A 144179-nucleotide genomic window follows, 5' to 3' on the forward strand; every position below is an offset into this window, starting at 1 on the left:
GCAGAAACACGGCTCTCAGCAGTCACCCCTGCACCCCCAACCTCGAGCACCTCCGCATGTGACCTTGCTTGGAGACATCATCTGTACACAGGTGACAGAGTTAATGTGAGGTCATCAGAACAGGCTCCAATTCAGTGTAGACAGAGGCATGTTCAGCCGGAAGATGAGGATGAAGGCAGCCATCAACAAGCCCAGTGACACCTCCCTCCTGATCTGTGCACAGATCCCAGCCTGCAGGACTGGGTGACACTGCCTGCACCCACGGCTCACAGGACTCAGCCCTCAAAGCTTTTGTCAACCCTGGGTGGGGCCACAGAAGACATGCCTGGAGGCTAAAGTTGGCCTGCTAGGGTGAGGGCGCAGGTGGCCACAGCCCTGCAGCCCTGCAGCCCTGTGAGTTCCCAGGGTCCGCCCTGCCTGCCAGGAGTTGGCTCCGCGGGAGGCTGAGGTCAGCAACATCAAATGGGAATTCAATTATGGTTTAAAGAGGGTCTGGGAGGTCACTGATGCAATGACGGGCAGGACCTGCAGCCAGGGCCCCGCTGTGCTGCCCGTGTCCCCAGTCTGCAGAAGCCGGATGGCCCCCTTCCATCCAGGCCACGACTGGTCCAGGGGGTTCATCATGGAGGAGAGGAGAAGGGAGGGAGAGGGGGCCTGTTGATTATTAAAATAGAATCTTTTTTTTTCTCCTCTACCTTTAGTGGAAAATCTCATGTTACTCAGAAAGGTCAATTATAAACCAATTCCCAAACTCCTCTGCTTGTCTTCAGGAGGTCCCAGGAGCTTCCAGAAGCTTCCAGGAGGTCCCAGGAGGTTGTCATTTGGAGCTGCAGTCACAGGCTTGCGTAGGAAAATTGCTCCCTCTCAGATGGTCTAAGGGGGTGGCATTGCCCAGAAACCACTTCACACCACCACCCCAAACTGCCGAAAAATTGCTTTCTTTTCTTTTCACTTTCTTTTCTTCTCTCCTCTTTTCTCTTGTCTTTCCTCTTTCTTCTCTCCTCTTTCCAGATGTCTCTTTATTTGAAAGGCAGAGTTGCAGAGAGAGAACAGAGAAAAGACAAAACAAGAGAGATCTCCATCCACTGGTTCACTCCCAAGTGGCTGCAACGGGCGGAGCTGAGCCGGTCCGAAGCCAGGAACCAGGAGCTTCTTCTGGGTCTCCCATGCGGGTGCAGAATTCCAAGGACTTAGGCTGTCCTTGACTGCTTTCTCAGGCCATAAGCAGGGAGCTGGGTGGGAAGTGGAGCAGCCAAGACTCAAACTAATGTCCATACGGGATGCTGACATTATGGTCAAAGTCTTAACAAGGGCACCAGCCCTGTTTTTCTTCTTTTACATTTGGAATAAGACCACAGGTTGTGCTGATTGTAAAAAAGAGAGAGTTTGTTTAAGTTCTGGAACATGAGGACAGACAGGCAATATTCCAGCACCACCCCATACACTGGTCTGTTGTCCCCTGGCATGGGGAAAGATAAGTGTCGCATTGCTTGGTGGGTGATGCATCCCCACATGGCATTCCTGGGTGACGGTAAACACCGACAATCGGATTGCTAGGCCTGCCAGCCCTGACTCCATCCCAGCTCCCGAGGATCTAGCTATTAGTTCTCTCCAGTGATGCTGGGAAACTTCCTTGGAACAGGAGCAGGGAGCTCCTTCCGGCCACTTCTTCTGGCCTCTTTAACTTCATCTCCCTGTGACTGTACCAGGCTCTCCTGTTGGTACCTGGGCCTTGGGCACCGTGCATACCTCCCCAGGCTGGTCCCATGTAGGCCTGTGTCCATCTGCCTGGTTCAAGCAACGGTGTATGACCCTAATTCCCAGGAACTCCCACCTACTGAGGCCAGCTAGTCCTCTAATTTTTTTTCATTTACATTTTTTTGTGCTGTGGAGGCGGACATGGAAGTTTCTAAGAACCAACTTCCTTGCCCGCTAGAGTGCTTCTAGATGCAAGTGGATCCTAAATAAACCACCGTAAGAGCTATGTTAGCAGTAGAAGTGCATCCAGTGTTTACCCTGCAAAATGTTATTCTAAGGGGCCAGAGCAATGGCTCAACTGACTAATCCTCCACCTCTAAGCACCAGCATCCCATTTGGGTGCCGATTCCTGGTTCTGGATGCATAACTTTCCATCCAGCTCCCTGTGACATGGAAAAGTAGTGGAGAATGGCCCACTGCTTTGGGGGCCCAATGCTTTGTGACCTTGCACCCACGTAGGAGACCCAGAAGAAGATCCTGGTTCCTGGTTTTGAATTGACTCAGCTTTGGCTGTTGCGGTCATTTGGGGAGTGAACCATCAGATGAAAGATCTTTGTATCTCTCCTTTCTTGAAACCTGCCTTTCTAATAAAAATAAAAAGTTAATTTAAAAAGCCTAATTTTCGTTGCCATGTCCTCTGTGTTACTACTGCAACCTTTTTGTTCATTCTGAGGTGATGAGACACTAGTGTTACAAGTCAGCCGACGACACTGAACTTGAATGGAAACAGTCAGGTCCTAGACATGCAGACAGAGCTAAGTGATTCTGGCTGTCACACATAAGCTGTGCAGTCTTGGATGGATGACATAATCTGTTTGGACCCCTCGGCATCCTAACTGATAGAAAGATCAATAGCAGAATTACAGATAGATTTTTACATGCAGAGGCAGGGACTGCAAAAGCTGGGGCTGGGCTAAGCCAAAGTCGAAACCAGCAACTCCATCCGGGTCTCCCACATGGGTGCAGGGTCCCAGGGCTCTGGGTCGTCTTCTACTGCTTTCCCAGGCCACAAGCAGGGAGCTGGAAGGGAAGTGGGGCAGTGAGGACGTGGGCTTGTGCCCTTATGGGATGCCGGCACTTGAAAGTAAAGATTTAGCCACTGAACCATTGGGCCAAGTCTTAGGCTTTTATATTGAAAAGTATTTTCAGACTTAGAGAAGGTAAGTCACATTACCATGCAATCCAATGGCGCGGCACCTTAAATGTCAGCCTGAAATGGCGCTATTCCATATCAGGGTCCCAACTTGAGTTCTGGCTGTTCTGCTTTTGATCTGGCCTGCTGTAAATGTGCCTGGAAAGGCAGTGGAAGAAGGCCCAAGTACTCAGGCCCCTGCACCCACATGCGAGGCCTGGATGGAGCTGAGGTTTCTCTTTGGCCTAGCCCAGCCCCAGCTGTTGCAGCTGTTTGGGCAATGAACCAATGGATGGAAAATTTCTCTCTCTCTCCCTCTTTCTTTGTCTCTCTGCCTTTCAGATAAATAAAATTAAACCTTTAAAATGAAGAAACTAAATAAAGTGGACAAGAAATCCAACGGTTTTAAATTTGTAGACCAACTGTTTTCATCAAACTAAATCTCAAACACTTGGAGCGCTCTCCAGAAATTCTGTGCCATTCGCATTCATTTGTCATTTCTCTCCCACCCCTTCCGAAGCCCTCAGCTGCTCTCTGTCTGCCTAAGTTTGCCTCATCTGAACATTTTATTTCCACAAAATCAAACAACAACACGCGTTTTCTGTCCGAATTTCTTCATTCGGAATTTTGTCGAGGTTTATCCAGCCCGCAGACCATATAAGACCAAGAGATCATTTGATCTGGTCTTGCTAAGGCAACCACAGCAGGATCCAAGTCTTTGTATGGCCAGCAATTGAAGCTGTAAATATCCAAATGGTGCATAGCAAGGAAAAGCTCTCCCATCCGTCAGTGGAAGATGTGTGGGTTCTTCTCACGGGTCATTATTTAGAGTGCTGCTATGAATATTTGCATGCAAGCTTGTTTGCTCACTAACACAGGTGTTGCTGGATTACATGGTCACTCTTTTTGGGAAACTTCCGGATGGTCGTACACCAAGTAGCTGCACCATTTTATCAGCCCCTAGATACGGGCAAAGGCTCCAGTTTCTCTACGCCAACACTCAGTGCCTCTCTTTCTTAGTAGAGCCATCATTGTGCGTATGAAATTCATGTCACTGTGGCTTTGATTTGCAGTTCCTTGATGACTAACGATGCTGACCAGCTGATCACGGGCTTATTGGCCGTTTGTGAATAACTTTTGGAGGAATGTCTATTCAGATCCCTTTCTCCTTTTGTTATTTTTAACATTGAGTTCTAAGAGTTCCTCAAGTGTTGTATATTCAAGTTCTTTATCAGACATAAATTTTGTAAATCTTTTTTTTTTTCCTCTTCCTTCCTTCCCTTGCTCTTGCTTTTCTTTCCACGAGAGATCTTCTACACACTGGCTTACCTCAAAAAAGTCACAACGACCACAGTTACCAAAACCAGAAGCCGGGAACTCCACCCAAGTTTCCCAGGTGGGTGGCAGAGGCCCGAATACTTGAGCCATCTTCCGCCGCCTTCCCAGGTGCACAAGCAGAGAGCTGGATTGGAAGTGGAGCAGATGGGATTCTGGCACCATGATAAGCGGAGTAAGTTAGAGGATCAATGATTTCCTTCTTTCTGTGTCCCCCCCTTTCTGCAACTCTGCCTTCTAAGGAAATAATAACACTAATACATAAGCTAATTTCGGTGCAAAAAAAATTCTGAAATCCACGCATAGCTCATTCGGAATATGCATTTTCCACGAAATATGGGACAACTTTGCTGTGCTTGAATCTCAAAGATTATGTCCCCAGACTGTCCTTCAGTTCTGACTCTCGGGAACTCTGTGCACTGCATTCATATCTCCTCTCTCCTCTCTGCCACCTTGGACAGGCAGCTCGCAGTGGGGGTGTGTGGGAGTAGCTAGCTCTCACCCTATCCAACCACAGCACCCATCCAGGCAGGTCTCAAAGTGCTGCCCAGCTCCCAGCCCGCAGGCACTCCCTAGCCCAGGGAGTTACTGCCCACTGGGGCTCCTGCCCTGCCTTCCAGGGGAATCTGGCCTCGTCCAGCCAGTGAGGCCAAGGCTAACGGCTTCACCTAGGCCAAGGATGCCCAGGACGAATGTGCTCAGAGAGTCACACACACCTGCTTCCAGCAGCCACAGACTCTTGTCAGCACAATCTTCAAGTGTCGCAGGCCTTGAGGTGGTCAGTGCCCTGGGCTCACCCCGTGTTTCACCTGCTACCCAGAAGGAGAACTGCAGGTGGCCCAGGAGTCACTTAAGCCCCAGCGCAAGTGGGATAAGAGCGAGCAGAGAGGCTGCCCACAGCCAAAGTACTCTGCCAGCTCTCGCCTGAGTAACCCCCGGACGGCCAGCGGCCACTGCGTGCCCCGTGCTGGGCTGCGGGCTGTGGTCCTGGCAGCAGCTCGGAGGCCACACCTCCCCTCCATGCCTGAGAGCTGTGAAGGGTCCTGGCCGTGACAACGAGGCCCCTGACTGAACTGTTAACTTCTCTCCCAGAGTTTCTCAGGGCTGAGCAGGAATTTAAATTTTCTGAGTGTCTGCCAGCACATGGAATCCTTATCTTTCTGTTTTATAGGAGGAAACAAATTTTTAAAAGCTTAATGATTTGTTTAATGTTACAAAGATTTCCCCCTCTCCCATTTTTAAAGATTTATTTGATTTTTATTTGAAAGGCAGAATTACAAAGAGCAAGAGAGACAGAGAAAGATTTTCCATCTGCTGGTTCATTCCCCAGATGGACTCAGGGGTCATCTGAAGCCAGGAGCCAGGGTCTCCCATGTGGGCGTAGGGTCCCAAGCATTTTAGCCAGCCTCTGCTGTTCTATGTATATTAGCAGGGAGCAGGATCAGAAGTGAATGCTGGTGTCACAGGTGGTGGCTTAACTCACTATGCCATAATGCTGGTCCCTTTCTTAAAGATCTTTTTCAATTATTTAAAAAAACTCTTGTTCCCTCTACAGGTACTGACCCTTGCTGTGTTCGACAGTAGCAGGGAGGGTTAAATGATTTAGTTCATGCACAAAATTGTAGACCATCTTATTACTTACACTTTCTTTTTTTTAAAAGATTTATTCATTTTCATTAGAGAACCAGATATACAGAGAGGAGGAGAGACAGAGAGTAAGATCTTCCGTCTGATGACTCACTCCCCAGGTGGCCACAAGCTTTCCCAGGCCACAAGCAGGGAGCTGAATGGGAAGCCGGGTGGCCAGGACACAACCTGCCACCCATATGGGATCCCAGTGGTTGCAAGGCAAGTACTTTAACCACTAGGCTACTGTGTCAGGCCCACTACTTACATTTTGATGCAAAGGTTTCTGTCCATGTGGCATAAGCTCAATTGTGGAGTTGGACCAAAGTGAGAAAGTGCCACAGACCTGGAAAGAAGGAAAGGCCATGGTGCGGCCAAAAATTCCCAAGGCCACCCATTTGCAGGTGGCTCTGTCCTTGGAGGTGGGAGGGAGACCTAGGGCAGAGGCTTTCCCCAGGCGTGGGAGCAGTGGCCGGCTGGCCTGGGGCTCTGCAGGTGACGTCTGGGCTCAGCAGCCTACCAGTGCGTGGTCTCTCTTCTTGCGAGTTCCACAGTCATGGGACTCATGGCAGCTGCTGATTGCCGCCAGCTGCATGGGCCCGCTCACAGCGCTCCTTCTTAGTACCCAACCTGGGGGGCTGCCTTCGTGTGTGCCCTGACAGCTCCGCAGGCCTGGGCACTGCTTGTCATTGCCAACAGCAGGATTCATTAGTCTTGCCTCAGATTCACATGCCTGCCACGTAGAGAGCGTCTCAGTCAGCCAGCTAACGGTACTGTGGATAAAGTCCTTTGCATGCAAAGCGGCACAGGACCTCCTCGTGGCAGGGCTGCCCTGATGACTGAATGAAGACTAAGGCCAAAAGGCCTCGTCCACAAGTCCCACGGCAGGAAGGCATGTGTGGCAGGCTGGTCCGGTGTTCTGTAGCTTCAGTCGCTGGGTGCTGGCTCTGATGGATTTAGGCACGAATGAAAATGACGCTACTCTGAGAAAGATGTGTGTAGATGGGGTGTGCGTAAGTGCAACCCAGGAAATGACGCTTATCGTGATTTTCGGGTGGGAGACAGCAGGTGCACAGCGCATGGCTCACTGCCTTGCCAGCTCTAAGGTTGTTCCCTTTTAAGAACAGGACAGTAGACTCCATCCAAACAGCAAACTTTTAATTAGTAAAATCCACATTCACGGTCACGCCGGGTCGCAGGCTCAGAAACATCTCCGAGCTGTGCAAAACTGACCCCCGGATCTCGCGGATGACATGTGCTCTTTGACAGCTTCTTCCTCTGCGCCAGGAAAGCAACTACATAAAAAGAATGGGGTGCACAATGGCTCAACTGGCTAATCTTCCACAACCAAGTGTCAGTATCCCATAGCGGAGCTGGTTTTTATCCTGACTGCTCCACTTCCCATCCAGTTCCTTCTTTCCGGCCTGGGAAAGCATCAGAGGACGGCTCAAATCCTCAGGTCCCTGCACCCGCGTGGGAGACCCAGAGGAGGCTCCTGGCTCCGGGTTCCTGGCTTTGGATTGGATCAGCTGCAGCCATTTCGGCCGTCTGAGGAATGAACCAGCAGATGGAAGATTTTTGTTTCTTCTCTCTGTAGATTTGCCCTACCAGTGAAAATATTTGTTTTAAAAAAAATTTTTTTTAAAGCATGCCCAAACAGAACAGATTCATTCCTGACGTACCTGGAGAAGCTCCAGAAGAAATCCCAAAGGGAATTTCACTTCATTATTCAGAACATGTAACACACCAGAAGGAGCAGACGCTGGTCCCTGGCCTGCACCTCGCAGAGGACAGCGAGTGCCAGCATCACGCCGTCAGTTGGCAGAGGGTGAGTCTTGCCTAGCTCTCAGTAAGGTACATCCTGCAGTTTCTGGCACTCACATCCGGTTGGTGTTCAGCCTTGTTACTTCAGAGCCCGAGGCTGACAGAACTGGTGCAACAGCCCGGGCAGGTCCTGGTCTGGCCTGCAAGGTGAGATAGCCATGCCAGCTAGCAGGCACTAAGTCTAGGGTTTCAGGTTGTCCCAAGTGACGGGGATCCAGGCTTGGCTCTGTACTCCAAGGGAAACTGAGCTCTTGGAAGAGCTGCGTGCCACATCACTTGGTTTTCCTTCTCCCAGACTCCTCCCGGCCTCCCAGCCGCTGCGTCTTTGCACTCGTAGGCTCCACAATGGAAGAGTTGATGACAGTTGGGCTTTTCCTAGGAGAACATGTATTTCTGCGTGTTGAGGATTTGGGGCCTGCAGTCAGCTCAACAGTACTGTGGTTTTTCAGTGATGTCTGGCGCAGCTGGGGATGGGGCAGGAAGAAGCACTTGCAGAAGTGGTGCAGGCTCGACCTGGGTCCTTCCTCACACTCGTCCCCACCCGTTCTGAAACACAGCACAGGGCGTAACACTTCGGTGACTACAGGCCCCAGAGCGAGCTCATGCCTCACCTGCTGGTATCTCCAGGACAGAAGTGAATCATTAGGCAGAACCCAACAGCTGCTTCCACTCCTTCCGCTCCAGCGGTCTACCCAGATCCCGGCCGTTCTCATTTGGTAATTTTAGGAAAACCAAAGCCTTCCCTGTTCCATTGCACTCTCCTGACAGAAACCCAATCAGCTCCATCCAGATCAGCAACCAGGACTTTGCTCCAAACCGTTCCTGCGAACGGTGACTGATACCTCAGGGCTCCAACAAGGCTGTTCGGGACCACTGGGAGGCCGCAGCAACATCACCAAGGGCCTCCCGATTCTGTCTTCTTTCCCGTGAGCTCACATTTCCACGCCTCTGGACTCTGACGGCAGCATGCCAGGTTGGGCACTTCCTCCCAGTGAGGGGCTGACCTGTGGCATCACATGCTATATTGGAGTACTGGTTCCTAGTCCCGGCTGCTCTGCTTCCGCTCCAGCTCCCTGCTAATGTGCCTGTAGAAGCAGCAGATGGCTGGAATACTGGCAGTCCTTGCTTCACCTGGCCCCGTCCTTGCTGTTGGGGCCACTTAAGGAGAACCAGTGGTTGTAAGACCAGTCACTCTTCCAAATAAGTAAATCTTTCAGGAAACACAACACACAAAGAACCCCATCATGAGCCACCATAGCCTGGCCATGGATGGGATTGTGCACGAGGAGAGCTGACATTTTGTCGCTGCTGGCATTGCACTGAGGAGCAAAGAGAAGCCTTGGTTCCCATTCCTGCTCAGGATGGGAACAGTACGGGAACAGTTACTCTTCGCACAACACTTTGCATTCTTCCACCGAGGAGGCAGGGCACTCACTGCCCATCTACACTTGCAAGAGGCAGCTCCCGTCATCCCCTGCAGGATGGTAGCAGTGCCGACGACAGAAAGCTGAGAGCATCACTACCCGTTAGTATCCAAAGACTCCTGTGGGAAACATCAGACACTACCCAAGCCCTCTCCTTTGAGCCCTCCTGCTCATGAGGAGCTGAACTTGGGGCCGGACACCAACCGGGCACTGAGGGTACTAGAACAGAGTGTCAGCAGGCTTCACCAATCAGAACCTTGCACTAGTCCTGTCTCCCTCAACAGCACTGGTTTGCGTACAGGCCCAGGGCAAAGAACATTCGGAGACGGATCTTGCAGGGTCCTCCTAAGTGGTTCCATGACTCGCTGACAGCACCAGGAACTGGCGTGCAGCACGCATGGCCCAGCGGTGGGCTCTGCGGGAACGGCTTTGCAACAGTACCACCCTGTTATAGCATCAAGGGGGACTCACGCACAGGGGGTCCTAAGCGGGTTTTCTTTTGAGGAACCACCTTTGGGGGGGAGGAGGGGGCTGGGCTGCTGCAAGGCCTGGGACAAGCCATCATTAGCTACCACCTGCACTTCACATCACCACACCCAGTCGGCAGAACGCAGAGCCAGCAGCTCGTTTTCTTCCACATTTTGGCAATTCTCTTGCTCACCTGTGTCTTCTGATGCATGCGTGAGGCACGTGGGCCAAAGCAACTTCACTTTCTCACAAAACACCTCAAATGCTAAACAATGGAAACACCCCACATTACAACGGCTGGGTACATGTAGCCACTATTTCTTGTCTAAGGGCTTACATCTACACATAAAAAATAAATTCCCAAGGTAAATTTTACTATTTTATTTGTGAAAAAACTACAAGCAGAATTCATAAATAGACATTTCTATTTAAAGCAGGAAAATGATAAAGTGGCTTCTAATAACATGGTCGTGCACATGCCAGTAACAGGAATATATTAACATCTTTTATTTGCTAGACAAAGAGCAGTGTCCGATAGAAATCTCCCCCAAACCTTTAAGACCTGTGAATTTCTGACCAGTTCACAAAACCACCAACTGACACTTTAGCATGAAGAAAAACCAAACCCACCAGATCGTCAGCTCTAAAGACGCCGCAGAGCAGAAACTTCCAGAAGCGCTAGACAAGCTGTCTTTCTGGGCAAAGGAAAAAAAAATATAGCTCGTATAATACATTGACAAAAATTCACAAGATAAGATTATGTTTTGACATACTTAACAAGCATTCTCTATTTGTCTCCAACAAACAAAGCTAAGGAAATAATGTAACCATCTTTACACAGTAAATTAAGGTTACAAGTCATACACAAGAACAGAACTGCTTGCGCGTTAAAAACTGTTCAGCTCCATTGTCATACTCTAAATGTTGGCTCTTAAACCATTTCCGGTTACATACAAGCAAAGGTTATATATTCAGCAATTAATAAACTTTCAATAATTTAAGATACGGTAGCTTAAAAAAGACTGAGAATGGTCTTGATAAGGCAGGTGAAACATCTTAGTGGAACTAAACTCACAGAAGCTTCCGCCAATGTTGTTTAAATAATCAGATAGGAACGGAAAGGTTCTGATGCACACGAGTCGTGGGTGTCATGGTGTCTTCGCTGTTTTTAAAGCTGCATGACTCAAGCAGAGCAAGTCAGGTAAGCTGCACGTGTGCACACGCACACGGAGACGTGAGACGGTGTGGCAGTAAAACAAACGGGAAACTGCAAGCGTTAACACTGTGCTTTTTGCTTTGTAACCTGCTTTCTGTGCCACTGAATACCAAGTATTTCTGGTCCTCTTTTAAGATATCTTCATCTTCTACACTAGTATTTTTTTTGTGTACTGCCTACTAATTGTAGGGCAAATTGCAAATGCAGAGAAGTTTACAGGAACTTCATTTTTTTTCCAGAATGCACGCCTGAGGGATGTCATCAATTTCAGAAATCCAAAACCCACAGTGCCCACCCCTCACTGCGCCAACAGAGCGCACAGTGGTGGCCGAGGGGCTGGCCCTGCCCACCCGATTGCTCCTGTGACACCGGGCACGGCCTGTGGCTCCTCCTCGTTCTTGAGCTATTACTCCCCCTCCCTTCACCCCACCCCATTCTTTAATTTATCATGGAGGCAAAACTGAAGAACCAAGACATTGGCAATGAATTAATTAGCAGCCTATGAGTAGCTGGTTAATCAGCTTTTTCCACTAATCTAAGGGGTCCAATCACTTTACATGAAACTAATTTTGAGTAAGTACACAGTATTTCTGAACAAAGTGCATACCAACACTTAATTGGTTCAAAAAGCAGTGCAACCCACATGAGTTTGGTGGTGGCATTTAAGTTTTTTTCTTTTAAAAAGTTAATTAAAAAACTTAGCAATTCCTTATACCTCTGGAAAATAAATATGGCTGACTAATTTACCCTCCCTGAGACCCTTAATAAAAGGACTATTAAAATTTTAGAAGGAATGTCTTTGCAATATCCCACTAATATCAAAACACGGATTTAAAATTCATAGTCAAATCACTATGTTTCATATATTCTGATGCTTATGGGAAGCATCTAATTTCCTTTGGTTCATTAATAAATACTTTAAAAAACGTATTTAAAAAGATAAGCATAGCTTGCGTCCCAGACACAAGCATGACTTTAAAAAGGGGGGGAACATTGTCCGTGCATTTCAGAGCGGGGTCACAGCAACCAATGGCACTGCTTCGTAACCCAGACCGTCCAGAACAGGATTAAGTATGGAATCAGCGACTACACAATAGTTTTAATGTAAATGTGAAAGGAACCTTTCCTGTTGGCTACTCAATCCAAGCTGTTAATTGTTTTTAATTTGTTGCCTCCACAGTCAAGAAATTACTTCTGGTTAAGCAAACCAGGTTTCCCCACCCCTCCACAAAACACGGGGAGCATTACCCGCCCTCCTGTGAGCCCTTCAAGTATGATCAAATAAAGGAAGGGGACAGCTAGTTCTGCTGTTTGCAATCACCCAAGTTCTACACACTTCACTGGCATGAATGCAAGCCAAAGAATCCAAATCGAAACCCAAACAGAAGCCAAGTACAAGAATTTTTGTTTTTGAATGAGTGGAAGTGGAATCATCCTACAGGTGTCTTGAAATTTTTTGCAAGACAGTAAAGGGGGCGGCAAAAAAAAAAAAAAAAAAAAAAGTGAAAAACTTCAAAAAGTGTATCCAAGTGATCTTTACATTGAGGGGAAAAGCTGAAGCACGGGCGGAAGGCGAGCTCTCCCTGCCCCTCCCGCGGCCGCAGCTCAAGCCATTTGCTACTTGAGTTCTTCGTACAGCAGGGAATCGAGAAAAGTCTCTGCACTCCGAGAAGCTCCACGTCGCAGGGGATGTGTGGTGGACAACCTTTGCTCCGTAAAACAGACCACGGTAGGCTTTGAGAAGGAAAAGGCCGAGGATTCTCACAACACAACTGGGGAGGGAGGGTCTGCTGAGTGAGGGGGCAGGAGGCGAACACGCCGCAGTCAGGGAACTGCCACTGCAAGGCCGCGTGGAGAAGTGGGACAAGGGGCTGCTTCCTATGGGCCAAAAACACAGTTTCAACTGGTTCAATTCTAAAACTAAGAGACAAGTTCTAGATTTACCTTCAGACAGGAGTAGAGATCTGGAACACGGATGGAATTCGAGGGACAAAATACCATATATTTTTTATGAGTGCTAATGTAAGAACAACAATGTTAACATGTAACCGTAATGTACACGAATACTTGGCATTCTGGAGCTGGTTTAGTTACTTCTGAGTGACCAAAGCCCTCCCAACTAAACCACTTGTGATTTGTCAGTTATTCCATCGCAAATGCAGGCTATCTGGAGCAGTCTTGAAATTTGAGATCACATTGTTTGAAAAAATATATATTTTTATATCGTCCAGTACACTCTTTTAGACAGATGCGAGTCCAGTTCCCACGTGGGTTGGAACGTACTTCATGTCCAACTGACTTTCACTGGATCTCAGCACTTTCATAGAAGAGCCTGTCCCAGATGTGTGGCTGTTCAATGCTGTGTTCACTTCACAGTGTATCAAGCACCAGCGCTGCCGTGGATCGGTTTCAAATAACCCTTTAGATATAATTTTATATTTATATATATATAGTTATATCAAAACTGATAGTACATAGTATAACTTGAAGAACTAAACTTAAAAGGATATGCTGAAAGGATGGAGTTTGTGAACACAATAAATAAAAGTTCCCTCCCCCTCCCAGCCCTCCCCCCCGCAACAAAACAAAAACCGGTTGTAATGTACATGGAAAATTGTGCACAGCAGATTTTTTTCTTTTTTATAAAAAGTAGATTCAGGAGCACATCCAATTATAAATGATTGTTAGGAAAATCATATAAAACAATGGAATACATAAAAGTGTCAAGAGTAATCGCCAGGGTGTGAAATCCCGCGGTGGCCAGATGCCCATGGCAGCATCACTAAGAGGTCGGTGTCCACAGAAGATGCTCCAGGTGCACGCAGCATGGGCAGGTGGAGCACTGGAATTTCATACCCTGATTCATAGTTTTCACAACTCCATGTGCAACTTCAGAAAGATTCATCGTTCACTGCCGACATGTCGCCCTTTGGCGTGGAGGAGCGGGAGGAGCCCTTGTCTGTGCTCTCGGAGCCCGAGCTGCTCTGGTTCTGCTGCTCGGACCCTGCACTGGAGGTCACTGTGGAGGAGGACGTGGAGGAGGAGCGAGTCTTTTCCTTAAAGTCTGTGATAATGACGGTGACATTGCCCACAGTCACTGCCAACTGCTGTGCCGTGCTCCTGTCCACATTTTTCAGCCGGGGCCTGGAAAAAAAAAGAAGAGCCAATTAAGACAGTGGAGTAGGAAGAACGCGTACAGTTGTTGACACCGTGGCTGCCAAGCAGTGTGGGCTTGAGGCTCCGGCCGGAGGGCAGTGACCGCAGCAGCAGTCCCGTGGACCGTGGTGGCATTGCTGCCAGCTGGCCCTTCTCTGATCCGCGCCACAACACCACAAAGGCAGCTTAAAATAATAACCAGGTCAGCAGCCACCTGGCCCTCCCCCTCCACACTGCTTGGTGTAGTGAGCCGCAAGCACAAAACCACCACGCCAGTCGCGACTGATGGAAGCAACATCCTAAGGGCAAGGTCCCCTCTCGGTTTCAAAGTACCTTGAGGTGTGATTCGTTTCACTCGTCTTTGTCGTGGCATTTGCAGACTGTATGCTGTTGGCTTCACTAGGAGGGTCTTTCAGAATGTCGGACTTTGGTCTGGAAGAGAGGAGAGGATACAAAAGAGCATTTAGCAGGTCCTTTGGGTCCACCTGCCCAGCCACACACTGCACACTTCGCCACCCAGGAACTCACTTGGTTTTCTTGTTGGTGTTCTTCTTGGTGACACTAATCTCCTTGTCCTTCTCAGCTTTCTCTTTGTCCGGCTTTTCTACCTTCTCCTTCTTCTCCTTCTTAGGGGGTGGTGGGGTGGCATACTGTTGAGCCACTTGCTGTGCCACCAGCTGAGAATTGATGCGAGGTTTCCTAAAATAGCCAAAAACAGATACATCATTGTTTGCTTTATAAATATTTTTTGGTCACTTTTGGATTGCTCTCCCGACTTTGGATACTGCTGACACACATGTGCTAACATACACACGGCCCCCAGTCGGCACAGCGTGGGTCCCAAGGCTGCCGAGGACACGGCTCCTTCTGAGCTGTCAAGATGACACTGACAGACAGCTTTCAAGTATTCTGTTGTGGAGGGTTAATCTCATTTTATTAAATGAACACTGATAATCCCCTGGAAAGAGAATGAAATTAGAAGTGTGACACTCACTCCTCAATTTAATTATTCCGACTAGGTCTGCTCTCCTGCAGCTCTGTGACTGGCATGGGCACCACATCCAGAAGAGTGAAAGGTACCAGGGGCTCAGAGCAGCTCCCAAGGGAGTGAGGGCTGACAGTCACCAGGAAGAGCTCCCACGACAAACGACGCATTCATTGTGGCATCAACCACCAGATCGTGCCAAGCTCCCAGTGACACTGGCTCCGAGCACTGCTGTTTACAGATTCTAAGTGGTGCCCAACTCTGCTCATGATGCCTGACCATTCACATACCCCAGGGAGAAACAGACAAAGGAACGCCTGTGCGTCACCTCTCTACACTTGCTGCAGCCCGCTCCCCACCCTCGCCAGCAGGTGCCTCCAGGCCGAGACATGTATGAGCGCTGTTGTCGTGCCCCCAGATCTCACTGAGATGGCTCGGGAGAGACAGAACAGACACAGGACAAAGGGCGACCAACGTCTTGGTCAAGGTGGATAGGAGGGTCTGACAGTTCATTGTGCTACTAAGTGCAGTACACAATTTAAAACCATGGAGGGGGCTACTGCAAACATCAGCTTTCAAAATCCAAACCAGTCCTTAGGCAAAACAGCTGCCTGCCAGAACCCCAGGATGGAGACGACCAGGGGGAAGACAACGCACACAGCAGATCTGGCTCAGGCACGGTGGCGAGTGTGTGGAAGATCCGCACACATCAACCCAGGAAAAACAAAGTAAGGCTGCCCTTTGACACAACCATGTCACGCTAAGTACATGACATGATTCCCGAGACGAAGCAAGATTACCAGGGCACAATACTTATGTTACAGCAGCATCAAGGCTGGCCTGGGTGCTAAGGACGCAGGATGGGGCAGCAGGGTTCGCAGGGGCAATCTCAGCAGGCTTTTTAGAAGAGCCTCCTGCGGCAGAGGCCCCGGCTAGGAAACCAGCCACCTCAGAGCCCGCAGCCGCCTCCCCAATGTGCGGGAAGTGGGGAATCCTCCATGTGGGCCCCCTGCCCCTCACAGGTCAGATACTTGCAATGTGAAAGCTAAGTTTTTCTCTTCAGTTTCTTACAACAACAGACAGGAAGTCATTTTAAAGCTTGTGAGCGCTCAGGGCAGACGCAGCACCTCAGTCAAGGGGCTAATAAGGCCACGTGACCTTGGGTTAAGCTGCCATCCATTTACCAATACCCAGCTCCAAATCAAATAAAACTAGAGTTAATAACACAAATAAACCACTACACCTTTATGACAAGCCACACCTTGAAGGGGCATTTCAACTAGACCAGTAAGTGTGACCCCAAGCAGCCTGTTTCAGGAACGAAGAGGGTATAAATGGGAACCCAAGCAGAGGGTGAACCACAGGCAAGCTGCATCACCTGTGGTCCCGGAGAACTCACAGCCTCAAGAACAAGCCACGTGTGTAGAGCCTGCACAATGTACCTCACTTCAGCATACCTATGAAACTAGGATGCCCTGTAACTGCTAACCAGCCACAGCTTCCCTCATGGCAAAGAGCTCATTCTTACCATCTCCGTCTCCAAGACAGTCAGCACAAAGCCAGGTACTCCAAGTACCTGTTGGGAGGCCAGGAGCTGTGTGTGTGCAGCAAGCTGAGCTGTGACTTACAGGGCCTGAATCTCACATGATGTTCAAGTCCTGGCTGCTCCACATTCAGCCCAGCTGACAAAAAAGTGGTCAGGAAAGTGGAAGATGACGAGAGCTTGAGGCGCCCTGGAGCTGTCCAGGCCAGCAGACTGAGAATCGACAGAAAATAGTAGGGAAGTGTAAAGCGTCCTCCCATAAGGACTGTATTCTGCCATCGCCGAAGGGGCAAGAAGCTCTGAGGAAGACTTGAAAGCCAAGTGGTCTCTTGGATCACGCTGTACACTGAAGGAGGGAGGACTGGGTGCAAGCAAGGAGAGGCAGCAAAGCGCAGGGAACATCACCCAGAACAAACCCGAGGGAACAAACACTACCGAGCCAAGAGAGGTGTGCCAGAAACACGACTGTCTTCCCGGGGAACAGGTCACTCTAGGGGTCAGGGCTGAGGCTGGTCAAGCTACCGCCTTCAGTTCCAGCTCCCTAATACACCTGGGGAATCAGTGGAAGTTGGCCCACGTATTTGGGGTCTGAGCTGAAGCTCCTGGCTCTGGTCCGGCTCAGCCAGGGCCACTGTAGCCATGTGAGAAGGGACCCAGTGATAGATCTCCACCTCTCTCTGTAACTCTGCCTTTCAAACAAGTACATGTAATAAACAGTGGGTCAGTGGTCGGAGGATATGCAGCTGACTCCTCCAGAGCTAGGGTAGGGGTTGATGGGCTGAATCTGGAGATGCAAAATCAAAGGGATTAAAACCTGGAGATTAGATGTGTGCCTGGTTCAGTACATAGTACGCACCAAGACTGGAGTAGAAAGGAGACCTTGGGATGAGCTGAAAGGAAAGCAAGTTACTACTACCTCGCAAATTACCCTCAAGGGCACGAATGTGCCACACTATCCAGAATGGACGATTCCCTTAAAGACATGTTCACAAACAGAAAACAACAAAGAGGGGAGAGGGGAGAGGGGAGAGAGCGAGAGGTTTGCCAAGGCTGCCGTCTGCAGCCAGCACAGTGCAGAGGCGAGATGAGTGCCTCAGTGCTTCTGCTACCGGCCACTCCGCTCCGAATCCTTCCCCGCCCGCAGCACAGCAGTTATCTGTGGGACAGAGCCTGCGCAAACAAGGTCAACGCCAACTCCCAGCTGCAGTCTAGGAGCGTAAGTGCAACATTTCTCACTTGTCCCCAAGAAGGGTTAGACAAGAATGGAGAAACTAGTGCCCGTCCCCTGGCCCCATTAACACAACCACACGCAATTTCACAAAGGAAAAGGGCCTAGGGCTATTTGGGATTTGATTACTACCAAGGAAAATGGAGCACTTGCTGAAATCACCTGCATTGTCTGAAAAGTACTACCGTGTTTTAAACACCGTGTTTTCCAGTGACAGCCTAACGCTGAGGTCATGGCTCGTCTCTTCCTCGACAAAACCCCTCCAGAAACGCGAGCACCTACTAGTCGGTTTAACATCTTTCCACACTTGTTCCTCAGCAAGTGCAACAGTACTTCTAGATCTGGGGAAGGGACGAGGTGAGGAAATGCACCTCTTGGAGGGGAAGGAAAAGACCAGGAGGGCCACAAGAGCACAGCGCCCCACGAAGGCGTCACCCTGTCCTGACGGCTCCGGCGCCTCCTGTCGCCCACCTCTTCCCGTCCTCTCAGCAGTGCGCTCCCGACTGCCCGTGGAAGAACCGAAGTGTCCAGTGTCCATGGGGGGCTGGGCCCGGTGCTCCAGGTCAGCTCTCAGGGATTCTCCAGGAGGGACTGCCATCTCCATTTCACACAACAGGCACTGAGGAGCACGAGGATTGGGAAACCTGTCCAGGGGTCACAGCTAAGTGGCTGGGCTGGGAATTGAACCTGGCTCCACTTGGACTCCTCTTGCGAAGGTTCTGCTTCACACAGCCCAGGCTTGTTGCCACCTGTGTGTAAGACTGGGGGTGGGAGACAATGGGACGTGACTCGGGCACAGGATGCCAGGGCTAAAAAAAACCTCAGGTCAACTCACAGGCTGAATCCCACCGCCTGCATCTAAGACCCCTATACTTCCTTCTGGCAAGAACAGGGCTGGGGGAACTGGAAAACTCCTTCCCCCCCCCTTTTTTCACTGCCTTTGGACAGTCTGTAAGCAATGAACTCTTAATATTCAGCACTGCTACTCGATGAGAAACAGATTTTCCACAAATTTTCATTGCTTAATGATATCATCTAAATATCATGTAACAAACTGTAAAGCGTTCCTGGACAGAAGTTTCAATAAGTTGTAGAGACTTAACCTGTCAATATGGAGCTGAACAGCTCAGTGTCCAAGATCATCCCAAGTGTCCCACCTAATAAACCTTTAAAAAAGCTATAAATAGCCTTAACTATACACTAGACACACAAGGTCAACCATGCCCATTAGAGCTTCTGATGCCTACAAAGGACCACTGGTTTTCCTTACTAATGACACCACATTTGTTGCTTATATCTTCTTGGAAGCATTTTATAGGTTACTGCTGCCATTTCAATAGTGTCTAGGTGAAAGTGTGTAACGATTACAGATATCAAGAAACCATGTCTAGGGGGTCTGGGAAGGGGTTGGGGGAATCCCAGTGCCTACAAAATTGTGTCACATAATGCAATGTAATCGATAAAAATAAAATAAACCATGTCTAATTAAACTGTTGGCTTTATTTCATATGAACCCATGCCATTAAATAAAGGAAACAAATCTTAATCTTGGGCCATCTTAAATTTTTGAAAAAGGAAAGCGTATACGAAGATAAACACACAAAGCAAGATCTCTTTGCTCCAACAAGCATGTTCATATGGTTTTTAAGAGTGATTTCTTCCACACACATCTTTTCTTTTTCCTGACAGCCACTTGCTCTGCTAGAGTCTCTGTGTGCTGCCTTTCCATCCCCCAGACAGGGCCTGTCCCGGTAATCTGTTGCCTGTTAAGAATGACAAACATTTTTGAGAATTTAGCAACTCTAATGACCGGAGCACTGTGCCACTAATTCCCCCAAGTTGTGTTAATCCTAGGCGGGAGCACTCCAAAGTGCTCTGTGCACAGTCATCAGTAAGCAATACTCGCTGAGCAAGTGGTAGTGAATCCAAGCTCGGGGCTGGGTTAGCTGAAGGAGTGAAACCGCTTCATAACCCGTATGTCTCCTTGCTTTACAACAGTCTCCTGTTAAACCACACTATGGCTAAAAGAAAAATCTGCTTTAACTAGTTTAGGCCCTGGCACAATAGTGTAGTGGTTAAAGTCTGCCTTGAACACGCTGGGATCTCATATGGCTGCCAGTTCTAATCCTGGCGGCCCCTCTTCCCATCCAGCTCCCTGCTTGTGGCCTGGGAAAGCGGTTAAGGACAGCCCAAAGCCTTGGGACCCTGCACCCGTGTGGGAGACTCAGAAAAAGCTCCTGGCTTCAGATTGGCTCAGCTCCAGCTGTTGTAGCTTCTTGGGGAGTGAACCATCGGATGGAAGATCTTTCTGTCTCTCCTCCTCTCTGTGTATCTTACTTTCCAATAAAAATAAATCTTTAAAATATTCTAAATTTAAGCACCCAAATTGCAAAGTTTTAGATGTATAACTCATTTTTAAAATGGATAATGCCCGTATCTCTAAGGCAAATTAAGCATCACGCTTTCCTATTTTACTTATATTTATTTTTAAAAATATTTATTTATTTTTACTGGAAAGGCAGATTTACAGAAAGAAGGAGAAACAGACAAAGATCTTCCAACCACACTGGTTCACTCCCCAAGTGGCTGCAAAAGCTGGAGCTGAGCCAATCCGAAGCCAGGAGCTTCTTCTGGGTTTCCCATGCAGGCACAGGATCCCAAGGCTTCCGGCCATCCTCCACTGCCCTCCCAGGCTACAATCAGGCATGGGGAGTGGAGCAGCCAGGATACAAACTGGCACCCATGCAAGGTCTTGGTGCATGCGGAGATTTTAGCCACTAGGCCATCATCCCACACTTCTCTACCAGAACGTCATTGTCCAACTGGCCACTAATGACCCCTGGCTTTGATGACTAGTGTAGCCTGTTTTCTGTTCACTGAGCCCACCTAGTTACTGACTGCAGTAAGGAAACCATACAAGATCTTATCACTTCCTTGAAATCAATCACTACAGTATGGACAATTAAAAACCTGAACTGTCACAAATTCACCAGGATCATACATTTCAGGGTATTAAGAATGTCCTTGTTTCCCAAACAGTATTTCTTTTTATATAGTTCTTTTCCCTTAGAAACACTTGTCTTCAGCTTCTCAAATCCTCTGGCTCACCTTTTAATTAGAGCCACCGAGGGACCTTGGCCTCAATTCCAGGGGACTTTGCCATCAGTATACTTCCAGGACTCGGGAGAATGCCCCTACCCGCAGAGAAAACGAAACTCTTCCTTCCTATCTGATTCCCACTATTAAACTAAACCACCCAGACTCCTCTCCCCACACATCCTTCCTTCTGCCACCCTCACAGGTAATGGGAAACAATGCTGTGTGAAGGAAAGAATGTGGACTTTGGAGTCTACGAGCGGCCTTTGGACTTCCTCCAGGCTTAGGCAAATTATTTGAAATGGAATGGAGCCACGCCTAATTTAACAGGGCTGAAATCAAGATGCAATGAGGTAAAGTTCACTCAGCTCCTGTCATAGCACACACACATATTCTATTCAATGAAATAATTCTCCATAAAAATAACAATTCAGATCTGGTGCAAAGGCCTAAATCCTCTAAACGCCTTGCATGCACTGTGATCCCATATGGGCACTGGTTCAGGTCCTGGTCCAGCCACTCCACTTCCCATCAAGCTCCCTGCTTGTGACCTGGGATAAAGCAGTCGAGGAAGGCTCAAAGCCTTAGGACCCTGCACCTGCTCGAGAGAACAGGAAGAGGCTCCTGGCTGCAGATCATCTCAGCTCTAGTCGTTGCGGCTACTTGGGGGGTGTACCAGTGGACAGACGATCTGTCCTTCTGTAGATCTACCTTTCCAATAAAATTTTTTAAAAATTAACATATTAAAAACACAATTTTCCCAGTTACAGCTTAGATGCAAGGAGGCAGAGGGAAAGAAGTTCAATGCAAGAGGTGGCCCAGCCTCCCTGGTTGGCGCTATAGATCCTCCACACAGGCTGAGAATCCTACAGGTTACCATGCTGTCCCACAGCAACAGCAGCACTAAGGAGCCTCATCCACACGGCTGCCAATCTGCCTGCACAGCTTGTCCAAAGGGGAGGCCACCGTAACGCAACTGTACCACACACGTGGCATGACTCAAACTCTCAACAGACTTGGCTTGGTTAGGAATAGTGGGCTCCCACAGAACTAATAAGCATAGTTAACCAGCAGACTGTTTTGCAACGGCTGGTGTTGCGCCGATCTGAAACCAGAAGCCAGGAACTTCCTCTAGGTCTCCCATGCGGGTGCAGGGTCCCAAGGCTTTGGGCCGTCCTCGACTGCTTTCCTAGACCATAAGCAGGGAGCTGGATGGGAAGTGGAGCTGCCGGCATTAGAACCGGCGCCCATATGGGATACTGGTGTGTTCAAGGCGAGAACTTTAGCTGCTAGGCCACTCCGCCGGGCCTAAGCATATGTTTATTCTTGAGGCACACACAAGCTCACCATTTATTTAGCCCATAAATGACACGTTTAGCCTGTTTTTAAATGATCAGAAATCAGCCTCAAATTTTACTGATATTCTACAAACTAAATTGGCAGTTTGTTGGCATTATGCCCCTTTCCCTCCCCTAAAGACGTATCAAGCTATCTTACAAACCATGTTCATGAAGCTACAATCTCCGTGCTCACCACATTTTCAGACACAAATGAACAAGAACAAGCATGATACTACAGCATAGCCATAATCCTATCCAACTTCCTGCTGATGTGCCTGGCAAAGCAAGCAGCAGCAGATGACCCACGTCCGTGGGGGCTCTGCCACTCGCGGCTCTGACTGTGGGCTGCCCTGCCAGGGATATCACAAGTCATTTGGTGAATAAACCAGTGGATGAAAGTTCTTTGACTTTCAAATAAACCACTCTTGTTTTAAAAAAAAACACATTTAACCACTTTGTCATTACACCTTCTATCACAAAAGAAATACTTAAAAAAAAAAAAAAACACATTTCAAAGAATTGAAGGAACTTCAAACATCAAGGCCCAACAAATATTTCTAATACTAAATTAAGGGTTGAGTAGAGTAAGGCCATCTATAAGGTACAGAAAAGAGATACAGGTACCAGAAAACAATAGTTCTATTTTGTGGCCAAATAACATTGCGATGGATATCCTAAATCAAAAGTAATTAAAACTTTCTTAACACTTGTTATTTCTAGAAGGATCTCAGTCTCACACCTCTCTGGGCCTCGTGGTTGGGGTGGGGCAAGTGCTGTGCTATGTGTTGGAGGGTCTCGGCAGCACGTCAAGTGCTGCACCCTGCCAGGGTTCCTGGGGACAAAATCACACCCGAATGACGATCACTGGTCTACTACCTCTCCCTACACTGTAAAACACACGCAGGGGAACAGGAGTGTCTGCAACTCTCTCAATATCAAAGAGTTGTCAAAAGCTATCTGGCCCAAACATCGGCAGCATGTTCTGTGTTCTTCCTGTTGGTCGCTCCAGCCAGTCAGTTACAAAGGGACCCGAGGAATGTAAGGATACGCTCTTGTTCCTCACACCAGACCCTCTAAGACTATTTGATGGTCCCTAAACAGTTACAACCCTGACAACTAAAATCATCCCAGCTTGAGTAATTTCAGAGTATTTGTGGCCTATATTTCCATCAAGGAAGCCTTGAGTACGGAAGAGAAGATTTTTGTCTTCATTACTTCAAATGATTGAAAAATTAGGAATCAGAGTGAAGACTCTTAAGTTATCAATATCTACCAGTTAGAGACCCTGTCAAGTTTAAGCATTCCTTCAACACAAAAATGGTTCTGCTTTGCCAATGGTGTTGGAGAACAGTGTGCAAACATAGCTGGGAACTCATAAGCCAATGCTTAAACAGAAATTTTTGAGTTAAATGGGAGAACCTCTGCTCACAGCTTACAGAATGAACCCTGGCCCCACACACTGGACTCTGCAGTGTTGTCCCAGCAATCCTCACTCCCTCACCTTCTCTCCGTGCCCACCCCTCCGCCTCCCCCCCAGCAGGTTCTAACAGCTCCTTTCCAAAGGACAGCTCTGGCTACTGCTGGTTTTCTATCTGCTACTCCTGACCTTCTCTACTCAGCTCAGCCACATCTCCTGGCAATTTACAGTCTGCGGCCATGGATTTTAAGGCTTCCAAATTGTCCTAACATACCTTTATCACTTACTGTTCTACATCACATCTTGGGCCTCGTCTTGGTCTCTCCCCCACAAGATGACTGGGGTAGTGCTGACCTTTCAGTGCTAGGCTGTTCTCCAAACTCACTCCAACACAACTGTTTCCCGACAGCCGTGCAACCGACGCGGGATGCCAGTCTATGTCTGCAGGATGCGGTGCACGCAGCAGCTGCTGTGTCAGCATGGAGAACACGACACTACCACGCTGCACTCAACTGTCTGTCGTGCTTGCCTCTGTTATTCTGCCATTACCTAGCAGAAAACCCTGGGCATAGCAGGTTCTCAATAAACACAAATCTCTACTCCTCAGAATTAAACCGACTCCTAATACAAAAGAGGAAAAAAGTAATAAATTAACAAGTAATGAATGCTGCCTATAAAGACATGCTGCCGAGTGTTTTACATACCTTATTTTCTTTCATTACCTCATGTGGTTACTAAAGAAATCAACAGTAAATGCAGTGCAAATAAAGCTTGGTCCAAGTTTACTCTCTATTCACTAAAACACACTGCCCACCAGGACCCTTATTTTTGGGGAAAAAAATTAATGCCAGCGAAAAGTTGAAATAAAGGGAAGCAGAGTACCAAGAAAGGAAAAAAAGAGAACTGGTTATTTATTTGAAAGGCAGAGTGAGAAGTATTTGATCTTCTGGTTCACTCTCTAAATGGCCACAACAGTAGGGGCAAACCATGACAAATTCATGTATGCAGTATCCAGGCCATGAGATCCCAATCTCAGACAAGAGACAGAGGTCTTTCATGTAGTTTCACTCCACAGATGGTCACATATCTAGGTTGGGCTAGGCTGAAGCCAGTAACCTAGAATTCCAGTTAGATCTCTCACATGGGTGATGGGGGTCCAAGCACTTGGGTCACCTTCCATCGTTTTTCCAGGCACATCGCAGGAAGTCAGATCAGAAGCAGAGCTGCCAGGATTGCAGGGATGCTAGTGCTTAACCTATGGGAATAGGGAACAGCACTGTGGCAAAGTAACCTAAGCCTCCATCTGCAGTGCTGGCATACCATGTGGGCACCGGTTCTTGTCCAAGCCGCTTCAGTTCCTATTCAGTGCCCTGCTTATGACCTGGAAAAACAGCAAATGATGTGGCCGAGGTACTTGGACCCCTGCACCCACACGGGTTACCCAGAAGAAGCTCCTGGCTCCCAGCTTCACACCAGTTCAGCACTGGCTGTAGCAGCCATCTGGGGAGTGAACCAGTAGATGGAAGATTTCGTTCTCTGTAGCTCTGCCTTTCAAAAAAAAAAAAAAATCTTAAGAAGGGGAGAGAAGAAATTCCAGGAACAATCGGTCAGAATACGTAAGCAGTAGCAAATGAGAACTGAGGTCCTCTCCATCTTTAGAGTCTCTGTGCCCACCAATCTTTCCGCTTCCAGCCCTTTGCTAGGTAACATTGAGTCCCTCAACCTCAGCACCCCAAACAACTGACACAGATGTATGCTCAACAACACAGGGAGGAGGGCAAAAAGACAGATTGCTAACCATTTGTTCAACAGTGCCTGTGACTTTTGAATATGAGACCAGTAAAACTGAATAAAATTTTGAGTAAGAATTCTTTCAGGAGTACTTCTGATCTCTTCTGGTTTTCTATCAAAGTAAAGATCATAGACGGTAAAAACTGAGCCGCCAAACTATGAAACAACTAATAAACCTGCTTACCTAAACTTATAAGAAAATCACATTAATTTACAAGTAAATTCTATGGCATCAAGAAGATTGCATACTGGGCAGTAAGATCTCCAATTACAGATTTACCCAAATCTTTGGCTTACAAAAAACACTATTATAAAGGACTTGGCGTAATGGCTTACTGGCTAATTCCTCATCTTGCATTGCCTGGGATCTCATATGGGCACTGGTTTCTGTCGCAGCTGCTCTAGTTCCAACCCAGCTCCCTGCTTGTGGGGTTGCGAAAGCAGTTGAGGACGGCCCAAAGCCTTAGAACCCTCTTGGGGGTCTCCCGCATGGTTGCAGGGTCCCAAAGGTCTAGACAAATTGCTCCCGAATTTGGCCCTTTCCTTAGCTCTAAAAAAACCTAAACACTAGGCAAGATTATTCCTGGCCTGCTTACATGTGCTACCCAAAAGTGGACCAAGAGTAACAGATGCTGTAAGCTTGCTGGGCAATTTCTACCTGAGACAAATTAAAAATTTTAAAGGTACAATTCACATATAATAAGACATAAACTTTTTTTTAAAAGATTTATTTATTTATTGGAAAGTCAGATATACAGAGAGGAGGAGAAACAGAGAGGAAGATCTTCCATCCAGTGATTCACTCCCCAAGTGAGCGCAACGGCTGATGCTATGCCGATCCGAAGCCAGGAGCCAGGAACTTCCTCCAGGTCTCCCACATGGGTGCATGGTCCCAAGGCTTTGAGTCGTCCTTAACTGCTTTCCCAGGCCACAAGCATGGAGCTGGGTGTGAAGTGAAGCTGCCGGGATTAGAACCGGCGCCCATATGGGATACCAACGCGTTCAAGGCAAGGACTTTAGCCGCTAGGCCACGCTGCCGGGACCAAAGAGTTTTTGAAGTGCTATTCATTTTAAGCAGGAAGCTGGAGGGGTCACGCGGAAACTGGGATTAGAACAAGGCACTCTGATGCTTAAACCCTGTGCCAAATGACAGCACTAAGCCCAGGGATTTTTGACAAAATTTTTGGATTTTGTAATTACCATTCCTAATCCTCTGTGCCCCTTCCCAGACAACTCTCACTTCCGGCTCTTTGCAGCCAGGGATCTACTTCCTGTCACCATGGACTAACTGGTCCTGCTCAGGTTTCAGCTCGGGTCTGGCTCAGACACAGCAACTGTGGGCACCTGAGCAGTGAGTCTGGGACCGGAGCTCTCGTGTAGTAACAAAACAACACATAAAAAGTAAGAGATGCTTAACTTCTGGGGGAAAAAAGTCATCTTTATGTCCTCTGCAGCAAACGTTATGAGCATTCTGAGTGCTGTACATCCTCAACTACACTTGGTCCTGCCAAGTGTCAGAAATAAATTTAAGCCATTCAAGTATAGTACATCTAGAATGTGGCTCCAATTTGCAATTCTCTAAAGACTAATGATATTCAGCCATTTTTATTTTGCTAGGTCGCTCTTTTATGTTAAGTGCCATTGGTGCCTAAACAGCACCAACATACCTGTATAGTATTTAAGATCAAGAAGTCTGCCAATGTGGTTTTAAAAAGGTGATCAATAGGGAGACTGCTATTTTCTATCATTTGTGGACAGGTTATAGTCATTAAGACAATTTTAAATAATCCAGAAGCCTGAGGAGCTGCATGTCTTAGACAATATCTTAATGTAACTGAGGTACAGGGACTCAAAGAAATGAAAAGACAAGTTACTGATCAAATTAGCTCCTCTTGAGCTAAACAGCATTACAGGAATCTATCAGCCATCTTAAAAATTAACCAACTGGGGCCAGCATAGTGATGCAGCCAACTAACTCTCCGCCTACAGCACCTAGGTGCTTGAAGTCCCAGCTGCTCCACTTCCCTTCCAACTTCCTGCCCGTGGCCTGAGACAGCAGTGGAGAATGGCCCAAGGCTGTGCACCCTGCACCCACATGGGAGACCTGGAAGAAGCTCCTGGCTTCCAACTTTACACCGGTAGGGCCACTGCGATCAGTTGGAGGGATGAACAAGCAGATAGAAGACCTCTCTTCCTCTCTCTCACTTTTTCTGTTTTTTTTCTTAAGATTTTTTTTTTTATTGGAAAGTCAGATATACAGAGAGGAGGAGAGACAGAGGAATATCTTTCGTCCTATGGTTACTCCCCAAGTGGCCACAACAGCCAGAGCTGAGCTGACCTGAAACCTGGGGTTTCTTCCAAATCTCTCACATGGGTGCAGGCTCCCAAGGCTTTGGGCCGTCCTCAACTGCTTTTCTAGGCCACAAGCAGGAAGCTGGATGGGAAGTGGAGCAGCCAGGATTAGAACCAGAACCCATATGGAATCCAAGGGCGTGCAAGGCGAGGACTTAAACTGCTAGACTACCACACTGGGCCTTCTCTATCTTTTTCAAGCAAAAATAAATAAATAAATAAATAAATAATCCTGTAGAATTAACCAACACAGATGAATAAGAATGCACATAAAAGGTTTTGTAAAACCGGCAAGTTGGATGTAGACACAGTGGACAGCTGACAGCACTTTAGATCACAAGACGAAACTCTCAAGTTCAGTTTGATAACAAACACTAAGGCTTCCACAGCATAGCAATATCCACACAGATGATCTGTTTGCTGTATTTTTAAACATTTTTCCCTTCCTCTCTCATCCTCCCCTATCCCTTCCTTCTTCCTTTCTGAGAGGCAGATCAAGATTTCCTGCTTGCATGCAATGGCTGGGGCGAGACTGGGGGCTAACAGGAGAGCCACAACACGGGTGGCAGTGCCCAGTGACTTGGGCACTTCCGCGTTTCCTGCAAGATCTACATTAGGCACGAAGCTTGGGCCAGGGACAGAGCCCCGGCACTGCCATGGGGCATGGACATCCTAACCACTAGGCCGCATGCCCCATATCTCTGCCTGCTGGTTTCTTAATCTGAATGTGATGCCGTCTAGTGAACTGGACTTTTTCTAACACACCTCTGTGTATATATTTATAATGCAAACAAGGTTTTCTTTTTTAAAGCTTTATCTATTTATTCGAAAGGCAGAGTTACAGAGATGCAGAGAGAGAGAGAGGATCTTCCAGCTGCTGGTTCACGCCCACAATGGCCAGCACAGCCAGGGCTGGGCCAGGCTGAAGCCAGGAGCGTCTCCCAGGTTGCTGCAGGGAGTGTGCAGCCCGTAGAAAATAACTGTTTCAGACAGAAGCAAATAATAACCTAGGGTTCCATTTTTGTCCAAGCATCTTTCCAAGAGACTTTTATCCTGTTAAATGAGGCAATACTGCATACATAAAATTTCCTACGTGCAACTATCTTTGCAGAACAAGCTACAGGTGTGTTATTTCAGTGTGTATCTACATCCAAATGTAAAACCAAATCATTGCACGGAATTATGGAAAACAGGACCAAGCAAGGAGGTGAGCAGATGCTGACGGGAGCGGAGCTGGCCGCAGCTTCTCTTTGCCTCTGAAGTCGCCACGGTGGAACCCACCAGCCTCAGCGAGCAGAGGCCACGGCGGCTCAACTCCCAACGCACACACAGTTCCTGACCAACCAGCTTCTGTCCGAAGCCCCAGTTTCCCTGTGCAGAGTTGCACAGCTAAGGGGGAAACCACAGCCTGTAAACACCGGGGCCATACAGCATGACACACACAGACGACACGCCCAGAGAGAAGGGTCCAGAATTTCACACAAGAAGAAAACATCCACTTGTAATGAAAAACAACTAAAAAAAAAAAATTAGAGAAGGTTTCTCATGGAGTGAGAGGAATAAACAGCAACTGCCAACTTCTGAAGATGTATCTTAAACTCACAGTCATAAAATGACTAGAGAAACTCAGCAATTCCCACACAGTGTTGATGGGGTCCAAGTAGCAGTTTCTCGAAGAAGCAAACCCCAACACCTCCTTGAAGGTTCACAGCACACAGCAAACGGAAGGGTCTGTCCTAACTTTTCCTACCTACGGAGTCCACGGACCCTCCTCTGCGTTCGCTTATTTGCCCTGCACGTAAGCACTGGAGCACCTTATGGCGGTTATCTGTCTGCCTGTCTTCTCCGTGCAGCCATCACACCAACAGTGCTTTGGTGTGGGTGCGTGGGCGGAAGTGGTATTTTCTCTTATCCTAAAAGAAATTGTGGTTCATTGTTTTCCTTTTTTTCTAGTAAAGATGTTAAGTTTGGGGCCTTTTTTTTTTTCCTTCTCGATTGTACAGGATGGAGTTCCTGGCTCCCGCTGCCTTTTGGGGAATGAAACAGTACAGCGAAGACTTTATTTTTCCTGTCATAGACGCCACTTTTTTTAAAAAAAGATTTATTTATTTTTATTGCAAAGTCAGATATACAGAGAGGAAGATCTTCCATCCACTGATTCATCCCTCAAGTGGCCGCAACAGCCGGAGCAGAGCCAATCTAAAGGCAGGAACCAGGAACTTTTTCCAGGTCTCCCACATGGGTGCAGGGTTCCATAGCTCTGGGCTTTCCCAAGCCACAGGCAGGGGCTGGATGGGAAGCAGGTTCAGCAGGATTGCAACTGGCACCCATATGGGATCTTGGCGCGTGCAGGTGAAGACTAGTTGCTAGGCTATTGTACCGGGCCCTCAACTTATCAGCTGTAAGAACTACAAAATATGGGGCCAGTGTGAACCCTGGCTGCTTCACATCTAACCTAGCTCCATAATGGTTTGGGAAAGCAGTGGAAATGGCCTAAGTTCAGGGCTCCTGTACCCACAAGCTCCTGGCTCCCAGTTCTGGCTCTCATAGCCTTTGGGAAGTGACCCAGAGGATATACAGAGAGGAGGAGAGACAGAAAGATCTTCTGTCCGATGATTCACTCAAGTAGCCATAACCACCAGAGCTAAGCCGATCCGAAGCCAGGAGCTTCTTCTGGGTCTCCCACACGGGGGCAGGGCCCCAGAACTTTAAGCCATCCTCAACTGCTTTCCCAGATCACAAGCAGGGGGCTGGATGGGAAGTGGAACAGCTGGGATTAGAATTAATGCCCATATGGGATCGTGGAGCGTGCAAGGCGAGGACTTTAACTACTAGGCATGGTGCAGGGTTCACAGCCAACTCTTGTGGCATTGCTCACCTGTACAGTATTTTTAAACTAAAGTCTAGAAAAGGAATTATACACTTTGGGTTATGTTAGACCTGCTACTCCAAAAGTTTAAGTTACATATACACTCTGGTCAGATCTACTCTAGTGGGAGCAATAAAGGCTAATTGAAGGAAGCCAGAGTGAATCTTAATTATAATACAGCCAACGCACTGCTTAATGATGGTGACACTTTGTGAGCAATATGGCATTAGGTAACTGTCAGCGTGCAAACAGCATCGGGTGCACTTACACAGCCCATGTGGTACACGGCTCACCTCAAACCCAGCTGTGCTCCCTCTCCGGGTATATATGCTTGAAGACACAAACAGGAGAGAGCATGCTGGAGGCTGCTGCTGCAGGAGTAAAATCACACAGTGTTTTTTACAGGTGGAGAGAGAACCCACTAAAGTTTCGCTATAATACATCTCTCTGTAGTTGTCCATTATCAGGTCTTACATACCACACAAAATTGTGCAAGTGTTCCATACAACGGCTTTGTTTACATCAGCATCCCCAAACACATGACGGGAAGACAGTTACAACCTCTCCAGAGAACAGGAATTTTCCAGCTCCATTATAATCTTAGGGGACTACCGCCGTGTATTAGGGCTCATTGTTGACAGAAATGTCATTATGCAATTAGCGTGACTGTGCAAGTAACCCACAGCTGACCTCATAATTAACTCTTCAGATATTCAGTCAAATTTTGTCAATATTCATTGTATTCCTTCAGGCCAGGAATGTTTCCTACAAAGGGTCAGACTGTGACTCTTCACTCTTTCTAGGTAAAGAGGCACTACCATGCAGGCACACAGAGCAATGAAACTTCTGTGGAACAGCTGCCTTTCATTTGAGCCAGCCTGTCATTCTAAAGTTAACCATATTTAATATACACTCAGTAGAACTCAGAATACACAAGCCTGCCAAGCCAGAAGCAAAGCAGCCTGCTTCAGTCAGGACTAGCTGGGCAGGGGAGATGGCACGATCTGATTGTGCCTCCAAACTCACTGCTCCAAGTCTAAGCCTGCAAGTGATGGTGTGGGTGAGTGAGCAAGTGAGGGGACAGCACCCTCGAATGGGACTGGTATCCCTGAAGAGACCAGGGAGGATTTCCTTTCCTTGGCTGCTGAAGGACACAGTGAAAACATGCCATGAACAAAAATATATGATCAGAGTGTGGGCACTGTGGTCTTAAGCTTGTCAGCTTTCAAGATTCTGAGAGGTAAACTTGCTTTTAGGCTAATCAGCCTACAACATTTTGTTACACCAGCCTGAACTAAGCCCAGGCATCGGTAATACTGTTCCTAGAAAATCCAGTAAGCTAGTGGCAAGGCTGACACGTTGGTCATCCAAGCAGTGAGCAACCCCATCACTGACCTTCAACTATTGCCACGATCATAGCCTCTGGCTTTAAAATCCCTCAGGTTTAAAGGTCAGTTCAACTCACTTGGACCAACACTTAGGCCGGTTAAATCTGTGCTCATCACAACGCACGTCAGGAGACCTCCAGCACCTAACCCTTGCCATCCGACTAGCCGCATGAACTGTGCCTGCTTATATTTTCTTTGGGACTCAGGATTTATGTTACCCTTTCAATTAGAAAAATTCATGACTAGCGCATGCTTAAAACAACTGTGGTCCCTGGTGAGATGGTTCAAATCTCTGTCCTGCAAGCACCGGGATCCCATACGGGTACTGGTTCATGCCCCAGCTGCTCCACTTCCCATCTAGCTCCCTACTTATTATTATCTGGGAAAAGAGAGGGTGGTTCAAATCCTTGGGACCCTGCACCTGCATGGGAGATCAGGAAGAAGCTCCTGGCTTCGGGTTGGCTCAGCTCTGGCCATAATGAGCATCTGGGGAGTGAACCAGCAGATGGAAGATCTTTCTGTCTCTCCTTGTCTGTGTAAATCCGATCTGCCTTTCCAACAAAAACAAGTAAATCTTTAAAGTATGAAGAATCCCTAAACTAATATAATTTGTTGGGTGCTCTTATCACCCCCCCCCAAAAAGGCGAGACAATCAAGACACTAAGGCCTGGAAAACACTACGATTACTTAGGTTCTCATGTCAAGGAAATTTTCCTTCCAAGAAGAGGCCAGAGAAATGTTTTCTAAAGGGAATGCCTACTCCTTGCTAAATCTGCCTTAAGACAGTTTTGTCTGTCTCTAAAATTACGGGCCCATTAGTCTTCAAAGTAGAATTCTTTTCCCCTCAAATAAAAGCTTCCCATTAAATGTCCTTTCTTAAATGAAAACACCACTGAAAGCATTTCAAATCAGCGAGGCAGGTCAATCAATGATTCTGAGTGCTTCCAGAAGAGAAAATAAGCAGAATGAAGCCACATTTGCCACACACAGAGGTGGCTCTCACTGTGGCAGGACATGTAAAGCTGAGAACCCAGCTGGCTGTCCAGTCTCCTGTTTGATGGCTGAGAAGCTTCAAGGAAGACCTTCTTATCCTATGCTTGACACGTGGTAACAGGTAAGGATGTAGCTTCAAGTCCTTAATATTTTAGACTTACATTGCATAAAATTGTGAATCTTGCTAATATAAAGTCCGCACTGAAGTAAACTTCTTTAAAGTCCTCGCCTTGCATGCCTGGGATCCCATGTGGGTGCTGGTTTTAATCCTGGCAGCCCCACTTCCCATCCAGCTCCCGCCTGTGGCCTGAGAAAGCAGTCGAGGACAGCCCAAAGCCTTGGGACCCTGCACCCGCATGGGAGACCTGGAGAAGAAGTTCCTGGCTTGGGATTGGTGCAACTCTGGCCATTGCAGCTGCCTGGAGAGTGAATCACAGGACGGAAGATCTTGCTCTCTGTCTATCCTCTTCTCTGAATATCTGACTTTCCAATAAACTAAGTGTAGGGGCTGGCTTTGTGGCGTTAACAGCTTAAGTCAACGCCCACTTCTCAGTTGGCTGCTAGTTCCCATCCAGCTCCCTGCTAATATACCTGGGAAAGCAGCCGAGGGCCCAAAGCCATGCGATGCTGCAGTCACATGGGAGACCTGGAAGAAGCTCCTGGCTTTGGCCTGGCTCATTTGGGGAGTAACCCAACAGATGAAGACCTCTTTCCCTCTGGCTATCCCCACCTCCCTGTAACTGTTCAAGTAAGTAAAACACATTTTTAAAAATAAGCAGGGCCTAGCACAATCACTGAATTGGCTAATCTTCCTCCTGCAAGCTCCAGTATCCCATATGGGTGTCGGTTCATGTCTTGGCTGCTTGTTCCACTTCCCATCCAGCTCCCTGGGAAAGCAGTGGAGGATGGCCTGAAGTCTTGGAGAGACTTAGTAGCACCTCCTGGCTTTGGAGCAGCTCAGCCCCAGTCAGTGCAGCCACCGGGGAGTGAACCAACGGATGAAGATCCTTCTGTCTTCTCTTTTCTTTCTATATAATAAAATTCTGTCAGCTCCACTTTTCTTAAGAATCGAGTACAAAGGGACTAAGTAATCTCTTACCTTCCATAAATAGAAATTTGCACCAACTTTAGGGGAACAGCTGAATAGAAGGCAATGTTAGAGACATTTTCTGGAGGCCTAGACAGTAGAAACTACAGAATATGGAGTATGGCAAAAGAAATAAGCTAGAGAGCTCAGGTGAGTAAAGATGCAAGTACTAAAATGACAACCCCACAAGTCCTATACCACTGACCTTAACGGTCAGGCAACCTTTGCAGTGTTTTTTCAACATTCACAGCAGGTGCTTCCCAGGATTACAAAAAAGGCTTCAAGACACTGCAATGGATATTCCGGCTCTGACAATGCTTTCCGGTGAGCTTAACCACTAAACGGGTTTAGGCTTCCTGCGAGAGAGGTCATTAGCAAAGCATGCTGATAAATCCTCATGCATTTTCTTCCCGGCACATTAAAAACCAGGAACAACGGATGAAAAACAAGAAATGACAACATGATTATCTTTTTTTCATATTTAAGATGTGTTTTCTTTTAAGTTGTGACAACAAAAAACAGTGAGCAATTGTGTTCTGTTGGCTCTTTGCACTTTGAATATATTTAGCTAATTGTTTTACAGATGACAAAAATAAAATGCAAACACTCTGACTGGTCAAAGCTTTAATGCTATTTTGCATCTCCCAACGCCTGGGTACAGTGGTCTCATTTTTTAAGCTTCTATTATACTGTCTGCCTTACAAAATTCATGTAGCTTAACCTAGATGTGATGTACACAGATATGTAAAAATACATTCCTAAATGGTTAGAAATGTTATCTTCTCTTCTACTGTATAATAAGCTTCAAATAATAAGTAGTTTGCTGTTTTGGAACTTTCAAAGGCTTGGATTAAACCTCATCTATTAGAACAAAAGAGAAAAGGAACAAGCCAACAAGATAGCCTAACCACCTTATGGAGACCAGTCCATCCTGCTTCAGCAGTATTAGCTATGATTTCACAGTGCCTTTCCCCAGCATGAACCATACACCCTTGGACAAGTAATGTGTGACTATTTGCTCCTTTCCCCCCAAACCTGTCAACCTCTCTCTCCTGATTCAAAGTCTTTTGGGGTTGCTGTTAACCGCCAAAAGTCACTGCATTATTATTGTATATCTGCTCTCCTACTTGGTTCTATAGATACACGGGGAATCTATCCAGTTACTTTACATTTTCAGTTATTCATTCACTCAACATATACAGTATCTTAAGCATAATTTCAATGCTAGGTAAGCAAAGAGCTTGGTCTTTCAAGAAAGCCAAATAACAATTGCAAACATGGTAAGGGGAGGGCACACATGTTGGCACACCTCACTAATCCCCCTCCTACAGTGCCAGCATCTCACAGAGCTGGTTCTAGTCCAGTTTGCTCCACTTCCAGTGCAGCTCCAGCTTCTGTGACCATTTGGGGAATGAACCATAGAATTGAAGATCTTTATCCCCTCTCTATAAATCTGCCTTTCAAATACACTCCATATGTTCAAGTGCCCATGTTTGGGGCGAGTCATCCACAGTTTGGGGTGGGTGGTCTTAGGTGTTTAAAGGCAGGAAACGAAGGATGATCCCGTGGCAGGAAAGAACACCATACATCGTTAGTTACCATCAAAAGGTCAGTGGCTGAGCTGCAGGGACCAAGCACCACAAGATCAGACAGGCAGGGTGTGCAGGCAGCTGGCTCAGCACTGCTATTTAGTATGAGGTGAGGTGGGGGAACAGAGGAGGAAGAATCCTCATTAACTATTCAACCCCCAAAATATGTCCCGAATGGACCACCAGGAAGACACACTCTCAAGAATGGAGCCGGGTGACTGGGAGTGATGTGCCAGACCTGAGCCGTCTGAGTTCAGACTGAGCAGAGGATAGCATACCCAAATGTACGTGGAGGATATGGCTGTACATTGGAGCCTCCAGAGGATTCCTGGTCCCATGGCAGAGGATGGAGGACAGAACAAATTGATCAACTACCCCAGCCAATCACTGACAGTGAAGATCTGGGCAGACGGAGACGCTAAGGTGGACTAGGATTCAGGAGAGATTTCATCATGATTGGAGTGGCGGAATTGCCAACAATGCACGACTGCTGAACTATGAAAACCTCTTGAGAAATTCATGAGTTGGTAAATTTCTATTTTTCTTTCTATTGTTGATTTTGTATTGTGGCTTTTCATTTGGGATTTGTGGTGACTGTGTAATGGAGACGATCCTGTCCCGATGTGAGGATGCAGTGCAGTGTATATCTCTACTCCCAGAACAAAGATGGGCTCGGGAGACCTAGAAGAGGCTCCTGGGTCCTGATCAGCTCAGGTCTGGACATTTTGGCCACTTCAGAAATGAAGCAGCATACAGGAGACTATTTTTTCTTCTCTTGGAAAATCTTTCAAATAAAAATAAATAAATCTCGAGAGAGAGAAGGAGAGAAAGAAAATGAGAAGGGAGCCAGGCCTCGAACCCAGATCCTCTGGGAAGAGATGCAGGTTTCTTAAGTGTCAGGCTAAATACCTGCTCCAACACTGTTGTTTCACGACTGTCATACTACAAATGCTTCAATAGCAATGTGCTGAAAAATTAAACAAGATACAACTAACTAAAAAAATAAGTAATTTGGCAAGTAATCTCACCAGATTCTATTCGTGATTCCAACCCCATTCACCCTTTAAACCTGACTGCACTAGATCACATGGCAAGTGCTACCAACAGAGATATGAAGTTTAATGGGTGTGTGATGGGACCCACCCAAGCAATGATATCTTAAATAGCTCCTGCAGGGAGACCGGTGCTGTGGCATAACAGGTTAAGCAGGCAATGCAGGACAGTATCGTATATGGGAGCCACTGTGGGCACCTGGGAGAGTGAGGATTACTCTCCATCTTTCCCTCCTTCCTAACAGCTCTCCAGGTTTGAACTGCCAATAAACAATCACCACGTATGGGATCTCTCCCCTGAGTTTCTACAGCCCTTCCTTCACACTAGCCTTTCTCATCTGGTCCCTTCTACTAGGTTTATCCCAATTCTTGTAGCTGAACACATCTAAGCACCTAAATCATAGGAAACCTCATTCTTTCCACTCTTCTGGCTAACTTCCATCAAAAGTAAAATGACAAAATAACAAAATACCCAAGAGCAAAACTTGTCCCTACCACCATAATACCACCGCAAAAGAACAGGGAAAGGAGACCCACTCTGGGATCATGCTTGTAGCGTGGCAGGCAACAGGCTTCTGAAAAGGTGACAGACAAAGAGGAGACGTACTCAGCTGTCGAAGTTGCAGCAGTGTTTTGTCCCACTCTGACCCAGCTCCCTGCTAGTGCTCCCGACTGTCGGGCATCAGAGGATGGCCCAAGTCCCTGTGGCCATTTGGGGAGTGACATGGCAGACAGAACATCTCTGCCTCCCTCCGTATAAATAAACGAATGAATAAATAAATAACTAACCCTGCCAGGCAGTATTGTTTTTCTAATACTGCTGTAAACAAGCAAAGTTTATAATTAAAAACTAAACGTACCTTAAAACCTCTGATTTCCTTGGCTACTCTGGATTATCTGTGCTTCCATATATTCACCATCAAGTTGTCCTTTACTGCATAAGGACATTTAAACTACTAAGCAATTTTATATAACAATTGTTTATTTACCGAAACTTGTCTCAAAAGTAGTAAGAAAAACTAAACTGGCTCTAAGAAATTCCCATTCCAAGATGAATCCAGGCCAACCGTAACTGACACTAATCTGGCCCAGTGATACACTCACAACAATGCCCACGTGCCCTTCATTTTACATCCTACATACTAATGCCCACACCTGCACACGGCATACAACTTGACGCAAGAATCAACTATGTGGTTTCTTACTGTTGTATTCTACTGTTAATGAACACTTGGCACTATGCCTACACTGTACGATACATCTGGATTTGTCAGTCTGACACAGGTGTCACACAGTTTTGAATAAATGAATGAAAAGAAAAATAACGCCTATTTAGCAAATGCCTACAGTTGCCAATTTCCAAGTTTCAAACAGGCACGGAATGTTGCTTAGAACCTGCATCAAGCACCTTTCACTTCACCTTCTGAAGACACCATTTAAAGCACATTTCATTTATATGTTTATTTCCTTCCTAAACATTTACATTTTAGAAAGATGGATGGCTTTAAAATGTCATGTCATAATAACTTTATTGTTTGAAGTATGTTCTGCGCTATGAGCATCATTAAGGCAATAGAACATTAAAATATTAATTTATGAATCTTAGGGCTGACAGAACTAACACAAGATCATTTATCACGCATTGCAGTTTCCCTTTGATTTGTTATTTCTACAAACTCGGCAATTTAATACTTCCAAAACCATTTTCTCCAGTTGTATAGTTCATCCAATGGATACTGCTTAAAACACTGCACTACTGAATAAAAGGCAGGCTAACAGGTGGTTAACAATAAACTTCCTTTGGAGTTTATCATCTAAACCTAAAAAAGATGACATATTTGGACCACACTAAGTAAAAACAAAACAGAAATACCAGATGCGCACTAAGTTTAACAAATAATAATAATAACCTCCTACTGGCACAGAGGAATCTAGAGGATAATGAGGTAAGAAAGATAACAAGAGACTGTAAGAAAGCTCAATAAAAAATATAGTTAGAAGGTTTATATGTAGGAATAGAGAAATTAATTATTCCAGTTTCATAGAAGATAAAATATGAGAACAGAGAAAAATATTGTGTGTTCAATGAGATGACTTTGAAAATGCAAAAAACATTTCCATACTTTTTGAATGCTGAAAAACTTATTTTCATTTCTTTTTGGGTGTTTAAGATGGTTTACTTGAGCGTGAAGCAATGGTTCTACTGGCTAAACCTCCCTCTGCAAGCATCAGAATCCCATATGGCTGAGACCCAGCTGGCTGTTGCACTTCCCAATCAGCTCCCTGCTATGGCCTGGGAAAGCAGCAGAGGGTGGTTCAAAGACTGGGATCTTGCACCCACATGAGAAACCAGGATGAAATTCCTGGATCCTGACCTCAGACTGGCTCAGCTCCGGCCATTACAGCCATTTGGAAAGCGAACCAGTGGATGGAATATCTTTTCTGTCTCACCTTCTCTCTCTAAATCTGCCTTCCCAATAAAAAATATAAAATAAATCTTCAAAAAAAGATGGTTAACACTTGGAAGTTGGAAATGATTTAATTACTGGATAGTCCCTAGCTTTAAAACTGTTTTCCTTCTAAATATTCAGTGCTTTTACAATGCATTACAACTCATCCATTAAAAGATCTTTTTTAAATAGGTGAAATGTATTTATGCAAGTGTGATCCTTCACCAAGGTTTAAATAAACTTCAGTAAATGATTAGAATAAAAACAAGTAACTGTTTCCAAAGGAAGCAAAACCGGGTTTGCCTCTGATCTCCAAATCTACAGGAAGCCTTGGAGCTCCAATCCATCATATCACAACTACAACTCCATTTTCATTCTCCTTTTCTTACACTTTTGGCCACAGCGTTGTTCTATGTATTGTCTGGGTGGGTTATCGCCATCTCCTCACTTCTTAAATAGGGGTAATAATAAGCACCTCCCCCAGCAGTAGGAAACTACCTGCCTTGTACCTTAGCAAGCGCTACACTGCTAGGAGAAAAGCAGCCAAGAACTGGAGGGCATTGCAGGCCTGGGAATGCCAAATCTGTGTTAACTACACTGCTGTGCCTGCATAGCTGCCCATTCTTGTTGAATAAGGCGAAAGGTGGAGAATACCAGGTTGGAACACACCACCTGGCCCCCATCGGTGGGGGAGAGGGAGAGGGAGGCAGGGAGCAGAGTGCAGACTGCCCGAGAAGAGGGTCTAAGCGGGTCTGGGGACAAGTTGGAGCGGGAGTGGATATAGGCATGTTTGACAGGGGAGGGATGATTTCTGGGGTCCTCCATGGACTGGGCCACTGCACTCGCAGGTGGTGGCTCAAATGGGGGGAAAACAGAGAGCATGTCTGGGTTAGGCCAAGGCCCACACGGAAGACCTGGGCTGGGCTAAGTACCATTGTCCGCTGCCCACTGGTACATGCAAAAACTGGGCAGGGCTAGGTGGTACCACCTGCCTGCACAGGTACTAGGAACAAGTATTAGAACCAGTACTAGGCTGTATCAGGCTGGGCTGCAGTACCCACCAAAATGCAAGAGAATCAGATCTCGGGGCAGATTCTATGGAAGACTTGTGGATTCCCCTCTGTGGGTCTGTAGCTGGTTTGTATGAGAGCTGGGGGTGGTGATGGGCCAAACCAGGCTGGACGATGGAACTTAACTGACAGGAATCCACCTGATACTCACAGGAGCTGAGACTGGGAAGAGGCCAGGCTACAGCACCTGCTGGCATACAGAGCTCTGGGGCTGGAAGTGTGCCTGGAAGGGTAACCTGGGAAACTTCCCTGCTAGGATAGTTTCCACTAGTGAGCATGAGAGCTGGGGCTGGGGCTGGGGCTGGGGCTGGGGCTGGGGACAGGGCAGATCAGGTCAGGCTGGGTGAGCCCACAACACACTGGCAAAATACAGAGTAAGGATGGAGTATAGGCCAGGCTTGGTTGGGTTGCTGTGCCCATCAGCAAGAACTGGGAATGAAGACAAGGCAGGCCGCGCACGACCATCTCAGACTGGGATGCAGCATCTGCTCCTACGTGCAACATCCAGTGCTGGGAGCGGGCCTGGTAGGGGAACTGTGGGCACACTCTTGCTGGGCTGCACCTCCTGCTGGTGAGAATGAGAGACAGGCTGGGGGTGGGCCCAGCTGGTCAGGGCGGCAGTAACCATCAGCATATATCTGTAGACAGGATGGCCCAAGCTAAACTGCAGCATCCATGCATATGTACAAAAACTGGATGGGATGCAGGACAGACGATGCTGGGCCACAGCACATGCAAAAACAGGCTGGGGACAAGTCTGGTGGCGGATATTAGGGCATTGTCCCAACTAGGCCATGGGACTCACTGGTGTGCCTGTGGAGGGCTCTGGGCTAGGGACAGAACTGACCAGGATCTCACCAGTATGTGCACTGACTGATGCAGACAACAGACTAAATGAGACCCTGCACTGTTGGCTCTTGCAACAGTCAAGTCTGAGGTGAGGTCACTCCAGGTGAGGCTTCTTGGGTGGGATCTTCAAATAGACCATGGGACTCAAACCCTGGCCACAGGGGAAAAAAAAGATCGCAAAATATGCAATACAACCTTGGAGTTCATATAATAGGACTGGGCCACCTTCTCAGTTGCTGATGCCTGTGCAGTGGATAATATGCCCAGATGCACTTGGGGGACATGACAGCCAGCTCACCTAGACCAGAAGATGACATCAAGGGTCTCCTTAGAGGACGGAAGGCAGAACAGGTTGGCTTACTCTCCTGGCCAAACTTTGCAGCATGCTCGGGGTCTGGTGCACTAGAGTGGACTAGGCCAGCCAGTAGACCTCATGGAGATTTCCTCAACCCTGGTGCAATGAAACTGACAGCATCACAGAACTATCAAAACCACTCAAGTAACACCCGTAGAACACTGTTGCCCACATCCGGGTCTCTAAGGTGTCATCAAATGAGAGGGGAAAAAAAAAAATCAAACATTTGTCCCACCAACCTTTCTCCATATCTTGGCCACCCCCCACTATAATCTGAGGCCCATACGAGCATGCATCCCTCTCAACTATGTAAACAATATTAGCGATAAACTTGAAAACATACTAAAAAGTTTAAAGAACATGTAACAGCCAAAAAGAAAAAAAAAAAAAGCCCTCAAGGCTACTATAAAGATAAAGATTATCTTTAAACTGCCTTCTACCAAGCCTGGTTTATCACAGAAGCTCAATAGATGGTTATTATCCCACCTCCTGCTGATGACCAAAGTACAGCTCACTTGAGCTTAAAGAGTGCCAAAGTTCATTTCTCCACTCTCCTTGATTACAGCTTTCCCTTCCTCAAAACTAAGGGTTCGCACCGCACACACTTAGTGCACACCTGAAGTATTTAAACTCACAACCCATTCTCAAGTATCCTTGCCACCTCTAGACCTTATCCAAAGCGCCCTTTTGCCTAGAGTATGTTTTCTTCCTGTTTGACCTTTAGTGCCAATTCTTATTGATTACACCTTTTAGTCTCTCTTTCACCGACTCGGCAGATCTTTACAGGCCACCACAAGACGACAGGCGAACAAAGCTTCTCTGACCAACATGACAAGTGACAGAGACCTCAACAATTCAAACTCAATGTTTTTTCTGTTTCACCACAATTCACACGTCTACTCTGCCGCTGTCTCACTTTCAACACACCTGCTCACAGATGAGAAACTCTCAAAAATAATTGCTCAAATGAGACAATGGAATGAGAGGTAAGCAGATGGCAGCAATCTTTTACTATATTAGCTGGTGGCTCTCGACTTAGGTCTTCTGAGTGCAGAAGCTCTATTTAAAATATGCTGGCTCGTTTTCTAAAACTAACTGCATACCTCTATCTGCAACACTATATGCTCTGACAGCATTTAGATTTCTTTAGCAGATTTATATACTGTTTGAAAGCCAGACTTGAAGAGACAGAGTATTTTCATCAGCTGATTCACTCCCCAAATAGCCAACAGCTGGAGCTGGGGCTGGGCCAGAACAAACCCAGGAGCCAGGAGACCCATTCAGGTTTTCCATATGGGTAGCAAGGGCCCAATTACCTCAGCCATGTCTGTTGCTCCCCCAGGTGGATTAGCAAGGACCTGGATGGGAAGTGAAACAGCCAGAATTTGAATCCACACTCACATGGGATGCTGGCATTGCAGTCAGTGGCTTAGCCCTGCCACACCACAATGCTGGGCCCATTCACAATGTCCTAATGTTGCTGTGTCCTCAGCTGGTCTGACCGATGTCAATGAGGTCAAGATGGTATTTCTAACTCTTCTCAGGTCTGGTTAGCCAGACACATCTCTGCTGCGAGTAAAACAAAACCTTACCGGAGACGCCTGTCATTACAAACAGGAAAGAGCAAATAAGAGGACAGCCCTTGCATTCTAGGGATGAACAGAATGGTCAAACACTGCAATAAAACACTATTCTTAAATCTGAAAGAGCAACCCCCTCCCCGCGCTGGTCCAGTGTGGTGGCACAGCAAGCTAATCTGCCCATAGGAAAGGCTGGTTATGTCCTGGCTGCTCCACTTATCATCCAACTCCTTGCTCTTGACCTGAGAAAGCAGCACAAGGGTTCGAGTTCTTGGGCCCCTGCATCCACATGGGAGGCCAGGAGGGGCTCTTGGCTCCAGACTGGCTCAATTCCAGCCACTGTGGCCACTTGGGAGAGTGAACCAGCAAAAAGTTTTCTAACTTTGCCTTTCAAATAAAAAAAAAAGTTTCAAAAAATTGTGTTGCTAAATGTCTATAAGAAGCAGGTATTCATAATAAAAAAAAAACCCAGTTGTTCCATCCATAAGATGAACCTTCACACAGCTGTGTATGCAAAACAATAGAAAAGCAGTTAATTCTGACGAAATATCTTGCACAAGCATTTAAAACGTTACTCTATCAAATACACACGTATTCTCTGTCACAAAATCCTCTCATTCAAGTAACCTCCCCATGCACTACCAATAGAATTCCTTTTAACCACATCTCCACGTTACAACTAATGTTAGGTTAATGTTAATCTTTCTACTTAGCAAGAAATGTCTACAGTTTTTTGCAGGGGAAAACATGCCTATGAAACAGGAAGTTACAATGGCTTTAAATATTTCTGACTCCTCCAAAATTCACATTGAACTGTAACCCCCAATGCAGCAAGTATTAAAAGTCAGGGCTTTAACACAGCCATCGGTCCATGAGGGCCTTGCCCTACAGATGGGAGCAGTGCCTCAGGATAGGGCTGAAGGAAGCCAGCCAGACCCTTAGCCCTCGCACTGTTTGTAGGAGAACCATAGGGCTGGAGGCACAGCACAGCCTTCAGCAGTTAACAGTTGGCTGGCGTCCTCATCTTGGACTTCCCAGCCTCCAAAATTTCAGAAAGTCAAAGCACCCACTCATACAGATTTTGTAATAGTGGTACAAGCTCACTATAGTAACTCCATCATTCATTCTCTCACAGCCTAGCTGAGGTGAACTCAGGCCCCCGTGGCCAGATCTTCATTATCAGAGTCCACAAGGCATACGGCTGGCCCATGCATACACAAGCCCCTGAAGCCAGGAGAGTTCTATAGAAGACAACAGAACAGAGGAGCTCTTTAACTTTCACCCACCTTTAAAACTAACTGAAAGGCTTTCAATCAAGAGTTGCCACTGTGCTGCCTTTTGCACATGAAGATAATCAAGGGGGTAGGGAATCCAAATCCAATGTCAATGTTACCATTAACGATTCGTTTATAGTCTCTACATTCACATTTTTTTTTTAATCAGAAAGTCAGATATACAGAGAGGAGGAAAGTCAGAGAAGATCTTCCATCCATTGATTTACTCCCCAAGTGGCCACAATGGCTGGAGTTGAGCCAATATGGAGCCTGCAGCTCTTCTGGGTCTCCCACATGGGTGCAGGGTCCTCCACTATTTTCCTAGGCCACGAACAGGGAGCTGGATGGGAAGTGGGGCTGCCAGGATTAGAACCAGCACTCATATGGGATCCTGGCACTTTCAAGGCAAGGACTCTAGCCACTAGGCCACCGCGCCAGGTCCAGATTTTTCTCTTGATTTAAAAATATGTAGTAAAGATCTATCTTGTACTTAGATAACTTATAACTGGTGAGCTCAAGGCAAACTAAGAATTGATATGTAAATATAAGTGTCTACGTATAAACTGGCAGCTCTCAAACCAAAACTACACTATTGTACTTAATCTCCAGATGGCAATTACAAGAGTTTGAACTATAACAACAAAGTCTGCACTAAACAACTGCAAAACAAATGAGTTTTCCTTTTAGTGTCTCTGCATTAAACAGTGTACACTGAGAATAGACGACAGACCTCAAGTACCCACACTGCTTTCCCACCAGCCAGCACCTCTAATAATCAGATGGCATCCACAGTGATCTGTAAGACTACGCACATCTCTGTTAAGCTTAAAGAAAATGTCCTAGCAGCAGACCTAAGACACACCCAACACTGAAGCACCTGGGACCAATTCTGATTCTGGGTCATGACTCTTTTTCTTAATGCAGACCCTGTGATTAAGTAAGTAACTGTTACTGAAGTAGAAAACTAGTTCCCGACTCTGACCTTACCCCAGTGTCTGTGGCATCTGGGGAGTGAGCCAGCCGATGGGGTTGTATGTGTGTCTGGCTCTGTCTTGCTACCAAATAAATAGACATAAATAAATCAAATGCCTTAAGTAGCCCCAAACAGAGCATTTATTTACTGTTTTCTCATTAGGAAGTAACAGAATGAAAACCCAACTTTTCACACAAGGTTCTGGAGCACAAACATAAACACTACACATTTTTTTTTCATTGTTGAGAAGAAAACAAAGAATGATGACGTCAACTCAACATTACTTTAAAATGAGACTAAAAAAATACCAATTACATATATATCATTGTTCCACTGATAAAACTGCCTGCCAAGTTACTTGGGGGAGCCCGAGCACAATGGGTTAAGCCACCACTTCCGATGCTGGCTCCCGACATCCCAAATCAACTGGTGCAGGCCACCCTCCACCACCCCCTACAGAAAAAAATATCTTGGACTAAGTCGTAATTATTATTTATATAAATTTAATTTAAATTTTAATTATTTCAAATTATTGCTCAATTCTGGAAGCTGGGAAGTCCAGAATCAAGACACCAGGAGATGGCTGTCTGATGAAGGTGTGTTCCTTTTGGTGTCCTCACATGGAAAAAGGGACAAAAATACTCACTAGGGCTTTCTACTCATCAATGCAGCTCTCATATCTTAATAACTTCGCAAAGGACCCCACTTCCTTGTAACAACATACCGGCGATGGAATTTCATCACGAGAATTTTGGAGATAGCCATTTAAAACACAAAACTAAAAATGTTCGCTCTTCAAAAGTCAGCAGTAAGTACATGACACAGACATAAGAGACATATACCTAGACCAGCCAAAGAGCACTTCACAACTCAACAAAAAGACTAGGCTTCCTCCTAGTTAACATTTGAAGAGATACTTGACCAAAGAGCTACAAATGACTAACAAACACAAGGGAAAGATGCAAACATCTACAGTCATTTGAGAATTGTGAATTAAAACCACAATGAAGTTTCACAGTACACCAATTCACAAGGGCATAATAATAAAAGATAAACCCAACTGTTGTTTAATAAAGATAAACCCAACTGGCTGTGGCCTTGGTAGTGCAACTATCTACTTGGTGACAATTCCCCAAGTGCTGGGTGAAGTTAGAGAGGGAAAAAGGAGATCATTCCACTTGGGACTTACTTTGACTATACCGTATTTAAGACAGTGGCACTGATGGAACTCAGACATATAATCAGTGTGACAAACCAGAGTCCAGATATATACGCAACAATACGTCAGAAAGTGTATCTTGGTGCACAAAACAGAAATCCTCAGTTTTTTCACAATATGTACTTTTCACAAATTTTTAGATCCCTCATATAACTACTGAATTCTTTTGTGGATGAAACATACCTGACAGATCAGTTATTTCAAAAAATGATAGAGAAAATATATACATAAAAATCAAGACCAGTTACACATCTCTCCACATAAAGATATTAGTTCAACATAGGTCAGAGATCTAAGGGCAAACTAACAAATGTTGAAACTTCCAAAACACGTTAAGAAAAAACTACTTGATACTGGCTTAATCAAGTATTTCTTGAAAAACTACAAAAAACTTAAAGACAAAAAGATACACACTAAGTTACATCAGGTACAGGGGGACAACAATAACTGAATTCACTATACAAAGAATTACGAAGATAATTTACACAGGCACATGAAAAATGCCTATCATTCATTAGTCACTGGGGAAACAAAACTACCGAGTTAGCACACACACCTACCATGCTGACTATCCAGTCACCAAACACACCTATGGTTCTGACTACTGAGTTAGCACACACACCTACTGTGGTGACTACTGAGTTAGCATACACACCTACCGTGGTGACTGAGTTAGCACACACCTACCATGCTGACCAATCCTTTAAAATCTAGCAATAGCAATACTGAAGTGAATATACAGCAATTATAACTCATCAAACACTGCTGCTGAAAATATAAATAAAACGGCATTTTCTAGGATCTTAGGGAATATTCTTTCCTCTTCATTATTGTTACAAGGCTACATTCATCAGAATTCATAGACTCGTACCCATAAAGACTCTTATAAATAAATGCTCCAATAAACCTGACAAAAATTCTGAGATTTCTGGAAAAACCTAACATTATGGAAATAAGGGGGTGCTTTTAAAGGTCTTCAGAGTACATAAAGACCTTCATCAAACCTAAACTCATCAAGACATGAAGAGTGAAAGTCTGTGTTACTACACTAAACAATGTGGTTCTAATGTGTGGGAATATAAGCAATTAGATACAAGCTTCAGAAAGATAAAGACATATATAACATTCCACCCTTGCCAAATGGTCCAGGTGCTCCACAATCATCCAAAGAGAGTCATGAGCAACTAAGCAATATAAAAGCAATCTAAAAAGAAATCTTACAAAGGGGACAGAAGTATTATGGATGTGACACAGATGGTTAACTTTAACTTAAAAGTAACCAACCCACACTCACATATGCTTACCATGGGGGAAATCAGGCAGGCAGAATAACAAACAGAAGGGAAAACCAAGTTTACATCCTGAGACCTCATACAAAATACAAGTTTACCTGTCTCACCAACTGTGAGCAAGCAAAGGCAGTTATAGACTCTTAAAAATAACAAATAGGAGCTAGAAATATGAGATAGTTATCACTGCTTATAACCTGCAATGGGAAATATTTCAGAGAAGAGTTTACTGGAAGAAACCTGAGATCTGGAAACTGACAAGAACAGTTCATACTTCATTACGAAGTGTGCATGTCTACCTTGGTTGTGAAAAACGTAGAGGCCGATAGCAGCAGACAGCAAAGGGGAGGCATACTGCTTTGTAAAGGTGGAAGTAAAAGATGCCCAAAGCACACAATACAGCAGCATTCCTACTTTCTGAAGCCCACAGCAATAGCCCTCAGAGCTTTTCTAATGTGTTTTATTACAGGGTGCAGATTCTGCTCTGAGATCACAGGTAGAACAGGGATCCAGTGCAGGTCCCATCATTGGGGATCTACTCCGTGAGCTTGGACCACACACTTCACCTCAATGGATTCTAGCTTCCTTACATGGAATGGTGGATAAAATTATCTAAAATGTCCGTTTTAAAGTTTTTAAAAATTATTTTAATTTTTAAAATTTATTTGAAGGGCAAATAAATTGCATGGCAGAAGCCCAAATAATTTGGCCATTATCAGCTGCCTCCCAGGCATATTAGTGGAAAGCCAGATCAGAAATGGAGGTAAAAGGCCCAGCACAGTAGTCTAGCAGCTCAAGTCCTCGCTTTGAAAGTGCCAGATCCCATATGGTTGGTGGTTCTAATCCCGGCAACCCCACTTCCCATCCAGCTCCCTGCTTGTGGCCTCGGAAAGCAGTGGAGGACGGCCCAAAGCCTTGGGCCCCTGCACCCGTGTGGGAGACCAGGAAGAGGCTTGGAGCTCTGGATCAGCTCAGCTCCAGCCATTTGGGGAGTGAATCAACAGACAGAAGATCTTCCTCTCTGTCTTTCCTCCTTTCTGTCTATCAGACTTTCCAATAAAAAATTTTTAAAAAGGGTAGAGGGGCTGGCATGATGGTTCAACTTCTTAATCCTGTCTGCCAGTACCAGCATCCTGAATGATGAGCGCTGGTTTGTGTCCTGGCTGTTCCACTTCCATCCAGCTCCCTGCTCATGGCCTGGGAAAGCAGCAGAAGATGGCTCAGGTCACTGGACCCTGTATTCACATAGGATGCTTAGAAGCTCCTAGTTCCTGCCTTTGGACCGAATCAGCTCAGCTCCGGCTGCTGTGGCCATCTAGGGAGTCAATTAGCAGATTGAAGATTTTCTGTCTCTCCTCTTCTCTGTAAATCTGTCTTTCCAATAAAAAATAAATCTCTAAACAAACAAAAAAGTAGAGGTAGAACTTGGCTCCAGGAACTAGAATATGGGATGTGGGAGTTGGGAATCCAGCAGTTCCTGTTTGTGCTATTCCTATTTACTTGAGAGACACAGATATCCAAATAGGCTGGCAGAGAAATCCCATCTCCTGATACATTCCCTCAAATTCCTCTAACAAGCCCCAGTTGCGGCCAAAGCCAAAAGCTTTGAGATCTCCCACTGACTGGCAGGAATGCAACCACTGAGCCATCACCCCTGTGTCCCAGGGAATGTGCAACGAGCAGGAAGCAGAGCTGGATATCAGATTCAAGAACTCTGATATGGAATGTGGGCTATCCTACTTGCTTCTTAAGTAGGCCAAATGCCTGGATAAGGCATGCTTTTTTTTTTATCTTAAAGATTTATCTATTTTTATTGGAAAGGTGGATAACAGAGAGGAGGAGAGACAGAGAAAGATCTTCCATCCAATGGTTCGCTCCCCAAGCAACTACAATGGCTGGAGCCGAGCCAATCCGAAGCCAGGAGCCAGAAGCTCCTCCAGGTCTCCCATGCAGGTGCAGGGTCCCAAGGCCCTGGGCCATCCTCAACTGCTTTCCCAGGCCACAAGCAGGGAGCTGGATGTGAAGTGGAGCCGCCAGGATTAGAACCAGTGCCCATATGGGATCCCAGCATGTGCAAGGCGAGGACTTTAACGACTATGCCACTGCTCTGGGCCCAAGGCATGCTTTTAAAGGACATTTTCTAAGTAGAAAGAAATAGTAACCAAGGAAAATGTAAAGTGATCTAGCTCTTCTTTACCAGATAAGATGATATGCTTCTTACTATGAGAATTACCTCCCACTTTATACAATTTTTGTGTCATGTATTTTCCAATATGCTATAAACTTTAGATAAAAAAAAAACAGCTCAACAAAACCTCATCCATAAGAAATATGAAGAATAATTTACCAACACCCATCACAGTTAAGCCTGTTGAAATCCAGCAATAAAGCTTAAAAGCAGCCAATTCTGAGCTCCTGGTCTCAGCCTGGCTGCTGCAGGCATTTGTCATCCCACTGTAATGAAGTAACTAAACTTTTTTTAAACTATTAAGTTATTTTATAAATGATACTTAATATAATCACAAATATAAGAATGACAGAGAATGAACAACATGGTGTAGGAGCCAAGTCATTGCTGAGTGCGTCCACACCCCGTACCCCTCACTACGAAACTTCAGATTTAGCTCCTTGCTAATGCACCCAAGAAGGTCCCAAGGCTTTGGGTCATCCTCCTGCTTTCCCAGGCCATAAGCAAGGGGCTGGATGGGAAGTGGGACAACTGGTGCCGACATGGGATTTGAAGAGACACACATTAGGGCAACAGCTGAGGTGGAGCTGCAGTAGGTATCCCGGCGAAACAGGTTATGTGGCTGCTTTCCCATGAGAGTGCTGGTCAGACTCCTGACCAACTTCCTGTTAATACACTGGAAAAGCAGCAATGATGGTCCATGCACTTGGGTCCCTGCCAATCATGTGCAAGACCTGGGAGGAATTCTTGGTATCAGGCTGTGGCAAAACCAGTCCTGGCTGTTGGAGGCATTTTGGGAGTAAATACACACACCCAACAAACGAAGTTTTCTGTCACTATGCCTTTCAAATAAAGATTTTTTTAAATAAATACACACACTTATTTTACTTGAAAGACAAAGAAAGAGACCTTGTACCTGATGGGGTTCAAGCGGTCACTCCAGCCCCAGCTGGGCTGGCTGGAAACAGGAGCTTTCTCCAAGAGCAGGAGCCCAAGCACACTGGCCATCCTCCACAGCCTTCCCGGGCCACTTAGCAGACATGGATGACAAGTGGAGCAGCAGGGATTCAAACCAGCACCCACAAGGGATGCCTGCACCCACAGCTAGAGGGTCAGCTTACTACACCACTCACCAGCCCTAATTTTTCATATCTTAAAGAAACTAAAGGTAACTACAGGTCCAAATGACTTCAATGGTAAATTATAACATATAAGGAAGAAACAAGAACAATTCAACACAAACTCTTCCAGAAAAATTGTAGGGGTTCCAGTTCACAATTTATTCTAGAAAACTCATTTCACAACGCAAGAAAATTACAGATCAATGTCCTACATGAACACAGATGTAAACACAAAATACTTCAATAAGGATTGTAACCAGAAAGTGGATTAATCCCAGAAACCCAAAACCGGTTTAAAATTCCTAAACCAAAAACTGCTATAGAGGCGGGTGTGGCAGGCAGCCCAGCACATGCTACTGTTACGCTCCCTACGGAGCACCAGCTACTCTCGGATCCAGTTTCCTGAGAATGCATCCTGGCAGGCAGCAGATGATGGCTAGTCCTTAGATGCTGATACTCAAGACAAAGGCAGGGAGTGCCGCGCACCTGGCTCTGTCCTTGCCGCTGCAGGTGTGAACAGCAAGGAGTGGACCAGGCAGAGTGAACCCAAAGAGGGGGACCAGACGGAGTGACCCAGAGGATGCCCATGTCCCTCGCTCTCCCTTCCCCAGCTCCTCCTCTGTCCCTCCCTCAATTTGCCACTCTTCTTTCAAGTGGATGAAAATAAATAAAATAGTGAAGGTTCACGGACAATGAAACTAAAGTGTTTTTTTTTTTTTAAAAAAATGCTATGTATGGAGCACTTGACAAAACCTGATTTCTATCAAATAGTGAAACAAAAAAACTTAAGGCCTTAACCCGCCTTCCAAAATCTGCAATTAACACCATCAAATTTGACAATAGATGAGCAAATACCTTATGCCTCCAAAATCTGAAATAATATAAAGATGTCCATTCGCAAAACACTAAAGGGAGGTTTTGCCAGTTCAATAGGTGTATTACATTCTCATTACAAGTAACACCCAAGACAAGCTACTTGTAAAGAAAGAAAGTTTATTTTGGCTCACAGTCTTAAACAGGCTCACAAGCCAGGATCAGGCATGCTTCAATGGTTTGGCTTTTAGTGAAGCTGGAGGGTGGCAAGGACAAAGCCTGAGCAGAAAAACAATCACAGGGCAAGGCGAAAAAAGAGAAGAGTGAGGTCCCACTCAGCTTACCGAAGCATCCCTCTCGGGAGAACTACCTTCTGAGGGCGAGACTTAAAGATCTCCACTAAGCCTACCTTTTCAACACCACAACACCTCTGTCAACCCATCTGCCATTCAATAAGACTTCAGAGACCAAAATTTTATGCTCCTTAAAGGAACAGTCACCCCAATATCTCAAACAGCAATAAGCAAATTAAAAGATATTTAACTGGAAAGAGAGAAGAAAAATTGTTTTAATTCACAAATATGGAAGTCTACAAAGGAAATTCTATGGGATCTGGGTTTTGTGCTTTTTTTTTTAACATATTTTTTTATCTGAAAGGCAGATTTTAGAAAGAGAAACGTCTTTAATCCACTGGTTCCCTCTCCAAATGGCCACAATGATCAGAGCTAAGCTGATCCGAAGCCAGGAGCCAGGAGCTTCTTCCAGGTTCCCCACACAAATAAAGGATCCCAAGGCTTTGGGCCAGCCTTTGCTGTTTTCCCAGGTCAAAAGCTGGGAGCTGGACGGGAAGGAGAGCAGCTGGAACCTATACCAAAAGAGATGGGGTATCGTGATGATTAGCCTGCAACCCCACCACGTCAGTCTATGGAATCTACTTTGTAGAAGCTAGTAGAATAAGTTCAGCAAAATTATACGATACATAAAGCTAGTTTGCATTTCTATGAACTAGCCACATACAACCACAAACTCCTGAAAGTAGGGACATCAGAAACATCAAGCACAAGGCCCAACTTGATAGTCTAGTGAAGTCCCCACCTTGCATGCATCAGGATCCCATATGGGCAGCAGTTAGTGCCCTGGTTGCTCCAGTTCCCTTCCAGCTCCCCACCTATGGCAGGGAAAGCAGTTGTGGATGGCTCAACCCCTTGAGACCCTGTACCTGCATGAGAAACCCAAGAGGCTCCAGGCTCTGGATCAGCTAAGCTCAGGTCATTGCAGCTACTTGGGGAGTGAACCAGTGGATGGAACATCTTTTTCTCCATCTTTCCTTCTCTCTGTAAATCTGACTTTCCAATAAAATAAACAAATCTTTAATATATATATAAATAAAATATATAAAAACACATACATATCAAACACTTGGGTCAGGTACAATGGCTCAACTGGCTAATTCTCCACACCCAAGTACAGGGATCCCATACAGGCACTTTTCCAATCCATGAGTATGGTACATCTGCATTTGTTTAGGTCACGTCAGCAGTGTTTAATCATGTTCAGTCTCATAGGTCTTAGATTTATTTTGATAAACTTTCACTAAGTGTTTCTTTTTAAAAAATTATCTATTTTCATTGGAAGGGTAGATGAGATTTACAGAGAGGAAAGACAGAGAAAGATCTCCTATCTGTTGGTCTCCTCCCACTGACTTCAATGACCAGGCTCAGTCAATCCTAAAGCCAGGGATCAGGAGCCTCTTCGGGTCTCCCACACAGGTGCAGGCTCCAAAGAGTTCAAGGCCATCCTCAACTGCTTTCCCAGCTCACACACACAAGCTGTATGAGAAGCAGAACAGTCAGGACACACACACAGTATTTTAAGTAAAAGGTACATTTCCAAACACTGTATTGGTCATCAAGAAAAAGCAATATCTTTATACAATGTACTATAAGCAACATCGTAGGAGCATTAAAAATTATTTTTAACATATGTCTTTGAAAACCAGAATTTTCATGGGATTATCCTACAAAGGACACTTTTCCAATCTAGGGATCAATCCCACCACTGCATAGGATATATATATGAAATTATATATATATGTATAATTATGAATTATTTTCATTGGAAGGTAGATAAGATTTATGAAGAGAAGGAGAGATAAAGATCTTCCATCTGGGGCTCTGCACAGTGGCCTAGCAGCTAAAGTCCTTGCCTTGAACATGCTGGGATCCCAAGTGGCCACCAGCTCTAACCCTGGCAACCCACTTCCCATCCAGCTCCCTGCTTGTGGCCTGGGAAAGCAGTAGAGGACAGCTTAAAGTCTTGGGACCCTGCACCTTTGTGGGAGACCTGGAGGAAGTACCTGGCTCCTGGCTTTGGATTGGCGCAGCTCTGGCCGTTGTGGTCACTTGGGGAGTGAACCATCAGATGGAAGATCTTCCTCTAAGACTCTCCTCCTATCTATATATCTAACTTTGCAATAAAACCTTAGGGAAAAAAAAAAAAGAAAGAAATCTTTCATCTGCTGGTTAATTCCCCAAATGGCTTTGTCCCCATCTATCCAAAACCAGGCACCAGGAACTTGTTTTGAAACTTACATGCAAGTGCAGGATCCCAAGGCTTTGGGCTGTCCTCTACTGCTTTGCAAGCAAATAAGCAGAGCTGGAAGGGAAGTGCAACAGTTGGGACACGAACCAACACTCTGATGGGATCCTGGCGCTCACAAGGTAAGAATTTAGCCACTGGGCCTCACTGTGTAAGATATTTACTCAATTTTGTATAAAACACTTGTTCATAAATATTTTTTAAAGTAGGTATGAGATTACAAAAGTTTCTATGTAACATCTATTGAGAAACCCATCTTGCAGTTCAGCATTAAGTCTCTACTTTCACTCATTATTCCAAAACTTAATGCTCAACAATTGTGTCTTAACTCATCAACAAATGTCTTCACTCGTGAAATTCATTAGGTTCAAACCTGTGAAAATACTAATAAACAATTCAGAGGCTTCATTTATAAAATAGCACTAGCAGAAAGGGAAAGATCTTACCCTTGAAAAATAAATACCAGCATCTAAATCATAGATTAGTTCAAAAAGTTCTTTAGTCACTAGCTCTTGAAAACCCTAAGAAAATTACAAGCATTGTAAGTCAACTGAGCTACAAAACAGAGACTTAACCATCTTGTGACCTTCAGTCCACCTCTGCCTCCTGCACTCATTCTGAATCACTACAATAGAGTACAATACAATCAGCGTTGCTAAAACTTTCAAACAGCAAGCAAAGCATGGAAAAGAAAATCCCTTAGGAGGGCACCTGATTGTCATCACTTAAAATAGGAAACCAAAAAAATTACTGCTTCAGAATAACTGTTACATCAACTGTGAGCAGAAAAGCGGGTAAGGGGCCCTGCACAATAGCCTAGCAGCTAAAGTCCTTGCCTTGCACACCCCAGGATCCCATATGGGCACTGCGTCTAATCCCGGCAGCCCTGCTTCCCAGCCAGCTCCCTGCTTGTGGCCTGAGAAAACAGTTGAGGGCGGCCCAAAGCCTTGGGACCCTGCACTCACATGGGAGACCCGGAAGAAGCTCCTGGCTTTGGGTTGGCTCAGCTCCAGCCATTGTGGCCGCTTGGGGACTGAATCATCCGACAGAAGATCTTCCTCTCTGTCTTTCCTCCTCTCTGTGTATCTGCCTTTCCATTAAAAATATCTTAAAAAAAAAAAAAAAAAAAAAAAAAAGCAGGTAAGAACCTGAAGGAAAGATAATCAGGGAAACCACCTTAAAAGAGTCTATGCAAAGAATAAAACTAGAAACTAAAGTGAAGAAAATTAATGTGCCAGTATTTCATGGCACTTGAAATGCCATGGTATGTACTCCTGATTTTAAAACGATTTTTAAAGAAAAGGTGTCAGGACAGTGGGGTGCATTCTAAAAAGATACACCAAGGGACCCTGCGCAGTTGTCTACTGGCCAAAGTCCTCACCCTGCACATTCTGGGATTCCATATGGGCACCAGTTCATGTCCCAGCTGCTCCACTTCCTTTCCAGCTCCCTGCTTGTGGCCCAAAACCTTGGGACCCTGCACCCCTATGGGAGACCCGGAAGAAGCTCCTGGCTTCAGATCTGGTCAGCTCTGGCCATGGTGGCAGAAGATCTTTCTCTGTCTCTCCTTCTCTCTTTAAATTTCACTTTCCAATTTTGGAAGAAAAAAAAAACTACACTGAGGACACAGCTAGAGTCTGCTGCCTCCGTGCCTGAGGACTTCAACTGTAAACACAAAGCAAAACCATAACAAATTCCAGAACAAAATGAGATATAGAGGATAAAGTGCATCGGGGATCTGCGAAGAATCAAGGAAGCTTTCCCAAAGAGTTGGCAGAAAGTAAGTCTTGAACTGAAAGCCGGCATGTAGCACGCAGCAATACAAGACAGCAGCACATGTGGCGAACTGTACAGTGGCCTGAGGACATGTTCAGGGGACAGTAAACAGGACGTGACGCTCACAAGACAGGCAAGACCTTGAGCAGTAAGGAGAGGCAGCATCTAAGGCTTTTAAGCAGATCAGCTATGAGGTGACCTGAATGTCTAGAGGTGTCTTCAGGAAACACTGACTAGACTCAGGAGACCAGTACAGAAACAGATATGAGCAACAGGCTTGCAATCAAGTTCATACTGATAAATATATGAAACGAGAACCCAAATTAGGGTAGTAGCAGGAATACTGGAGAAACAAAGTAAGTACATGTGGCTATCAGTCTAAGTGGTACACACACCACACACACACAAGGGAGGGGGGCAGGTGTCTAAAGATTGTGTGGTAATGTATAAGGCAATGTTATAATGTTATTTCAGAAAGGGAAACACACACACACACACACACACACACACACACACACACACACACACGGCTCAGCATGGTGCCACCAGTTTTGTGCCCCAATGCTCTACTTCTGATGCAGCTCCCTCTAGCAATCTGGAAAAGCAGCGGAAGACAGGCCCAGACCTTGGATCCCTGCACCCCATGGGAGAACCAAAGGAGGCTCCTGGCACTTGGCTTCAGGTCAAATCAGGCTGGCTTAGCTACAGCCGTTGCAACCATTGGAGGAGTGAATGAGCGGATGGAAGATCTGTGTCTCCTTCCGTGTACTTAACTTTCAAACAAAAATAAATTTCTACCAAAAACAAAACCAATAAATAGAATAAGCAATCCTAAGAAAATGTGGTTTGCTGATATAAATATGGGTTATCTGTAAAATGGGAATATGCCTATGTCTCTATCAGTCTCTAAGTAGTCAACTAGACATGAACGAAATAGGTTCAACATAGTGCCTGCCACTGTTGGATGCTACTAAACGCTGGTCTGTATCAGCATCAACAGGACAGGGGCACAAGGAGCCAGGAACTCTAATGAGCTGCATCCCACTCTGCTTCCTGTTCCCTAACCAATCACACTTCCTTGGGTCTGTGTTGTAACAGCATGCAGCACACTCCCAGCCAATACCTGCTGTGCACCTGTTCCATCAGAACCAGGGTTTATACTGGGGCATGATTCAGTATCAACTACTTTGGCAATAAAAATGTTTTAGGGGGAAGGCATTTGGTCCAGCTCAGGTAACAAGATCCCTGCTTCCTATGCAGGAACCTGAATCTAGGGTCCTGGCTCAGCCTGGTCCAGTGCTAGATGTTACAGGCATCTGAGGGATGCAGTCATGCATGAGAATCTCTATCGCTGTGAGTCTCTTTTAAGTCATTGTCTAAGTACTTTTAAAACATAAGGTAATTCAGTAATATGGAACCAAGATTTAAGAAGAACCACAGGGCTGTGAGCACCTCTACTTTAAAAACACACTTGCATTCTGAAACAGGTGCTCCGATAAGAAGCCCTGATCTTAGAAATCCTAAACATGTGCTCGCTTCGGCAGCACATATACTAAAAAGAAATCCTAAACAGGAGATTGGATGAATGTAGCTGTTTGCCATTCCACACTGAGCTTAATTTCTGACGATGGAAAAACCACTGAAAAGGATTTTCCATATTAGTCCATAAATGAAGGACCCCGATAGAAAAACATTACTATAACTCACGTTTTAAAATTGCCCAAATAAGCAACATCAAAAAAAGTTTTTGAGAGCAATGCTTTTTGTATTTATTTATGTGACACTGAGGAAGGGCATTTTCCATATATTTCTAAAATAAGTAATTGGCATCATGATATATAAGAATTATTATAAACTGCCAAAACTGACATAAATCACAGTATTTTAAGACTGGAAAAGACACAGAAATCAACTAATTCTATGAACTTCAAGGAATTTCAAAATTCCCTTGAAACACAGGGTTTTAAATCCCAAGCTTGCACATATCTCTGTATATAAGTTATGTCTTACAACAATTCTTAGAATTTTATTTATTTGAAAGTCCTAACTCAGAGAAAGAGACACAGATTTTCTATCTGTCGTTTCGCTCTTCAATCGGCGGGAGGAGCTAGGGCTGGGTTAAAACCCAAAGCCAAGAATTTCACCCAGGTTCCCCCAAGGGTGGGTGGCAGGGACCCAAACACTCAGCCCGTTTCCCACTGCTTCTCCCAGGCGATCTGCAGAGCAGCAAGAACATGAACCAGTGCCCACATGGGATGCTGGCACCGCTGATGGCTGCTTTACGTGCTACAACACTGGCCCTTACCATATTTTAAAGCTTTTACTCAAAACATAATTGCAGCAGCAGATATCACACATTACCAAAGCTTCTGAAGACCCCAGGCATTGAGCGCCCCCTCACGGAACAGCACTCTTGTAGACATGACTGCACTGCACCAAATTTCATCCCCAAGTCAACCAGTCATTATGTTCTACAACCATCATAAAAAAAAATCCTTCAACTAAAACCAAACCAAACCCCACCAAAACAAATACAGACTTTCACATTGCTAATATTCAACAAGGCTAGAAAGGATGAGTTCTTCATGTAGAATTCTGAGGGGTTCACTGTAAGAATGACAGCCCTCAATCAGCAGAAAAGATGTGCAGATACAAAGTGCATCATGTAAAATCCACGCAGAAAATACCTATAAAGAAAACCAAGAGGCAGCACCAGCAGGATTCCAACTACTTCCACCTGGCCAACAGCTCTTATCCTGAGCACTAAACTATAATTTTACAAATTTAAGCAAATTTCCAAAAACTTCTGGAGAACATGAGGCTAACAGTGGGGTGCATGCCATACTGGGAAGACAGTTTGGGTCCCCTCCTGACACACCTGGGAAGGCAGCAAAGGAGGGCGCTAGGGCTTGGGAGCCCCAGTTAGATCTCCCTGATTCCTGCCTGCAGCCTGACTCAGCCCTGGCTGCTGCAGCCCTGCAGGGAGTGAACCAGCAACAGAAAACTGTCATTCTCTCAAAAAAAAAAAAAAAAATCAAACAAAAAGTTACTTTGGTGCAAACAATTTTGGAATTCATGCAGTGTCCACCGTCCATGAATGCTGTGCAGACCTCCTATGGAGACAAAATAAATTTTTAAAACTCCATTTTCCCTAAACTTTTGGATGTACCCTTATTTGCTTCAATGATGCATCTGACAAGTACCACCTAAGATGAGCCAACATCTAGCTGTCATTCATTTTGTCCCTTGGTACTCAGCAAGCGGCAGTACATTCAGCTAGTGATGCACGCTACGAAAGCAGAATCTCCCTATCAGAACCCAGAACCAAGCACCTAATGACACGTGCACGCTCCATCTGCTTCTGCCCAGACACGGCCGCCTCGGCAGAGCCAATCACTCGCACCCTCACCACGGCTCACCAGGGAGTGCACGGAATGCTCTTTCAAAGAATCCTCTGATTTTCTGAGTAAGCCAAGCGGGGAACAGCACTTCATTTGAGGTACTCGTGCATACACATTTTCAGCCCTTTTTCACAGCTACATTTATCCAAGAGACAGACGAAGAACACTCAATTAAGAGAAACATTACAACACGCAAAATAAATCACCTAATCCATACAAACTCATGGTCAGTTTTAAATTACACGTGATCTGATTAGGCTAATCTCAGGGTAATTCTGTGCAAATAACCACTCAGCTTGCCCTGTTTTATTGTTCTCCTCTAAACGGAAAGGCCTGGGAAGATGCTGTGTTATCCCTTGAAAAGGCACGGTGGGAGCAGGTGAAAAACCTAGAGGAACGCAGTTACAACACCTGGTACCAGGTGACCTGTCCATTTAATTAAAATCACTTTTCCTCCACTCTACCGGCTATAAAAATGGCTAAGTTACATTTATTTATTTATTTATATTGTATATTGTAAAGTGAGATATACTGAGAGGAACATAGAGAAGAAGATCTTCCGTCCGATGGCTCACTCCCCAAGGTACTACATGGCTGGAGCTGAGCCAATCCAAAGCCAGGAGCCGGAAACTTCCTCCGGGTCTCCCACATGGGTGCAGGGTCCCAAGGCTTTGGGCCATCCTCGACTGCTTTCCCAGGCCACAAGCAGGGAGCTGGATGGGAAGCGGGGCTGCTGGGATTAGAACTGGTGGTCATATGGGATCCTGGCACGTTCAAGGCAAGGACTTTAGTTGTTAGGCCACTGCGCCACACACACCCTAAGTTACTTTTCTGAGCCTCAGATTCTCCAACTGTGAAAGAATTACAGCCCCTGAGTCTCAAAATTGCTTTGACAAATCACTGGCGGGGTTGGGGGAGAGGTGTTCCGTGCAAGACATAAAATTTGCACGCAAGGGCCCAGTGTGGTGGCCTAGTGGCTAAAGTCCTCGCCTTGAATGCACCAGGATACTAATCCCAGCAGCCTCGCTTCATATCCAGCTCCCTGTCTGTAACCTGGGAAAGCAGCAGAGGATGGCCCAAAACTTTGGGACCCTTCACCCATGTGAGACCAGAAGAGCTCCTGGCTTCGGATCAACTCAGTTCCAGCCGTTATGGCCACTTGGGGTGTGAATCACTGGATGGAAGATCTTCCTCTCTGTCTGTCCTCCTCTATATATATATACACATCTGATTTTGCAATAAAAATAAATAAAATTTGCATGCAAATTGTAAAGCATGGTCAGCTAATCCACCACCTTGGCGCCAGCATCCCACATAGGTGGCCAGTTCCTGCTAAGGCTCCTGGGAAAGCAATCAAGGATGGGCCACAGCACCTGCCTGGTAGGGTTGGCACAAACTCCTGGGTCCCAGCTTAGGATCTGCTCTGGCCTTTGTAGCATTTGGCGAGTTAACCAGCAGATGAAAGCTCTGTCTCTCCCTCTCTGAATTGCTGAACTTTCAACTAAAATAAATAAAACTTCCAGAAAAACTTATGAAGCTCCGTGAGGAAAACTCAACATCAGAGTGCTTAGGGCAGTATTTTGCACATAAAGCACTCAAGCACTTGTCCCTTCAGTCAAGTCACAACTTCAGTGTTAGAACCTAAAACTGCTTACAGAAAGCGAGAATAATTCCAGGTACCACTTAACTATTTAACCACCAACATTATAAAGTCATCTTTAAAATGATTACTCAATCATTCACTAACACGTAACATATTAGAAATAACATTACAATTATATTAACACAATTCTTACACAGCATAATTTGTGCTATGTCCTATGCTAAAGCATGTCATGTACATTCACTTAATTCTTGCAGAATCCCTAAAGAGAAGCCTCATCCATCTTAGTAAGAAAAAATTGTAAGCTACAAGTTCAAATGACAATATTCTGAATGCTGTTGGTTAAATAAAATACTCTTTTAAAAAAAAATTATTGGAAAGCCAGATATACAGAGAGGAGGAGGAGGAGACAGAGAGGAAGATCTTCCGTCCGATGGTTCACTCCCCAACTGAACGCAACAGCCAGTGCTGTGCTGATCCGAAGCCAGGAGCCAGGAACCTCCTCCAGGTCTCCCATGCGGGTGGCGGGGTCCAAGGCTTTAAGCTGTCCTCAACTGTTTTCCCAGGCCACAAGCAGAGAGCTGGATGGGAAGTGGAACTGCTGGGATTAGAACAGGCCCAGTGTCCATATGGGGATCCCACCATGTTCAAAGCGAGGACTTTAGCTGCTAGGCCACGGCACTGGGCCAGGCCCAATTATATCCTGAAACAAGATTTTTTAGGCCCAGTGCCATGGGCTTATTTATTTAGGCCTACACCTGCAGTGCTGGTACCCACGTGAGCACCAGTTTGGGCCCTGACTGCTCTACTTCAAATCCAGCTCCTATTAATATGCCTGAGAAAGCAGCACAGGCTGCTCCAGGTCCTTTGGCCCTGCACGCCCTACCAGCCCAATGGGGCCATGTGGAGTGTGAACAAGCAGATGAAGATCAACTGTCTTCTTTCCTCTCTATAACTCTTTCAAATAAATGTGTACTCACAGGAAGTTGCAAAAACAGTATAGCAAAGCCTCAGGCAGTCCTTACCCAAGCTTCACCACATTATAACTAGTCTATTCAAACCAAGAAATTGGGCTCTGTGTGGTAGCTTAGAGGCTAAAGTCCTGAATGTGCCGGGATCCCATACGGGCACTGGGCCGGTTCTAATCCCAGCAGCCCCACTTCCCATCTAGCTCCCTGCTTGTGTCCTGGGAAAACAGTTGAGGATGGCCCAAAGCCTTGGGACCCTGCACCCGCATGGGAGACCTGAAAGAAGCTCCGGGCTCCTGGCTTTGGATTGGCTCAGCACTGGCACCACAGTTTAGATGTTATGCTCTTCCAATCAATCTACGAACACTCCTGGGGCTAATGTTGCGGTACAGTAAGTTAAGCCACTGCCTCAGACACTGGCATCCAATAAGGGTAGTTTAAGTCCTAACTTCTATTTCCAATTCAGCTTCCTGCTAAGGCCCCTGTCATCTAAATGGAGACCCAGATGCAGTTCAGCCTGGCCCAGCCCTGATTGTTGCAGCCATTTATGAAGTGACCACCAGATAAAGGGCTGGCATATAGCAGATCAATCAATCTCTCTCTTACCCCACCCTTCAAATGAATAAATCAATATGTACAATTCTTACAGTATGCACAAAGTGGTAATTAAGGAGCCATCTCCAGGATGGCCTATTATTGTGGCACAGCAGCTAAAGCCGCTCTCCCAGATACCAGTATCCCATGAGTGTCAGCTGGAGTCTCAGCTACTCTTTTAGAAAGAGTTTACAGGAGAGAGACAAAAATCTTCTATTCACTGTTTCACCACCTGAATGGTCCCAATGGCCAGAGCCAAGCTGATCCAACTCAAAGTCAGGATCCAGGTGCTTCTTCTGGGTCTCCCACATGGGTAAAGGATCCCAAGCACTTGGGCTATATACTCTGCTGCTTTCCCATGCCACAGCAGAGCTTGATCAAAAACGGAGCAGCCACGACACGAACCAGTGCCCAAATGGGATGCCAAAGCTTGAAGATGTACATTAACTTGTTTAGCCATGGTGCCAGCCCCAGCTGCCCCTTAATCCAGGTTCCTGCCAATAACCTGGGAAAACAACGACAGACAGCCCAAGCGCTTGCATCCCATGCACCTGTATGGGAGACTGAGAAGCCCCCGGCTTGGTCCTGGACTAGCTCCAGTCATAGCGGCCATTTGGGAACTCAATCAGAGGGTGGAAGCTTTACTTCTATAACTCTTTCACATAATTGAATAAATCTTTAAAGAAGGGAATCACCTCCAATGTCAAATACAGATTAAAGACATCCTTTAACACTGCTTGCTTACTTCTTTTAAGCTTACTTGAAAACACCGACAATTTTTCTTTAACATTCAGATCTTCACCGTATTAAGAAACCTGGCTGACTTTTGGTACGTAACTTTAAGGCCACTAAGGTGTGCTGTACAGAACCAGCAGCACTGCCATTACCTGGAAACTTCTCAGGAAAGTAAAGGCTCAGTCCACACGCCCCCAGTACCACGCAATCGCCCTAGGAGATACTTAAACAAGCCTTCTAGACGGTTGACACGCACTACATGGAGAGCCATCATTCTGAACAAATACAGAATAAAAACGTTAAATCTAATTCAATATCTCAGGGTTGGTGAAGTGGCATAGCAAGTTAATCCTCCCCTTGTATTATTGGCATCCCATACGGCTGCTAGTTCATGTCCTGGCTGCTCCAGTTCTGACAGAGTTCACTGCTTTAGGCCTGGGAAAACAGAATGGCCCAAGTGCGTCGGTCCCTGAAGCCGCATGGAAGACCTGGAAGAAGATCCTGGCTCTTGGCTTCAGAATGGCTTAGTCTTGGCCATTCTTTCCTTTACCATAAAATAAATGTTCTAAACTAATGTATAAGACTCTGGGGTGCTATCATAAAAATGAAATATAGTTCCTGCCTTCAGAAACTTCTTATAGTTCAGATTAATTTTCTTTCATTCAAAAGGCAGAAAGACATAAAGACAGAGTGACAGATCTCTCCATCGACTAGCCCACTTTCCAAATGTCTACAGCAGCTGCTGCTGGGCAGGCTGAACTTGGGACCTAAGAATCCTCTCTGGGTCTCCCACACAGAGGGCCGGTTTGCTAGCATTAGAGCCATCACCTGCCGCTCTCAGCATGACCGCTTGCTGGAAGGTCGATTAGAAGTGGCAGAGTCAGGCCTGGCATGATGGCTTGGTGGCTAAATTCCTCCCCTTGAAAGCACCAGGAGATTCCACATGGGTGTCAGCTTCTGTCCCAGCTGCTCTACTTCCCATCCAGCTCCCTGCTTGTTGCCTGCAAATGCAGTCAAAGACAGCCCAAAATCTTGGGACCCTGCATCCACATGGGAGACCCAGAAGAAGCCTCTGGCACCTGGCTTCAGATTGGCTCAGCACCAGATGTTGTGGTCACTTTGGAGTGAACCAGCAGATGGAAGATCTTTCCGTCTCCTTACTTCTGATCTGCTTCCCAATAAGAAAAAATAAACAAACTTTAAAGGGGGGTGAGGGGTTGAAGAGCAGCGGCAGAGGAGCCAGGACCTCAAACAGGCAAACAGCCAGGACCTCTTGCACAGGACGCCAAGTGCCTCAAGCGGCAGCTTAGCCACCGTGCAAATGCCTGCACTGCAGTTCAGACTCAGACCCGGACACATACTGTGTAGTATCCCCATAACAACAATGGCACAGCATATTCCTAAAGATTCCTTTATATTGGAAAGGCAAATTAAAGGGAAATTTTTGGAGAAGAGAGACACAAAGATCTTCCATCTGCTGGTTCGCACCCTAAGTGATTGCAATAGCCAGAGTTCAGCTGATCCAGAGCCCAGAGCTTCCTCAGGTATCCCACGGCTTTGGCCTTTCCTCCACTGCTTTCCCAGGCCACAAGCAGGGAGCTGGAAGGGAAGTGGAGCAGCCGGGATATGAACCAGTGCCTATATGGGATCCTGACGCATGCAAGGATTTTAGCCACCAAGCCAGAGACTCTTTTTAAAAGCATTTATTTATCTGAAAAGTAGAGACAGTTACCACCCCTGGGGCAGAGAGGCGGGAAATCTTCTATCCATGGATTCACTCTTCAGATAGCCACAAAAGCCAGGGCTGAGTCAGGCCAAAGCCAGGAACCAGGACCTTCTTCCATGTTTCCTACATTGGGTGGGCAGGGGTTTCTGCTACGTTCCCAGGCGCAATTATCAGGCAGGTGAATCAGAAGAGGAACACTCAGGTCTCAAACCGGTACCCCATCTGCGATGATGGTGTCACAGGCAGCCACTGATTCGGCTATGCCAAAACACAGCCCCCTCCAATCTCCTCTTTCAAGTAACATTCTGAAGGCAAGGTAGATTTGACCAATCACAATAGTCCAACCCATGAGAAACCAACAACAAGCCAGGGATGGGACAAGCAACAAGAGTTTGATTCTTGCATTTCTTCCTTTGACTTCAAATGGTATCACAGGCTCCACAGGCCAGAAAACTTTTTTTAAAGCTTAAAATAGCTCAGCTGTATTCCTAGTCTCACAACCGTTACTATTTTCATACTATCCTGATAGTAAACATTTACTATTGTAAAAAAAGAGAACAAAGTTGAAGAGCATAGCTAGTCAACCTCCCAACACACATGGGCAATCTGCCCCACTCTCGGAAAGCCCACACCGGGCCTGACTTCCCTTCCGACTCATCACCACGTGGAGTAAGATTCAATCCACCACTCTATTTTTTCCCTCCCGAAGTTTCAGCTCAAATTGTACTGCTATTGCTCCAAAGTTGCAGAGAAATATTTTGAGAGTTTTAAATAAAGATGCCTTTTTTAAAAAAACATATCCCTTCCACTAAGTTTCTTTTCGTAACCATAGGATAATTTTAACAGATGCTTCTTATATTGGCAGAGGGAGGATAGGAGAAAGTAACAGCTAATCTACTTAAATAGAAAATGTTCATCTATTCGCCTTGTCGATTACAACTACTCATCCTTTCGTTTTCACTTATTTACTTAATTTGCAAGACGGAAGGGAAAGCTGAGAGAGAGAAAGAGTGAATGATCCTCCATCTACTAGTTCACACCCTAAACGACCACAATAGCCAGGTCTGGAGTAGGCTGAAAACAAGCCTTGTAAAAACTGCACAGTGGAGGAATAGTCGGGTACATGACAAACACACAAGGTGCAACTACCAAGTTATGCTATACCAACACAGAACAACGGCCAGCTCCAGCGTGTCCAACCACGCTCTCAACCACGCTCAACACAGCTCCAAACCACTGCCTCGGCCTCCTTACTTTTGACTCCCCCAAGCTGCTGTGTACCACCGAGTCCTGTTTTATTTCCAGGTTTTGATGTCTGGCTACTGAAATCACCAAATGGCCAGCCAAACAGGAATAGAGAACTGTAATGGTTAACATCACTTGGGCAAGTAGGTCAGAACTGAGGCTCAAACCACTCCAGAAAGTACTTTACATGCATCGTCTACAGACTGCAAAGCTGTTTCTAAGTTCCACAGAGTACTTACTTAGGATACAAAACCAGGAGAATGGCTTTGTGGTGTAGCCGGTAAAGCCACCACTTGCCACGCTGGCAAGCCTTATGGGTATCAGTGCCCCACTGCTCCACTTCCAATCCAGCTCCTTACTAATAGCAGATACTACAATAGATGGCCCACATACCTTTGCCCCTCCTACCCACATGTTGAATCCAGATGTGACTCCTGGCTTCCACAGCCCCAGCGCTGACCACTGAATGCTATCTGGGGATTGAACCAGCAGACGGAAAATCTGCTCTTCTGTCCCTATAACTCTTTCAAATGAATAAAAGTCACAGAGGTCTTCCATCCCTAGCTCACTCTCAAAACGTCAGCAACAAGAGGGGCTGGGCCAGGCTGATGCAACAAACTAGAAGCTTCTTCCCGGTCTCCCACCTGGGTAGAGGGGCCCTGCTTTAAGCACTTGGGTCATCCTCCAGTGCTTTCCCAGGTACATTATTAGCAGGGACCAGGACAGCAAGTAAAGTACCTAGAATCAACCCAGCATCTATATGGGATGCTGGCAATGCAGGCCATGACTTAATCCGCAAATCCACAACACAGCCCTCATAAACAAATATTTAAAGAGGAAAAAAATCATACTTTGAAAAGAGTACTTCACACAGACAACTTTCCCTGATTCAGTTAACACTGAATATAGAAAGCAAAAAACACAGAACATGAAAGAACATTGCAACTTTTACACAGAACCACTTCTCCCAGTCTGTATTTATTCTATACACACTGAATGAACTCCTAGCAAGTGCCAAGCAGTGTGACAGACCCAAGAAAACAAAGCTATGAAGAGAGGGGCCCTGCCCTCTGAAGCAGTATCCATAACAGAAGCAAGCTGGAAATCAAACAAAAAGAGTTTACAGGGCTGGCATGGTGGCACAGTAAGGTCAATCCTTCACCTACAAGTGCCGGCAGACCATATGGAGGAAGTGCGCCTTGGCTGCCCCACTTCCCATCCAGTTACGGCCCGAGAAAGCAGCAGAGGAGCACCGGAGGCCGCCAGCTTTGCATCCATGTGGGAAGCCAGGGAGAAGCTCGGCTCCAGCCATGCTGGCCATTTGGGCAGTGAACCAGCAGAGATCTCTCTCTCTCTCCTCTCTGTAAAAACCCGACTTTCAATATAAATAAATAAAACTTTGCAGGACCAGAAGGCAATGGATTTCCCGAGACATTCAGAAGACAACGGAGTCTTCAAGTACACAAACACCAAGGAAAAGCATTTCACAATAGAAAAAAGGGGGGAGGGAAGGTTATGTGATGGCGTGGAAGTCCAACACCGTGCCACACACTAACAGAACACACACGCAGGATACGGCGGTTACAGGCTGCTTGCAAAAGCCTACAGCAAAGACAAGACACAAAAGAGGACGGGATCACAAGCCTCCTTTCCAATGCCCTTGGTTTTACCCTAAAGGCATGAGTAAGAAACAGAAGATAAAGAAGTAGGAACAGGAAGCATCTGCTGGGCATTCCAGAAGCACTCAGCCAGATGCATTCTGTGCAACCTGCAGGAGTCAGCCTGTGTTTAGGCTTTCCACCTGGAGACAGAGAAACCTAGGAAGCAGCTGGGCTGGTACGTCCCACATGCGCATGCACGGAAGCAGGGACAGGTGGTTAGGAAGCCATCAATCATCTGCGCAACAAGTGAAGAGATGTGGATGGCATCATTTGAACAGAGTGAAGTTTAAAAAGGAACGAAGAACTACCATCCCATAGTCAGTCTGGAACAAACACATTCTATATCCGAGACTCTCAAAAGCCTAAGTTTAACTGGTTAATCCTCCACCTGCAAGCACCAGGACCTCATGCAGGTTTCGGTTCACGTCCCTACTGCTCCACTTCCCATCCAGCTCCCTGCTCATGGCCTGGGAAAGCAGCGGAGGATGGTCCAGGGCCTTGGGACCCTGCATCTACGTGGGAGACTTAGAAGAAGCTCGTAGCTTCGAATCAGCTCGGCTCTGGCTGTTGCAATCCTTTAGGGAGTGAACCAGCAAATGAAAGACCTCTGTCTCCACCTCACTCCTCTCTGTAAATGTGCCTTTCCAATAAAAATACCTCTTAAAAAAACAAACAAAAACCAAACCCAAGTGAGGTCTCCATGGGGAAGGTCCAGCCTGTTTGTGTCTAAACTCTTACTGTCTCACTGGCTCCATCCTTCCCATGACAGTCACACCCCTGTGAACGTGTTTTATTATACTGGTTAGTTAGTTTTACAAGTAAAACTATAACAAGTAAGTTCCTTGAAAGCAAGAATTTTCCATGTGTTTAACCAATGTCTTGAAAAAACAAGTGACTGATGAACAATCCTACTGGTGAGAGGCAAAAACTGACTCCCCGTATGACTCCCACCAAATTTCACTCCATTCACAGACAGACCCTGGACTTGGGCTACTGAGGAAGGAGTCACCTGCTGAACACAGGGCCAAAGGAGATCCTCTCCAGCCTGGGAGGGAAAGAGCCGCATGCAAAGCACAAACGCACAAGGATGACTCCTGCAAACACAACCGAAGAAGCCAGACCCTGAAATGCACATACTACGCGACTCCACTCACAAAATGCAACAGCAGCACCTGGTGCAACAGCTCAGCAGCTACACACTCGCCTTGCACATGCCTGGATCCCACACGGAGCCAGAGGCTGCTCCTGGCTCCTGGCCTTGGAGTGGCTCAGCTCCAGTCATTGCGGTCACTTGGGGAGTGAACCAACAGACAGAAGATCTTTCTCTGTCTCTCCTTTCTGTAAATCTGCCTTTCCAATAAAAATAAATCTTTAAAAATTTTCAGGAACAAACTAATCTCAAACATTAGAGCAGGGAAGGTACACAAGGGGCTTTGGGAAGTTCTCTTTAAGAACCCATGTGGCCGTTATGAAAATGCGTTTACTTTAAGTTCATCAAATCTTTAAACTTAGGTGTGCTTGGTTCAGAAAGCTTAAACAAACAGGTAAAGTGTGAGTACTACTTAAGGAGCATACAAAGAGGCCGCAAAGGGGGGAAAGCACAGGTCATGGGGCAAAGGAGGAAGCACCAGCCAAAGTAACTACACAAGTCGTGGAGGAGACACGCTGCCACTTACAGTACTAACAAACTCCATCAGCTCTGGTGACTATTCTGGTGAATTACAGCCACCTGACGGAGCTCTCCTAAGTTCTGTAGTTTCTTCAGCACATGGAGTACACAGTACTTCACTTTTTTCCCTACACAGTTGGGGGAAGGAAAAGTGTAGGGGGTTGGGAATGTATGCATCTGTACATATAAACCCTGATGACTCGAAATATGCTAGTACTTTAGCTTGCCTGGGATTAGTCTATGACGTGTAACTGTGAGAAGCTCAGAAGCTGTACTCTTAAGTGCCCCACCCAACTGAGCTTTATATATGACCCAGGGAGACCTTCGGAAATAAATATCCTCTGGTTCCCAAAGCAAGCAGACACACACCTCAGTACTACCAAGCCGTCACTCCGTCCAGCTCCATCACTCTGTATGCCTCAGCCTACTCTCGTTTCTTCAGAGCACTTGGCACCAGATGAAAGCACTACTTTTCTATTTGCTTGGTTTCTCTTGTCTCTCCACTGTATGTTAAGCTGCATGAACAGGGACCCGTCGTCACACTCCTATACACCAAGAGCCCAGATGACAGTGTGCTCAATAAAAACTTGTCAAATGACCACAACTACCCAGGTAATTTACTTTAAGGTCACCCAGTACACAGAAGATCAAGTCAGTACCAATAAATCAGTAAGTCCAATGCAATAGCAAATATGAAACAAATTATTACTCCCCTTCTGTGTAAGAGTGACCGTTAAAACAGCATCGGTTTTTGTATATTAGCTTTGAGGTTGGCAGGTTTGATAAGGTTTGGTAAGCCAGAAGACAGAAGCAATTTTTCAATGCATTTTATAGAAAATGTTTATGAAAGAGAAACAACAATAAAACCAGTGGGACCCAGGGAGCAGCAATGCTGTTGAGGAACACCAGGAAGCCCGGGCTAACAGGCCTGGCTCAACCCCAGGGCGGCTCCCTCGGCTTCTTTTCACAAGCTTTGCCATCTGAAAAGTATCCCAAGATGAGGGTCTCGGTAGCTTTCGGCAAAGATCATAACCATGCCGTGTTTTTCCATAAAACTCCCAAATCACTTCAAAAGTATTCAAGGGATTTTGGATTTGAGGAGGGAGAAAAAAAAAAAAACTGAAATGTAAACGCAAAACCTTCTGGGAGTTTTTGAAAGCTGCTGTTTCTTCAACCCTTCCAATTAAATATTCTGAGATTCAACTTTTTAAAAGCCAAGTACAGACTGACATTGTAGCACAGCAAGTACAGCCACGGCTGGTGTCCCAAACGGGGGTCCCAAACAGGTGCTGATTCCATCAGCCCTGGACATGACAGCCACCTGGGGATGAACTAACACAGGGAGATACACGAGACATCACCCTCTAACTCAAGACTCTGAAATGCGTCAGTCAGTCAGTCAGTCAGTCAGTCTCTCTCTCTCTCTCTCACACACACACACAGCTAGTTCTTGCCACACAATGTTGTTATACATTGAAGTAATTTCCTCTGAAAAAGTTCTAAAAACAGTTAAGTTTCTAGCGGAACAGTGTTCAAACGATGAAAGTTTTTAAAGCGTATGTGAGCAGTAGCTGAAGGTAACAGCAGCGCTACCATCAAAGAAACTAATTAACAAGAACACACACCAGCGTCACCAAAGAAAACACTGTAAACACAAAACCACAACGCATATTATATTTAGTACATCACCGGGTCCAGAAGCTACTCTGCCCAACTCTAGTAACTTCACCTGAGCAGAGCAGCAGGTGGCAGGTGCATCAGCACAGTGGCTTCCCCTCCTCCTCCTCCAAGGAATCCTCTGTCGGGGCTCAGAACGCAGGATGTGAACTGCTGCTTCAGTCAGCACGCTGAAGAAAGGCAGTGTTTCTTGGTCACCCACCTGCCACCTTACACACATACTCCAACCTCGATTTACTGCTCCCACCTGGGAAAGCGTACAGTAATACATCAGCACGACAGGGAAGCCACTTTTCCAACTGCCCAGAACTCCTCCAACAAGGGTCAGAGTTGGAAAAAGTGTATCAATGAGCCAGAGATTCAAAATCGAGCTGATAAGATTCAAAGTACAGATCTCTACTGCCCACCTAGCCTCCAAGTGCCCTATTTATTCCTTATTCCTTTCTACATACGAATATTCTGCTTTAAGTCATTAAAAAAAAACCCACCAACAACCATCACAATTTCACCTGCAGAATTAACACACCTGCTATGGGGCAGATGTTCGGCCCAAGGGTTAAGCCACCGGGTTGGGAGTTGTAGTGCCTGTGCCGAATCACGTAATCACGTGCACCCTAGGAGGCAGCAGAAGATGCTCCAGGACTTGAGTCCCTGCCACCCACGTGAGACCCAGATGGAGGTTCCAGCTCCTGGCTTTAGGCCAGCCCCACCCGAGTCACTGTGGGCATCTGGGAAGTGAACTAGGAAACGGGAGCCAGTGCCAGCATGCTTTCTCTCTATAAACAAATAAATTCTTCGATTCATTATGTATCTGACGCACATGGCAACAGTTGTAAAAAAGCAGGCAAGAGAAGTTTGTGGATTGTGGAAGTTGTCCTACACCAGAAGAACCAAGGAGGGCGAGGGCTTCCTAATAGGCCACGCTAAACCGCTCCCAACAACCACAGCACCTATTTGCAGCTCTGGCCACATGTTTCTAACATCAAGCATGACCATTTGGGTACGCGTCCCATCAGCCTTGTGACATGTCCTTAGCAGTATTATTTACATCCTCAGAAATGCTGTTTGAATAGCAGTATTTTCCTCATCGAACTGAGGTCCTACCCCTTCTGTCCTCAACGGGCAGTTAGATTTTGGTATCCTACTGGAATACCACTAATTCAAAGCAGGTTTCCTTGGTTGACTGGTAGATGGCGACGACAGAAATGACCAAAATGGCCACAAGTTCCTAAACGGCCACCAGCTAACCCAACTAGCTAAGGATATTAAAAAATACAAGCCACCAGCCCAAGCAATAAAACCCAATTTCCGTGCCACTCCAAAAATTATTCTAGAGTCACAAACTCTTGTCTATTGCTCAGTATCCCAAGTCTAACATCAAGTTTACTACTGACAGCAATATCAAGTATGAGTAGTACTAAACAAGACAGAAAATGTCAAGTTCGTATCAGGACTTTGAAGTCCCACCACCCCCCCCGCAAGAAAAAGTAATACTAGCAGTGACCGACACGCAATGGATGTGTTCTAGGAGGTGCACTCTAGTCCTCAGACCTAGAGATCTGGTTCAAAAAGACAGCAACCCTTAAAGACAGTAAGGTCTGGCTAGCCATCCTGTTTTTGAACCATCCAGAGGTATTTTCATAAAAAATGTAATGGTTTTAAAATGTTTATTTACAGTCATCATCTGTGGCTCTCAAAGAACTGAAAACATACATGTTGTTTTTAGCCAAAGCCTTCCCCAGGTTTCCAGAAAGGTGATGAGTCAGGGTTTGTTTTTTTTTTTAAATACATGCAGAAACTGAAACGCGTTTCATCACAAAATAATCATTCCCAGCATTAAATCAGATACAAACTCTTGGAATTTAGAGTTTCTCTTCACCAGTCAGGTTCTCAAGTTCTTACGAGTTTCCTAGTCATTTACTTGAACACCATCTACAGTAACACTCAAAGCAAAACCACAATAAAGAGGTTTGGCCTCTGAGGGATTCTACATGTAAAAAAACATTACTCATAGATACTCCACAATCACTATTGCTTTAAATAACAAACACATCTCTAAAACTTTCACGCCACTCGATGGAATTCCCAATCTTGAAGAGAGCAAAACAAAACCTATGAAAACCACAGACACCAAACATCTGACAGGCGTTCACTTTAAAAGCTACTTGTGGGGGAAATATGTGCAGTTCTTGGGTGTTTTTAATCAGAGGTCCCATTATTGAGAATTAGTGGAATTCACAGAACTCTTCTACCAGTAATTAGGCCAATTAATCCCAGAGTTGCACTCCTGCAGGTTGCCCAAGATCCTATTTAAACACCAGATACAAATGAAGTAATGAAACCTTAACAGGACACATTCACTTAGTCTAAAGAACCAGCTTCAGCTGGAGCCACCGGGCACAGCTGTACTGGAATGCCACCCACTCCAAGACCCGATGACAGCAGGAGACTGGCCAGCAGGCTCAACTCCTGAAGACCCCGGGCTGTCCAAGCCCTCTTTCTCACACGCTAGCACACCCACACCGGCTGTCAGTCCACTAAGTGAGAGCCACAGCACTTCAACTTCAGACTCCACCACCACCAAAAACGAAACCCAGATACAAGTTAAAAAAGATGACCAGCCAGTCTTGACATTCTCTCCAAGCCTATCTGAATGTTCAATCTCAAGTTGCTGAACTCGTTCTGATAACACATGCAGTCTACCACCTTCACTGAAATGAATTCTCCCGACATTCTTTGACACAAACTCCGACAGGCACCACTCTGCAAATCGCCCGCCCGTCCACTCCGCTCAAGTTCACCCCAAACAAAAAGCCCCCAAAGCAACAATACCGGGACAGCTCGGTGACCCTCCTTCCCCCCAGAATGCACATTCCTTATCAAATCCCAACAATTATTTTCAAATGCAAGAAACCCAAAAGGCAACAATCAGCCTCCCTGTAACTACCACCCCTACATTTCCAGGGGAGAAAAATAACTCAAAGCAAGCAAATTAAAACCATCCTGCACACGGCAAAGAGGTCCGAGTGCTACGACCCACGGCGAGCGCCGCTTCCTCGCTTTCCGAGCCAATACCGACCAGCCAACCGACACAAGTGTCAAACAGACTGCACACCAAGTCAGGCGAAAAGCTAGGGGGAGAAAGCCTCCCCTCCATAAATCATTCAGGGAACACGAGGCCGTGCACACCCCCACCACCACCACACACACCAGCAGCCACCCCCAAATGCAGCCAACCAAGACCGTGAGCAACAAGTTGGCAAGAGGGCAGAAAGTAATGGCTCGGGACAAGCCTCTGAGCCGAGGCTGAGCCGGCTCCTGGGTACCTGGTGGAGGTGCCTTTCCTCACATCGCAGATGCTGCATTTGAAGGCTTCCGCGCTGTTTCGGAAGGTGCAGACGCTACAATCCCAAAAGCCTTCGTCCGCGGCAGGTTTCGCTTGCCTTTTGGGCCTTCGGAGGAGTCGGGAACCGGGGCAGGGGAGGAGTGGGGGGGGGGGGGAGGGAAGGGACCGAGAGAACAGGAGCAAAGAGGGAGAGGAGAAGAGAGAAAACAACACAGAAGGCGCTGTGAGCCGCCGGCATTTCGCAGGAATCCGCCGCTGCAAACTTGGCCCGGGCGACCACCCACCCAGGCGGGGGACCCGGGCGGGGACCGGGCGCCCCCGCCGGCCGCGGCGACCCCTCGGCGGGCCAGGCCGGGCCGGATCGGCCGGCTCGCCCAGGCGGCGGCGGCGGCGGCAGCGGGGCCGGTGGTGCCGGCGGCGGCGGCTGCGCCCGGGGGAGAGGGAGCGAGGAGGGCCGCGGCGGGCGCAGGAAGCGGGGCGGACTTGTGGACCCGAGCGAGCGGGCGTGGGGCTGGGGCCGTGGGGGGAGGCCCCGCGGGCCGGATCTGGAGGGGGGCGCGCAGGGGCAGAGCCCCCCGAGGCCGGCGGCGGGGAGTGGGCCGGCTGCTTCCCGCTCCCCTCCCCTGCCCGCGCCCTCCCTCCCTCCCCACCTGGTTAAATCTCCCTTTGTCTGGGAGGAGCGGCGGCGGCGGCGGCGGCAGCGGCGGCGGCAGCAGCAGCGGCGGCGGCGGCGGCGGCGGCTGAGGAGGAGCCGCCATGGCTGCGGCGCGCACGGCCGCCGGCCCCGGGCGGGAGCGACACCGCCTCCCGCCGCCCGCCGCTCGCCGCCGCCGCCGCCTCCCCGCCCCCGGATCTCCATCTTAGCAGCGCCTCCCCCCCCTCCCGCCTCCCCGCCCGGTGGCTCCGCCGAGGGCCTAGTCGTCGCCGGCCCCCCGCCCGCCCGCCCGCCCCTTCTTCCGCCCCTCCGGCCGCCAGCAGGTACCTGGTCGGGCTCTTCTTGTCGCCCATGGTCATGGATGGACCGGACCCCCGCCCCCCCCACAGACGAGAAGCCGCGTCGCTCGGAGGAGAAACGCCGTCCGGGGAGTCGTCGCGGAACGGCCCCCGCGGCTCCCCCGCGCCCGCCCGCCCGCCTCAAGCCGCTGGGGCTCAAGCTCCTCCGGCCGCCGCCGCTGTTGCCGCCGCCGCCGCCGCGCCGCCGCCAGTCTCCGGACGAGACTAGTCCCCGCCAGCGCCGCCTCCGCCGAGTGACTGACGAGGGGCGGGGCCGGGCGCCGCGCGTCACGCGGCCCGCAACCAATGGCAGGGCGGCAACCGGGGCGGCGAGGGCGGGGGCGGGGCGCGGGGGAGGGCGGGGCGTTCCGGCCGTGGGCGGGGCCGGCGGTGTGCGTGCCCGGGAGTGCGCGCGTGTGTGTGCGCGTGTGTATATATGTGTGTGTGTGTGTGTGTGTGTGTGTGCGCGCGCGCACGCGCGTGCCTGCCGCTGGCCCCGTGCGAGCCCGCCGGGGTGTGTGTGTGTTTGTGCGTGTGTGCACGTGGCCGCGCCCGGACTCCGCCAACGGTGTGGGGCTGCCGCGCGGCCGCTCCGGGGAGGGGGGGGAAAAGTAGTTCCAGTCAGGTTTTTTTTTTTTCTTTTTTTCCTTTTTTTGCGCTCCCCGGCGGTGTGGGGTGCAGCGGGAGGTAGGTCGCCTTGCAGCGACCCCCACCCCACCCCCGAGAGACCGCACGGGGCTTCCCTCGGCCCCCCGGCGCTCTTCCGCTCCTCCGCCACGCGGAGCTCTGAGGAGCAGCTGTCTTTCCTGAAGTGCCACCCGCCCCCCCCCCCAGCGGAGACGCTGCTGGCCCAGCGCCCTCTCCGGGGTCCCCACGGCGGGAGGGCGCTTTGCAGACCCCCGGGTGTTGGTGGAACTCGACGGCCCCCCGGTTCCAGACCGCGGACCTCCTGAACTCCTCCTCGAACCCCCCTTGGAGCCTAACTAGGGCGTCTCCCCCGGGGGAAGTTGCTCTTTCAGATCCCCGACGACCACATACCAGCATTCTAACCTTGTCCGTCTCCAGCAGGAGGCTGATAAACCCTCCGCCCACGGTGGCGTGGACATTTAGAGACTGGGGGCAGGGAAAGCATGCCGAAGGAGTACCTGGCACTTGGGGAAGACCGATGGGAGGGACGGGGCTTAGGAGCTGGCCTGTCGAGGCCTGAGCAGTGCCCGGGCACTGGAAGATTTTAAAAGAGGAACAGGTAGCACCCTTCACCTCCCGCGCTTTCTTCCAGCAACGCTTGCCACATGGACGTGGCCTCTCTGCTCCCTCTTGGCCCTGGGGGAGGCCTGGCAGAGCAGGGGGCGAAGATTCCCCACCACCACCACCACACTTGATAGGAAAAGTGGCCCAGGCACGGTGGAGCCTCATATGGGGGATGGGACCAGCCTATAGCTCGGTGCCAGACGGTGGGGGATGCAAAGAGGGTGTGGGGGAAAGATAAGAAACAAAGTTGTCCTCGGGGACTGCCCCCTTGCAAGAGACCGCACACGCCGCGGGATCTGAGAGCCCCCCCTCAGGGGGCAGAAAGCCCTGGGATCTCTCCACAGATCCCAAGCGGGAGGAGGAGGGGGGCGGGGAATGCGTCCCTCCGCGATAAGCTTCATCAGTACATCGAGTCCTCTCCAGGCCGGCACACCCTGGAGGGCCCCGCGGGAGGAGCAACACTGTTTAGCCAGGGTCAGCAACCTCCAAGGGCCACGCGGCTGCACCGCCTCCCTGGGGAGGGAAGGAGGGCAGAGAGAGGCCCACGAGCCTTGGTCCAGTGCCGGCAGCCTTGGCGTCTGGGGACTGCTGCACCCGCCGGGCTGTGAAGGTGCTGTAAGAAAAAGGGGCATCAAGAACCCCCAGCCGGAGGGGTGACCTCTGAGAAGGGAGCCACAGGTGGCGACAGGGCGACTGGCTTGACATACACAGTGAAACACACCCTCGGATGCACCCTGTAGTTCAATGAGCTATCCGACCCCGCTCTTCCAGCTTCTGTCTTGACGGTTTAGTGTGGCTTATCCAGGGGTCGCAGGGTGTGCCCTCTGGTGTGTGCGCGGCACCTTTGGCTGGACATGGTGTCTAAAATCCTCATCTCAACCGCACTGTCAGTTCTTAGTCGGTCAAGCGTGCACAATCCCACTACAAACACATCATCACATTTATCCTTTGGAAATGGACTGACTGGGCACGGTCTTTTTGTCTCTTGGTGTTACCTGTTCCAGAAAAAGAAAGAAGTCGCTTTAAAAAATTAAGAAAAAAAAAAAAAAGAAGTTCTGCAATACAGAAGTAATTTCTAGGAACTTTTCAGAACCACGGCTCACCAGGTGTGTGTGTGTGTGTGTGTGTGTGTGGCCGTGCCAACTCATCAGGTGTGTGTGTGTATAACCATGGCAAGTCATCCGTGTGTGTGTGAATCTGTGAGTGTGTGTAGCCCTGGCAGCTCTTATTTGGTTCATGCAATAGCCTCATGTAGAGGTCAACATCTCCTCCAAGTCCCGGTACTCGCAGGAATCCACTGGGACTGCTTGTGGAACAGCCAGCCCTGGAAGGGAATGACAGGGATCCGGAGAGCCTGCAGTGGTAGTTTCAGCCCCAGCGGAGTGGGGCACCAGATGGTCCCCAGGAGGTGTCAGTCCTAGACCCATGTGGGATGAGGGAACAAGTGACAGCTGGCAGCCCTTTGCTACCCCTCCGTTTCCTGGCTTGAACTTAACGCTTCGTGTTTCATCTAAAGGAAGGAAATACTATTTGAAACTCATGGTTTTTTGCCCAGAGGCTGGCTGCTGGCCCTCCCGCCAAAGTGCCTGCCGTTCGAGGTTCCACACTTACACAGGCCAGATGATCTGTGTACCCCACAGTGCTTCCCATGCCCTCACACTTGCTGCTTTTTGTCCCCAGGAACAGTGGGGGCATCTTCGGGCCTCAGCACCTTTGTCCTCGCTCTCCCTTCTGCCTAGAAGGCTTTTCACCTGGTGGTCTCATTGCAGGCCTTCTCTCAGAAGGCCCTTCTCGATGGCAGCTTTCCCTGGTCACCCAGTCTAAGCTTATTGCATACACAGTGTCCCATGCCTCCTGTCCTTGCCGACTCACCTGAGTGCTTCTCACAGTTTAGTCACCAGGCCCCGTAGCCCGTGAGCTCCATAATGCAAGGATCTCTTTTTGTTGTACCTTCCTTCCGTTATATGGCAAGTGCCTGAAAGACAACCTAGCATACTTATGTATACTGCTTTCCCTGGCCACAGGCAGGGAGCTGGATGGGAAGTGGGGCTGCCGGGATTAGCACCCATATGGGATCCCAGTGGGTTCAACATGAGGACTTCAGTCGCTAGGCTATTGTGCAAGGGCGGGGGGTGGGGGGACGGGAGGGAGAGGCGTTAATTTTTTTTTTTTTTAAAGAGGCTTCATTCCTAATCTTTTGGAGTTCTCATTCTAAGTGAGAAACCAGACACTAGGCAAGTCATTAACTACCGTGGGACAATTGCTATAAAAGGCGCAATACCAGAAGCAAGGTGTAGTGCGAGTGTTAAAGCAGGGAGAGGGTTGGTGCAGCTGGTGGAGGAGGGACATCCCTGAGAAAATGAGGGCTGCCCAGGAGAAAACAAGGCGAGAGCATTGTGGGCTCTGGGGGAAACAGAAGGCAGACAGCTGGAGTCCCCAGAGAGAGGAGCGGTGAGGCTGGGAAGGCTGGAGCTGGGAGATCCCATGGAGCAAGGTATGCAGACTTATCCTGAAGCCACCACCAACAGGTTCACCAGAAATACTGATCTGCCTGCTCTGTCTTAATGAATGAGGTGCCGGGGGACAGGCGTACTCCTGCCACTGCAAAGGACATTTAAAGTGACCTGGGAGTTGGCCCCAGAAGGGCTCTCCTTTTGCTCAGTAAAGAAGTGAAAGCCACTGGCTGGTGCGTGCCAAAGCCAAAGTTTGGAACGTTATCAACTCCACTTCCTCCTGACTTTAAACGTGTACAGGTGCTCCTCCCAGCTGGGAAATCTGAAACTCTCACTAAGCCTAGAACTTTGAGCCTCAGGAATACCTCCATAGAAGCCTGGTGAACTAAATGAGAGGAGACGAACCTTTTTCCCAAGACTTCTGGGGTCACCTCGCCCCACCCATGATACACCTTCTCAGGTTCCAAGTCCTTGCTAGGATGAGACTTTCCCCAGTCTGCCAGGAAACCAGAAAATAAAACCAGTGGGTAAGTCCAAGTAATCACTAACAGTTCTTGGGGTGCAGGGGTAGGAGTTTGGGGATTGGGACGAGATTCTCCTTCCAGTTTTTTTCTTGTGTTAGAAGATTGGGTAATTTAAATGTTCTCTCTCTACTGAAATGATCACAATGGGAAATGCCATTTGTCCTCCTTAATATGTTTTAATTCAGCCATGTGTGTTGGTTTCACAACCCTCTCTCCTCGGCAGTTATAGTCCTGAAATGTTCAAGGCACCTCAGTGAGGCATCTTGAGTTGGTGTGATGGAGGGCAACTGGGAGGAGAAGGCAGGCTCCCAGGGGACTGTGCTGGAAACATTAAGATTCCTTTCCAAGTTGCTAAGAATTCTTGTTCTTCTTTGCAAGCAATGTTCCTTCCTTCAGTGAGAGAGAAAAATGCTTTCTTGGAGCAGCTAACTCCCAGGCGCCTCTTAGGTCTCAGGAAGGACCTAGTGCATGCCACTCCGAGCTCATGCTGGTATCACTGGAGACATCTGGAGTGATGCTAAAGATGAGCTGCCCCATACCCAGAACCAGATGCCGCTTGGCGATGCCTGCCTCTCCTTGCAGTTTGCCTATTCTGAGTTCTAGTTCCTCTGCTTCCGAAACAGCTTGCTTCTAATGTGTGCCCTGGGAGGCACTAAGGTAGCTTGGGTCATCCTTCCCACCCCCAACCCCGCACCATTGCACAACAGGAGATCTGGATTGAATGTTTGGCTCCTGGCTTGCAACTGGCCCCATCCTAGCTGTTTTGGGCATTTCAGGAGCTAATCAGCAGGTGGAAGAGGTAACTTTTTTTTTTTAAAAGATTGATTTATTTTTATTGGAAAGACGGATCTGCAGAGAGGACAGACAGAAAGATGTTGTATCTGATGATTCACTCCCCAGGTGAACAGCCAGAGTTGAAACAATCCGAAGCCAGGAACCTCTTCCGAGTTACTCCCACACAGGTGCAAGGTCCCAAGGCTTTGCACCATTCGCCACTGCTTTCCCAGGCCACAAGCAGGGAGCTGGATCGGAAGTGGATCAGCCAGGATATGAACTAGTACCCGTATGGGATCCCATTGCTTGTAGGGGAAGGATTAGCTGTTGAGCCACCACTCTAGACCCAAATCTCTCTTTCAAATAAAATACAAGTGCATTTAATCATTTAAACTATGATTAACTTCTAAAAGAGGAATCCCGATTCAGTAAAAGATGGAGCTTTCCTGGCTGACTGCGTTGACCCTTAACCAGGTTTTGCAACCAGTTAGAATGTCACCTGGGCACGTGCTTATCAGAAATGTGAGGCTGTATTGATTTGCCTCTTCCACAGAAGAATTATCACAAGTCAATATTGTCTTGGCTTTCACTTCAAGTCATTTTTAAAAATTAACTCAAACTAGATCATAAACCTAAAATTTCCAAAAAAGATTACTTAGATATGATACAAAAGCACATGATTCTTCCAAGAAAAACTTAATTGTTTGGACTTCTTCCAAACTAAAAGCTTCTTCTTTAAAAGACACTCTTGCAAAGACATAAAAGACAATTGTCAGACTGGGGGAAAAATTGCATAAATATTCATTGTTAATTTTTCTTCTAGTTTATTTTGAAAGAGAGTTCTTATCTATTCATTTGTTCCCACAAATGTCCCCAGCAGCCAACACTGGACCAGGGCAAAGCCAAGAGTCCAGACCTCAATCCAGGTCTCTCGGGTGGATATCAGCCACGTAGCTACTTGGGGCAATCCCTCTCTCCTCCCAGGGTCTCCCTGGCAGGAACCTGGAGCCAGGAGTGGAGCCAGGCCAAGCACCTGACCTGCAAAAGCACTTCTTTATAATGAACTTGTTTCTGAGAGGAGTAGTTAAGACACTTCTTGGGGAACTTGGATCCTATAGCAGCATACCTGTGTTCAAATAACAGCCCTACTTTTACTGTAGACGCAGTTCCTGGCTTGGATTGGTCCAGCCCCACTGTTATAGGCATTTTTGGACAGGACCAACAGATGGGAAATCTTTCACTCTGCCTTTTTTTTTTCTTTAAAGATTTATTTAGTTATTTGATAGAATTATAGAAAGAAGGAGAGAAAGATATTTTTCACTTGCTGTTTCACTACCCAGTTGACTACAATGACCAGGCCTAGGCAGGAGCCTGGGAGCCAGGAGCCTGAAGCTCCATCTGAGGCTTCCTCGTGGGTGGCAAGACCCCAACACAGAAATCATCTTTCACTGCTTTTCCCAGGCCATCATCAAGGAGTTGAATCTGAAGTGCAGCAGCTGAGACATGAACTGGCACCCATGTGGGATTCTAGCCACCATGCCACAACACTGGACCCTTCCTCTGTATTTTATTTATTTATTTTTATTTTTATTTTTATTGGAAAGTCAGATACACAGAGAGAAGGAGAGATAGAGAGGGAGATCTTCCATCTATTGACTCACTCTCCAAGCAGCCATAACAGCCAAAGCTGTGCCAATCCAAAGCCAGGAACCAGGAATTTCCTCCGGGTCTCTCACTTGGGTGCAGGGTCCTGAAGCTTTGGGCTGTCCTTGACTTCTTTCCCAGGCCACAAGCAGGGAGCTGGATGGGAAGCAGGGCTGCCGGGATTAAAACTGGTGGCACCCATATGGAATCCCGACGTGTGCAAGGGGAGGACTTTAGCCGCTAGGTTATCGCACCTTAAATAAGTATAAACTAATAAGTAAAAACACTTAAATAAGTAAAAACTAAAACTGAACATGGATTTCAGCAGTTAGAATTATCTTTTTATTAAAAAAAAAAAATGTTGTTTCTGGAACATTTGAAAAGCTACCATACGACAAGCATCCTAAGCAGGGCCTTTTGCACAGTGGCTAATGTGTCTGACTACAGATTAAAGGACAGGCATCCTAATGAAAACCTGAATAAAAGATGCAAACGGACATTTCACTCAGTAGAAGATACATGAATGTCCGATGGGCACATGAAAAGATGCTTAACATCATGATTCATTGGGGAAATCCAAATTAAAACCCCAATGAACCATCGCTGTGCTTCAGAAAGGCTTCAATGGAAGAAACACCTGGCACTCCTCAACGCGAGGGAGGGTGTGGAGTGACCCTCCTGCGTTGCCAATGGGAGTGCAATACGGCACAATTCCTCTGGAATTACACCTCGGCAGTTTCTTAGCAAGTTAAACATATACTTAGCATGTGAGCCGGCAATCTCACTCCTAGGGGTTTACCGAGAGAAATGCAGACACATGTTCACATGTGAACCTGCACTCGGGGCAGGCATCGCAGCACAGAGGGTTGAGCCGCACCCCACGTGGGAGTGCTGATTTGAGTCTCGGAGCTACTCTGCTTCCAGTCTGCTTCTGATGCACCTGGAAGTCAGTGGAAGATGGCTCAAGTGTTGGGGGATCTGCCATCTGTGGTTGAGATCAGGAGCTCCTGACTCTGGGCTTCAGTCTGGCCCAGGCCTGGCCGTGGCAGCCATTCAGGGAATAAACCAGTAGATGGGAGATTTCTCCCTCTTTCTAGTTCTCTGCAAGATTTATTTAATTAATTAATTTATTTGAAATGCAGAGTTACAGAACGAGAAAGAGAGGGAGAGACAGAGAGAGAACCTTCCTTCTGCTGATTTATTCCCCAAATGTCCACAATGGCCAGAACTAATCTGAAGTCAGGAGCCACGAGCTTCCTCTGGATCTCCCGTGTGGGTGCTGGAGCCCAAGGATTTGGACCATCCTTTGTTGCTTTCCCAGGCCATAAGCAGGAAGCTGGATTGGAAGTGCAGTAACTGCTGAATCTTGAACCAGCATTCATATGGGATGCCTGCACCACAGGCAGAAGCTTAGTGTACCATACCAAGGTGCTGGCCCTAACTCTGCCTTTCAAGTAGATAAATATTTTATTTTTAAAAACTATGTTAATATATATATGCACACATATATAAATTTCATTCATAATTACCCAAATGGGGGAACATTACAAATGCCTTTGAGCTGGTGAATACAACAGGATGCTACTCAGCAATTACAAGGATCAGCTACTGGCCCCTGCAACTTACATGAATTGCAAGAGCATTATCCTAATCAACCACTCTTAGAAGGTTACTGTTTGATTCCACGGCTGTGACTTTCTGGAAAAGGCAAAACTATGAGGATAGAGAATAGATCAGTGGTTGGCAGGGCCTGGGGTGGTGGGAGGGTTTAACCTCAAGGTCAGGGCAGAAAAAGAGCATAGCAAGTAAAGCCTCCACCTGTGATGCTGGCATTCCATGTGGGAACTGGTTTGTGCCTGATTCACTTTCCTGCAAATGGCCTGGAAAGGCAGTAGAAAATGTGAGAGACCTGGATGAATTTCCTGTCTCCCAGTTTCATCCTGGCCCAGTGCTGGCTGTTGCTAACACTTAGGAATAAACCAGTGGAGTGAAGGCTTCTCTTTCTGTAACTCTTTCAGAAATAATAAATCTTAAGCTTGGCTACTTCAGAATGTGACTTCTGGAGTACGATCTCTGTCTTGTTTTTTGCTTTTTGGTTTTTTGTGGGGTTTTTTTTTGTTTGTTTGTTTGTTTTTTGAGACACTGAGACACACAGCACACACATACAGGGAGGGAGAAAGAGAGAGAGAGAGAGCGAGAGAGAGAGAGGAAAAAAAGAAAAAGAATAGGAGAGACAAAGCTTACATCTCCTCAAATGGCCACAATGGCCAGGGCTGAGCCAGGCCAAAGCTGGGAACCTGGAACTCCATCTGTGTCTCCCAGGTCAACTCAGAGGCTCAAGGACCTGGGCTATCCCATTGCTGCTTTCCCAGGCTGGGATTTGAACTTAGGCAGCCTGGGCCGGGACTGCACATTCTAAAGGAGCTAGGAAGTTAGTCATCATCATTCCTGTCATGTACACATGAGTGGACCTCAGGCTCAGGCCCTTGTCCGACAAAGCCAAGGGATGGCATATTCTCTGTGCTTCTTCACAAACCAAATCCCTAGGACAGCTGAAGGAAAGGAACCCCACCAGGAAGGAGGGCCAACACCTCCTTGTGCAGGATGATTCCCACGTACAAGTTCAGGCTTCTTGACGGACAAGGGAGAAGAGATGGCAAAACTGAGCCAGCGTATGATCAGAGGGAGGGCCTTGGAGAGCACCCCTCCCCTCATTTCCTTGTCACACTCTGCGCTCCTTGTTCCTAGGCAGTAGGTGACATGTACTACCCAAGGTCATGCAGGCAGGAAGGCCCATTCTGATCTCCTGACACCAAAGTCCATTCTGGCCTTCATTTCACTTTTACTTTTGACAGAAAGACATGATGAACCTGTATATGCCAGATATCAAGGACTGACCATGTTGGGATAAAGGGTCTGGCAGGGCAAGGTCACGGGTACCTGACTCTACAATGAGAATGGAGTGGTAACCAGGTGAGGGGAGTTCAGTACTTTTTCTCAGACCTTCCAGTATCATCCTTTTCTGGGAAAACTGCTAGGCACGTGTGCCATATATCAAGGGACGAGATTTATAAGAAAAGCTTTTTGCATTCTGCCTCTTGTATCCCAGCGTCCTCTCCTATCATGTTTTGCATAGGGAATGGAGGAGGTCGGTGGGCGGGGGAAGAGAAGGGGGAGCAATTCTGAGGAAGGAAATGAGAGGGGCAGATGGGCTTCAGATGACAGCGGCAACTTGGGAGACAGAGCACTGTGGGCCAGTGAGTGGCAGGAGTTGGCCCACGAGCTTGGCCCTGAAAAGCTGGCAAGACCCAGAGCAGGAGCAGGGTTGGGGTGGGGACATGCATGTAGATGGAGCTGTTGACTGTCTTGCAAGGCTTTGCCAAGTGGACTCCTCGACTCACATGGGGCTGTGAGTCGAAGGGGAATCCAGGTGTCTCTGTGAAAACCTGTGATGAGCAGGTGCCCTAGGCATAGGTGCATAGCTCTCCTGCACAGGCGCTGACTTCAGAAAATACTGTTTGGGGCCCGGCAGTGTGGCCTAGCGGCTAAAGTCCTTGCCTTGAACGCGCCGGGATCCCATATGGGCGCCGGTTCTAATCCCGCCAGCTCCACTTCCCATCCAGCTCCCTGCTTGTGGCCTGGGAAAGCAGCAGAGGACGGCCCAAAGCTTTGGGACCCTGCACCCGTGTGGGATACCTGGAAGAAGTTCCTGGATCCTGGCTTTGGATCGGCATAGCATCGGCCGTTGTGCTCACTTGGGGAGTAAATCATCGGACGGAAGATCTTCCTCTCTGTCTCTCCTCTCTGTATATCTGACTTTCCAATAAATAAATAAATCTTAAAAAAAAAAAAAAGAAAGAAAGAAAATACTGTTTGGTGCTCCTGAGATCCCTACTTGCTGTGTGGTACAAAAGGAAACCAACCTTGGGGGGAACAGGTAGGCCAGGGAGGCAAGTCAGGAGGGCATCCCTGGGGGAGGACTGGTCACACACAGTGGCTGGAAGGGGAGCTGGCTAACCTACAAACCATTTGCCCCCTCAAACACCAGCAGGCTAGCTGCAGAGATGTCAAGACTCCCAGTGGATTTTAAAAACTTCTTTGAAAGTCATGTAAATGGCAGTGGCTTGGGTCACATTAAGCAAAGAGAAGACTAGAAAGAGGGGTTTCAATAGTCGAATCCCCTGCACTGGATTCAAGATTGGACTTTAGCGGTGAGATAGAGGAAGAGTGGAGAAGAAAAGCCAGTCCTGGCCAGGTGACGGATTGGGTCGTGGCAGCATTAACAGATTCACAAGAGGAGAGACTGAAGGAGATGCCGACTCGTACTGTAGTACATGTGTTGAATTTGATGTGCCACTTAAAATGTTTATGGCTACACGTGATAAAAACGAACATGAAACATGAAACTTACACAAACAACTGGGAAATGTATTGATTTTCACAGTTGGAAGCTCCAGTACCAGATCAGGCTCAATTATTTGGTCTTAAAAACCCAAGTTCTGGGATGTGTATTTGGTCTAGTGGTTAAGGTGGCAGCATCCCATATTCTGGTTCCTGGGTTCAAGTCCCAGGTCTGCTCCTCCTTCCAGCCTCCTGCTATCATGCACCCTAGGAAGCAGAGGCAGGAGTGACGGCTCAAGTAATTGGCTCTCTGCTCCTGCCTGAGCCTGCTGCCAGCCCTGGCTAGTGAGGGTGTCTGGGAGTGAACTAGCAGATGGGAGAACTTCATGTCTTTTTCTATCTCTCTGCGTTCCAGAACTCATATTGTAAAGAACTCATATTTTCTCCTTTTCTTGTTGGTGTCAACCTGAAATTAGGCCTGTCTTAGGAGTAGATCATTGCTATTGCTTCAACCACAACAACTACAGGGAAAAAAAAAAAGTGTGGAGGGAGGACCATTTTCACACTTTTTTTAGGAGGGAGAAAAACTTTTCCTAGATGTCCTCAGAAAGTTTGTCCTTTACTCAGCCTTATTGGCAGAGTGGGGTGACATGCCCATTCCTTAAGCCATCGCTAGCTTGGACCAATCACTACAAATGGAATTAGAGTTGAAGAGATGCCCAGTGCAAGAGATTCCTCTGCAAGGTGACTGTGGTCTGTGAAAGCCTTAGACAGGTGGAAGTCAGGACAGACTTTGGCTAAAGACACTGTCCAGAAGTTCACTGAGGCAAACTCTATCCAAGGACAGGAACAGAGAGAAGAAAAAGGGGCCAACCCCAGATTTCTGGAGAATACTTTTGGGTCAGGGAGGACCTAGCTGGCAAAGAGAAATCACAGTCTCACAGCCAAGAACTGGACTCTGAATTCCAACAGACCTAGGTGGGCATTCCAGGTCTGCTATTCATTAGCTATGTGACCCTGGGTGAGGAGCCTTTAATCACTCAGAGATTTAGTTTCCTTATCTGTAAAATGGAACCAATAAGCCCTTCTCCGACGGTGGCCATGATCAGTTGATTAGAAAATACTTGAGGGCCCAGTGCGGTAGTCTAGTGGCTAAAGTCCTCACCTTGCATGCGCCGGGATCCCGTATGGGTATTGTTTTATATCCCAGCAACTCCACTTCCACCAGCTCCCTTCTTGTGGCCTGGGAAAGCAGTCGAGGATGGTCCAAAGCCTTGGGACCCTGCACCCACATAGGAGACCCAGAGAAAGCTGCTTGGTTCCTGGCTTTGGATTGGCTCAGCTCTGGCTGTTACGGCTGTCTCTTCTTTCCGTTCTCTCTGTAAATCTGACTTTCCAATAAAAAAAAAAAACTTAAAAAAAAAATCTTTATAAAAGATTCTTTCACTTATTAAAAGAAAGAAGGAAAATACATGAAAGGGCCGACATTGCAGCATAGCAAGTTAAGCCATCACCTGTGACACAGCATTCCATATCAAAGTGCCAATTCAAGTCGCAGCTGCCCTACCTCTCATCCAGCTTCCAGCTAAGACACTTGGTAGAGCCACAAAAGACAGCTCAAGTGCCTGGCCTCCTGCCACCTGTGTGGGAGACCCAGATGGAGTTCTGGGTACCTGGCTTTGGCTGGCACGGCCATTGAGGCCATTTGGGGAGTGAGTGAGCCAACGGAAGATCTCTCTCTCTCTCTCTCTCTTTCTTCTGCCTTTCAAATAAAGAAATAAATATTACAACAACAGTAACAATTCATGCAGCATTTCTGTACCTGCTTTAACCGCACACTGCAGCCACTCACGGCTGCTGAGGGTGAAGGAGGCAATCTTCAACAAACGTCTTCAGAGGGGCGATGGCAAAGCGGGGACTGACCAGGAAGGGAGGGGGTCACGGAGGCCACGGGGAAGAGGATTTCAAGGAGCGGAGAGTGGGCAATTATGTCGTCTGCTGGAGAGAGGTCAGGCCCGAAGAGGACTGCAAAATGCCCTTTGGACTTAGCAATTAGAAGGTCATGGTACCCTTGACAAGAGTGCTTGGAGTGGAGTGCTGGGGCTGGGAGCCAGGAAGCAGGGGTGAACAGGCTAAGCCAGGATCCAAGTCCCCTGGCTGTCACAGGGGCGGTCTTTTCCCAAAGCAAGAGTTGTTCTGCCTTGAGGACTCCCTTTTGTTTATTTGATTTGTAAAACTTTATTTATTTTTGAATGTGTGTGACATAGGTAAAGGGATTGCAGACCCCTGTAGGTCTCTGGGTGGGATGGGGAGGGATGCAAGGAGGGAGGAACTCTGTGACCGTGGCGGGGCGTGGGGGGGGGTGCGGCACAGAGAGGGCTGCTTGCTGGCAAATCACTTCAGCTCTGACAGGACAGAGATGCCCCCTCTTAATTTCAGAGGACTCCCTTTGAAGCCGTGCCTCAGAAACACTCATTTGGAGAGCGGTAAACAGCAGGACCGTGCGGTCTGCGTGTGAGACAGCTCTCTTCATCTTTGTTTTTTATTTATTTTTTTTTATTTTGGTGTTTTTGCGGATAACACAAAGGTGATTGCTGCCTTTCTGTAGAAATATGTGCCATCCTTTGGGAGGCTGTGTGTTGATGTTGCTGTTTTAGTGCCTGTGTGGTTGTTTGTGCGTGTGTGTGTGTGTGTGTGTGTGTAACATCTTTTTGCAAAAAATAAAAACAAACAACATAAAACCCCAAACAACATATGTGCTTTTACATTAAACCCAAAAAGTTCAAACCCCTTGCTGTGCATGCCTGCTTGAAAGCAAAGCACAGGCTAGAGAACTCCAGACGACCCACGCGCTTCGGTAACTCCTTCTTTAATAAATGGGAGCAGTTGCTTTTGAGGTTGATCTGGTCACACAGATCGTGTTTGTCGGGGCTGTCAGGAGAAGCCTAATATTTTTCCCATTGCACGGTGGCTGAGTAATGCAAACACCGGCAGCAGCTAAGCATGGTCAATTTCACGACCTTCTTCCTGTTACCCACCTCCCCATGGTGTCTATCTCATCTCCTAAGCGGATGATTCCTCACCCCTAGCAACAACTGCAGCTGCTACTGTTTCTCCACTCTGGTGGGGAGAGTGGGCTTGGGGCCAGGTCCTCTGTCCTGGGCTCCCCATGGAAAATGCTGGAAAGAGCAGCACACACATGGTCTCTCTCCCCCATCCCGTTGCTGACCGGAGCTCATCACCTTTTGCTGAGCATCTGGATTGCAACACTCAGAGTCCAAGGTCCAGAGCATGCACCTGCACCTGGCCTGGCTACTGAAATGGAGCTGACCTCAAGCCCCAACATGTGGCCCCTGTTGTTTATGCATAGGATTGGATGCCAAAAGTATCAATACCAGCTTGAGCATCTTTGCCTCATAGGCCTTTGTGACTAAAGAATGCATAGTAGCCATCTGCTGTGCATAGAAAGCTACCAATACCTCCATGGGAATGAGACATTTCTCCCAAGCTGGCAAGTTCCCTTCCCATAACCATTCCAATGCTTACTTTAATAAGTTTTCAGAAGGGCCATCAACATGGTTATGCCTCTGCTTGCGATGCTGAATTCCCATTTGGGCATGGGTTCAAGCCCAGGCTGCTCCACTTCCGTGGAGTGTGCCTGCTGGTGTGTTTGGGAAAGCAGCATAGGATGTTCTAAGTCTTTGGGTGGAGTTTCAGGTTCCTGGTGTTTGTCTGTCCCAGTCCCTGCCATTGCAGATATTTATGATAGGGAGGAAAAGAACCAGCAAGTGTAAGATCATTTTCTCTATATATCTCAAATAAATAAATCCTTAAAAAAAAAAAAAGAAGAAGAAGAAAAGGAAAGAAAAGAAAAAGAGGGGCCAGAGCTGTAGAGTAGTAATCTAAGCTTCCACTTGTGGTGTCAGCATCTCATTAGGACACTGATTTGTGTCCTAGCTGTTCAACTTCTGATCCAGCTCCCCTCTTATGGGCTGGGAAAGCAACAGAGGATGACTGGACCTCTGAATCCATATGGGAGACCCAGAGGAGAATCCTGACTCCTGGCTTTGCACCAGCTCAGCTCTGGCTGTTGCAGTCACTTTCTCTCTGTCTCTCTCTCCCTCTTCACTTTTTTCTCTCTGTGTCACTTCTGAAAGAAAGAAAAATCACAGCCCTTTGTGCCCTGGAGTCCATGGGAGTCTCTGGCAGTCTAAACCATCCAGTGGTGGGCACGCCTCAGAGGTACTCATTCCTGTGCTCAGGGAACATTGGAACATTATGGGGATAGCACCAGTTCAATTACTGCCAGCATTCACTGCTAGGCATGGTCAGCAAAGAGCAAAAGAACATGGCATTCTGCAATAGAAGTGAGTTCTCCATTCTCAATTCTCATGGCTCATCTTTTTTGAGCAAGTATGGATGGCAGCAGATGATGGGCCAAGTGTTTGGGCCACTAAAACGAGACTTGGATGCAATGCTGGGCTCCTGGCTTAGTCCTGGCCCAGCCCTAATCATCGCAGTTATTTGTGAGTGAACCAAATGTAAGATCCTCCTTCTTTCTCTCCCTCTCTCATTTACTCTGCCTTTCCAATAAGCAGATGATTTAAAAAAAAAAAAAAAAAACGGAAACAAAGAACATATGGTGTTGGCAGTCCTAGATGGACACTCAAGCAACAAATTTCATAGAAATGTGGACATATCCCTGAACAAAGATCTGCCCTAGACATGTGGCTGGGGGATCCGAGTCTTGCAGGGGAGGATGCTATTGGGGAAAGGCACCTAGCGAGAGAGCGAGGTCGAGGGCAGACGTTCAGGGTTTGTACCGAAGTAAAGACTGGGAGGAGACGGGACACAGAAGAAAGACCAGAGAGAGACAGAAAGAAAGGGCACAGTGCTGCCGCCAAGAGAGCCATTCACGTGAGGAGTAAGAGCGTGCTCGGGCCGCCCCGTGCACCAGAGGTTAGGCAAGATGGGAAATTGGATGAAGCTGTTGGACACGTCAATCAAGAGGCCACAGCTGACCTTTTCAAGAGCAGTTTCACTCTAATGTTGAGGGTGGAATTCATTTAAAGACACTTGATTACCCAATTGTAGAGGGAGAAAGTGGACAGGGATGTCTTTATCTCTAGGCAGAATCTGAATAGCAGTCATTTTCCAGGTTTGGCAAACAGAAAAAGAGCACACCAATTAAATGGCAGAAAAGGAGATCTACGGGAGCCCACACCGTAGCAGCTATTGTAGATTTTAAAAAGAAGAAGTCTGCAGACATGGAGCCAAGGAGCTGATTAGGTGTCATAGTATGGTCATGAAGAATCCAGAGTCTCTGTTTTCCTGCTCTATTTTCTGAAACGCGCAGGTTTTGGTCCTCTTCCTCACATCCTTGTGGTCACAAATAGCAACAGCGGCTCCGAGCATCGAAAGCAGGGAGGAAGAGGGTAGGGACAAAAATGAAGTCTCTTGTCCTGCTCCTTCCTGTTTGGATTAGGATGCCTCCCCTTGATCTTGCTGGTTAGAATTCCTTCCCATGCCTTGTATCCTGTATCCCTCAAAGTCAAGGCAGGTGAGATGGCCACAAATAGTTGGTACCCGTCGTGCTTCTGCCCACAGGCACATGGATGCTTAAACAGAATTGGTGTTCTTTTCACATGGACCAAGGGGCATGGGCCACAAATAGTGTCTGCTGCAAAAAACCATCCTTTCACAACGAGCATCCCAGCCACCGAAGGCAGAGCCGAGACTTGCCAAGAGGGACTGAGCCCTTGGAGAGTGGCAAAAAGGATAATCAGGGCTGTCAGTGATAGGCACAATGGTAGCATCTGAACAGTGTCTCCAGCGCCAGCAGCAAGCTCATGCCTTTGCAGCTCTGACAGCAGCAAGTGGGAGATCATCGTTGCAATGACAACGCAGGTGAACAAATAGGTAAATATGCAAGCATATACCTGCCAGGCACCTTGTGCACATCTTCTTAATTGTTTTCCCAGCACACAGGTGACATAGGTGTTAACTCTATTCCTACTTTAGAGAAAAGAGTGAAGTAGCAAGGGCTTGAATGACACCCAAGTTCACTCAGCCAGAAGCAGCCATCTCAACCCGTTGCCAGTACCCATGCTGGCTACACACTACCACCTGCTTTAATTAAAAGAATTCACTGGTAAGTTTTGTTATGTGCTGGAGGTAGGAACAAATGTATATAAGAATGAAACATTGGCTGCCAGGAGCAGGCTCCCTCTGCCAGCGCATTCTGAGCCCTGAGCATGTATTGGTCCACGCAACTTGGCAATGACAGCAAAGCCACTCTTCCCAGCAGCTCAGCACCCTTGTTTATAAGCTCACACACCAGGCACTGCACCCCGGGGGACCTGGAGAATGAGACTGGTAAGCAGGAGCAGTGCACACCATGGTAACCAGAAGTTCTCCCAGGTTGGAGCAGCCATATGGATGAGAGGCAGGAAGACAGGAGTTCATTTGGAGGCAATTCTCATGCAGGAAAGTGGCCAGGGGCAGGGAGGAAGGGCGATGACCGAGATGGTCTCAGATGTTCAACAAGTGTCCATAGGCAGCTAGCGGCCTGCCCTGATATGTGATGAGCGCAGGCATTGCCAGCTGCTAGCTGGGTTTGGGGCTCAGCACGGAGTGCTTTGCAGGCCTCAGCTCACTGAACCTCAGAATGAAGTGAGAACAAACTTCTATTATCTGTCTTCCACAGATGAGGAAAATGAGGCTTGGAGTGTTGAAGCAATTTGCTGAAGATGGCACAGCTAGTGTGGGTGGCAGAGAGGAAATTTGAGCCCACTCAAATCTGTCCCTCACTCTGATCATTTTTAACTACTCCACTTTACTGCCTAGGCATTCCTTAAGGGCTGTGGTACATAAATATCTCCAGATATTTGCCATCTGAAATGCATTGGCTGACCGGTGCTGTTGTGGAGCATCAGGTTAAGCCACCACCACCACGGTGCTAACATCCCATGTGAGTGCAGGTTCGAGTCCTGGAATTTCCGCTTCAGATCTTGCACTCTGTTTATGTTATCTGGGGAAGCAGTGCGTGCTGGCCCAAGTAAATGGCCCTCTGCTGCCCACGTGGGAAACCAGAAAAACTCCTACCTGGAAGATCTCGCTGTGTGTCCCTCCCTCTCACTCTCCTCTCTGTAACATTGCCTTTAGGGCCAGGCGGAGTGGCCTAGCAGCTAAAGTCTTCGCCTTGAACACCCCGGGATCCCATATGGGCACCGGTTCTAATCACGCCAGCTCCACTTCCCATCCAGCTCCCTGCTTGTGGCCTGCAGCCCAAAGCTTTGGGACCCTGCACCCACGTGGGAGACCTGGAAGAGGTTCCTGGTTCCCAGCTTGGGATCGGTGCAGCACCAGCCATTGCGCTCACTTGGGGAGTGAATCATCGGACAGAAGATTTTCCTCTCTGTCTCTCCTCGTCTCTGTATATCTGACTCTGTAATAAAAATTTAAAAATCTTTTTAAAAAATCAAACTTCAAGATGTTAGTTTAAAAAAAAGCATCGCCTTTCAAATATATGAGATAAATCTTTCAAGATGTTGGTTTCTGCCTCTTTGCTTACATCCTCCTGGTCACAAAATAGCAGCAGCAGCTCCTAGCAGCTCATCCTCCCATGATGGTACCAAAAGCAAGGATTCGCTTCACAAGCTTCTGTGCTTGCGTGAGGCTGCCTTCTCTGGGCGCTCACACATACCTGGAGATGGGGAAGAAGGAAGGACATGTGGACTCACATTCTCTGTCTCTTTAAATTTTGAATTCTGCCACATATTCCAAATGTCTTTTACGACCAGTGCCTACATATAAAGAAAACCAAGGCTGCAAATTGGAATGGCATTTTTAACAGCACGTAGAGGAAGATGCGAAGAGGCCAGAACATGAGGTATTTATTTGTAACCCCGCCAGCAGCATGGCCAGCGTGCCCTGTGGCTGGGGCAGATGACTCCTTCCCCTTGGCAGCTCAGCCTTGTGCCCAGGGTCTGTGATGGATTTCACCACCCACGGTGCAAGGCACAATAGAGAATGGAGGCCTTGACCCAGGCCTTGACTTGGCCTCCGAGAACGCTTGCTGGGGTGGAAAGCAGAAAGCTAGGGGCCACGTTCTTATCCAACTGAAAGGGAAAGGAGGGGAATTCCTTGCAAATTCTTCGGCTGTTGAATTGCTCAAATCCCACAGCTCCAGCGAAGACCTGTTGTAGGAAAACCTCAGAACCATGAGAGGCCCAAGGCCGTGTTCAAAAAGCTTTCAAAACCTCCTTGCATGGAACAATTTAGTTGAGTTCCACAATATTGGCATGGACCCAGCCAAAATCTCTTCTCCCAGCCTCTTTCATAATTCTTCAGGGCATGGGGGATAGGGTTGGCCTGGGAGGCAGGATTAGAAGTAGCCATATTTCTTCGGAGCTGTGTGTCCCTGGGTGAGTTCCTTCAAGTTTCTGAGTTCCAGTTTCCTTACAAGAGTATTGTAGCAGATCAACAAGATAATAATGTATAAGGCCCTCTACACAACGCTTTCCCTATGGAAGATGGACGATGAAGAATGACTCTCCTGGCTTGATGGTGTGGGGCTTAAGTTCAGCTGCAGCTTGAGAGGTCCACATCCCATACACAGTGTCCATTAGAGTCCTGGCTACTCCGCCTCTAATCCGGCTGCCTGTTAATGTGCCTAGGAAAGTAGCAGGTGATGGTCCCAGTACCTGGGCCCTTACCATACACATGGGAGACCAGGATGCTCGTTCATTCGTCCTTGCTTCCTTCCTCCCTCCTTCCTTCCCTCCCTCCCTCCTCCATCTTTCTTTCTGTTTCTTTCTTTCTTTCAGATTTATTTATTTTCATCAAAAACGGCAGACTTACAAAGAGAAAGAGGGACAGAGAGAAAGATCTTACATCCACTGCTTCACTCCCTAGAAGACCACAATAACTGAAACTGACCTAATCCCAAATAAAGAGTTTCTTCCAGTTTTTCCATACGGATACATGGCCCCAAGGCTTTAAGCCATCCACTGGGAAAGCCATCCTGCTTTCCCAGGCCACAAGCACAGAGCTGGATGGGAATTGGAGCAGCCAGGTTATGAATCAGTCCCCACATGAAATTTCTGCACTGGGAGGTGGAGGATTAGAGTTGAGCCAAAGAATGCACTGACCCCAGGATAGTTTCTGTCTCCTGGCTGAAGCCTGGTGTAGAAGTGGGTATTGCAATCATATAGGGTATGAACCACGATGTGGAGGATATTCCTGTTTCTTGCTAGGTTTCCCTCTTTGTTTCTCTACCATCTAAATATATAAATATATTTATTTAAATATATATATTTAATGTATTAACATATATACTTTAAATATATATATGTATATGTGTATATATATTTAATATATACTTTATATATAAATAAATCAAAATATATGTATATATATTTAAATATATATATATATTTTTTTAAAGTAGCTATCCTTAACACCAGCAGAACTGGAAGAAAGGACCCAGGAACACTCAGCCTAGCTTCAAGGCTGCACTGACTTGTGCTCAGCACCATTCAAAGGATGCAGGAGAAGACCAGCCTTGTAGTGCAGGCTGCGACAGAGAGAGCACCCCGAGTCACAAGGCTAATTGGAGTCCTGGCTGCCCCACTTCAGATCCAGCTCCTTGCTAATGTGCCTGGAAAAGACCCAGAAGCTAGCCTAACTATTTGGACCTCTGCTGTCTCTGTGGGAGACCCAGGTGGAGTTCAGACTCCTTGCTTCAGCTCGGTCCAGCTATGGCCATTGTGGCCATTCAGGGAATGAACCAGAGAAAGAAAGATCTTTTTCAGTCTTTTTGTGTCTCTGTCATTCTACTTTTCAAATAAATAAATTTTTGAAAAAAGAAGTATGAATGAATAAAAGTAGGCATGACCAACTTTTTAAAATATTTATTTATTGGGAAGGTAGAGTTACAGAGAGAAGAAGAGACAGGAAAAGCTCTTCCATACGCTGATTCACTCCCCAAATGGCCATAGGAGCTAGGGGCTTCCTTCTGGGCCTCCCCCGTGGGTTAAGGGGAGTCAAGAACTAGGGATGCTTTCCCAGGCATATTAGCAGGGAGCTGGATCTGAAACAGAGCAGTCAGGACTCGAAGCAGCACCCATATGGGATACTGGCACTGTAATCCATGACCTTTCCTCCTATGCCACAGTGCCAGTGCCACAGTGTATATTTTTTATATGTATTGGGTATGTTCTTTGTATGAGGCATGGTGAGGATGGTGAGGAGATGAGGATGGTGGTAAAGATGAAGAGGAAAAAAGATCCCCTACCTTAGGGCCTGGTATGGTAACCTAGTGGCTAAAATCCTAGCCTTGCATATACCGGGATCTCACATGGGTGCTGGTTCTAATCCCGTTAGCCCTGCTTCCCATCCAGCTCCCTGCAGGTGACCTGGGAAAGCAGTTAAGCATGGCCCAAAGCCTTGGGACGCTGCATCCATTTCGGAGACCCAGAAGAAGCTCCTGGCTTCGGATTGATGCAGCTCCAGCTGTTGTGGCTGCTTGGGGGAGTGAACCAACAGACAGAAGATCTTTATATATCTGACTTTCAAAGAAAAATGAATACTTTTTAAAAAAATCCTCTACCTTAGAGATATGAAAAGAACTCGTAAAGACACACCTATACTGTCATCTTAAACAAATATTCTGGAGGGAAGGGTCATGTTCTCCCTGTCCCATCAGGTCCCTTGAACATCCAATTCCCCATGTCCTGTGCCCTCGAGCCATCCTGTATGTAGCTGATGGGATCAGAACTAGATATATGACCTCGCCAAACCAATCAAACTCTGTCCTGGGAATCTAAAAGGATCAGGACAAAGTTAGTGTGAAGAGTCAGTCCTGCAGAGCTGGTGGAAGTGTCTGCCTTGGGCATAGCAATTAGGAAGTAAAGAATTCCAGAGAGCAACGGTGATGGGTCAAATAACTCTGGAGAGAGATGAGACAGATAAGAGGAAACAGCTTTCTATGGGTGCCTGATAGCTGCTCAGCTCCTTGGGGCTGGACTATGCTGTCTTGTCTTCAGGGGAGTTCATACATCCTCTCTTCTGAGAACCCCTTGTCTACCTAAACCATCAAGGGCCCCAGGGTTGGCAAAACCCTGAATGTGTGTGCGCTCCTCTGATTGGACTTCACTTGATCTTAGCCAAAAGGCCGAGAAGCGATCTCTGATTGGACTTAAGAAGTTGCCAAAGATCATTAAATGTGATCCTGTGAAGCAAACTACCTGTCTCTTGAAAGCCTGATGAACCATTTGGTTTTAATCCAGAGAGCTGGGTGGTGATTGATCCCATGTGAACAAATCCAGGGAAACAGGGATATCATCGCCTTTTATTGGGAACACAATTATTCCGTGATGTTTGCCCATTACCAAGTGTTTCCTGAAAGATACCTATCTCTAGGGAAATAGAATTCCCAAAGTTGTAGATAAAAGAGCAGTGCGAGGCAAGTTCTTTTAGACCTGCCTTCTGATTTCTAGGCTGGGGCAAGGTGGGCTGTTTTCAGGTCTGGGACCCCCAGCATGTTCTTCCTGTAGGCTTTCCAAGCACTTAACACCAACATCAACTGGTTGTGTAAAAGACAGGGCCACATAGTCCACATCTCAAGCACATGATCCAGTCAAAAGATCTTTATTAAACTCAGAAACACGATTAGTATAATCCAAGCAATCGTTCTAAAGATCCTGGGTTTCTTGGTACATGAACAACTACATACATATATATATATATATATTGCAATCACCAAAGTCTCTAAAATGTAATTCAGGGAGGTCTATGAAAGCAGAATTGCATTTGTGGAATATGTATATTGCCTTACATCAATTGGCACCTTGGGACCGCTCCAGGGTGCAGAGGTCAAGGTTTAGTGATGCATGGAGTTGTCGTCCTAATGGTAAGTATTGATTAGTAGCCTCAGAAACGGAGAGCAGGCATTCAGTCTTTCTCCAGTCAGACGCCAGGCTCGTAAGAAAGAGCGCCTTTCCCAGAGCGCATGGAAAACAATGCATGGAGCACTCGAGCTTGCACCACGAAGAGGCACTAAGAGAGTGAGTGATGGCTTCAGCAGGCTAAGTGGAAAATGATGAATGGTGCCGCCCAGCATCTGCATAGCAATGATACTCGGTGGAAACAGACCAAAGGCCAATAAACAGCATATGCATGGGTGTTTATATTAGTTTTCCGTTGCTGCCATAACAAATTACCCCAAACCAAGTGGCTAGGGGGGAAAAAGCACATGTATTCATCACGCACCACTGCAGGTCTGAAGTCCCAGTCAGCTCAACTGGTTTTTCTGCTCCAGGTTGCACAAGGCCAAAGTCATGGTGTCAGCAGGGTTGTATTCTTTTCGGGAGACTCCAGAGATGATTCACATCCCAGCCCTTGCGGGTTGTCAGCTGGATCCAATTTCTTATGGTTGTAGGGGCCTAGGCTCCCCTTCCCCCAGTGGCTGCCCACAGGGACAGCTGTTTGCTCCAAGAGGGTGCCATGCCTATTCTCATACTTTGCATGGCAATGTGCTCAGCAGTGAAAAGGCTCCTGTCACCCTTCAGCTGAGAATTCACTGCCAGCCAGAGTTATGCCTGTAAGGACTCGGGTGATCAGCTGGGGTCATACTCAGCTCTTCTAATTTAGCGCATTTTAAAGTCTGTAACCTTGATGACATCTGTCATGTGATATGATAAGGATTAGGGTGTGGACACAGTGGAGGGTGGGCACTCTTTGGCCTGTGACAATGCAAGAGTACTTTACAAGTTCCTGGAGAGGTCAGTGCTACAGCTCAGTGAGTTAAACAGAGTATCAGTTCAACTCCTGGCTGCTGCACTTCCTGTTCAAGTTCCCTGCTAATGTATGCGGGAAAGCAGGGGATAATGACCCAACGACAGGTCCTGCCACCTGCGTGGGAAGCCTGGATGAAGTTCCTGACTCCTGGCTTTGGGCTGGTTATGGTCATTTGGAGAGGAAACCAGTGGAAGGGAGCTCTCTCTATGTATCAGTTCCCTTTTAAGTAGACAGATAGGTATTTTTTAAAGTTCATGGAAAATAGAACAAAAGTTGTTTACTTTAATACAAAAGATCTTGATATCCATGCTTTCTTGTAAGTATGCTTGTACATACTAGAAAATAATGGGAGTGTCTGCAATGCAATCCGATTGAGCCAAATGCATTGATGGTATGTTAGCTATAACTTCATATATTTCTTTTCCTCATGATGACAAAGGCCCAAGAGAAGTTGCCTATGATATAAGTTTCCTTGGCTCATGATTTGGAGGGTCTCAGTCTAGTCTTGTACAGGCTCCATGGCTTAGGCTAGCTGTGGAGGCTGGAGGCTGGCCAAGAACGAGTGTGTGCTGTGGGACACACCCAGGGTGGACCAGGGAGTAGAAGGCCGGGAGCATGTTTGTCACCTCTATCCATGTGGTCCCTCCTTATAAAGTCACCATGAGTCGGTCACAGGGGCCTCACCACCTAATCCAGGCCAACCACTCCTCAAAGGCCCCACCTGCAGGTGCCACAGCTGGTTGAAGATTCCGTCCTTTAATCACTAATGTGAGACTTTGGGATCAAACCTTTAACACATGGGCCTTGTGTCAGCATTGTGGTTCAGTGGGTTAAGCTCTCACAAAGCCAGCATCCCATTGGGAGTGCCAGTTTCAATCCTGGCTGCTCTGCTGCCAATCCAGCTCCCTGAGAAGGCACCTGTGAAAGCAGCAAAATATGATCCAAGATCTTGGGCCCCTATCACCCAGGTGGGAGGAAGACCAAGGTATGGTTCTGACTCATTGACTTAAGCCTGGCCCAGCTCCTGCCATCGTGACCATTTGGAGAACAAACTAACAGATGGAAGATCTTTCTGTCACTCTATCACATAAATATTTTTATTGGAAAGGCAGATTTACAGAGGGAAGATACAGAAGAAGAACAAGATCTGTCTACTGATTCACTCCCTAAGAGGCTGCAATAGCTGGAGCTAAGCTGATCCAAAGCCAGGAGCCAGGAGCTTCTTCCAGGTCTCTCACATGGGTGCAGGGTCCCGAGGCTTTGGGCCATCCTCGACTGCTTTCCCAGGTCAAAGGCAGGGAGCTGGATGGAAATAGAGCAGCTGGGACAGGAACTGACATCCCTAAAAAATCCCAGCAGTTGCAAGGTGAGGATTCAGCCACTGAGCCATCATGCTGGGCCCAAATGAAAACAAATCTTTTTAGAAAAATAGATCTTTGAGGGCTTGGCAATATATATCTATATATAAAATAGCTGGACATGATGCTTTTGACAGCTTCTTTCATGCTTTCATTTCTCTGCTTAGGTCTTGCCCTGTAGTCACGCCTTGTCCCCTTCCCGCCACTCCCCCCCGGAACAACTGCTTTTAGTAATTTTTTAAGTTCATTTAAGAAGTGGGGGAGGGGGACAGACAAGAGAGAGAGTCACTAATGTATAGAGTTTCCATTCACTGTTCGCTCAAATGCCCACAAGAACTGAGATGTGCTGGGCCTGAGTAGGGAGCCAGAAGCTCAACACACGCGAGAGGCAGAAATCTAATTACTTGAACCATTGCCTGCTGCTTCCCAGGGTGTGCATATGCAGAAAGCTGCGATGGGAAGCCAACGCAGGTGTTGAGCTCAGACTAAGCTGCAAACATCTTAATGTTGAAGTCAAACTCCCACCTCCAGATAGAAGACTTTCGTGAAGTAGAGCGAACACCTGGCTTCTGAGAGCAGAAAAGGGCTCGGGAGCTTATCTCATCCACTTGCTCCCAAGCCCAGCGGATCCTCCAAGGGTTCCTTTTCAAACCCAGAGTTTTCAACACTCCCCTCTTCCCTTCCAGTTCTTGACATCTGTGGCTTTGGCAAGCTCTCTGGGTGAGTCAGCCAGATTCATGAACCACTGGTCCAACACCCTCATTTTTCAAAGCAGGAAATTGGCCAGATATCAGACTTCTCAAGGAAATGATAACGCCTAAAACTTCGGGCTCCAAAAGCCTCATCAATACTTCTCGAAACCTGTATTGTCAAAATGTCTAATCATTGAAGTCAAATGCCACATGGCATTGGAGGATTTTGTTGTAAACACCAGGGCATGAGCCTGGCAGGAGGTGGGGGAGCCTTCCTTAGCTGGGCAGCGTTAAACTGTGAAAGAATGAACAATGAACCAAATTGTCATTGCCATTTCTAATTAACAACCACTAGTGCTTCGGTTTAGATGAGGCACCCCGGTGGCTCGACTATCGTTAAGACTCAGAAATTACAAAATTTGGATTGATTTATTCATGAAAATGGACAAACTTCTCGCTTGCATGTATTTATTGTCAACATGGAACGATAGCATCTTTTCAAGCTCAGTGGTTATCCAAGTTCATTCTGTATTAGAATCACCTGGGGGTACTTCAAAACATGCCCTGGGTCAATCTTGACCCTGAGAAATACCATCTGCGGGGGGGGGGGGGGCGGGAGGGGGGGGGAGCCTTGTGAAACGGCAGGTGTCACTTTGCAATGCTGGCACCCCACATCACTGCCGGCTGGAGTCCTGGCTGCTCTGCCTCTCACCCAGCTCCCTGCCAATGCACCTGGGAAAGCAGTAGAAGATGGCTCAAGTGCTCGGACCCCTACATCTATGTGGGAGACCTGGATGGAATTCCTGGCTTCAGCCTGGCCCAGCCCTGGCTGCTGAGAACATTTGGAGAATAAATCAGGAATGAAAGATCATTGCCACTCTGCCTTGCAAATAAATAAAATGAGCCTTTAGGAAGGAAAGAAAGAAAGAAAATCTAGGTCCAGAGCTCAGGCTCATATACTTTAAAATTAAGCTCCCACATTATTCAGATGCATAGGAGGGCTTGGTAAGTACTAGGCTAGCTCCTTGCATGTCTAATAAAATGAAAACAATTAGAAAACATTAAATTTCACATCATATTCCTCAGACACATTTTCACAGGGAATGGGCTCAAGAAGGAAAGCCGCGTGAGCCTGCAGCCTAGGAATTATAATAAAGTAACATGTGTGCCCTGCTTTGTAATTTCTTAAGTGCATCCACATACATCTTACCACCCAGTTAGGATTATTTATTAGGCTGGTATCATACCTTCTCTGCTAGAAGTCTAAGGTGCTACATCCTCCTGCTCATTCTGAAAATGATTTCCTTAACAAGGCTTATCATTTCAGGATGTTAAATAAGGAAAAAACAGTGTCAGGAAACAGGGCAGAAGCATTTTCTCCTAGAAAACGCGCTTAATGACATTGACACTTCTGGAACATGAGATGCTGAAATTGAGCCAAATTCAGCCTGGGAAGTTCGCAGACCCCTGGGGTTGAAGCAGCTGTGGGTAAGCAACCGGGGACCTGTGGGTTCTAGACAAGCAGTTTTCAGATTCTGAAATGCATAGGCATCCCCTGGGTGCTTGTTAAAATGTAGGTTCTGTTTCCAGAGGTCTGAGGCTGAATTTGAGGCTCTGCATTAGTAACAAGCTTCCAGGTGACACCGAGATGCTGCTCGTCTGTAAAGTCTATTTGGGCTTGGCAGGGCTGGGCACTGGAGACAGGAAGAAGGAAAATGGGAAGGAAATCTGTTTGGATTTGTCCCCCCACCTCCCCACCCACATACTCTGGTCCTGCCGCACCATCAGCACGGGGCTTGTAGAAGCCGCTTACTCTACCCCCGCCTCACCTGGGGCTGTGATGGATGGAGAGCAGAGAGGATTGACAATCAGCTCCTGCGTGTGCTCTCAGGTGCTGTGATTAAGCTGGTTCCCAGTCCTATACTCAGGAGGTGCGGGCAATCTCTTCAGAAAACACCTGGTGGATTGTGAATGGGCACCTGTAAGTACTGCTAACAGTACTCAATACTGGCAACTCCTCGCATGGATTGCTTGTCAAAGCAAGCAGGCATTGGAGAGGAATGTGCACTCTCACAGTGCTCCCGGAGAGAACGAGTCAGAGAGAGAGCTCGCATCTCCTGATTCATTCCTCAAATGCCAACAACACTTGGGGCTCAGCAGGGTCTAACGCCAAGAGCCAAGAACTCAATGCAGATTTTTCCTTCTGGGTGGCAGGAATTGGACTGCATGAGCATCACCTCATTGCAGAAGCTGGCATCAGGAGCCCAAGCCAGGCTCCAGCCCAGGCACTGCAAAGTAGGATGGGGTATCTTAAACACCAGACCCAATGCCTGCCCCACTAGTTGCCGCAGTGAGAGAGCCCAAAGCACTGGGAGCCCCTTTGACAAGAAAGATACCAAAAAAGAGGATCGGAGTCCAGTAGGAGATTAGACGGGGAGCCATGTGGGACAAACCTAATCCATTTCTAACATCTTGGTCCTTGCATTTTCATCTTGGGAATGCCAGCTTCAACCCTTCCTTCATAGAGAAGGGTCAGGTACCATCTCACTGCTCATATCTCCCCTCAGGACGGAGGCAGTACCCGCAGCCTCAGCTGTTGGTGGGCTGGTGCTGCCAGGACACCCCCTGCCTGGAGCCGTGCTCCGGCATCTCATCTCCAGGGTCACGGTCATGTGTCACTGAATGGAGAGGCCATTTGGCTGTTCATGTGCGGTGAGGGTGTTCCTGAGCAGAGTATCCGGGGGTCATGTGGCTGGTACTGCTTTTGGATTTTTCAAGATCAAAGGAGCTAGTCCCAGAAACGGGGGGAGGGGTTAAGATTTTCCTAGGTGTGTTGAGTTAGGGCTTGCAACTCACCTTTTTAAAAAAGATTTATTTCTTTGAAAGTCAGAGTTAGGGCCCGGCAGTGTGGCCTAGCGGCTAAAGTCCTCTCCTTGAATGCCCCAGGATCCCATATGGGCGCCAGTTCTAATCCCAGCAGCTCCACTTCCCATCCAGCTCCCTGCCTGTGGCCTGGGAAAGCAGCAGAGGACGGCCCAAAGCTTTGGGACCCTGCACTCATGTGGAATACCCGGAAGAAGTTCCTGGATCCTGGCTTCAGATCGGCATAGCATCGGCCGTTGTGCTCACTTAGGAAGTGAATCATTGGACGGAAGAGCTTCCTCTCTGTCTCTCCTTCACTCTGTACATCTGACTTTCCAATAAATAAATAAATCTTTAAAAAAGAAAAAAAGAAAGTCAGAGAGAGATAGGGTATGAGAGAAAGAAATCTTCCATCTATTGGTTCAGTCCCCAAGTGGTTACCACATTCGGGGCTGAGCCAGGAGCTTCATCTGGGTCTCCCATTGTGTGGCAGGAACCCAAGCAGTTGGACCATCTTCTGTTGCTTTTCCCAGGCTATCAGAAGAAAGCTGGATTGGAACTGGAATAGCCGGGATGTGAACCAGCACCCATATGGAATGCCAGGGTCATAAGCCATGGCTTTTCCTTCTGTGCCACAATCCTGGCCCCACAACTCTCACTTATATATCATTTAATCACCCTGATGCTGCAAATATTTAGTGTCATTATATCCATATTCCATAGACAAAAACCAAGGCTCAGAGAGATCAATTCAGCCTTCAACTCACACAGCAGGAGAGTGTAGGTCACCCGGCCTTTAATTCCCAACTCACCCGACTCCAAGTCCAATGCCTGACACCACACTTAGCACTTGGGAGGAATTTTTAGAAGATGTAATTGAGAGAGATTGATGAAACGGAGCAAATTTCATTTTGTCCAGTTCCGGATAAAACAGGTATCTGGCACAAGGGAATAAATGCTTGCAGTTCTTGAAGGAAAAACTGTGGACACAGCTATTTCTCTGGCCCCAAGTGGTGGCAGGCTGGGGGTTCTGGGTTGCAGAAAGAGAAGATATCCTGGGATTCCGTTATCTGCAGACGAAATCAAACACTTACACTGACCTGTAGACACCCTCCCACACCATGCAGGCAACACAACCCAGCCTGCCAGACTCAGAGGCAGGAGCCTCAATGCAGCTACAGGTGAGCAGGATCCCTGTTGGGGCCGCTCTTTTGATTGGGGGGTGGGGGTGGGAGAAGGAGGAGCCTCATAAACAAGAAAATCATGTGTAAGGAACAAGATGAACGGAGGCCTTGCCGTGTGCCCTGGGAGGCCACAGGGACCAACCTCAGCAGGCTGCTTAGAAGGCCAAGTGGATCAAATTAAACTTAATTCTCTGCCTTCTCTCTCTGCTCCCCCTTTCCCCCCTTCCTCCCTTCACCGCTCCGCCTGGAGGAATTTGACCCCCATCAGAGGGCAAGTCATTTTGGCCACCAGGAGCCAGAGCTACCCTGCCTCTGTTGTGAAGAAACGCTCTCAATGAAGGTGGTAATGGATTCCCCACCCACTTGGCTGCCGGCTGCCGAGCTGAGCCTTCCTCAGCCTGGGCGGAGGAGCGTCTGGCGTGAACACAGGTCGTGCAGAGGTGGGCGTGTGCACACCCCCACGTGCACTCCGCCCCACCCCAAGGTCACATTTCACTTCATTTGAAGTCAAATGAACAGGGTCTCCTTACAGGCTTGTCCTGCAGCCGCTGTCAATGCAATGTATTTACAAACCCTTTCTTTTGTTCTGAGGAGGATCTATTCTGATACTAACAGTGGTAGAGATCTGAGCGGTAGAATGGCGGGAGAATGTCTTGCCCCCCCCCCCCCCCCGCCGTCCCATCTTTTTTTTTTTTCCTCTTCATTTCCACGAGGAGCCTGAATCACCGGTGTAATTAAAAAATAATACAGGAAAATGAGATTCGCTTTTACAACAGGAGAGCTGCTTTTGTATTAAAAATTTGTTTTATTTTTTATTTGGAAAGCAGAGTTACAAAGAGAAGGACAGATCTTTCTTCTGCTGGTGGGAGCTTAGCCTACTATGCCAGGGTGCTGACCCCAAAAGCTGCTTTTAAATTCCATATTGTGGGATTGGTGTGCTGGCTTAACGGGCTAGTCATCTGTCTGAAACAGCAGCATCCCTTAGGGGCACCAGTTCATGTCTGAGCTACTCTACTCTAAGTCCCTACTTCTAGCCTGGAAAAGCTGCAGAAGATGGTTCAAGGTCTTTGGTCCCTGTGTCCATGCGGGAAACAGAGAAGAAGCTCCTGGCTTCAGATCCGCTCAGCTCTGGCAATTGCAGCCATGTGGGGAGTGATCCAGTGGATGAAGATCTCTCTCTCTCTCTCTCTCTCTCTCATTTCTCCTTCTCTCTGTAAAATCTGCCTTTCAAATAAAAATAAATTAATCCTTTAAAAAGATAAACTCCATATTTCCCTGGCAAATAAGGAGATGCGTCTGGGGTGTGTTTTGGGCCCTGTGGCTGCAGTAGCATGTGGGAAAGGACTGTGTCACACAGACCCAGTTCCCAGAGACACTGGGCCAGTCACTTCTGTGAGCCCCTATGTTCTCATCTGTAGAATGGGAGTCACAGGTTCTGGAAGACGCAACTGGTGCACAATGTCAAGGGTGGTTGTCATCATTATGCCTGGTACTGGGAACTGGCCGCTTTCACGCACATGTACAGAAGGAAGGCAGAGTGATCATTCTAAGACATGCAGGCCAGCCCAGTGTCAGCTGGGTCCTGGGCATCCAAGCTCAGCTGGCTCCACTCGATTCTCATCTCTTGATTTCCATGTCCTTGGACAGTGAGTAGAGCTGTTCACTGTCACCAAGAGGTGATGCCCAAATACATCTGAATCCTGCCTTACCCTCCGGGTCTCTCCCGCGGGTACAGGGTCCCAAGGCTTTGCGCCATCCTCTGCTGCCTTCCCAGGTACGTTATTAAGGAGCTGCTTGGGAAATGCAGCAGCCAGGACACAAACCAGCACCCATCCGGGATCCCAGCACTTGCAAGATGAGGATTTAACCACTGTGTCACCTCACTGGGCCCACACTGGTTCTTTGACGTTGTGGCCATCTTAGGAGGCCTGGGGTCCGGTTTCATTTCCTCTCATGATGAAGTAGCCAGACAAGTGCGTGTGAATGGGGGAGCATCCTGTGTCCCTCCAGCTCAGGATGGCTTTTCATTTGATAGCACCTGCCACTCTCCCACTCTCATCCACATTCCTGGAGGCAAGGTCTGAGCCATGGTGCATTGATTTGTTCACAGGAGAATGGGTGTAGGAGCTACTGCAGAGAGAAGAGAGAAAAAATAGATACTGCCGTGGTCTGAGTGTGGCCCCCTCCGACATTGTATTGGAGATTTTATACCCAATGCGATCATATTGGAGAGAGTATTTGGGTCATGAGGGCTCCACCCTCAAACAAGGGTCAAAGCCACTGCAAAGGGATTGGCAGAGAGAGTTTGGTCCTTTTTTGTCCTTCTGTCCCTTCCACGAAGGTACACCTGGGAAATAGAGATGGAACACTCACCAGACAGTGAACCCTTTGGCATCTGGATATTGAAATTCCCAAATTCCAGAACCGTGAGAAGTGACTTTCCGTTATTCAGAAATGGCCAAGTTCATAGTATTTTGCTATAGCCTTGTAGTGACTGAGACAGATAGCCACACCATGCGATAGTAAGAGCAGTACTCCCCACCGATACAGTCACATGGCCAATGCTCCTCATCTCGACACCTCCCCCTTGGAGAGTCCCAAGTTCTTCAGAATTCAGTTATCAACTTTTCTCTAATAAACAAGGAAAACGGGTCAAGCCCCTTGCCCTAGGACTTTGATTAGTCTCCTTGAAAAACCCACAGGTTTCTAGGACGATGCACCTGCTTCTGGCTGTCCACTGTCCCCTGACCCTCTGTTACCCAACACTTCGTGTCCCAAAGTACGTGAGCACAGGACAGCTTGCTGAAGGCTTCTTTGCACACAGAAAGCTACTCTCCTGCATGACAGGGATGAGAGCAGGAAGGAACACACCGGTTCCCATGTTTCTAGTCGGGTTGCTACAAGCAGGCTTTCTCTTACTCCACAAGGGTCCACGAAGAGTCCAGTTCTCCTGAGCTGCCTCCCTTTTATCTCTGAACTCTCTCAATTCCTCCCTGCTTCCCGTCCTGGGGCCCTCACTTCCTTCTCACAGATTTGCTACTTTTGGCTCCCAATTTTGACATTTATTCCATCTGTGTCTCTCCTCCCACCAACCGGTACAGACAATGTGAAGTATATGGGCTCTTCCTAGTTAACAAGAACAGCTTCCTGATGGGTTTGGTTTTGTCCCGAGGACCCAGAGTAGGCAGGAATGATCCGAGACAACTCACAGCCATTCTTCCAGGCAAAGACGAGGACTAAGCGGGCGCTTGCTCGCAGAGTGCACGTCCAAAAGTTAAAGCAGGCCCGTGTGAAGCTGGGGAAGAAGGAAGGAAATGCGGGTAGATTTAGTTCCTAGAGGGCATATAAATAGGACCATCGCTCATCTGTCCTGGAAAGTCGCAGGGCAACGTTCCCGAGGTAAGGCGAGGAGGAGGGGCCACCCGCCACCGTCTGAGGTCATTTCTAGCTTGATGAGTCACAGGGCAAAATCCCAGCAGGGGGTTGCCCGGTCTCCACAGTGTACTTTCGTTTTACGTTATGATTTGTTATTGAGAGTTGGTGCGAACTAAATGGATGTCATTTCCCTCCCAACAAGCCCTTGACCAGAAAGCATCTATTTCTCCATCTAACTGGGATTTTTTTTTTCACTCAATTCCTACACAATCACGTTGCGGTACCTCTCACTATTTTTCTTCTCTTTTAAAGGTAGCATTTTTCACGGCTTAACTTCTGGTCCTAAAAGTATTGCACATGCTCACTGTAAAAGAACCTGGAAAATATAGAGAAGTTACAAATTACACATCACTTCATACCCAGAGACAAACACTGAACATGGCAGTGTGTTTTCTGTCTTTCCTTTATTTGTACGTGTCCAAAAAAATGATCAGAATTAGGCGAAACGCTTGCTTAAAATCTTTTATTTGGGAATAAGAAGCAGAGATTGTATTTTGGGGATTTCAAAAGAGGAGGTTTTTTTTTAAAGATTAATTTATTTTTATTGGAAAAAAATACAGAAAGGAGAGACAAAGAGGAAAATCTTGCAACAGCTGATTCACTCCCCAAGTGGCCTCCATGGACAGAGCTGAGTTAATCCACAACCAGGAACTTCCTGTAGATTTTTCACACAGGAGCAGGGTCCCAAGGCTTTGAGCCATCCTGCACTGCTCTCCCAGGCCACCAGCAGGGAGTTGGATGAGAAGTGGAACAGCTGAGACAAGAACTGGCATCCATATGAGATGCTGGTGATGCAGGTAGAGGCACAGCCTACTGTGCCACAACCCCAGCTCTAATCATATGCATTTTAAAGATGAGGACACAGGCTCTGAGAAGCTAACAAGAATGCTTGTTCCTAGAGTAGCTGAGATGGACTTGAACTAAGATTTTTTGATATGTGCGTATATGTGTGTGTGTTTAAGATTTATTTTATTTAGGGCCCGGTATGATGGCCTAGCGGCTAAAAGTCCTTGCCTTGAATGCACCAGAATCCCATATGAGCACCAGTTCTAATCCTGGCCCGGCAGCTCCACTTCCCGTCCAGCTCCCTGCTTGTGGCCTGGGAAAGCAGTCAAGGATGGCCCAAGCCTTTGGACCCTGCACCCAGGGGGGAGACCTGGAAAAAGTTCTTCACTCCTGGATCGGCGCAGCACCAGCTGTCTTGGCCACTTGGGGAGCGAATCATCAGATGGAAGATCTTCCTCTCTGTCTCTCCTTCTCTCTGTGTATCTGACTTTGCAATAAAAATAAATAAACCTTTTTTTAAAAAAAAAAAAAAGATTTATTTTATTTAAAAGTCAGAATCACAGACTGAGGGAGAGACAGAGAGAAAAATATCTTCTGTCTGCTGGGTCACTTGCTAAATGACTATAATGGCCAGGGCCTGGCTGGGCTGAACCCCGGGAGCCCAAAACTTTGTCCAGATCTCCCACACAGGTGGCAAACTCCTAGGCACTTGGGTCATCTTAGGCTGTCTCCCCAGCCACTTCTGATCCAGGAGTTGGATTAACCCACAGCATCTGGTATGTTTAATCTGTGCCCTAATGCCAGCCCCTCATGTTTTTTTTTTTTAATATATATATATTTGTAGCTTGTTTAGCTTTAGCTACTTCTGTTGGGCATGTCGCATAGGAAATACTAGCATGCCTCTAGCACTGTAGTCAACCCACGGAACCGGGATCATGTTCCATGCTGATCCTGCGCGACTCTTGGCTTTTAGAAAACATAGGGAGGGGACAAGAAACCGGAGGAAAAGGCGGAGAGTGTGTTAGCCAGACCACTACAAGCTTGCCTGTGCTTGCAGGAACTTCTTGCTCTTTCAGCGTGTGAAGGCCATCTAACACATCCTTGGGCACAGGGGCAGCTGACAGATGCCAAGGAGCAGCATGGGTGCTGTGACTTGCCAGTTCTCTCCAAGGTCATTCACTGCACCTTTCTCTCAGAATGCACAGGCGATCCCCGCTACCAACTGCTTCATCATGCCAGCAGCCATGAAGTCAGCTTCAAAGCGGTGAGGAGGGACCCCCCCACCCCTCCCGCCCCCCCTCCCACCCCCCCTCCCACCCCCCCCCCCCCCCCCCCCCCCCCGCTGCTGCTGCGGTGCAACAGGTTAAACTTCTGCTTGCCATAGCAGCATTCTATGTTGGAGCAGGAGTCCCAGCTGCTCCACTTCTGAGCCGACTCCTACTAACACCCTTACAAGAGCAGTGAATGATGGCCCAGCCACCCACGTGGACTGGCCAACCTGCGTTCTCAGCTCCTGGCTTTGGCACGCCCTATCCTAACTTCTGTGCTCACTGGAGAAGTGAACCAGCTGATGGATTCATCTCTCTCTCTCTTTTCTATATTTTCTTCCTTTTACCACTCTGCCTTTCAAATAAAACTTTAAAAGAAAAAATGACAAAGTGGTGTCATAGTTTTCTCTCTCTCACGTTCTGGTAGGGAAGCATTATTTCAAAATGGCTTAAAACATTGTATTGGTCTTGTCTGTTGTGGTGTGACTGCAAGCAACAGAAATGGATCTGGCCGCTCTAGGTCCAAAGGGAATTCTTGGAAGGTTGGTGGTGAGAACCCTGGAACAGGAGGAAGACTGAAGAGTCAGGCTCGGAGCCAGCCGGCATCTCCAGCAGGCGCCTGGCAGCGGAAAATGTTTCCCAGTCTCCGTAGCCGTTGTTGGAATGAACCTCCTCTAGCTGATTTCCATTTTGGATCCACATCCATAAAGGTGATCTCAGGGAAGGCGGCAGGGGTTGGTGTGTGTGTGTGTGTGTGTGTGGTAGGGGGTAGGGGGGCGACCTCATTAGCTTTGCTGGCAACCACAAACTGAAGGAGAAATAACCTTCTGCCGGACGAGACTGGCAAGCAATCAGCACAAGATGGACCTGCTGTCTGGCCTGGTAACAAGCAGTGAGGGTCCGTGCGTTTCCTGAAAAGGATGCGGACCAAACGCCAAGGAAACGCTTAGAAGAGAACCCCTCCTCCGCCCCCTCCCCCCCCTGCCTTTGTGCCCCGCCGTTTCTCTCACCAGTCCAAGCTGCTGCCGGGTATTCTCTCTGCAACCCACACCCCCTCGCTTCCCGCCCCACCCCCGGCCCTGAAAACACGCAGTCCCTCAGATGTTCCATGTGTGGAAGTGTGGTCCTGAGGCCGGCAGCATCCGCCTCACCAGGAGCTGTTTGGGAATGCAGACCCCTGAGCTACCCAGACCAGCTACACAGGAGCTGCATCTTAAGGAGACGCCAGGTGGTTCCGTTGCTTGGGACGTTTAAGGAACTCTCCTGGAGACACTCTTCACGGCTGGCTGTCCTCGCTGGGGCGAGGGAGAAGACAGGTGCATGTTTGTGGCCTAGTGATTTCTGTTCTGTAACTAAGCGGAGCAGACATAGTTGTTGAGCATGAGGAGTCCACATTCAAGAGGGAGGAGCTGGTGAGCCAGTCCAAGACCATACCGAAATGGTGTCAAGGTCGTGATGCTGCTCTTGGGGCCCTAGTCTCAGATCCCGGGGTAGAGAAATAAAGGGGGTACCTGATGTGCCCTCCCAAATGCCATGCTGTGATAGAGCAGTGTCAGGGTGCTCAGCGCAACTCTGCCCTCTGAGAAAGATAAAGAGAGAGAGAGAGAACAAGGGGTCCTGCACCTTCCCCAGGGAATCACCCCGGGGCAGGGCATCTGAGTGCAGGTGCAAACCTAACCGCTTCTCATCCTGTAAGTCTTTGTGACATCCAAGCAAAGGAAGCATGCGATTTTCTGCCAAAGTTAGCAGTCTCCTGTGAATCATTTCTCAGGAACTTGGTGGCAGCCGATTTGGCTGGAGGCAGCTGTGAAAAGGAATGTCCCAGCAGGGTAGCCGCAGCCGGAGAAGTGGCTGCAAAGAACAGACCTGGGGGTCTTGGCTCCGCAGGCGAGGCTGCAGCAGGGAGCGTGTCTGTGGGAGGGGCCGCGGGTTCCATCAGCCTCATGGTTCCCTTGGTGACCGGAGCAGGAGCTGCTGGGTGGTCTGCAACCAGGTGTACCCCTACTGTCTGCAGCCTACCAGGACTCGGGGATCAGGGAACCCTGCTCTTAGTCGAAGAGGACCCCTTCTCTGCTGTGCTTCACCGCACCCTGTTCTCAGCTTCTGTCATCCCCTCACTGCTCATGGAATCAGGGAATCGTCCAGAAAGAGCACAAAAGGCTGCCAGGAGCAGCCCTGCAGTGGCCCCAGCCTGCCCTACCACCTGCATGAACCTTTGACATCCCAGGCGGGCGCCACCAGGGTTCTGGGTCCTGGTGACCAATGTGTTAACAATCATAAAAGCTTTGAAGAGAAGATGGGCTCCAAGGCTTGCCACCGCCACCCTGCCACTGCCACACTGAGGAGAGCGATTTACATGTCTTTGACATTCTCCATTTTCAAAAGCCACTTGCAAATGCCAGTACCTCGGTGCTGTGTTTCTGATACTTGTGCCTACTTGGAAGGGGACTGCTCAGAAACGTGCCTTTACAGTCACCACAGTTCCAGAAGGGAGAATGTCACACACACACACACACACACACACAATAAGAGCAAGGAGATTCATGCACAGGCAGGCTACACCACCCCAGGACTGCCTGGTAACCTCTAGTGGCTGAGGGGTACTGGGCACTGATTCTAATCTAGCACATACCATGGGTTGCATCATACGATGTCCACAGTGATTCCATATCCCTGGTTGCCAATCAGAGGTGGTTTTGCCCCCTTGACCCAGGGCACACTGGGCGACTTACCGAAATATTCCTCCCTAGGAGGGAAGCTTCTGGAGTTCAGGTACAGAAGGCAGGCTGGCAGCTCCCAGCCACCCAACCCTGAGAGGCAGCAGTGTCCAGGTTGGGCAACTCTGCTCTCAGAGACATGGATTTTTTTTGCATTTGCTTTTACAGATTTATTATTTTTATTGGAAAGGCAGATTTACAGAGAGAAGGAGACTCAAAAGAAAGATCTATCTGCTGGTTCACTCTTCAGATGGTTTCAAAGGCCAGAGCTGAGCCAATCCGAAGCTTCTTCTAGTCCTCCCCCGAAGGTGCAGAGGCCCAAGGACTTGTGCCATTCTCTGCTGCTTTCCCAGGCCATAAGCAGAGAATTGGACCACAAATGGAGCAGCATGAACATGAACCAGCATCCATATGGAATATCAGCACTTGCAGGTGGAACATTAGCTTATTCAGTCACCTCATACAAGGGGTTTGTTTTGCTTTTTTTTTTTTTAAAGAGTGACACAGAGAGCGGCAGAGACAAATAAAGAGATTTTCTAGCCCTGTTTCATTCCCCAAGTGTCAGCAACAGCTGGGCTGGGCCAGGCTGAAGCCAGAAGCCAGGAACTCCATCTGGATATCCTGTGAGGACAGCAGGCATCCAAGCTCTTGAACTAGTCTCTGCTTTCTTTCCAACCACAACAGCATGGAGTTAGACCGGAACTGGAGCTGTTGGATGGAAGAGCTCTTTCTTTCTCTCCCTGTCACTGTCTTTCAAATAAAAACAAAATGAGGCCTCAGAGCAGTGCTCCAATATGGGATGGCAGCTTTGCAACAATGTTTGACCCTCTGTGCCACGAGGCTGGTCCCAGAACGAGTGCTCCACATTGACCTCATTTTCAGGTACAGAAATAGAAGTCCAGAGAGGCTTGTTGAAAGAGAGAGAGAGAAACAGAGAGAAGGCGGTGGGGGGTGGGGGGGAGGGTTGAGAGAGAGATCTTTTATCTGCTGGTTCACTCCTGAAATGGTCAGGGCTAGGTAAAAGCCGGGAGCCTCACCCAGTCTCCCACATGGATGCAGGGGCCCAAGCACCTAAGCCATCTTCTGCTGCTTTTCCAGACACATTAGCAGGTAGCTGGATCACAAGTATTGCAGCTGGGTCTTGAACCTGTTGCAGGCAGCGATACAAGCTGACGCTCAACAACATCAGCTCTGAGATATGTAAGATCAAACAGAATCAGCAAAAAATGAGTGTGAGCAACAGACTGAGAGATGTTTGCCAATCTTCACCATGTGCTAAGAGCGAGAGGAAAAAGCGATCCATTAGCCTTGCCGCTCCTGTAATTTTCTGTTCTAGGATAACAGTAATCTGTGGGGCTCACTGACCTGACCCAGTGCCGCAGCTCCCGGGCAGGGCAGGGCGGGCTGCTGGCTTTCTGAATCATTGCTCGCTCCTTCACCCATCACTCTGCTTTCCAATTTCACAGCCGCCCTTCTCATTCCCTGCTCAATTTGCAGCCTGTCCTTCCACCTTGTTGGGTCCATTTGTGACAGTTCAGTGGCTGGTGGAGGGAGGCCCCGTGCCCTCCGGAGCCAGCGCTGTCTCCCTCGAGACAGCCTGCTTCTGTCTGGGGACAGTGCTGCACGGTGGGGAGGCGGCCAGCTGTCTCCACCGCTCTGCTGGCTCAACCTCAGAATTATCGCAGATGTTAGCTGTCGACCTGTCGGAGGAACTAGGCCAGAGCGAATTAGAAAGAGCAGGAGTCCCCGTCCTTATGGTCCACCAGGAGAAACGCGCTTTGAGTGAAAAAGCCCAGCGCCACATGGAAAGTACATTGAGGATGACTTCGAGAAAACTTTGTGCCTTGGCATGTTCTCGGCACGTTCCATTTTTCAAAGTAAAATCTCTGTGTCTTGTATCAGAAAAACAGTAATTATCGTAATAGGGATTTGAAAAAAAAAAACCCACGCCTTGAGAAAAGCAAGTGATGTCTACAAAAAAAGCGTGAAAAGCAATGCGCAGAGCAGCTCTGTGCGTACGTGCGTGTGTGTGTGTGATCAATATGATGGAAATGATCCAAAGGCAACACAGAAGGGCTAAAATAACTCAAGGCTGTGTTGCTTCAACAGAATGCTACCTGGCAGTGGACGAGCACAAGCTGCTGCTATCCTAGCAATGGGGGGTGAGCGGTGCAGAGCAGAGCAGCAAGCTTGCGTAGTTCTGGAGCGTGAAAGTAGGGGTCAGGTTCAGCACAGGCAGAATTAACCCCTGGTGATCCAGACTGACTGGGAAGTGCAACAAGGCACTTGTCAAGGCAGCTGGAAAGAAAGGCTCGGCAGGGCAGCACCTCCCTCTACTTCCAGGGACCAGAAGCACTGCTCAGGCCCCACCTTTGCATAAACCACTCAGCAAAACAAAAGCCTGGGAGGACAGGTGAGACTTGGGCTTGCTGCAGCCTTTGAGTCTTATCCACCAACGCCAAAGCCGTAAGCCCCCAGCGGGAGGCTCCCCGTTAACCGCCTGAGTGGGGATCGAGTTTCACCAGGGTTATGCCTGCGGGCTTCAGCTGCCTGCTGTTAACTGTGCTGGCTTGTGGCTTCCCAATCCCAGGAGTGAGCCAGGAGGCTCATTGCCCCAGGGAGGGAGCCTGAACAGGAGAATAAAGAGGCTGTTGATCTGCCCTGGAGTCTCCAGGCTGCAGCTCCTGTCCTCAGCAGAGGGGGCCCGGGGTGGTGAAAGCCAGGCATTATGGTGCTGGAGAGGTGTTTGTTAGCTACTCCACTCCTCTCTGGCCAGTTCAAGTTGAAAGCCTTCCCACTTAGTGACACAGCTTCTCCTGGCCTCCCAGCAGCCTGGCCGGGAGTGGGCGACTGGTTCCCACTCAGTGTCAGGTGCAGCTCAGCTTGGGGGCTCTGCTAACGATTTCTCTCTCTGTGCTACTCCGTGGCCAAGGTGGGACAGTGTAACTCCAGATCCTTGAGTTTTGCAGGATCGTTCCGTTCGTGTTATGACTGCTCCGGGAAGAGCGGTGGGAAGAACCCTCACAAGGCCACTGCTAAGGAGAAATGTCTCCAGGGAGGACAAGATACTTCAGGAATCCAGGAGCTGAAGGGTAAGCGACTCAAGCCGCTTCCCAGAGGACACCTGCCAGGCCCCTGGGACTGCGCCTCTGGCTCCGTGCCACATCTCTCTGGGCTTGGAAGCCATGGCAGGAATGTGGGCCGAGGAAGTGGCTGTGACCATTCCTGAACTGGACGTGGCATGCAGGGGACTTGGGATTTCTGTGGGCCTGGTGGGTGAGACCTGGGCTGTGCTACAGGAGCTCTGGCCGCCATCAAGGTTGACAGGCTGCCATCTGTAAGGAACACGAGGCTGGCAGCCAATCACCTGGAATCTGGGCACTGGCCAGGGCGTGCACCAGCCCGGGGGGGAATACCTGTGTGCCAATTAGGAAAGGACTCGCTTTTCTGACTCACACAGCCAGCCGTGAACTGGCAGAGCACTGGCTCAGCTCCAGGCCCTCAGTAGGCACCTCCACAGGGCATCGCCCCCGCACCTGTTCCTAATGATGCCAGTGCCTTGCTACCAGGAGCCGAGGGAGCTGCCCAAACCAGTCATTCCTCAAAGGAATCCTTGGGCTTCGGTTTCTTCCTCTGCTTCCAGACCCAGCCCCTCCCTGCTGCTGTGCCCAAGCTACCCTTCTTCACTCCTTTCCTCATGCCCAGGCACTAGTTAAGGGGCTGGACCAGGGCAGGGCCTTGCGGCTGGGGGAGGTACCTCTGCCCTGTTCAACCTTGTGATGACTGAACCAGCTCACAGGCCACTGCAGTTGCCTGGCTGGCAATTCCCTGGCGAAGGGGAGGCAGGCAAAGGAACAGATCCCTTATAAGGTGGGAAGTGGCGTTTTTACCCCATAGTCAGGCACTTGACAAATAAAGCCACACTCCTGCTATGCTGTCCCCTCCCCTTGCTGCCTTCCCTGGCAGGTGTCCCTTAAGGAGGGGGTTAGCTCTGGAACTGTGTGCTGGGTTTCCCGATTCCCAAGTACATTATTAACAGCACCCTCTTCACGCTCGGACTGGATGGCTTCACTCAGAAATATCTCAGGATGGACGCTACATTACACACGGTCACCTACTGACAGAGACACACTGCCGTCGGCTCCGCCTTCTGGCTCTGCCCTTGCTTCTGGCACCTTCATTCATCCACTGAAGAGGAGGCAGGCCCCGTGATGGGGCTAGGAGGGAGGAGGGAGCCACGGTTCTGGGCTGGAGAACGCAAGCACGGGAGGGTTCCACTTGAGCCTCGAAGGAGGAGGAATTTGGAAAGGAAAACAATTCACTCTAGAAGGAAGAGTGTGTGTATTCATTACCTACCATGGTGTAACAAATGGCTGCAAAACTTAGCAGTTTCCGATCATAGCGCTACCTCCGTAGATAGCTCTGGCTCAGGAGTACATGGGCCAAGTGTTGACTGGCGCTGTGCTTCAGCTGCAGGACTGACTGGGGCTGGCTCTGCTTTCATCATGGCTGCATGTCAGGCAAGGCAGAGTGAGTGATGAGAAAGAGCGAGCGAGTGAGGGAAAGACTAAGATTTAGCGTGGGAAGCCACAGGCCTCACACCTGTGCTATCCCATTCATCAGAGTCAGGTACACAGACATGTGGAACCAGGAGGGAAGTGGTCCTTGCTGGCCTCCCTGAGGGTTTGCACGCCTGGTGTGCACAGAGGCAAAGAGGCTGAAACGCAGGTGGTGTGTCCAAGACACAAGCAGCAGAACCCTTTGGAATGTTCATGGCCTTCCAGTTCCCCAGCCCCAGAGCCCAGACCCCCAGGACTGCGGAGCAGAGGCACTTTGAACAGATGGGAAGGAATAAGTGTTGTGAGCCCCCAAGTCGCTGCTGAAGCCCAGAGCAGAGCACAAAGAAATGTTTTGGCTTTTGCTAGAGAGAAGTGTAGTGCCCAATAAAGTATTGCTTTATGCAGAAGTTAAAGATCTTGCCATTTTTTAAGATGACCATTCCAGAAAAGAAAAGCACCATTACTTTTGGGGGAAAGTTTTATTCACTTGGAAGACAGTAACAGAGAAAGAGAGGAGAGAGAGAGGTTTTCCCTTTGCTGATTCACTCCCCGAATGCCCACAATAGCTGGGGTGGGTCCAGGCCAGAGCCAAGGAGCCAATGGCAGGGACCACTTGAAGCATCATTAGCTGTTTTCCCAGGCTCATTAGAGGGAGCTGGATCGGAAGCAGATTAGCTGGGACTCCAACCAGGCACTCCTGCGTAGAATGCAGACATCTCAACCGGCTGAACCTGCTATCCCACAACACCAGCTCCTAAAAGGCCTGATTTTAAAGAATTCATTTGTGTAGGGTGGACGTTTAGCCCAGTGGTCAAGATGCCCACATCTCACACCAGAGTCCCTGGGTTCCCTATGCAGATCTTAGAGCTAATGCACAGCCTGGGAAATGGAAGTGTGGCCCAAGTGTTAGGATCCTAGCCACTCACACGTGAGAGGTCCTAGCTTCAACCTGGCTCAACCTTGGCCATGGTGGGCCTTTGAGGAGTGAGACAGCAGATGGGAGCACAACAGAGTCCTCCCTTCTCCTCCTGCCTCCTAGATAAATAAAGCTTGGCACTGGCCCTTTTGGGGAAGTTATTTTAATTTTTTTTTTTTTTTTTTTTTTTTACTTTTGGGCCTTTCTTATTTACTTTTTTTTTTTTAAGATTTATTTATTTATTTATTTGGAAAGGCAGATATATAAGGAGTAGGAGAGACAGAGAAGATCGTCCATCTGCTGATTCACTCCTCAAATGCCTGAAATGGCCAGAGCTGAGCTGATCCAAAGCCAGAAGCCAGGAATTTCCTGCAGGTCTCTCACATAGGAGCAGGGTTCCAAGGCTTTGAGCCATCCTCGACTGCTCTCCCAGGCCACAGCAGGGAGCTGGATGGGAAATGGAGCAGCAAGGACACCAACGGGCAGTGCCCATACGGAATCCTAGGCGTGCAAGGCAAGAACTTTGGCCACTAGGCTACCACGCTGGGCCCTAGCCTTTTCTCATTTAAAAATGATGCATGGCTTGTGTAACTTTGAAAAGATTAAAAAGCATTAGAAAGCACAGTCTTTACGGAGTGACTGTCCCCCAACACCTGTGTCTTGTAGAATGGAAGCAAATGCCTGTGCAGGTGAGTTCCCTGGGGTGTGAGCGTCCAGGACCTGCACCAAGCTGGATGGAGGTAGAGAGGGGTTACCACAGCCCTCAGTACCAGGCTCTCAGTGAGGTCAGCTTTTTAAGTAGTTTGGAGGACAACTTAGAGTGCTGGGTTTTTGAATTCTGGTCACAACTGGTCTTTGCTTTGCTCTGCAATCTTGGAAATTACTTCTCTGTTTCTGGATTTTTCTTCACCCTTAGCACATGTGTTCACAATGCCTCTCCCCTTGTCTCTAACACTGGTGTCGCTGCTGGAAGCTGGCTTAGGTGAGCTTTGAGAGCACAGTTCCTCCACACTTGACATTCACTTACTATCCAGCTTGCCTGGGAACATCCTTCAGGAGTCGGAGGTGCCTGTGGCAGACACAACCCTGCCCAAACAGACCTTCAGTTCTGCTGGGCAAGAAAGGGCCTACCTGCTGGTTGCTGAGGTTATGGGAGGAGAGAGGAGCTTGCTTTGAATCAGGCAAGTCATTCTGGCCTCGGACTAGAACCCGGAAGGGACAGCAGAGATCTGGTATGCCCTGGGGCATCAGAGCCACTGTAGGACCCATGATGGACCCAGGCCGCCAAATAAGGACTGAAGTGACACCTGCTTCAGCTTCCATGTCAAGAAGAGTTTAAAACCCCTTGCATGTTTCTTTGTTTGCCTTTCTGCTTCTTTGCAGCCCCTTCTTCACATCTTTCTGCTGCATGGGAGAGAGAGGTCCATGAACGGAGTTTCCCCCAATAAAAGTCTTTTGCATCCATTTTTACACCCAGCTGATGTGTTCCTTCATGGATGGCTGGCAAATCTAACAGTGCTCACTTATGTACCTCACAGTATTTCAATTAAATGCCAACCATTCTATGGTTATCCTCATTTTATCCCCATGTCACACATGGGGAAATTACAGCTTCCAAAGGTCAGAGCACTTGTTCAAGGGGCAGCATCAGCTTCAAGGTCACCGAGTTAGGAAAGAGCTGGGATTCAAGTTCTTGGGAACCTGACACTCCTCACTGTCTCAGTGCCAGCGTAGAGCTTTTGTCTCCTGATTGCCTAGGGAGTCTATTTTGACATTAGCACACTGAAATTCAGCTGGAGCTCCTATGAACTGAAATGGCAAACTGCAAAGAGGAAAGAGAACAGCTTGAAACCTGTTTTAGACCCTGCACGAGGCAGAGAACAAGTCAGCGGAAATCAGAAGCCAGCTGGATTCAGCAAGTGCTCAAGCAAGGGAGGGGGGCAGTGGGAGCCAACTTAATTGGATGATTATCTCAATTATCTAATTAAGAAAGATTACAGCGGAACAAAGACGGAGAGGGCCTCCAAGGTGATTTGGAAAAATAAAATAAAAAGTTGATTAGCTGGGTTGGCCCTTGGAGAAATCGGGAGGTGGAAGGGACTCCCCATTGGAAGTCCTAACCCTGAGGCTGATTAGCTACCAAGGGACGTCCCACCCCCACGGACGGCCACCCCTCTGTGCCTCAAAGCTAAGACTCAAATGGTCCTTCTTTCTTCCCTCCTTCCTTCTCTCCCTCTCTTCTTTCCTTCCTTTCCCTCCTTCCTTCCATCCTTCCTTCCTTCTTTCCATCTTCTCTTCACTCCCTCCCTTCCTTCAACTTTTCTTTCCTGTTTGTTTGCTTCGAGCTTAACCAACAAACAAGCAGAAAACACTCAAAATTCATGACAGATGCTATGACCTCATACTTCCCCCACCCCAACCCCCTGTCTAGCCCTTAGACAAGGGGACTTCAGAAAGTTCACGGGAAATGAAACTAAAAGATAAGTTCATTTGGCTGCACCATTTTTTAAATCCATGTACAAGTTTTTCATTATATGCATCTTCCATGAACTTTTGAAAGGTCTCTCATACTTTGTAGAAAATATAAATGATTTGCCAATATTTGAAAGTCAAGAATTTCAAATACAGAGCTGTTTTATTTTTAAAGATTAAATCAGATATACAGAGAGGAGGAAGACAGAGAGGAAGGTCTTCCATCCAATGATTCACTCCTCAAGTGACCACAATGGCCGGTACTGCGCCGATCTGAAGCCAGGAGCCAGGAACTTCCTACAGGTCTCCCACACGGGTACAGGGTCCCAAGGCTTTGGGTTGTCCTCGACTACTTTCCTAGGCCACAAGCAGGGAGCTGGATGGGAAGTGGAGCTGCCAGGATTAGAACCAGCGCCCATATGGGATCCTGGTGTGTTCAAGGCAAGGACTTTAGCCGCTAGGCCACTCCGCCGGGCCCCAGAGCTGGTTTTGTGGCACTGTGTATTAAAGTACCACCTGGAAGGGCAGTATCCTGCATAGGAGTGCAGCTTCAGGTCCTGGCTGCTCTGGTTGGTGCATCTAGCAAAGCAGTGAAATATGGACCAGGTATTTGAGTCCTTGTCACCTGCTAGGGAGACCCAGATGAAGTTCCAAGCTCATGGCTTCAGCCTGGCCCAGCTCTGGCTGTTGCAGCCATTTAGGCAGGGAATCAGTAAATAGAAGGTTATTTTGTCCCTCTGTCATTCCCTCTCTCTGCTATTCTAGTTTTCAAATAAATACAATAGATCTTTTTAAAATAGAATTCCATAGGGCCTGGCAGAATGGCTAGTGGCTAAATCCTCACCTTCCATGAACCAGGTTACCATATGGGCACTGGTTTGTGTCCTGGCTGTTCTACTTCCCATCCAGCTCCCTGCTTGTGGCCTGGGAAAGCAGTAAGGATGGCCCAAAGACTTAGGACCCTGCACCCATGTGGGATACCTGGAAGAAGCTCCTGGCCCCTGGTTATGGATTGCTCCAGCTCTGGTTGTTACAGCCACTTGGGGAGTGAACCAGCAGATGGAAGATCCTTTTTCTCTGTCTCTCCTTCTCTTTAATTTGCCTTCCAATAAAAATAGAACTTTTTTTTTAAAAAAAGAATTTCATCATGAAAATCAGATTGCATACATTTGAAAATGGAGTCAATTTCACACTGTGAATGGTCTGGTGCTATCCCAGTCAGGGCCGATGCTGGCATGAGCCATCTGCGTGCAGGTAGCCACACATCCTGCCTGCAGACTGGGACTTGTATGGCTTCAGATGTTTTGTGTGCTCTGCAGCTCTTGTCTCTTCAACACCAAGGTGAAGATGATCTGCATTTGTCATCACACATACTCAGCCAACTTACAGGAAAGAGCAAAGAGATCGTTTCCTCAGTTTGACCTTTCACTTCAGTGACATCATTCATCTTGCCCAGTCTGGCTTTGAACCCACGACCCTTGGCTCACGAAGTACACAGCTTACATTCCTTATATTCTGGCTGAGAATTGTTGCTGTGCAGCAAACCACAGCCAAGCTACTGAGAAGTAGGCTGTAGGGTCAACAGCTCTGGCTTCAAGTACTGCCTTCATCTGATGTTGGCCATGCTCTATTTGTCTATTTCTCAGTGAGGAGTCATAGCACTTGTTTTCCTCATAATACAGTTGGGAGGATTCAGTGAAAAAAAAAATGGCAAAGGTCCTTGCCCAGTTCCTGGTGTGCACTAAGCAACCAATAAATGGCAATTGGATAATGGAACTGGTACCGGTTATTGTCATTGTGTATCTATGATACGAAAGGTGTTGCACTACACACCCGCATGTGTTATTGCACCAGTTCTCATGAGATTCCTGGAAGTTGCCTTAGTCCCTTGTGTGTTGCTGTGACAGACTACTCAAGACTGGCAACTTGTGAAAGCATGGAAATATGTTTCCCATAGTCCTGGAAGTTGGGAAGCCTAAGATCCTGGTACTGGCTGCTGGGATGGTGCCTGAATGCTGTGCCCTCTGCAAGGGAGGACCGCTGTTCTCACACAGAGAGAATCCACTCCCTCGGCCCTTCTAGGGTCATTCCAACCTTCCTAGAGACCCCACTTGCCAGCACTATTGCACCAAAACTTCAGCTTCTGATGCATGAATTTGGATGAATTTAAATCCTAGCAGCAGCTGAGTAGCCTTTTCCCCATTTCGCATATGATAGCCTTGAGACACTGGATTCTGTCTTCAAGTTTTGAAGTGTGGTGTGGTGGGAGAGCTAAGACAGACACACCCACAAATCAACAAGAGGGCTCCAAGACAAAAATATCTCCACCCAGCAAGAGAGAAAGAGAGTTCACAGACCTAAGAGATAAAGAGGGGAAGAATACTTTGGTTAGAAAGGAATTGTAGTAGAATAGTACTTCTCAGATTTTAATATGCACACCAATCACTGGGGGATCTTATTAATATGCAAATTCCAACTCATAGATTTTGGAGACGGGGGGCCTAAGATTTGATATGGCAAACAAACCCAGAGGTGCAGCACCACGGACTGCATTTGCAAAAGCAAGGTAGAAGTGGCCAAGGAACTGATAGCCAATCACAAGGAAGCAATCATAGTGTTCCATATCCCCAGCCTCAGTGATTGGCTCAGGCATAACCACAAGGACTCAACTTGGCTAATTAGACTGTTCTCTGGGACTGTTTGTGAATGTGGGCGGAGAGAAGCCCCATGATTCCTTCAGGACCACTAGTGGGGAGAAGCAATTCTGGGTTGCCTGTTAACAACCGATACTGAGAAGAGAAGGGATTGCTGTAGTAGGCATGCAAAAAGCCACAGAAGAGAAGCACTAAAGACCAATAGAGAGATGAAAATGACTTTGATGATGTCATATCAGTACAAGTATGGAATTCCCAGAGCTGGCTGCATCTCTAGTCTTCCTAGATGTAGGTGCAGCAAACATTTCTTCATTTGTGTGCGTGTGTTTTTCATGTCTTGACTAATTGCGTTCTTATCTCTTCCAACCCAAAGAATCCTGAGTAAATCAGGTACTAGTTAGTTTTCTGTTACCTCAGAACTTAACATCTTAAAACATTAACAATCAAAAGTATCATCCACAATGTCCCAGAGTCAGGGATTTGCTAGCAACTTGGGGAAACACGTCCCCGTGTGAGGCGGCAGTTCAGGGGTGCACTGCTGTGGCACTTATCTGAAGGTCAACTGCTAAGGCGAGTCACTCCCAGGACTGGCCAGTTGGTTTTGATGATTCACCAAAGGCTTCAGTTTCTCCACACCCAGACCTCAACTGCAAGTCTTGAATCTCCTCCAACATGGTGGGTCAACTTCAGAGAGGTGAGAGTGAGAGCAAGAGTGAGAGAGAAAAAGAGAACCAAGGTTAGGCAATAGTTGCATTCTTTTCATGACCCAGTCTCAGTCTCATATAATTTCTCATTTCCTCTTTATTGGAAGTGAAGCCCTCAGGATAGCCCTCATGGAAGTGGCGGGAAATCGCCCTGCCTTTTGCAGGAAGAGATGTGCCCAAGAGTTTATGGATGTATCTGCAGACATAGTTTAAATCTCCATGCTGAGCACGTCTCATAGTTGGTTAACTGTGGAAGCAAGATCAAGACTTTTGTCCTGGCTTGGTCACTGTGGGGGCATATCACTCCAGATTTCTGGGTCTTGCTTTCCTCATAGGCTGAATGAATGGACTGACTCACTTAGCCTTAACACCCTACTAGGATGCATACTCTGTAAGCCCATATGCATCGGTGTCCCCGTAAAAGCCTAATTATCTTTGCCCTGTCTATCTCCTGAAATGGGAGAGACAAAGATGTTTTTCATCTGTGGACATAAGTTGTCCCATACGACAATCCTTCCCTGCGTCCAACCTCATCAAGCAGGACTTGATTCCAGCAGCCCCTCATTAAACAAATCCTGACCACGTATGAGTCCAGAGGAACATGTGTGTTTTAACCAACACCATTTGGGAGTAATTACCCTACACTGTTACTCAGTGAGGCCAAGTTTCAGACGGCGGGGATCTGGGGCAGGGGTGGAAGACGAACAGACATGTGACAACCTGGGTGGGGAAAATCTTGGGGGCAAAGGCAGCTTTTGATACCATGATTAATAATAGTGATGGTACCCCCCCTGAATGCTCGTGATTTGCAGGCACTGTGTCAAACGTGCCCTTCACTCTTTTACTCCTTGGGAGGAAGGAATCAATAGTACCATCGTACAGCTGAGGAGCTGGAGCCTAAGGCAAGTTGAATGAACTGTACAAGTTCATGGAGCCAGTAAAAGGAAGGTGTGGGATTGAGTTTGGGATCACTGGATTTGTAGGACAGTCGATCACTACACTGCACTATCTACTTCATGTAAGTGACCAAATAGCCTATCAAAACCCAAATGAAAATCTTACAGAATAAGTCTGATTTTATTGCCACTTTCAATCCCTTTTTAAGAAAATTATAAATTTTGGTCTTCCTCTACACTTTAAAAGATGATTAAAATTTAACAGTTACTTGTCATCATAAAACATTCATGAACTCTCCCATAGTGAAATCCTGTATTGGGCGAAGATAATTGAATAGATTCAGCCTCAAACTTGCCTACTTAAAATATTCAATCCAGGGCAGCCTGAGATGGTGCTGCAAATGGGGGCAGTGATGCCAAGGTGCTTGATGGCTCCAGAGGAGGCAAAGGCAGAGGGTAGCCAGGGGGCTTGGTAGGGAAAGAAGATAGGAGGGGACAGCGCTGGCAAATATTGTAAGGTCCTGGACAGAGGCTTTAGCCAGAGAGTCGAGAGCAGAGTGAGTGGCTGGAACCCTAGCTCGGGCACCCAGCAGTCAGCACAGGTGGCCCGGTAGCAGCCTCGGTGTAAATAATTACCAGGACTCAGGACAAACCGAGATCAGACTGATGGTTGGAGATGAAGAGGGCCACAAAATCCATACGAGGACGGGGAAGTCAAAAGCCACGAGCAAATGGGCTACAGACCCACAGGCAGGCCGAAGCAAGTGGTGTGGACCCCAGAGACACGGACTGGGCCGTAGCAGGGAACTCAGGAACAGGACGAGGAAAATCTTGGGTTTCTGCTAATGACAGGTTAGGTTCCCTGGACCATCCCTCCCTGCAGGAAGCAACTGAACATGCTGAATGAGTTGAACATCTTAAAAGCGCTTAAGAGTTAATTATACAGCCTGACAGTACCAGGCCTAAATTGAAGGGAAAAACAGGAACCCAGAAAAGATAAGCAGAGCTTGCAAGTCACGTTTGAACCAAGGGCATTAGCTGATTCCAGCAATTTTGACTTTTGTTTTGACGGCCGTGTGGCATACGGGAAATGGGAATTAAGGGGCCACCTAATTGGAGACCCTCTCATAATCACAGGGGGCTCGAAGCCCTGTAACCCGGGGTACAAAGGAAACTGCGCCTTGTGAATTGGATTTTTTGTCTGGTGATCCCAGGCAACCTGGGATCGTAGGGTCACGTCGGTCCTCAGGCTCCAGGCTGATACAGATGCAAGTCCTCTCTGAAGGACCTAGACCCTAGACTACTGACACCAATTGTTTTTCAGATACAACAAGCTAAGGCTAACCAAGGATGGGAAGAAATGAGGAACCGTCAGTAAGAACTAGCAAGAAAGAGCAATCAACAGACATCGTCCTGCCAAGACCCACAGAATTCTCCGGCACAGCTCATAAATCAACCATGTTTAACATGTTTGCAGAATTAAAAGACAAGGCCAAGAATATGTTCATGGGAGAAAAGACCATTAATAGTTACGCAGTAGAACTTCCAGAAATTAAAACCTACAAGGCAGAATCAAAGGAAGACTTTATTATAGAAGTGATATTAGGGCTTGGCACGGTGGCTCAGTGGCTAAATCCTCACCTTGCATGCACCGGGATCCCATAGGAGCACCAGCTTCTGTCCCAGCTGCTCTACTTCCCATCCAGCTCCCTGCTTGTGGCCTGGGAAAGCAGCATGGCCATTGTGGTCACTTGGGGAGCGAAGCAGGGGATGGAAAATCTTTTTCTCTGTCTCTGCTTCTCTCTGTAGATCTGCCTTTCCAATAAAAATAAATAAATCTTAAAAATAAGTAATACTATATTCCACAAGAACATCTCTTAGAAATAAAGCATAATATTAGGGAGATTTTTGTCTGCAAGAAAAAAGCCCCTACTAAACATGGCTTATCTACAATCTTCCACAACCTAGGGGTCAAGACATGTTCCAGGGTTTTTTCTGAGGTAGAATGATGTCAGTGTAAAACCCTGCCTCTTTTGCATCTTTCTGGTCCACCTTTGTCACTTATCGCCCTTTCTATTAGACTCATTTCCTCCTGGTAGCAGCATGGCTGTGGTGGCTCCAGCCATCATATCTCGCTACCTCCAACGGCAGAAATACCTGGGGCTTTTCCTTGTATGTATCTCTTTTACCAAGGAGGAACGTCTCTCCCAGAAGTAGCTTGTCCAGGCTTCCCGTCCTGTCCAGTTGGCCAGAAGCGGGCCACAAGGCAGACTGGAAAAGCCAGTTGTTACCAACATCAGTCTCTCAAGTGGGAGGAGGAAGGTGCAGGCAGAGGGAGAAAGACTGCAGGGTCAGGAGAATGGGGGATACGGAGAAAGAGGGTGCAGCGAGAGGGGGCAGGGTGAGGTGAAGGTTCTGAAGTCGGAGTAGTTCGAATGCCCTTTCTCCACTATTTCCCCTCTTTCAGAACCATTCAATCCAATCACCTGTAGCCCTGCCTTTTTCCCTGTGGGAGGAGAAAAGATCTTAAAAGCAATTGATCCATTCGTTTAAATGAGTTGTCTGTATTAACATTCCCTGAAGAAGGATAAAGAGGAGAAGGCAAAGGAATCAATACCAGGGTGGTATTCCAACCTTGCTTGTGTGACAGGAAAGGGGGCCGAGGTAAGAGGAATCTGGAAGTTGGGGGGTGTGGGGAGTCGTTGGTGTCATCCCCAGGCAGCAGCTCCAGTGGACAGACCCAAGTGGCTGGTGGGAGTGAGGCCCAGGCTGCTGCACTCGCTTAGACCCCGGCTGACGCTGGCTTAGGCTCTGCTTCTCTTGATCCTGCTCCAGTCACCTGGAAAACCACGGAAACTGACTCCGCTGCCTTGTAGATGGTCCACCTTGGTTGAAAGCAATAGCCAAAGCAAAATAAAAATGTAACATCGCTCATCAAGAGAAAAGAGAGCCTGAGTGACACTGTGGGGACTCTCTCTCCTCCCCCTCTAGGAGCGGGTTTATCTTCACCCCCACATCAGCAAAAGGAGTTGGGAGAGCAGAAGAGAGAGTGGGAGGTGGTTCCAGGCTTCCTGGATTTCAGCTTGGCAAAGGCAAGACGCTGCCTCTCTGTAGATAACATCTCTGAAAAAGGCCTGCCCCATCTGCCTGTCTGTGCTTAATTGGCCATGCCTGGACACCTTGCAGGCCTGGGAGGAGAGAGGCTGGAGAGAACTTTTTACTGTGCCTTGTGCCTGGCACCTCCAGCCAGAAGGACCGGTGACAGCATAAGCTGGTAGCACAGCACAGACATTTTCTGGGTAGACTAAATTAATCAATTAATAATAAAAGTTTGCCTAGTACAATTTGTCTGTTTATTTTGTATTTTAAAAATCATTAACAAGGTTATTTGTCAGGTGGAGAGAGAGAGAGAGAGAGAGAGAGCTTCCATCATGGTTTGGTTCAGTCCTCAAATGGATGCTATAGCCAGGACTAGGGCCAGGCTGAAGCCAGGAGTCTGAAATTCTGAGTCTCTCACATGGGTAGTAAGGGCCCATACTTGGTCCACATTCTGCTGCTTTCCCAGGGGCACTAGCCAGGAGGCTGTGGGACTTGAGCCACTGCTCCTTCAGGACGTCAGCATCGCAGGCAGTTTGACCTGCTGCACTGTGTCGACGGCCCCCATTGCCCATTGTTAATGCTAAAGCCTCCGAACAGAGACCCAGAGAGCTACGGTTTTACCCCGTAGGCTTGGCGAGTCCCTGTTGCAGCAATTTAGCTCCAGGATCTTTCCGTCTCCAAGGCACAGCCTCCTTCTGTGGTACCTCTGTTCAACCTCGTACTTTCAAAGCCATTTCCTCTGCTTTACTTTAAATGACGATGCACTGTCAGCATTAACTTCTGAACTGGATCTGGACATAACTTCTGCCCTTGCAGATCCCCTTCTAGAAGTGTCCCTGGGAAACTCTTCTAATTAACCAGTAGTGCACTCAGCAAAGTCAGAGAAGGGGGCATAGATGTGGGCCTGGGCAACTGCCGAACCGATGTGCAGCTCCCCGCACGCCTGCACGCCAAGCCTTTGAAGAGATCCGAAGAACAGAGAGGAAAGGCAGGGTCCCTGGCCGAGCCGTAATGGTGTCTGGTTTCTGTAAAGTGCCCTGCTTGCCTGGGAAGTCAGGGAGCAGGATGATAAATGGTGGCTCTGTAATGAAGACATTCCCCAACCTGATAGATGATTAAAAGGTTGGGAGGCACTTAAGTGTAATGAGTAGAAAATCTCTACTAATTGCGCTGAAGATGTAGAACTTATCACGGGCACAGGAGGTGTCGGAAGCCGAAGTTATTCCGCCTGCTCCTCCCGACACCTGCTCCCTAAGCGAGCATCCAAACGCTGCCTGTCACCGCTCAGCCGAACTAGCCACCTGCCTCGGCCTCGAATTTAGAGCTGACCCCTCATGAATTACATGTGCCCAGCCTCCGGCCGGGCCTCCTGCCTTGGTCTGCAATGTCAGCCTGGCCGTTGGTGCTCTCTCTAGGCACACTTAAGCTCGGGTGGCCCAGAGAATCCGGAGAGCTCGAGTGTTAACCAGACAGCTCCTGCAGCTCTAAGAACACGAGCGAATCTCGCCTGAGGGGTGTGCTCAGTGCAGCATTACTGGGAGGACCCACACACACACACATGCATGTGCTGTCACACAAACACACAGAGGATAGGGTGGAAAGGGACCAGCGGGTGACCAGATTTCTTTAGATGACAGATAGATAATAATTAGGCTCACTAATCAGGAAGCCTTCACCAGAAACAAGCCATCCATAGGCCGTGTCTTGCTTGAGTCTGTCTTCAAGATCCCCCAACAAACAGTCTCTGGACTGAACGTGGGGGCTGCATTTCCTTGGGCAGGGGGCTCAGGGAGTGGGCAGAACGAGACAGGAAAAGGAAGGACTGACTGAGGTCCTGTTGTGACAGCTGGGCCAGGCTGCCTTGGAACCCCGGAACAGATGCCCAGCCTGCTGGGATTGTCTGCTCAGGGACCGGGGCAAGGGCTGTACATTTGCCATCCAGTGCTTGGACCTTGGGTTGGGGTGACTCCCGGGGCATTAGGGTTGTGTGTGCTGAGCAAAGCAAAGCGTACATGAGCTCGAAACCTGGGGGCTGGTCTCCGTCTCCCCCAACCCCCACCCTCCAGCCGCAGCTCTCACAGGCAGGGACTCCCCCCACTGCCCTGGGAGGAAGTGACTGTTTTTCCTGTTTGAAGATAAGGACTCCGGAGACTTAGAGAATGCAGCTGCCCAGGACCCCACCCAGCTGGGAAATGGCCGAGCTGGGAGAAGGATCCAGGTCTGAGCCGTCTTGCCCTGAATCCCTGACATCTCTGGAAGTGGTTCAGGATGACGGGTCTCGAGGAGGGACATTTCTGGGGGGATGCCTCTTCCTTCCTCCGTGCTCCATCTGGCCATGTTCAGCAGACCTGAGGGGACCCCCAACGGAGCACTGTGCGCCTTAGCACCATGGCTGTGCACCTCCTAAGGCTGCTTCCCTGCTGTTGTCCCAGTCCAAATTCCAGAGCACAACCCCCAGAGACTGCCAGGACAAAGGTCATTTTTCCAGAACAGACATGAGCCTCTTTTCTCCCTCTGACCCATGTGATCTGACCCATGTGATCTGCTACAAGCTGCTGTCCACATCCAACCTCTGCTTGCATACTTCCCCTCACGGAGAGCTCACTACCACTGGTAGTCCAATGATGTCCAATGGAGAGCTCACTACCATTGGTAGTCCAATTTATAGGTTCACAGCGAAGGCTCCAGCAGCCCTATCAGCTCAGTGTCTGACGAAGGTTGGCTGTGGTGGAGTGGGTGCAGAGGGAGGATCCTTTTGTGAGCCATAAAGCAGAGAGAGAAGCAAGGCTGAACTCAGCTTAAATATCACTTGAGAATGACCTTCTAGGAGCATGCCCCCAAAGACCTAAAGACCTCCCACCAGAGTCAAATAATTAGATCATGTCTCCACCCATAATCCATCAATATTAGGATTTAGGGGCTGGTGTGGGGCAGCAGGGTCAAATGCCGGCAGCTGATGCCAGCATTACATTTTAGAGCACTGGTTTGAGTCCCTGCTGCTCTGCTTCCAATCCAGCCTCCTGCTAATGTGCCTGGGAAAGCAGCAGAGGATGACCCACATGGTAGACCTGGATGGAATTCCCGGTTCCTGGATTTGGCCTGGTCTTAGTCCTGGCTGTTACGGCTATTTGGAGAGTGAACCAGCAGGTGGAAGAGCCATCTCTCTGTCTTTCCCTCTGTCTCTATCATTTTAACTTGAAAATCAATACAGACAATTTTGGAGGAGACGGAAACCTGCAAAAAAAAAAAAAAAAGAAGAAGAAGAAGAAGATGATTTTGGGGGTTTCCATGTCTGCATGTGTTTGGGGAGCCAAATCCTGTTCACTGTATAACAGCATCCAGAGGTGACAGAGGATTTAGATGGGTAGATAGAGAGATTTAGAGAAAGCTGCTTGTGATCACATCTGCACAGAGATTACATACTAGTAATATTTCAGTTTTGGAAAAACCTGTCCACTGGGAAGCTTGTTTAACTTGGTTAGGCTGGAGACTCCTAAATTTATTTGGCTACGGATGCTTCCTTCAAGACTCACCTGGGTGCTGTGTCTCTTGGAAGTGCTGGATCAGCAACTTACTCTGGGGTTGGAGTAGCTCTTTATGCTGGTTCCCCCTGTGGCTTCCCTTCTCAGCTCTGGGGTGCCAGGAATGGATGCAGGGGCTGGAGCCGAAGGCCCCTTACTGAGCCTGTACATTGTACGTGGAGTTAGGGACCGAGCTGGGTGCCTTTCACCAGACACTCCACGCCCTTGTCTAAGGGAGCAGGCAACTGAGGCTTAGAGGGTGAATGTCCCACAGCTGGAGGGTGGCACGGAGCCAGCTGTTGATGGGATGTGTGCAGAAACACCTGGAAAAGTGCTTGGTACACAGTGACCACTCAGCAGGTGTCAGCTGTGCTGCTGCCGATCTTGTAACTTAAAGGTCGATGTTGGCGCAAGGGCAGGCACTGTGGCTCCGCGGGTTAAACCTCTGTTTATAATAACACCCTCATCCCGTATGGGAGTCCTGCTCTGCTTCCAATCCAGCTTCTTACCAGCACATCCTGGGAGCCTCAGGGGTTAGAGCCCCTTCCTATCCATGTGGGAGACCTAATGGCCAGAGTTCTAGGTCCCTAGCTTTGGTCTGGCTCAGCCCTGGTTCTTGTGGGCGTTTGTAGAGTCAACCAGCAGGCTGATCTCCCTATCTCTGTCCCTGTCACCCTGGATCGGCAGTAGATTACAAAAGAGAGAAAGTGGCTTCAGGACTCTCCCTACGTTGCTGAATTTTTTCTGGTTTAAATGTTCTGACATTGGCCAGAAGCCCTAGGCTGCTCCTTCCTTTGCCAGCTCTCCCCTATGGCGTGTACAGAGCAGGGAGAAGAGCCATATGCTCAGGTCAGCTACCATTTTCCATGGAAGACAACTCTTCTCACCCTTTGAGAAAGGATCAAAAGATCTCCCAGGGAGAGCGGAGGAAGAGCAAGGAGGAAGAACAGGGAGGGGAATTACCTCCCAGCAGAAGGCAGCCAACTGTGAGCCGAGGCCGAATCTGGCAGCTGCTCTCTGCTCTGCTCTGTCTCATGCCACTGTCACAGAGGATGTGGCACTGGGTGATTCCTAAGGGACAGTGATGTGTTTTCTCACAGTCCAGGAGCCTGCAGAGTTCAAGATCAAGGTGCCAGCATCTGGTGAGGGCCGGTCTGCTGTTTCCCAGAAGGCAGAAAGGCAAAGGGGCACCCGGCTTCCTTCCTTAAAGCTTCTAGACACAGGATCCCATTCCTGAGGGTGGAAGTGATTACTTGTTACAGGACCCTGCCGCCAAAGAATCCTACTGGCCAAGTCTGGAATTTTGTTTTTGTTTTTATTTTTTATTTGAAAGGCAGAGAGACAAGATGGAGAGAGACGGAGATTTTCCACATGCTGCTTCACTCCCCTTAATGCCGGCCCCGGGGGTGGGTGGGGGAGTAGTCACCCACAGGGATGTCAGGAGCCCAAGTATTGGACCAATCAGCTTGCTACCTCCCCAGGTCTGCAATAACAGGAAGCTGGAATTGGAAGCAGAGCAGGGACTCAAACCTGAGCACTCTAACGGGGGATGCAGGCGCCCCAAACTCTTGCCCCTTGCACCTAGATGTTAACAATACCCCCAGAGGCCAGTGCAGCCACCACTTCTGTTGTGAATAGGTTTTGTCGGAACTCAGCTACGCCCTATGTGTTACCTGTTTACCTAGGCGTTAGCTGGGCTGTTTTCTCCCAACAAATCTGAGAAGCTGTGAAAGACACCTGTGATATTCACAGAAAAGTCTGGGTTGTGGACAGCAGAGAGATGGACTGGCAAGGCTGTGTGATGAGCAGGGCAGGAGGGGAGGAGAATCTCTGTCTCTGATTGTTTTCTGGGCGTTCTTGCCAGCCCCGAGATGCAGGGCCCCAAAATGAGAAGTTCAAAAAATTGATGAGATGTGGTTCTTCACCATAGTTGAACTTCCGGTCCTTTCATGATGGAGCTGAATTGAGACTCCCAGAGAACTCTGATGGCCACTGTCCACTTGTGCATCTCAGTGGACAGAAGGAGGTGATCATCAGTTAGGATCCCAATCAGATGCCACGTGAGGTATGCAGACACCCCCAGGTGAGCATCTGCAGTGGCTAGACCGTGAGTCCCATGTTGGAGGAGATCTCAGCCTGTTGTCGTTGAATATTCAATCTCTCTAAGCAACGTGCTCACCCAACTCTGAGATCTCCACGCAGCCTACTGGTTCTGAAGTGGCAGCTAACTGTTGAATTTATCTGGACAATAAGATGATGGACTTTCCGAATGGTCCGTGCCCACAATGAAGGAATCATGACTGGTTATGGTCTGTACTGCTGAAGTGGCTACTGCCTACGATAGAGAGAGACTTCCCAGCCTGTACCCCCAGATGGCATTTAGGGAGATGTGTGGGGCTGTGGTGGGTCCCCAAGGGCTCCATGAAACCAAAAAACGTGACCTGCAGTTTGTGTGCGTTTTTAAATTAGGGTTTCCTTGCACTTCTGAGACGGAGGGAAGGAACTCTGTTGTTTCCACACATCATTGCTCTCCCAGCACTCAGCTGCAGGCCTGCCTTGTAAAACTCATTTGCTCAATCACACTGGAACCAGAAATGGAAGGAAGGCCAGGGAGGAGTGGAGGATGGGAGGGAGGGTGGCAGAGGTTGCTCAGACAAACACGAGTGTTCTGGTCCCTGAGATAGTTGGGATTTTCATTGTACATTAATAAACTGACCTTCTGGTTTTGTGCAACAGTCGTGTGTGTGGTTAATGGATTTCCCCTGGGGCGTAGCTCTGCTCCTGGCGTGTGCTGGCAGATCTGCAGCCCGCGACCTGGGTGGATGCATGCGCACAGCTCCCTGGGAGATGGGCTGTCAACCTTCTCCCCAGGAGGGGCAGGAGAAATTCATGCCTCCTACACATGCATTTCTTTCTTTCTTTCTTTCTTTCTTTCTTTCTTTCTTTCTTTCTTTCTTTCTTTCTTTCTTTCTTTCTCTCTCTCTCTTTCTTTCCTTCTTTCTTTCTTTCTTCCTTCCTTCCTTCCTTTCTTCCTTTTCTTTTTTCCTTTAATTGCAAAGTCAGATATACAGAGAGGAGAAGAGACAAAATGGAAGAGTTTCCGTCCAACGATTCACTCCCCAAGTGGCCACAATGGCTGAAGATGAGCCAAATCTGAAGCCAGAAGCCAGGAACTCTTCTGGGTCTCCCATGAGGGAGCAGGGTCCCAAGGCTTTGGGCCGTCCTCCACTGCTTTCCCAGGCCACAGGCAGGGCGCTGGATGGGAAGCAGGGCTGCTGGGATTAGAACTGGTGCATGTGGGATCCCAGTGGGTTCAAGGAGAGAAGTTTAGCCTCTAGGCCACCGCATTGGACCCCCCACACATGCATTTCTACCCTGGTGATGGCATTTGCTGTCTCCCGCAGGGCTGAGACCATTCCCAGCCCAGGTTCCAGTGGCTCGCACAATGCGAGCACCCAGTAGGCACGCGGTAAATACTTAGTGAATGAGTTGGTGAGCCCTTATTTGGGATAGCTAGTCCAATGCAGGTTGTACAATGGCTTTTGGAATCCAACTTCAAAACATGATTGAAGAGCCCACCATCTACTTATTGGAGAATACAGCTACAGACCTTCAGTAACAGGGCTACCCAGAATCCCACAGAGGGCATTGTTGCTGATGTCAAAGCCCCGGGCCCAGCCTGGGGCAAACTGGCAGCAGGCTTTTCCAGGTCTGGCCTGATACATTCTAGGTGGAAACAATTTCCAGCTTGGTAGGCAGCGGCCTTCAGTCTGGGAAAAAAAAAAGTACAAACATGATTTTCAATCTAAGATTCAGTTGAGCATTTTCAAGTACTTCGTGAATCAACTCAGAAAGTTGGATTGTGCTGGGAGGATGGAAAGAGTCACTTTCTCCCTTGGTAACTTGGGTGCACTCACCTCCTATTATTATTAATTTTTTTAGAGATTTATTTATTTGTATTGGAAACAGATATACAGAGAAGGAGACACAGAGAGAAAGATCCTCCATCCGCTGGTTTACTCCCCAAGCAGCAGTAATGGCTGGAGCTGAGTCAATCCAAAGCCAGGAGCCAGGAGCTTCTTCCAGGTTTCCCATTTGGGTGCAGGGTCCCAAGGCTTTGGGCCATCCTCCACTGCTTTCCCAGGCCACAAGCAGGGAGTTGGATGGGAAGTGGGGATGCCAAGATTAAAACCGGTGGCCATATGGGATTCCAGTGCATTCAAGGCAAGGACTTTAGCCACTAGGCTATCATGCAGGGCCCAGATGTTCAGGCTCTGAGGTGCAGGGATCCAGGAGCAGTTTGGGTAGTTCTAGCCCAACATCAGTGTAACCACGGCCCAGCTGTGTGCATTGTGGATGTTCCAGCTCTGCTCTGGATTCCAGTGTTGTGCTGATGTGTGCTCTGGGAGACAGAGCATCAAGTAGTTGAGGCCTTGCCACTGACATGAAAGACCTGGATGGAGTGCCCAGCTCCTGCTATCACCGGCATTGTGGGGAACGAACCAACAGATAATAGCTGTCAGTATCTGCTTCTTGAAAAAAAACAAAACAAACAAAAAAAAAACGGCTGGGCTGGGCTGGGCTGGGCTGGGCTGGGCTGCAAGATGCACCCACCCCTTTGCTCTTGTCTCTCTTAGTTCCCTGCTGGTTCTTAGCTGGAGGCGTTGGTTCCTTCCCACTAGGGCCTGTTGATAAGGGCTCCTTTGTGGTTAGTTATTTCATTGTGAAGGGGAGAGAAGGAAAGGGCTGGGAGAAGAGACAGAAGGAGAGGGTGCAGCCAGAGCGGCTTTCTGGCTTTCTTTTTAAGTGGATTTCAGGGGGACAAGCTGTCACTTCTCCACAAGTCACCGGCTATGCAGACTGGCTGTGGCACAGGATGGGAACGAAACTACACAAAGGGTGTGTCTCTCGGGACATGCAGATCAAACAGCAAATCAATTCCTCCCTTTGAATGAGAGCTGGAATTGGTGATTTTTCTGTGTGTGTGTGTGTGTGTGTGTGTGTGTGTGTGTGTGTGTGTGTTTCTTGTAACCTCTAGGACAGGGCAGAGGGGAAGGTGCGTGACTTCACCCAGACAGCACCAACAGCAGCATGGGGTCATCCACCTTTCCAGGATCACTCTTCCCAGGGCAGGACACCCTCCAGGGTATGACGCCATCCCAGCAGAGACTCACATGATAGCAGGCAAGACCTCCTGCCAACAGCCAGCACTGGTCATGCGACTCTGTCATTCTCGAAGGGGCCCCTCCAGTGCGGCTAGCCTTCGGAGATGGTCAGCCCCAGCCCACCCCCACGTGACTTCAACCTCATGAGGGACCTTAAGGCAGAACCAGCTAGGCTCATCCCACATTCTTGACTTAGGGGAAATGAAATTATCACCGTTTCTTATGACTGGAAGACACTCCATTATGGAGGGAAATTCGTTATACAGCAATTGATAAGACACTACATTCTGGAGGACAATCTGCTATACAGCAATTGATGATACACCATGCTGCTTGAAATTCAGTGTTCTCAGCTTTGAATAACAGAATCTACCCTAGTTAGTTGAAAGACCACGCTAAAGGAACTACATAGTTCACTGAGTTCCCTAGGAAGACTAAAGAGAGAGACTGGGTGCCCTAAAGCCTCACATCTCCTGCGGAGGTTTAGATTTCATGTGGGCATGGACCCTGGATGCGCTCGTGACAGGTGCCTTTGAAGCGAATCTTTCCACTGCCAGCCCTCTCAAGGAATGGGTTCTATGCAGTGCTTACTTCCAAACCAAGTCCCCAGGTTAGCATTGGTTCTAGATCTATACCCTGGTGTGATGGTTCATCTGGGTGTCCATCTGGCTGCGTTCTGGTGCCCAGCTATTTGGCCAGCCACGACTTTGCATGTGCCTGTGTGGGTATGTTTGGTGAGGCTAGCATTTTACTCTGTAGACACTAAGTAAACCAGGTTGCCCTTCCTGAGGTGGGTGGCCACAGCCAGTCGGGTGGAGGCTTGCCAAGTACAGAGACCAGGCCGTTCTCTCCAAGCGAGACGCGACTGTGCCAGTAAAACGCCTTTGCCTCGGAACTGCCACGTTGGTTCTTGATTTCCATAACTGCATGAACCAATTCCTTAAAATATATCTCTTTCTCAGAGAAAGCAGATACTTACAAGGATGTATAAAAAGACATAAATATAAGAGTAGTTCAAAAGGCTTGTGGAAAATTAAAAGACGATTTTACTAAAATTAGCAGGCTAACTTATTTTGGTGTACTTTCACACACACGAATTTTCTTGGTTCTGTTTTTTCTGGAGAAGTCTGCCCAAAATGTTTAGTTATCAGCAGATTCCTAAAGCATTGTTTCTGGTCTATGCAAGTTCAGACTCATAAGATGGGAAATGCTACAAACACAGTTGCCAAGTAGCCCAATACTTCACCTATACAGAGAGAAAGAGAGAGAGAGAGAGAGAGAGAGAGAGAGAGAGAGAGAGAGAGAGAGCTACTATATTTATCATTTAAATAGTCAAGTACCACAGCAGTCTTGACTAGCAAATTAAATTTGTCCCTCAATGCCATCTTTCCTTCCCATCCACTGAGGAAAGCACATGTAACAGTTTGATGCTTGTCCCTGGAGCCACTTGTTCCCCAAGCTGAAGACTTTAAATAGGTGTGTGTCTGGGGCATGCACCTGCTGAGACCCCTGGGAATGCTACTCAGATTCCAGCCTTTTGTTCCAGGCGCTGGCTGTGCACTCCCTCCCTCTTTTTCTCCATATATACCTTCATCCTTTAATTATGTGCATTGGTAAATAATGAAAGACATTTCCCTCCAGAGATTTTCTAATTTTATCTCTTGATCCAAATTACAATGTGACCATAATTCCTTTTCTGGAGAAGCAGGGGTGGGAAAACCCCATGCAATCCCATTCATTCAGATTCCTTAAAACTGGAATTTGGAATTCTTCCCCAGGCTGAAGTTTGCCTCTTTTCATTTTGTCTGAACAAAATGATTAAATAAGAAAAGCAAACTGCGAGAAGAATATCTCAGTAATGAGAAATGGATAAGGTACTTGCCTATAAATCATTAGAGTCCAAATGGAACCTGCCACAGAGCAGGTAAGGATTCTTTTTTCCCCTGTAAGTTGAGAGCAGCAAAAGTGCAGGTAGATTCTCTCTCAGAATTTTGAAGCATTTTCTGACAAGAGCCCCCACGCACTTTTGTTCCTTGCTGTGAACGACAGCGAAGCTGGAAGGCGTGCACGATCTCTGACTGCCTGCAACAGCACGCTCCGGGACTGTGGCTTAGGAGCCATCTGTGAGCTCATAGTCTTAGAACCATCCAAGAGCCAGGAGATGCAGAGATGGCTGCCAAGGTTGTCCTCGGACGTGAAAAATCTCCAGAATAGAGAATGCAAGCAAAATGCAGGCACAAGGAGCGCAGAAGTATGAGTTCAACAAATGCTTAAGAAGCAAAGCTGGTGATCTCGCTACTCGGTCTTCCGCAAGCTGAGGTGGGTGCACTTCCCTGGGTGTGAAGGAGAAGCAGGATGGCCCGGGGCAATCACGCGTTTCCAGCATGGCACGCCTCTCTCCCGGCCTGTGATCTGCTGCCGCTGCTTGCTAAGTGGCGTCCACGTAAGCACATTGTTTCTCTCAGCCCTGGGGATGACTGTGACGAACTTGGGATCCACGCAGTGCCAGGAAAACATTCTAGCTCTGTGTGGTGTTACAGTAAGCCGCAGCAAGCACGGCCTTTTCCCAGCTTTCCTGGCGTGAACGCGTTAGGGGACCTCTCCTTGGCGCCGTGTTCTGGGTAGCTGTCGGGGACTTGGAACGACAACCCGGCCACACCTGATCATGGGTGCTGCCTGGATGTCAGTTCCGGCACCACAGGCCTCTGTGTCCTCAACTTCCAGATATATCATTGTGATAGTCCGAGAGGGGAATCATGCACGGTCTCACCCAGAGGGGGAAATCTAAGCAAGGGGATCTCACGGAAGGAGAGGACAGCAGTGATTCTGAGGAGAGGCCGCGGAGGATAGGGATGGGGAGCAGTCAGTCCAGGGCCTCGCAACTACATCGGGAGAGGGGACTTGTAACGGCACAGCCCACAAGGCACAGCAGAGAGGGTGACTGTGTGGAACGGGGGTGTGGCAGTGACGGCTGACGCCAAGGAACTTTCTTCTCCATATGACGAAAATGATCTGAAATTAATTGGTGCTGGCTGCATACCTCTCTGAGTCTATTACGAACCATTGTATATGCTACTATTGTATATGCTACTATTTCACTTTTTTATTATTCTAAACATCTGTTTGAAAGAGAGAGCTCTTCCATCCACAGGTCCATACCCCAAATACTGGCAAAACCAGGGCTGAACCAGGCTGAAACCAGGAGCCTGGAATTCCATTCTGGTCTCCCACATGGCTGGCAGGCCCCCAGCTCCTTGAACCATCCCTTGCTGCCTTCCAGGGTGTCCTTCAGCAGGCAGCAGAGTTGGGACTCAAAGTCAGATACTCTAGCACAGAATACGGGCATCCCAACTGTGCCCCGATTGCGGCACAGCCATCCTAGAACGTATACCTTTAATGGGTGTACGAATACATGAATCATGTCTCGTTCCAGCTAAAGGCATGTTGTGATTCACGCTTGTTTCTAAATCCAAACCTTACAGAAGCTGATACCGAAAGAATGACATCCCTTTCTGTTACTGCAGAGTATTAACCGTGTGTAAGAAGCTGGGCGTCAGTCTTCCTCAATGCCTTTCTCTGCGGACAAGCTGGCTGCTCAATTGCATGAGATGGGATTCTTCCTTGCACAAGTAGCATAGAACTGAAGCTGACTTAAGCAAAGTGTGTGTGTGTGTGTGTGTGTGTGTGTGTGTGTGTGCGCACGTACTCACACTTACCTTACACAGTAGTTTAGGATCTGGTATAGCTCCAAGCACCAGCATGCTTCCAAGACTCAGCGACATCATTGAGATCTGGCATGTGCCTCTCTCTTTCTCCCTCCTCCCTTTTTGCCCTGAGCCAGCTTTGTTTTCAGGCTCTCAGAAGTCACAAGTCCCGTACCCTTCCAAGCTCAAGCCCCGTGGAAATGCAATGTGCCTGGGCTCTGGCACACGTGTCCCATGGGCTCTTGCCACCTTTCCTAACACAGTCAGTACATGTCCCTTCCACTCCTCTTTCTCATTAGTCTGTTTTATTCCTATTATTCTGTGCGCATGATACAAACTGAAATCCTGCAACAGGTGTGTTACTGGCTTGTTGTCCGTCTGGCCCCCATCCCTGCTGCTCATGGAAGACCGATCTGCATTCTAATCTTCCTGGATCCCCAAGGGTACTGGGGGCTTGGGGGGACATTCTCAGCTCTTCTCCACCAATTTTTTTGTTGAATGAAGCAGTCATTGTGGCTAGGGAAACTCAATGGACTGATTGGCTAGGCTTGAGTTACATGACCCCCAGGAAACATCTGGAGTGAGTATTCTGAAGAACTTAGTGCCGGTGCGTCCGAACAAAAGCAGGGTGCCATCAGTAAAGGAGGGGTGACTATAGAGAGGTTGGCTGTGCTGAAGGTCACATCACATCCGGTGGGGCTGTTGAGGTATCGTATGGACCACTTCTCAGCTAAAGGGCTTCTCTTCTCTGGCTTTCTTCACGAACAACCTAAGAAACAGTCCTAACTCTTCATACCATGCTCAGAAAGAATAAACAACAAGCAGGAGAGAGTCAGTACCTGCAAGGATTCACTATGTTTGTGACCCTGGTTACCTGTTTTCCAGTGAAAGTATTCTTTGGGTATTTTTGTTTGACAAAAACGTTAGGTGTTGGTTAAACAGTCACTCTAGGTATGGGTGTTTGGCCAGCAGTCAAGATGTTTGAGATGCCCGTATTCCAAGACATCTTGACCGCTGGGTTCCAGTCCTGGCTCTGGCCCTGATCCAGCGTCCTGTTCAGCTGCACCTGGAGGCAACAGGTGACGGAGGGCTCAGTATTTGGACCTCTGCGATCCATGTGGGAGGCCTGGACTGAGTTCCTGGTTCCTGCCTTGTTCTCTCTCTGTTGGGCTCTCTTTCTTCTTGCTTTTCAAACAGATAAAAATAATAATAATAATAATAATAATATAATAATAATAATAAATGGAAAAGTTTTAAATGCTCATTTCATTTTCAACAGCAGAGCTTTTAGAAAATGTTTGGCCCTACCGTGGGATCACTCTGTTATTGGAGACTGGCAGGAGATGAATATTTGAAGGGCATCCCAGGCCAGGATGAAATGTAATAACTGGTCTGTGTGAGCATTGGCCAAGCTGGTTAGCAGGAACACTGTGCGTGGACAGAGCCCTAGAGGGTGTGTCCAGCAGCTTTCACCGCCTTCACTCTGGTCAAAGCTGTCATCCGTGTCTGCTCACAGAGCGCCACACCAGGACGGAAGTGGCCACACTTCGCCACGATCCAGGAAGATTTAGCTCAGTTTAATTCAGATCTATCTCAGTCTCCAAAGAAAGACTTGGGATTTCTGAAGCCCTGGACAATAGTAGTAGCCCAGCCCCCAAAGTACCCCTTGGATTTTCTCGCCGTAGCCCGGAGAACCCCCACCTTTGCATCTTGCCTGCTTAGCTACCTCAACCGTACAGCCATTCCCATAGAGGAGCAAACACAGCTGATACCCCGCAGGAGCTGAGACCCGCCCAGCAGCCTGCAACAACACCGGGCTTCATGCAATGAAGGGGACAGCCCTGACCTTGGAATGGTATGGAAAACGAAGTAGATTTCACCGTGGTCATTCATGGTTGTAAATGCAACCTCTAAGAAACCTATGCAAAGTCATCTTGCTGGGAAACAGAGGTAGTTCTGAGTCTCCCGCAGCCCTCTCCTTGGTGTTATGAAGTCATCGAGCTCAGATGTTTCTCAAGCAGATCTGTTCCCAAGCCATCAAGCAGAAGGGCAAGTCCTTGGTTCCAGCCCAAGAGCTCCACATTCTGCTCTATCAGCAATTACCTTTAAGCAGAGCTAATCACTCAGCCCCAAGACCCCTTGGAGTTAATTGGACTTCTTCCTGCCGAACTTTAAATCCATGTCAGCTTCTTTGCTTACAATACATCTCATCATCACCAAATTTCCAAATTTCATCTACTCAAAATTCTACTCAGTTTTTAAAAATGGTGGGAAGATTGATGTAATGAGAAGTCTGTCCTTCAAACCACCTTTAAGTGTATTCCATGGTTTGAAGTTGTGCAAGCATTACCACCTTTTTTCCCTTATTTAAAGAAAAGATTTACTTACTCATTTGAAAGAGTTACAGAGAGACACACACACAGAGAAAGAGAGAGACAGAGAGATACACTGAGAGAGATCTTCCATGAGCTCGTTCAGTCCACAAGTGGTTGCCAGAGCCGGGGCTAAACCGGACTGCAACCAGAAACCAGGAGCTTCATCAGGGCCTCCCACAGAT

At 47.8% G+C, this 144179-nt stretch overlaps 1 protein-coding gene and 1 long non-coding RNA gene across 3 annotated transcripts; both read right to left on the reverse strand.

The window, feature by feature from the left end:
* Window positions 1-9933: 9933 nt before the first annotated feature.
* On the reverse strand, window positions 9934-76069 carry LOC121165848 (RING1 and YY1 binding protein). 2 transcript variants are annotated; one of them, XM_040994828.1, is made up of 5 exons: window positions 75832-76069; window positions 74830-74955; window positions 14468-14638; window positions 14273-14371; window positions 9934-13927 (listed from the first exon to the last, which is right to left on the reverse strand). In XM_040994828.1, the coding sequence occupies exons 1-5, from the start codon at window positions 75861-75863 to the stop codon at window positions 13675-13677; spliced, it is 681 nt and encodes a 226-aa protein (XP_040850762.1). In that variant the 5' UTR covers window positions 75864-76069; the 3' UTR covers window positions 9934-13674. The 2 variants fall into 2 exon arrangements, with proteins under 2 accessions (XP_040850762.1, XP_040850763.1); XM_040994829.1 differs by lacking the exon at window positions 14273-14371 and having other exon boundaries at window positions 75832-76003.
* Window positions 25080-37063, reverse strand: LOC121165849. Its single transcript, XR_005885328.1, has 3 exons — window positions 37053-37063; window positions 33648-33657; window positions 25080-25271 (listed from the first exon to the last, which is right to left on the reverse strand). It is a non-coding gene; the product is annotated as an uncharacterized LOC121165849 (long non-coding RNA).
* Window positions 76070-144179: the final 68110 nt, after the last annotated feature.

Source organism: Ochotona curzoniae, unplaced genomic scaffold, assembly GCF_017591425.1.
Source record: "Ochotona curzoniae isolate NIBS_2020 unplaced genomic scaffold, NIBS_Ocur_1.0 contig_908, whole genome shotgun sequence".
NCBI lineage: Eukaryota > Metazoa > Chordata > Mammalia > Lagomorpha > Ochotonidae > Ochotona > Ochotona curzoniae.

What these genes read in the sequence shown, in the direction of transcription:
- LOC121165848 (XM_040994828.1), bottom strand. Translation starts at nt 75,863, where the DNA reads ATGACCATGGGCGACAAGAAGAGCCCGACCAG. An exon ending in GACAAGAAGAGCCCGACCAG is followed by an intron (nt 74,956 to 75,831) that starts GTACCTGCTGGC and finishes ACTCCTCCGAAG; the next exon opens with GCCCAAAAGGCAAGCGAAAC. An exon ending in AACACCAACAAGAAAACCAA is followed by an intron (nt 14,372 to 14,467) that starts GTGAGTTCCTGG and finishes CCTCTCTTCCAG; the next exon opens with ACCAAAGTCCGACATTCTGA.